The 129,220-nt window shown below is 37.4% G+C and overlaps 1 long non-coding RNA gene and 1 other non-coding gene across 2 annotated transcripts; both read right to left on the bottom strand.

Moving 5' to 3' along the window:
• Nucleotides 1-8,107: 8,107 nt before the first annotated feature.
• LOC18429983 (serine carboxypeptidase-like 6) lies at nt 8,108-58,092 on the bottom strand. Its single transcript, XR_016058576.1, has 11 exons — nt 57,951-58,092; nt 47,369-47,445; nt 47,157-47,278; nt 46,937-47,039; nt 46,750-46,787; nt 46,560-46,658; nt 42,813-42,893; nt 42,573-42,710; nt 42,314-42,385; nt 40,281-40,399; nt 8,108-8,359 (listed from the first exon to the last, which is right to left on the bottom strand). It is a non-coding gene; the product is annotated as a serine carboxypeptidase-like 6 (transcript).
• An 18,381-nt stretch (nt 58,093-76,473) lies between these two features.
• LOC148781754 (uncharacterized) lies at nt 76,474-97,483 on the bottom strand. The gene is made up of 8 exons (XR_016057787.1): nt 97,164-97,483; nt 97,000-97,060; nt 96,821-96,923; nt 96,480-96,548; nt 85,986-86,107; nt 80,109-80,222; nt 76,853-76,898; nt 76,474-76,747 (listed from the first exon to the last, which is right to left on the bottom strand). It is a non-coding gene; the product is annotated as an uncharacterized LOC148781754 (long non-coding RNA).
• Nucleotides 97,484-129,220: the final 31,737 nt, after the last annotated feature.

Genomic DNA, 129,220 nt, shown 5'->3' with positions numbered 1-129,220 from the left:
TGAGAAAGAGAGAAGATAGAGAGAAGGAGAATTGGGCCCACAGCCTCGTGAGGCTAAGAGAGAAAAGAAGTAGAAGGGAGAGAGAGAAAAGGAGTTTGAGAGTGATAGAGAGATGGAGAGAGTTGGGTGAAAGAGAGGGGAGAAAGATAGACGTGAAAGAGTGGGGGAGAAAGATAGACGTGAAAGAGAGAGAGAGAGAGAAAGAAATGACCGAGAGAGAGAGAGCTTTATGGAAGGAGAGAGAGTTGGAGATATTTATGGGGGAGAGGGAGAGATAGATACAAGAGAGGGTGAGTTTTAGTGAGAGAGATAAAGAAAGAGATAGAGAAGGAGTAAAGAGAGAGAGAGAGATGGGTTGCATAAAGAGAGAGATATAGAGTTGACCAAGAGAGAGAGTAAGAGAGAAAGAAGAGGGGAGAAGTGGTTGGGCCCGCAGCCTAGACCGCGGGCCTGTGAGCATGAAAGAGAGAGTAAGATAGAAAAAAAGAGGGGGAGAAGTGGTTAGACCTGCAGCCTAGACTACGGGCCCATGAAGGTGAGAGAGTGGGTAAGAGGGAGAAGAGGAGAAGAAGAAGTGGCTGGGCCCACAGCCTAGACTGCGGATCGGTGAGGGTGAGAGAGAGAGTAAGCGAGAGAGAAGAAGAGGTGAGAAGTTGTTGAGCCTACAGCCTACCCTGCGAGCTCGTGAGGGTGAGAGAGAGGGTAAGAAAGAGTGAAGAAGTAGGGGAGAAGTAGTTGGGTCCTCAACCTAGACTGTGGGCCCGTGAGGGTGAGAGAGAGTAAGCGAGGGAGAAGAAGAGAGGGAGTAGTGGCTGGGCCCGCAGCCTAATGTGCAAGCCCGTGAGGGTGAGAAAGAGGGTAATAAAGAGAGAAAAAGAAGGGGAGAAGTGGTTGGGCCTGCAGTTTAGGTTGAGGGCCCGTGAGGGTGAAAGAGAAAGTAAGAGAGAGAGAAGAAGAGGGGGAGAAGTGGCTGGGCCCACAACCTAGACCGCTAGCCCTTGAGGTTGAGAGAGTGGGTAAGAGAGAGAAGAAGAAGGGGAGAAGTGGTTGGGCCCGACGCTTAGGCTGTGGGCCAGTGACGGAGAGAGAGAGTAAGAGAGAACATTCATGAGAGAGGGAAAGTGAGATGATCGGGAGAGAGAGAGTAAAAGAGAGAATAAGAGGGGAGAAGTGGCTGGGCCCGCTGCCTAGCCTGTGGGCCTATGAGGGTGAGAGAGAGGGTAAGAAAGAGAGAAGTGATTGCGCCCGCATCCTAGCCTGTGAAGGTGAGAGAGAGGGTAAGAAAGAGAGAAGAAGAAGGGAGAAGTGGTAGGACTTGCAGCCTAGACTGTGGGCCTATGATGCTGAGAGAGAGAGAGTAAAAGAGAGAGAAGATGAGGGGAGAAGTGGTTGGGCCCACAGCCTAGACTGTGGGCCCGTGAGGGAAAGAGAGTGGGTCAAAGAGAGAAGAAGAAGGGGAGAAGTGCCTGGGCCCACAACCTAGACTATGGGCCAGTGAGGGTGAGAGAGAGAAAGTAAGATGATCGAGAGAGAGAGAAAGAGAGAGATGAAGAGGGGAGAAGTGGTTGGGTTCGCAACCTAACTTACGGGCCCGTGAGGGTGAGAGAGAGGGTAAGAAAGAGAGAAGAAGAAGAGGAGAAGTGGCTGGGCCACAACCTAGACTGCGGGCCAGTGAGGGTGAGAGAGAGGGTAAGAAAGAGAGAATAAGGGGAGAATTGTCTAGGCCCACAGCTTCGACTGTGGGCTCGTGAGGGTGAGAGAGTGAGTAAGAGAGAGAAGAAGAAGGGGAGAAGTGACTGGGCCCGCAGCCTAGACTACGGGCCCGTGAGGATGAGAGAGAGAAGAAGTGGCTAGGCCCGCAGCCTAGACCGTGTGCTCGTGAGGGTGAGAGAGTGGGTAAGAGAGAGAAGAAGAAGGGGAAAAGTGGTTGGGCTCGCAGTCTAGACTTCGAGCCCATGAGGGTGAGAGAGAGAGTAAGAGAGAACATTCGTGAGAGGAAAAATGAGATGACCAAGAGAGAGAAGTTGGGAGAAGTGGCTGGGCCCACAACCTAGCCAGTTGAGAGAGAAGGTAAGAAAGTGAGAAGAAGAAAGGGACAAGTGGCTAGGCCCACAGGCTAGACTGCGAGCCCATGTGGGTGAGAGAGAGAGTAGGAGAGAGAAGAAGACGGGGAGAAGTGACTGGGTCTGCGGACCCATGAGGGTGAGAGAGTGGGTAAGTGAGAGAAGGATAAGGGGAGAAGTGGCTGGGCCGGCAGCCTAGACTGTGGGCCCGTGTAGCTGAGATAGAGAATAAGAGAGAACATTCTTGAGAGAGGGAAAATGAGAGAAGACCGAGGGGGAGAGAGAGTAGAGAGTGAGAAAGAGAAAGAGAATTGGACCCACTTTCTAGGCTGCGGGCCCAAGAGGGGAACAGAGAGAAAGAGAAAGAAGAACCGTGCACCTAGGTGGGCTTGAGTCCTTGGCTTGGCTTGGTGTACACCCTTTGGTGGGCTAAGTGAGATGATGAGCTTGGAACTCCAAGGGGATTTCTCTCTCTAAAAAAATTCTCTCTTAAAGAATAAAGCCAAAAATTCAAGTCTCATTCCAATATTTCTTAATTTTTCCAAGCCCCCTCATGCAATGAGGTTGCATCTGTTTATAGGCAACCACCAAAACATGAGTGGAGGCTCAAAAGTGGAATAAATTTACTAAAAATGCCATTTTTTCTTGAATTGAATTGTTATTAAAAAATAACCAAAATACCCTTTTCCACAATTCAAGAAATGACAAATTGGTCCCCTTTGAAGAAGGCCTAAGCCATGGACACCATCAGAGGGCAATTTGGGGGACTGTTCGATGGCCGTTCGTTTGATCTATCACAGTAGAAATGATACTTGAATTATTGTGGTCGTTTTGATGTCCATTTCGACGACAATAAAAATTATTGTGGTCGTATGATCTATCAAAAATCGTACTTTTTGACGGCAATAAAAATTTCGGCCACTTTCAAGAACATGAAAACTTTTGAGTCTTCATGTAGACCAATCCATCGTGTTTTCAGCAAATTTCTTTCTCACAACTTGGATAGGATAGCATCACCGTCATTTGTGACAAAAATCATCAAAATTGATGGTCATTTGAACTTGTTCCCAGTTTGAAAAGTCACCGAAAAATAGGATTCCAGGAATCAGAAATTGTGCCATTTTCATCTTAAAATTGTACTCAATCCGAATATTTTTGTCACTTGAATTTTATCTCATATTGTTTTTCTACATTCCACGATCACAATGCATCTATTTCCATGATGATCCGATCTCGAGATCTCAAAATATACCAACTTGATCAAACACCATTTTCTCTTTTCAAACCATTCAATTTCGAGCCAAATTTCTCTCCGTGAATTCTTTTCATCCGCTCATCATCTCGAGGAAAATTTTATATCAAAATGTGCGCGTCGCAGAGACGAACCTTGCCCTAAAATTTGGGCTCAATCGGGTCCAGGATGAAGGAGATATGGTCATGCCAAAATGAATCATGAGCTCAAAAGTAACGGTTTCTGTAAATGGAAACTAGTTCCCTGCAGCGTCACCAGAATGGTGTGCTACCCTTTTTGGGTAAGTTGGACATAGGGGCTCTAGAAGTGTCCAAATGGGATAAAAATTGGTATACAGGGGTTTTCAAACCTTCTAAATCCAATGGTGGTAGTCTGGTATTCATTTGAGGTTTAAAAATTAGGGCTCTAGTTATGAGGTATTTTTCAGGGCGATAGGAGCTGAATTTTAGATTCGGATCTCAATCAAACATGTCTTAAACTTGTCAGATCCGGCCAAAATTTGATGAGGATCCTTAATGTACCCTAAGCCATAATCCTACAAATTTTGAAGTCATTCTGCCATTTTTCAAAAGAAAGAAAATGACTTTATTTGATTAGTGCTTCCGTAGTCCTCAGGCATTTTTGGTACCGGTGGGACCAGATCATGACTGACTCCTTCCTTATTCGTGCTTGGGGCTAAGTCAGTAAAAAATACCCTATAACAACTTGCCTCGTCGAATGTTGCTCTTCGAGAGGAGCGAGAAGGGTAACATTCGAAACAAAACTTGCATGAGTTCATCTTTCGAATCCTCACAAAGATGAGTTTTTTATTTTCCCGATCATCGGCACCAACATAAACTTAGGGTAGAGAATCATGTCAGGCTGCTTCTTGGAGGGGTGATTGAGGTCGCTTTTTAACGATAGAGAGCCCTTCATGGACTTGATCCTAGTTTAGCTAAAACTTTTTCATGGGAAGGGCTAGTCTGCTTTTCACAAAGTACCTTCCAATTTTTCAGTCTACTAGTGAGTGCCTTTGAAGGACTTGCTCCCACATCAGAAGAAACCTTTTATTGCAACAACTGATGGCCCTTCATAGACTTGATCTCAGTGTCACTCGGATCTTTTAGAGGAATGGAGGGAGAAAGATAAATAGAGGGGGGAGAAAAGAATGGAGCAGTAGAGAGGAAAGATAGTGAAGGCTAGTTTGGTTTTCACCTAATCCTTCAAAAATAATTGGAGGAGAGAAGAGAAGAGATGGTGAGTGAAGGCTAGTTTGGGTTTCACCTAATCCTTCAGGGAGAAGAGAGAGTGAGTGAAGGCTAATTTGATTTCACCTAGTTCTTCAGGTAGAAGAGAGAAGGAGTGAAGGCTAGTTTGGTTTCACCTAGTCCTTCAGAAGAGAGAGTGAGTGAATGCTAGTTTGGTTTTCACCTCGTCCTTCAGGGAGAAGAGAGAGTGAGTGAAGGCTAATTTGATTTTCAGCTAGTCCTTCAGGGAGAAGAGAGAACGAGTGAAGACTAGTTTGGTTTTCACCTAGTCCTTTAAGGAGAAGAGAGAGAGAGTGAGTGAAGGCTAGTTTGGATTTCACCTAGTTTTTTAGGGAAAAGAGTGAGTAAATATCTAGTCCTTTAGGGAGTAGAGAGAGTGAGTGAAGGCTAGTTTGGGTTCCACCTAGTCCTTCAAGTTTCTAGTCTGTTGGTGAGTGCCATTTAAGGGCTCGCTCCCACATCAGAAGACGTTTTTTATTGCAATCACTGAGGACCCTTCATGGACTTGATCCCAATGATGCTTTGATCTTTCTACGATCATTGAGGGCCCTTCATGGACTTGATCCCAATGTCGTATCAATCTTTTTGTGATTATTGAGGGCCCTTCATGGACTTGATCCCAATGTCGTGTTGATCTTTTTGCTATCATTGAGGGTCATTCATGGACTAGATCCCAATGTCGTAGTAACCTTTCTAAAGAGTATGGTGGTGGGTGCCTTGCTTAAGAACTTTTTCCCAACCTACCATTGCTCTTGGTTTTGACCAATTTGTGGGTGCCTTGCTTAAGGGCTTTCTCCCGACCCAAAGGGTGTGACTGGTTCCAATAATCAAGGGCCCTTTATGGACTTAATCTCAATCTTATCAGAATCCATTTCTGACAGTCGAGGGCCTTACTTAAAGGTTTCTTTCCCAATCGGTCGGCTTTTGAGAAGGGCTAGTTTGACTTTCATTTTATACCTTCGAATCTCTTAGTCTACTGGTGAGTGTTGTTTAAGGCTTGCTCTCACATCAGTAGTGGTTTTGAGAAGTGGTTGACTGTGGTTGACGACTTGAGTCGACGACTCTTTGAGTGAGAGCTTACTTGATTTTGCCCTCTTGAAGATCTTCAAAGGCCACAAAGTTGCTTACTCAAACCATCAAGAGGTCTCTTCTTGGTTTCAATGATAGGGCACCTTTGACAGGTGTGTATTCCCAAATCATTGAATTTCAAACTAGTCTTGTTCGAGTTTAAGCGACCTTTGAAAGCAGGTGCTACATCAACTTGCTTATTTGACTCAAGCGCATTTTCCTGTTTTCACTTGAACCTGGATAAAAGCAGTGTCGTAGAACAGTTTTCTCTGACTTTCTTTCTTTATTTGGATCTTTTACCCATGACTTCGTGCTCAGGTCTGCCGGAAATGCTCATTGTTTTACTAATGATGATCCTCGTTGGATGTTCATCATGCTTGGTTTCCTTTATTCTTTGCACTCTTTTGCCTATGACTTTAATGGTCACGTCTGTCTCGTATCCCCCTATCACATTTACATGCACAGTGAATAATAAAAGTTGTCCTTGGACCATGATAGAAGAATGAATCATGGTCAAGGGATGCATGGGACTCCTTGGGGATGATGGGTAGAAACAAGGCATACGGCTTACTGGGAGTCATGAGGTGGCTGTCGTAGAACTTCTTGAGGATTTTGGCTTTTCAAAGCAACTTGATATAGATCAACATAGAATTTTAATGGGACCTATGGATTTTTGGTTTTTGGGGTTTCATGGTTCAAGAAATTGGATTTTGGATTTTTGGATTCCATGAGTTTTTGGGTTTTTGGGATTTCTTTGGATTTTGAAGTTTCATGAATTTTTGGGTTTCATGGATTCAAGAAGTTGGATTTTGGATATTTGGGATTTTTGGATTCCATGAATTTTGGTTTCATAAGTTTTCAAGAATTGGGATTTTTGGAGTCCATGAATTTTGGTTTCATGGGTTCAATGACTGTTTTTGGGTTTACAAAAAGGGTCCAAGATGAGCCTTAAAATTAGGCTTAGTGTGTGCGTGTGTGTGAGGAAGATAGGAGATTAAAGAAAGAGAATAAGATAGGATTAGATGAGAGAGGGGCAAGCGAGAATTGTGTCTGTGAGCGTTCTGAGCAGATAAAGGCTGCGATATGTGAGGCTGTCGACAATCTTTTAGAAAAGCCTATTTTCTTTCTTCTTTTCCTCATTCTTCATGCTCAAGCAACTCGGGGTACAGCCTCCAACTTGTAATCTCGCCACCATGGAATGGATGAACATTTTTCTTTTATCTTTCTTGTATTTGGGCGTGCCATACCTTTTTACCTCTTCAACTTGGTTGGAGAGGCATCGGAACTATTTTCTTGGTATCCGGGAACTTAATACTATTTCGGGTTTTCATTCAAACCTTTTTTTTTTTTCTTTTCTTTTAATTTTTTTTTTTCTTTTTAATTTTTTCTTCACAATGCCCTCGTGGGTTTTCATTGTGCGTGTGTTTTTTTTTTCTTTTTTCACTGTTTTGCCCATGATGCCCTTGTGGGTTTTTGCCATGGTTGTGATTTTTTTTTTTCACTTTTTTGCCCATAGTGCCCTTACGGGTTTTCGTCATGACTGTGATTTTTTTTTCACTTTTTGCCCATAGCACTCTTTTGGGTTTTCGCCATGACTGTGATTTTTTTTTTTTTTTTTGTTTATGATGGTGCCTTTAAGGTCTTGCTGCCGAGATCGTTTTGGATGATTTATGAGCAGCATTTTTTCAAATACCACCCCTTGATAGGTGGCATAGCCTCTTCTCTTTTTGCTAGCACATATGCCCCATTAGGGAAGGCTTTCTTGATGGCCCTTCCTATTTTGGCTCAAAAAATTTTTTGGGTCGACCATGGATTTACGATAGGCCGCCTTACTCCCAAGACCAATTCACCACAAGAGAAAGATCGTATCCTTATTGACCTATCAAAAGCTCTTTACATCCAATTTAGGTACATCTCCATACTTTTGTTGTGCTTGCATCTTATTTTCATCCAAAGCACTCAGCTCTTGATAGCGAAGCGCTATTCTCTCATCTTTCGTCATCCCACGATGTATGGCCAGTCGGAGTGAAGATAATTAGATCTCCGATGGTAGTACTGCCTCTCCTCCGTATACCAAGGGAATATGGTGTAGTACCAATGGGACCGTGCCCAATAATACGATAAGCCCATAATGTTTCAGGGAGTTTTTCGTGTCATTCTTCTTTGTTTTGGATACAACGGAGTGTAACATATAGCCTTGTTAAAAGCTTCAGCTTGACCATTTGCACGAGGATGATACATGGGCGAACACTTCCATTCAAAGCCTAATTGCCCGGTCATGCGATCTATATGAGAACTGCGAAATTCCAAGCCATTATCTAAAGTAATCCGGTTAGGTACTCCGAATCTGTAGATAATATGAAGGGGAGAAGTGGTTGGGCCCACAACCTAGACTGCAGGCCCGTGAGGGTGAGAGAGAGTGAGTAAGAGAGAACATTCATGAAAAAGAGGAAAAATGAGAGAAGACCGGGGGAGAGAAAGTAAAGATTGAGAAAGAGAGAGAGTTAAGAAAGATAAAGCAAATTGGACTCGCAGTCTAAACCATAGGCCCGAGAGGGGAAGAGAGAGAAATAAAGAGAGAGAAAGAGAAAGAATAAGAGGAAGAAAATAAGAGAGAGAAAATAAATTGGGTACCTAGGTGGGCTCGAGACCTTGGCATGGCTCGGTGTGGACCCTTTGTTGGGCTGGAACTCCAAGGGGCATTTCTCTCTCCAAAAAATATTCTCCATCTTAAAGAATAAAGCCAAATATTGAAGTTCATTCCAATATTTCTTAATTTTTCCAAGCCTTACCAAAACATGGGTGGATGCTACTAAATTTACTAAAAATCCATTTTTCTTTAATTAAAATGTAATTTCGTATTTGTAAAAAATGACCAAAATACCCATTCCCACAATGGAAGAAAGGACTATTTGGTCCCCTTTAAAGAAGACCTCAGCCATGGACACCATCCGGGGGCAATTTGGGGGCTTTTCAGTGGCCGTTCGGACGATCCATCGCCATAGAAATGCCAGAGAGAGATTTCAATATTATTATAAGAAAGGTAATATATGTTACACGATTCTGTTTTGCATGCCTGCCAGGCCAAATCCAAATAACTATTCATGGTTTCAAAATAGACCAGGGCAAATAGCTCATGATAGCTAATTGAGATTTTCTACTTAGTTCTTTGAGGTGTTTTGATATTAGGTGCTGAGGAATGTTAGGGTTTTGATCTTTCTTGATCAAAATCATAATATAATACATTTTTGTTTATATGGATGAATTATAGAGGATCTCTGGCAATCCACCTTCTTAGCATCGCAAGGCACGCCTTATGCTTGTATTGAGGTGTTGTATGAGAGAAAAATCAATATGTGATAAAAAAAAATATGCATGATTAGGATTAGGAAATAAATTGCTTGGTTCAAAATAAGAAAGACTGCTTTGGGATCGGATTTAGTATTAGATAATGTTTATTTAAGTGCGTTTTCATATATAAGAAGACTTACTGGATATGAGTTGTATATTTTGTTGAATTATTAGGCAAGAGATGGAACCCTCTCCCAGGATTACTGGCAACGTCGTGAGACTGAGGAATGAGACTAAGGATCATAGAGTGAAGGGTTTCCCAGAACAATAATAACTCTTTGTGTGTTACATCTCCATGGCCATAAAATGCTTAGTTATAGAGGATGGAGCAGGTTGTTCTCCAACGTTCGGCTTTCTCCTTAAAACTCCAAGAAACGTGGCCCTGTAATCCTGGGATGTGGGTGGTTATTTTCTGCCCGTTAAATAACGACACTTTATCTCTCTAAGAAGGGCCTTTATTTAGTGATAAACATAATATTTATGATAAAGATTAAAGAAAGAAAAAATGGCAAGTATGAGGGCCCCATTGCCACCCATACGTACCAACATCTCCCACATGGCCATGAGGGCTAGATATAATGATATAATACTACTTAATGAGCATATCCTTGTTATGAGGCTTTTCACTCTAGTGCGATTATACATCTCATAACAAAAAAATATATGAAGTCCTGTCATGGGTTTTTCACACTAATGCAGGTTTTCGTCTCATGACCAAGACATCAAAGAAAAATATCCCATTTGGGAATTCCTGACTTAAATATTTTTAAGTCCCATCAAAGCTACATGCTTTGATAATATTTCTGCACTCAATTACTGTGGGGACCACTCGCGACTAGGGCCTTCAAGTCCTGTGGGGGATGCTTTTCATAACCAGGGACTTGCCGCCCCTCATCCCATTCGAAGATGGAACTAAGATTATTGAAGACACTCCCAGTCATCATCTTCATTGCAAGAAATTCTGACGAGACCTCATCAGCTGCTATCTCATGCGAAAGCCCTAAAGCTCACCAGTTAGAGGGATAATCTAAGACAAATGTCGCATCAGAAGTTGGAGCATTTGCCAATCTCCTTTGCTTGGTATCCTGACACAAGTTACCGTTTTTCCCTTTCCAAGGGTGATCTTTATCGATTCTCCACTAGTTTACATAGGCCTTGGTCGTTCGAACCCTCCTGCCAAAGTGAGTTAATACATATATGCTGGTTTCTGTCATCTTTAGACACATAGACCAAGTGGTCTGTTTATGCTCTGGCAGCCAGCACTAGTGGAAAGTTTCAAACTCTTGTGTCTTCCCCTTTTTCACCTTGTTTCGGCGCTTTTCGAAAAACACCAAGAAGGGGCAACCTTGATCAAGCCCTTGCTGACGGGCAAAGTGGTGGGGTAAATACCCCTCTAACATAGCACTGTGTGGAGTCCAATAAGGTAGAACGCCCCCTTTGATGCTTAGGATGAACATAAGTTCCTTAATGGTGGTTGGAGCACCATCTAGCTCCTTCCCTAACTTATCAATGAAAGCACAGTCGGTGAAGCTCCCGACCAAGAAGGGGACTCGCTTCATGTTCAAAGAGTCATTCCCAAATAAACCCCGAGCTTCCCTTGGGGTATGAAAGATTGCCCTCTGGTTGGCAATCCTCATCAAGAAGGGTCACAGTTTATCTCCTAAGCAGACATAGGTGTCCGGGAAATAGACCCCTAGCCACCCATACACTTAATTGACGGGGAATGGAGCTTTAAAATCCTCGAGAAATGCCTCTCCTCCTACAATGCCATTCCCTCCCACTTTTCCCCTGTAGGCCTTTCCACAGGAGATGGCCCCTAAGCCATGGTAAATGTTACACAAGACTAGCAGCAAGGGCATACTCATGCCCTTTGACCATATCGCATGCCACATATAGTACGCTTGGAAGAATGTCATCCCCCAGCGAAGGAGTAAGAATTTGCACAAAAATAAGGCCAAATAAACTGCCAAGAAGACACGGTCATCGCCAGTCTCAGGTTGATATACAGGAAGCGTCTCCTTTGCAACGGCCTTCCCTTTCCCCTTCGGAGTGCCCTGACCACCCTCGGGATAATCCCCACAAAATAATTTCACCCATTCCGTGAAGGTGACCCTGCCGTTGCTAGACCGGATGGAAATCGACTGGTAGGCCTCGATGATCTTTTTAAGATTAGCAGGCGGCTCTTCATCCCCTAAGTTAGCGCCACTGAAGATGACCGAGTTGGGGGGCATCGTCATACATAGCCGCGATCATCGAGAGACCTCAAATAAAATGAAGATCTAATCAAGAGATTCATGCTTCCTCATGACCAAGAAGCCAGGTATTGCTAACATGGCTTCATGTCTCCATTAATACCTTTACTGTATTGGAGAAATGCTCATAGTAGCTACTCGAACACTGGACCGCAGCTAATAGTGAAGCACGTTCAAGAGTGCTTTTGTACAACGCCAATACCTTGATAGTTCAGGAAGAGTATCCCTTCAGGTATTAGCGCTCCCCCTGAATCCGGAGGCCTTTTGCTGACCACATTAGTAATCCATTTACTTATACCTTTTGTTTCCCTAAGGTAGGCAAGTTCTCCCCGGAAGCTATGTTCCTACGCATGCAATGAAGAAATGTCATCCCTCCTTCAGTACTGATGTTGCCGTCATTGCCCTCGCGTACTTCGAAACAAATGGGGTCAGTAATGAAAGTGACATTGAGGGGCCACTCTAGTTCGCATACTGGTTGGGTTAGCCAAATGGGCTCACCCCTTGGTAAAACCTCGCCTGTGAAATCACAAGTGCCGATTTCTCCCTCTCTCATAAACTTCTTCCCATCAAGAATTTCGTAAGAAGAACCAGCAGTTATCAAGGGCTTAGTGGTTTACTCCCAAAAGTTGCTGAGACACTGGATTAGTGCTAGCTGAGGTTTCCAACACTTAGCGTCGATCATTGTTTGAACTTATTTTTCATCACCTTCGTCCCTGGTAGGAAGCAGGTCAATAAAGCCTACAAAACAATGGAAAATTCTCGAAAGTCTCATAATGGCCCCAGAATTGCTCAATGATCATCATCAGCACTTCAAAAGATCACCTGCTAAGTTTCATCACAAGCAGACTTGTCTAAGGCAATGAACACAAAGAAACAGTTTTCGAAAAATTGGCCTCTAGCACACTGAAACGGACCCTACAACTGAAGTTACATTTTCGGTGTCTCAAATCACTATGGACCAAGTTTCGACTACATCAGATACTCTAGAAAAAAGATATGACAAAATCATTGAAACAGGAGAGGCTGCACACTATTCCCATATGGCCTCACTGCACCAAAACACCACTCAAGGTAGTTGTTTTTACAGTCATGGCCAATCACTTTCGGAGCCCATAAATCACTCATTCCAAGTCGGATCGCTCATAAATTTGGTGAGAGCATTTTTCTCATCAAGACAAACAATTTCATATGTGACATGCCTCGAGACGGTATCCGAGCAGGAAGAAAAGCTAGAGAGAAGTTGTCGATCCGTGAAGAAGTTGCAGAAAATTCAGCATCGACATGCCTCGCATGATGAACCAAATCACGACGCTCACACAACGGATCGACGTAAAACCAGTTATATTTTGTGCATAAGGTTTAGGAATATCATTGGACCTAATGATGTACATGATGTACGGTCAAATTTCATGCACGAAGCCGATGAAGTTGTTGAAATTCCTATCGCCAGATTTCAGATTCTGGCAAAAACTCAAAAGTTGTAAAATCTTCGTTCAGGCTCCAAATCACGTTTCGATTGTTGCCACACAATCATAATGACATGCTCAGTGAGCTAAAATGAAGAAATCACAGCAAAACATTAAAGAAAGGCCGCACTATCGATCCGAAGTTTTCAAGATTCAAATAAATTTCAAGTCTCGTGATCAGGACTCAAAAACATGATTGATGGCACGAAGTTGGTATCAAAACAATCGCCATGTCTAGCCCTACAAGAAAACAATAATCTTTCAATCAAACAGGCATCATAACAACTCCGGTTCATCCATGAAAGATCATGCAAGTTCTCGGGCAGCCACATGAACTGTTCTGAAATTCTACACATTGTTAGGCAGGGGCAAACAATCATTTTGCACCCATTTTTAGAATTTCTTTTAATTCATTTAAATCTTAATTTTCAGTAATTAAGTCTAATTTTCAGCAATTAAGTCTAATTTTGATCAATCCACCCATGTTTGGATGCAACTCTATATAAATAAGCACTGCCTCTTTATAAAAAAACACGTCGACCCCCACAAAGAACCTCGACCTTTAGTTGATTTTTAAGAAGATTGAATAGAAATTTTGATTCCAAGCTTGAGCTTGTGAGTACGTCTTGAAGAGACAGAGAGGATAGAGAAGAAAAGGGTCGGTACCCTTCAGGCATATAACTCTCTCCTCCCCTCTATCTTTCTCTCTCTTATTTCTCTCTCTTATTTCTCTCTCTTATGTCTCTCTTCTCTCTCTTTCTTCTCTCTGTCCTTCTCTCTCCTCTTCTCTCTCTCTTTCTCTCTCTCTTCTTTTTCTTTCTTCTTTCTTTATCTCTCCTTCCTTTTCTCTTTTTTTCTCTCTCTTTTTTCTCTCTCTTATCTCTTTCTCTCTCTTCTTCCCCCTCTTCATCTACCAGTCGGTGAGACCTAGCACCGATTAGTTTTATCTCCATTCCTTTATCAGTCGGTGAGACCTAGCGCCAGTTGGTCCTCTCACTCTTCGTCTATCAATCGGCAAGACCTAACGCTGGTTGGTTTTCTTTCTATTCCTCTGTCAGTCAGTGAGATCTAACGCCGGTTGGTTTTCTCCCTCTCCGTCTATCAGTCGGCAAGACCTAGTTCCAGTTGGTTTTCTCTCTCTTCCTTTGTCAGAGCACTGGTTGGTCTTCTCCCTCTTCCTCTGTCGATAGGCGAGATCTAACACCGGTTGGTCTTCTCTCTCTTCATCTATTAGTTGGTGAGACTTCGCACCTGTTAGTTTCCTTTATCTTCGTCTACTAGTTGACGAGACCTAGCACCGATTGGTTTTCTCTCTCTTCTTTTATCGGTCAACGAGGCCTAATGGCGGTTGTCTTTTCTTTCTCTTCCAGTCGGTTGCTCTACTTTGTCTCTTCTCATGTCAAATGGCAAGACTAAGTGCCAATTGGTTCCCTTCTTCTCTTCTCATCTGACACAGTCGATGAAGCCTAGTGCCGACTGCTTCCTCTCTCTCCCATCTCCTAAAACAGTCGACGATGTCTAGCGTCGAATGCATCTCCTCTTCTTTCTTCTCTCTTCTTCTGCCTATCTCCTTTTTCTTATTAATAACTCCTCTACTGCTCTCTCATTCGACAAAGACGGATTGAAGTTAGCATCCGTAATGTTGTTGCGATGGGTTCGCTTGGCTTGCTTTACTGCCACGACAAACTGACCATTGTGCCTAGCTAGTCGATATCGGCAATAACGTCTAGTAGCGATCTCGTGAGCCGATCTCAGTTACCGAGCTCGTTTTGCCACCACGTTATGCCAAATATCCACCAGCCTAATCACTTCCCTGACCTTCTCGCTTGGTCGAATCCTTCTCTCCCCCTATCTTTCTTTCTTCTTTTTGAATACGCATGCTTGCATACGTTCATAAAAGAGGAAAAGGGTGAGGCCCGACCCACCTGTCCCATAACCTTTCTCATATATGCGTGTGATTGCAGAAAGTATAAAATAAGAAGAATACGAGCCAAGGGAGGCGATTCCGAACTAGTTTCATTACTGGGGGACTTTCGTCATGATTTAACAGGGTGCCCACGTGAGTCAGCCCGAGTAAGTCTCGAACCCACCTTTTAAATTCTTTTATCACTAGGTGGTAACACCTGCCCCCGTTTTCTAATGAGGTTCTCGAGAGAGCAATCTCATGAACGTCCCGAGTCTTCCTCAAAACCCGAGGCGTGAGCCGTCCAATCCCCCACGGATCCGGAGGGCGAGATCGAGGTACCTAACCAGCTTGGTGACTCCACTAGGGACTTACTACCCCTTAGTCGGATCGTTCTTGTTTGGCCAATTTCTTCTTTATCTGCTTTCATCATCTTTTCACATTCACTTACGGCTGCTGGGTTCCGTAACCCATTCATCTGGATAGGGGGATTTTCTTATTCCCTTATTCGAGAGTGTCCTTAGGGAACAAGGTCCTTCGACTTTGTTCCCGACCATCCTCATGAGCAAAGACCCCGTGTCTAGCTCCTAGGTCTTAACCTGGACTAGCGTAAGAAGGGACTTGAAGGTCCCTCACTCCCCATCTCTTTGCTCTGGTGGAAAATCCACCAAGGCACCTTGCATGGACGACACTTATGTTGCCCCACACAACATGCACCTAGCCATCGACAAGTCACTTACCGGTCATGTTTCTGAGGTACGTCGGAAGGCTGGCCAGTCCCTTTCTACGAAAGGTAAGTGAGTTGAAATTTCTTCTATGGGTCATCAGGAGGCTTACCCCCACATTCCTACACCAGGGGTCTCTCTCCATAAAGGCTCAACATAGAGAGGCGGAAACCCCACGGTCTCCACCCCTTACATACACCACAAGACTCGTGGGTCAGTCACTCGAGTCACACTTCAGGGCAACCCTTATGTTACCTCAAGTCCATGTCCAGGACCGAACCTTCTAAGGCCAGATCCTCCACACACCACTCATGTGCATCTCACTACTTGAGGCAATGCCATTACTGCGCCAACCTGAGTACACAAGAAATGACCTCCTTGTCCTCCTCCCATGCATACACAAGCACACCCTGTAAGGGGAGCATTTGTTCTCCTACAAACACCTGCTCGTAGTTCTCGACCTCTTAAGGCCAACTCACTTGCACGAGCCCGGGTGGACCCCCAGGTCCCCAAAGCTCCTTCTTCAAGGGGCACACACTTGTCGCCATCCCAAGCCTCCCCTCATCCTCGACTCAAGCCTCCTTATGAGTCAACCCTGCTCCCACTTGCTCCTTCTTCATCGAGCAAGCACCTTCAGCTTGGTACGTGAAGGTTTTCCCCAAGCGTACCATCCTGAACTAGCCCCAACACTTTGGTCATGTCTCTGGAGCTCATAAGAGAGCTCGGGGCTTGGACCTCACAGAAGATCGAGTCCTTCATCCTCCCCAGCCCAAGATGACGTCAGTTCCTGGCCCTCATCCTTTGCCACACCTGATGGAGACAGCTCTCTCTTGGGTAAGGAGAGTTGACCAACCACAACCTAGATCGCAGTTTTGGCAAGAGGTCCATCAAAAAGTCAAGGCTAAAAGTGATAAAGATCTACACTTTTTGACTTGGGAGGTGATCAAGGCAGTCAAAATAGCCAATTTTCACGACCATCTTCACCTGAATCCCTTCTACTCCATTCAGACGATAAAGTCTGAAGAAGTGCTCTATGAGCCCTAGACCCAGGACCATTGTGAACCGGCCCCATAGCCAGGGTCCCAAGATCATCGAGAACCGGTCCAAATGCGATCTGCGCACAAAAGTCGAGTTTAGTCAGGGCATGCTGACCCCTTACTGACTGACCTACCATGTTCGACCCGTCAAGCTCGCAAACCTTCTATCGCCACTAACGTTGACCTCCCTAGAGAAACGATCTGCGTAAGGGTCGTAAGCAAGCTCAGTGATGCGCAGAAGGATCGCATGAACAAGTTTGAGGATATGGTGCATGCGATGATGGAAAAGGTCGATTGTATTGATGATGCACGCCAGTCGGCTAGCCATGAGGTCAATTCCGATAACTCTGATGGTATACTTCCACTACAACCTCCTCCATTACCTCGCGGGACAATTCTGTCCTTCATCCGGTTTCTCAGTCTGATATTGATGCTACGGTCACCCATAACCTAAAGAACAGACAAATTCCAGGCATACAGGTGGCGACGCCTTATAAAAGACCATAGCCCTCCTATATTGATCAAGTCCCGTTCCCCTCAGACTATAAGAAAGGGAAGTTTCCTCTATTCAATGGAACCACCTCGTCAAACCAGCATATCGCCCACTACCAGTCGGCTCATCAGGAAATGATAGCTGACAGGAGACTTCTTCTCTACCAATTCATCGAGACCCTTGATGGCCCGACATTTCAATGGTATGCTCGACTTCCTCTAAACCGGTGTATACATGAGAGGAGATGGAGAAATTGTTTTATCAACGCTTCTATGAGGTCGAGAGAGAGGTTCAAACTAGCGAGCTTCTCACCCTGACTAAAGACCCCGATGAGCCTGTAGATCAGTTCATATCAAGATCGAGAAACTTGGCTTCCCGCCATCCTAATCCTATGCTTGAGAAGGAAGCAGTCCAAACTTTCATCCGGAATATGCGCCTTGAAATTGCCCTACATGTCGAGGCCTCCAATCCAACCTCCATGTCAGAGTGGATCTCTAAATCAGTTCGCATAAAAAGTTTGTCACGCCATCATGGTGAGACACGACAGCCATCTACAAGTTCAACAAGTAACCGAGACAATGGTAGCTCTCGAAATAACACACGGAGAAGCCAATAGAAAGGGGTAATAAGTACAGCCGTCATGATCACTGATTCAAAGAAGGCTCCCCCTCAAACTTTGGACCTCTCTAAAGGGGTAACCGCAACAACAGTAACAGCCCAGGCTAGAAAGCAACAATCGTCGTTTAATAGAGTACCTCCATCGACCAACTTTGATCAGAATGATTATCTCTCCAAGCATCCGTACAAATACCGTATGGTTCGTACGAAGACACTCTTCACATCATCATCGCTGAACCTCAATTCCCCTTTAACATTCAAGATAAGCCTCTCCAACCTAGCGTGTTGACCATGTTTGAGGTTGACCTTTCCGTCATTGATTCGAGGAAGGTGATAAAATTATGACCCACTCTGGCCCTCTATCAGAGGTAGAAATGTTAGAATCATGAGTCTCTGCACTTGAGGTTGATCAAAAAATCTCTGAGAACGACAATGAAGAACTGCAAGAGGCTACAGAAGAATGGGAAGAAGGTGGCCAGGCCACAGCTGACGAACTTGAGGAAATAAATGTTGGAGACGAAGCAGATCTCAAACCCACTTTCATTTCAACGAATATGTCTCAAGGAGAAATATAAGATTTCACCACCTTCTTGAAAGCAAATAGAGATGTCTTTGCTTGACACTATCATGAGATGCCTGGGTTAGACCCTCATGTAGTAGTTCACCATCTCGGCATCGATCCACCTATCAAACAAGTCAAATAGAAGTCGAGAAGGTTTAAGATTGACCTCAAGATGCAGATAGACGTCGAGATAACCAAGCTCAAACAAGCAGGTTTCATCTGTGAAGTCAAATACCCAAAATGACTAGCAAATGTCATTCCGGTCAAGAAAAAGAATGGTCAAATCAGAGTGTGTATTGACTTTCACGAATTGAACATTGTTTGTCATAAGGATGACTTCCCGTTGCCATTCACCGAGATGCTCATCGACTCTACAGCTCACTACCAGATCTTATCCTTTATGGACAGATACTCCAGGTATAATCAAATAAGGATGGCACCCGAAGATGAAGATGCCACCACATTCTTAACTCCGAAAGAGGTCTTCTGTTACACAATGATGCCTTTTGGATTAAAGAATGCTGGGGCCACATATCAGAGAGCAATGACGACCATTTTCAAATACATGATACACAAAGAGGTGGAGTGTTATGTAGATGACTTGGTGGTAAAATCTGAAGAGAAGAATGCTCACATGAAGGACCTTGAAAAGTATTTGAGCAACTCCGTCTTCATCAACTTAAAATGAACCCGATGAAATGTGCTTTTGGCGTGCGCTCCAGAAAATTCTTGGGATTCATTGTCAAACATCGAGGGCTTGAAGTTGAGCCGGTTAAGATCAAGGTAATCCAAGAAATTCCGTCACCCACTACACTTCGAGAACTGTGCTCTCTTCAAGGGCAACTGACATACATTCATAGGTTCATCTCAAATCTCTCAGGTCGTTGTAAACCCTTTGCACATCTGCTAAAGAAAGATACCCCATTCATTTAGGATGAAGAATGTCAGGCAGCCCTTGACGACATCAAGCATTATTTGCTCAACCCTCCAATGCTCTCTACACCAGTATCGGGGAAAACCCTCATTCTGTATGTGACTGCTCTAGACGAGTCACTCAGAGCATTGTTGGCACAAAACAATTAAGAGGGAAAGGAGATTGTATTATATTACCTCAGCTGTAAGATGCAAGGAGCTGAGAGGAACTATCCCCCAATTGAGAAGATGTGTCTAGTTCTGATCTTCGCAGTACAAAAACTCCACCATTACTTGCTTGGTCATGAAGTGAAACTTATATCAAAAGCTGATCCTGTAAAATTTCTCTCCATATTTGTCAGGACGCCTTGCCAAGTGGGTATTATTGTTGATGGAGTTTGACGTCACATATGTCCCACAAAAGGCCGTCAAGGGCCAGGCCTTGGCTGACTTTCTAGTAGCACACCCCATGTCGATCAAATCTCCTCTATCAAGCGAACTCCCTGATGAAGAAGTATTATGTGCTGACCTTGCTCTTGTGTGGGAATTATACTTCGACGGAGCCTTCCAATCGAAACGAGGAGGCACCAGAGTAGTATTCCTGACTCCTACAGGAGGAATACTGCCACTTTCTTTCTCTCTCGCTCAAGCTGGTACTCATAATGAAGCAAAATATCAGGCCCTTATAATCGAACTCGAGATAGCTTTCGATCTCGACTTGGAACAGCTCAAGATCTACGGCAACTCTGAGTTGGTTACATCTCAAAGGGATTTATGGTGTAAGAAAAGACACCCTCAAGCCTTATCACGATACTGCAAAATCGTATATGGCCCAATTCGAAGACGTATCCTTGAGTCACATCCCCAGGATGCTAAATTCGCAGGCCGATGCACTTGCAAAACACGGCGCTACAGTTCAATTATCCTCATCAGGACCCACGCTTGTTTGGGTGCCGGAATAGAGACACATCGAGCTAAGAACTGAAGTCGATGCGGATGGCGAGAGAAATATCTTCCTCGAGTGTCCTCCTTATCCATTTGGAGCACTTCTATCAGCCAAAGAAGTAATCAAGACCGAACAAGAAATAGCACAGAGTTAAGGGTTGAAATGAATAACCACAATTCTTTGACCCAATAGGCGCAGAAATTGAGCAAGTCGAAGATTAGAGAGACCCCATTACTAGTTTCTTAAAACATGGTCGGTTCCCGGAAGATTGTGCCAAACGTAATAGTATACGTTGATTGTCCACCAAGTATACCCTCCTCAAAGGTAATGTTCTCTTTAGACGGTCATTTGACGACATTCTTCTCAGTTTTGTCGACATCCAAGAGGCAATTAAGGTGTTAGAAGAAGTCCACCAAGGCATTTGTTGGCTTCACCAGTCTGGTCCTAAGCTTTATGAACGAATATGTAGGGCGGTTCACCAGCCTCTAGAGCCCTTTCTACACTATTGGCCTTTTATGATCACTAATTCCTTAAGCTACACTAAAAAGTGCCAAGTATGCCAAGCTACACTCCAGTCTGGTTCACCAGCTTCCAGAGCCCTTTCACCCTGCGGTTGCGTCATGGCCCTTCTCACAATGCGGTATGGATGTCGTAGAGCCCATTGACCCCCTTCCGCAATGGGACTTGCTTTCATCCTAGCTGTAGCAGATTATTGATCACCTAGTTAACCTGTTCGGTTTCGAATGGAGGTACTCGACTATGTACCACTCTCGGGCGAATGGATTAGCGGAGGCTTTCAATAAGACTCTATGCAATGTTCTAAGAAAGTCAATATCAAAAACAAGGAAGAACTGGCATGAGAAGCTTCCCTAAGCACTGTGGGCTTATTGCACTATAATACGAAATGCTACTGATTCCACTCCTTATTCTCTGGTTTATGGGGGTGAAGCAGTTTTACCTCTCGAAATACAAATCCCTTCATTGGGAGTAGCTATTCACCAGGGAATAACCAAAGATGAGAGAGTCAAGCTCCGGTATCAAGAATTGGATGCAGTCGATGAAAAGAGGCTAGAGGCTCAGCATAACCTTGAACTCAGCCAAGGGAGAATGAAGAGGGCTTTTAACAAGGCTGTCAAGATCCGCTCATTCACCCGTGGTATTTAGTCTTAACCGTCAAGAGGCTTATTATTGTGCATGGCCGACGTAAACGGCAGTTTGAGCCTAAGTGGGAAGGTCCCTTTATAATCAAAGAGGTTTCACCCAACGGAGCCTACATACTAGCACATCCTGGTGGAGACGAGGCGATGCCCCTATCAACGGGCGATATCTAAAGAAGTACTATCTGTGATGTGTATTCAAAAGAAAGGGGCAACGCGAAGACAAGCAAGATAGTCCAAACAAAATGCTATCTTCTTTCTTTTATATTGCAGTAAAAATGAGTTACAAGTTACGAGAACCCATTACTAGGGAGGTTACAAGTCTCTTGCGTCTGAGGATAAGAGGACGGTTACAAACCAAAACTTGTGTTTTTGCTCTTGCATCTGAGAGTAAGAGGATGGTTACAGGCCAAAACAAATGCCTGTCCCATGAGAAAGATTGCAAACCCACAAAAGGAAGGACCTCCTCATGAAGAAGAAGTGAAACCAAATGGAGAGTTAACTTTAATTCATTTGTTGAGTAAGAGGATGGTTATAGGCCAGAAGACAAAGCAGAGCCACTTTAGCCTTAGTCCATCCGACGTGTATGTCAAACATACAAGCCAGATACCTCATCTGACTTGTATGTCGAACATATGACGTAGGATCCAGTCGATGTGTATATCAAATACAAGAGGGGCTGCCTTGACAAGGAGCTGGCCTATGACGGAAAGCATGCCTTATTCACAATGGATGCCCTTCCACAGAACAACATGGATGTCACTGTTATTTTAGAGGATTTGGCTTCCAACAGGTACCACAAGCCACGCCCCATCCTTCATCACTTTTTGCCAACCCATAGACATTGCAGTAAGTAGCTCATCATCGAGCGTCGTGGACCCCGCACGTGACTTATTGACACATGCGAGCATCAGTCTTTGCATCGTGATAAGCCACACGTGCTGATCAGCGCCAATTGAAGCCAGCACCGGCTGGGTCCTCTAGAGGCCAGCACCGGTTGCGTGCCTAAGCCCTAGGGCCGACTGTTTTGCTTGAGGGTCGGCGCTGGTTGTATTAACAGTCGAAATCATCAGCGCCGATTACCTTAGCGCCAGTTGGACTTCTGTTAGCACCGGCCTTGTCGCGACTGTTCACCTCTCGAGACTCCTCATTTTTGCACCTCCTTAAATGGTCATAAGATTTCCAAAGACGATGGTTCACCTCCGACAACCATACGCATTCCTCGCGACGGTTCACCTCCAATATCCATATACCTTCCTCATGACATCTCACCTCCTGCAGCCGTACGACCCGCCTCCTACGACCGTTTGTCTTCCACCAGAATTGCTGCCACACAGTCGGAAACTGACTGAAAAACCTTCCCGCCTATCTTTTTAGCCTGGACTTCAACAGAATCACATCGGAAGGCTTTTGCAGACTTGCCCTGTCGCCTCGAAAATCTCTGCGACACCATGAAAGTGCAGAAAAACTTCCACAACCGCTTAGAAACCCCTTAAAAACCCCTGAAAAGCCCTCAAGACGTGTGAAAATACTCACTGATGTGTTTCTTGCCTCTTCCCAAAAGAAAACTATGGTCGGAGCCTCCTCTGCCTCCCGAAAAAATTCCCAAAAATCTCTCCTTTCTCTGCTACTCTCTCTGCAACTTCGCCAAATTTTGGGCAAAGTAGGCATGTCGAAGGTCTTCTCAACAAAACCCTTGTCGGAATCCTATTGCCTGCCTAAGAACCTTCCCTACAGAGACTGTTGCTGATGTCCCACTGGTCACTGAAAACTTCAATAGAGCACTCCCTCCTCATGGTTAAAGAAAACTTGCTTAAGTTTTTACCCTTGGTGAAAAGTAAGGGAAGAAAAGGGGTTTTGCCCCCTTATATAGACTACACTTCCCTTAAATACCCTTAACAAACTTGGAATATCAGTTTTGTCCAAGGGAAGCCAAGCAAGAACGAGCCAGATCGGGCTTCAACACAAGGCTCAAGGTAACTCTCACCGATCCATCCTCAGTGCCGGTTGAGGTAGCGCCGAGTGTGTTTCAAAAAACGACCCTAGTGTCAGCTGACTTGGTGCTTGGGGTGTTTCCAAATAACACCTTAACACCGGTTGACACAACGCTAGAGAATTTCCAAACAACCCTAGCGCCAGTTGACTTAACGCTGGGCAGGTTTCCAAATACAACTCTAGCACCGGTTGACTTAGTGTCGGGTGTGTTTCCAAATACAACCTTAGCGCCGGTTGACTTAGTGCCGGGTGTGTCTCTGAAGCGACCCTAGCACCGGTTAACTCAGCGCTAGTTGATTTCAAATAATATCATGGGACATTCACAATGTCAACTGAACAATGCTGGTTGTGTTGTGAGAACTCAGCGCCGGTTGAATATTCACAATAAACCATCAGTGCTACACGTGGCACCGACAGTATTTCAAGCAGTGTATGCCTTACAACTATCCCTAGTGGAGTTGTGTACTTGAGCAAGGACGTTTCATCCCTAGTGAACTTGTACCCAGTGCGTTCCACCTAAACTGTGACTTCCCTAATGGAGTCAAGAGCTGTCCCTCATCCCTCACTAGGAGTCACACCCATACTGCAGCCCATCATCCCCAGTGAAGTTGGGGTCATTCTTACCTTCCCATTACGCTTCACACTAAGCTACCATATCCCCAAGGAGTCAGGTTATCGGTCATAAAGTCTTATCTTTCACCCCAAAGATTGCCTTACCCCCTTAAAAACCATAGCAAGGTCAACTTCTGCTGGTCATCCTTCATCAGGTCACCATTTCCACCTAGCCCTCAGTTTGTGAATTGTGTTAGCCATGTTATCCCCAAAAAGTCAGATTACAATCCACAGGCCTATTCCCTATGGAGCTCCACCTACATGGCGATCCAAGCAACAGTCCATGCTGCATGACCCTAAAATTCATAGCCCTGGCCTAGATGCACAACCCTAAACTCTAAGGTCCAAACTATATGACATTAAACTGTAGCAGAGGTCTAGTTGTATGACTTTAAACTTCATAACTACGGTTTGTGCTGCATGACCCTAAACTGCACAGTCATGGTCAAGAAGCAAGACCCTAAACCCCACAGTCCAAACTATATGACCTTAAACTATAGAGGAGGTCCTGTTGCACGACCTTAAATTGCTTAGTCTTAGTTGTATGACATTAAACTGCATAACTACCGTTTGTGCTGCGTGACCCAAAACTGTTGATCCCTGATCTAGATGCATGACCCTAACCTCCACAGTCCAAACTATAGACCTTAAACTGTAGCAGAGATCTAGTTGCACGACCTTAAACTGCATGGTCCTAGTTGTATGACTTTAAACTGTATAACCATGGTTCGTGCTGCATAACCCAAAACTACACAGCCCTGATCTAGATGCACGACCCCACGGTCCAAACTATACGACCTTAAACTATAGCGGAGGTCTAGTTGCACGACCTTAAACTATATGGTCCTAGTTGTAAGACTTTAAACCGCATAACTACGATCCGTGCTACATGACCCTAAACTGCAGAGCCCTGGTTTAAATGCACGACACTAAACTCCATAGTCTAAACTATACGACCTTAAACTGTAGTGGATGTCTAGTTGTACGACCTTAAACTACATCGTCCTAGTTTTATGACTTTAAACTGCATAACTAGGGTCCGTGCTACATGACCTTAAACTGCACAGCCCTAATCTAGATGGACGACCTTAAACTCCACGGTTAAAACTATGACCTTAAACTATAACGGAGGTCTAGTTGCACGACCTTAAACTGCATGGTCCTAGTTGTATGACTTTAAATTGCATAACTACGATTTGTGCAACATGACCCTAAATTGCACAACCCTGGTCAAGATTCATGACCCTAAACTCCACAGTCCAAACTATATCACCTTAAACTATAGTGTAGGTCTTATTACACGACCTTAAACTGCATTGTCCTTGTTGTATGATTTTAAACTGCATAATTATGGTCCTAGCTGTACGACGTTAAACTACATAACCACGGTCCAAACTATATGACCTTAAACCGTAGCGGTGGTCTAGTTGCACGACCTTAAACTGCATGGTCCAAACTACTTGACCTCAAACCATAGTCTACATCCCGGTCGCATGACTTTAAACTGCACAACACCATGGTCCAAAATTTATGACTTTAAACTGTAGCGGAGGTCAAGTTGCACGACCTTAAACTGCATGGTCCTAGTTATCTGACTTTAAACTGCATAACCACGGTCCAACTCTAGGACCTTAAACCATAGTGCACGTTCTAGCCACATGACGATAAACTGCTTTGCCCAAGTCTAGGAGGCATGACCATAAACTCGCCTCCACATATGCGCACATGCCTTTACGTGCACTTTCACGCTCGCCTTTCCTAACCCACCTGTTAGTGTGCGCACGTCACCTCCATTAATTCCACATGAGCTCATCACCCTACATCATTCCCCGGTGAGTCTCACCCATGCTCACAAAATGACGAACCATCTCGTCATCCATACTCATTGTAAATTAGTGAGTCACCATCGTCCACTCACCTTTCATACATCACCCATCTCTCATGGGTAGTCATGAGCCATCTCCTCAAGTGAGCCAAACCACCACCATACTCACTCCATGGCCTTCATAGACTGCCATCCATCACCATTACGATCCAGCTGTATGACCTTAAACCATAAGGCATGTTCAGGCTACATGAAGTTAAACTGTTTTGTACGGGTCCCAGAGGTATGACCTTAAACACTCCCACACACAAAAAAAAAAAGAAAAAGAAAAAAAAAAAGAAATAATGGGCATGGTGTATACGTGAACAACGGAACACTATGAGTAAAAATGACAGATGGGCATGGTCACAGAACCATGAATAAAAGAGTTTCATGAATAAAACTGAGCACGCTGAAAACTTGAAAAGGCATCATGAGTAAAAATAGACAAATAGGGTGGACATTACTGAAAGGTCATGGGTAAAACAGCCCTAAAATAAAAAAAGAAGTTGGTGAAAACCGTCTCTACAGCGCTGCTTCTCAAGTTCAAAAAAAAATCTGCAAAGGATGCTTGGACCAATAAATAGGTTGATGCAACATTAGCTTCCACAGGTGGCTTAAGTTGGCTCTCCCTTCTTCATCAAGATGTCCAACAGGGTGTAGACATTAAAATCATCCCTCATCTTTATTCTTCAGTCCTGGGTGAACAGGTAGCCCAGTTAACATCCTTCTCTAGTCCTGGGTGAACAGGTAGCCCAGTCGACATCCTTTTTCAGACCTGGGTGAATAGGCAGCCCAGTCGACGTCCTTCTTCAGTCTTGGGTGAACATCTAGCCTAATCGACATCTTTCTTCAGTCCTGGGTGAATAGGTGGCCCAGGATCAAACATATAGGGATCTTGACTCCCTTTCTTTTCGTTCTTAAGTCTCTTCTTCATGACCTTTAGAAATTGAGCAATAGGAATATCATAAGATGCACCTATATCAAACATCATAACTGTGTATTGCTGCTCCTCATCTATCTCAAAAGCATCATTTACCCCATCCCCCTGTATATTATATTGTATTGTTATACCAATCTCATATGCTCCATTCACTACCGGCAACACGTGCAGTGGCTGGGCAACCATCACTTCATCATCTGATCCTCCTTCAAGCATACCACCAAAAAAGGTGGTCATCGAATCCTGCTGTTGATCGATAAAAAGAGCATCCCCAAGTAGCTCAATGTGATCAACCTCACCATCATCATTCAAAACTACCATCGGCAAACCCAATGCGAACGGTGTTGGCCTTTGTCCCTCTCCATTCTGCTTCTTTCGCTATAAAACTTTTCGGAATGGTAACATTCGTCTCATCATACACAAGATAGTTGTTAACAAAGGTGTGAATTCTGATCCAAGAAAGAGCAATCGAACCAATAGGACAAGTTCTTCCAAATATTGACTCTTAAAGCTTGAATCAAATACAATCACATCATAAGAGAGGATCTCCTTCTTATATAGATTCAACTCATTAGATTTACTTGAGAAATGTAAAAGACAATATCTCCACGAGCCACTTCAAACAACTCTTCTTGTATATCTTTTTCATCTCTACCATACACTTGTTTTTTTTCCTTATCAAAAATGTCATTTTTGTGTACTTCCCCAGAATTGCTTTCATTATCTTTACCGTCATCTTTTCCAATTTTCAGCTTTCCATAATTATCTCTTAAGGTATGTTTCTTTTTTAATTCCAAAAAATTAGTATCCACTTGTTGCTTATTCAAAGAAACTTCCTTAACTTGAGATCCTAAACTTGTGCTATTATTATCAACCACTTTTTTTGAATCAACACACCACATTTTTTGGGTTTTTGAATTCAAAAAATAAATATCCTTCCCCCTATTCTTCATGCGTGGCTTAAAGCCACTCAGCATAACTACTTTCTCTACCGTTTGTTTTTTTTAATTCAAGATAATTACTCCCTTCCCCTTATTTTCAGAATATGGCTTTGTGCCATGTGTCACAACTGCTCGAACACGGCATGCCGTCTCCATTATGCCATGGTTGTCCTTGGGACTGAATCTCTTGTAACAACAATATTAGGAAGACTTTTTTTGCAATTTTTGCCCTGTACTACTTTCCAATCACAATCATTGACCGTATCTTGAATATCACAACATGGTTCTATAACCAAAAAGGATACATTCCCATAATCGCCCATTATACCTTCATATGTATCGTCAAGTTAAAAGTCATCCATACCAATCCTCAATTGGACTTTTCTTGGAAGAGGAAACGTTTTAAATCTAGAAATTTTCATTCTCACAAAAGAAATATCATTCCCTTTAATAAATTCCAATCAACATCAACAAAAGTTCCACACTCATTGCCTAATCTTTGAAATACTTCCAGATTCCAAGCATGCAAAGGGACCCCTCAGAATCTAACTCATTGTACATAGTTTGGAACAGGAGACCTATGCTCAAAAATATTCCAAGGATTAATAGAAAGAAGCTCATCTCGTACTCTCCAGTGTCGTCTATAAAGAATTTTTTGTACTTCCTCCAAAGAACGAAGATGAAAACACATCTTTTGTCTCCCAATTTCTTGACCACTAGTTTGTATGGTAAACTCCACGCTCTTTGGGCCCAGTTTCCCAACCCGAAAAAATCATTTATTGGTGGTGAAAAAGAACCAAGTAATAAATTTTTGATATTAATCGAACTGCTTTCATCATCCCAACATTGATTAAAGGAACATCAAGGAAAGAAATCATTTTGTTCTTATCATCATCTCCTGATCCATTGTCATCCTCACTCTCACCCTTCTCCATGACATCAAATCACAGCCCCCACTCTCTCTCTCTATGTGAGAAACTCTCCATGGGTAGAAATCTTTCTCCTCTTTCTCTTTCTACAGTCCTTGGTTTCTCTCTCTGTGGGCAGAAAAAAAGAGGATCAAGAGAGATATCACGCATTTGGTCCTTCCACTTGCGATTTCTTTCTCGGTTTTTATTTCTCTCTCAGTTTTTATTTCTCTCTAAAACTAGATTAATTTTGATGAGTGTATTCACCAGTAATTTATACTGCATCAAATTCTCAACCATGGAATCTCATCTCAGTATCTCATCTATGTGATACGTGTATCTCATCTAGGTGATACACACCCCATATGTATCTCATCCTCCAATGCTTTGACACTATGGGCAGTCAATGTTATGTAGGTACTTAACCAAGTCTGCAAGAGATTTTCTCATAATGAACACATTTCCTACTACACAAGTGTGAATGTGCAATCAAACCATGTGGGTGTGCATAAAATGGACCACAATGCCTCTAATCACTCAAGTTACTGGTACAGAAAACAATTAGGGGCCCCTAGGTCCCAATCCCTTGATATAAACCCTATATTTCTCTCATCTACCATCTTGCTTGTGACAATATACATCATGATTATCTCTTTCCTCTTAATAGTATCTCATAAATAATGATATCCAATCTTCGCATGTTAAATATTATTGTGATGTTAGGAATTCTTAGTATAAAACCAGTGATGCCATGTCATCAGAATCCTCACAGGCTTTCCATTACTCAAAAGAATCTCTAAGCTTCATATGAACCTCCTGAGCTACAAGTCCTACAATATTGCACAACTATCAATGTACTTCAATTTATGTGGCGGATAATGCCATGAATATCTTTCTTGTTGCACCAAGAAATAGCCCCATTTCTAGAGTGAAAACTAAATTTTATGTCAACATCCAATAATTCAGGTCAGTTATGCAATTAGACTTATCACATCCTTGCAACCATTGATCATTTACATGAAAGATCTGTGGGCAGTCTGTTGTTCCCTGGAGATATCGAAGTATCCATTTCATTGCATGCCAATATCCCAGACCCAGATTTATCTTGGAATGTCATACAAGTCCTACCACAGATCTGGTCATTTACGCGATAGGGGTGGACAAGACTGCTTATTGTAATCACATAAGTTAAAATATACAGAAAATCTTATCTCTCAAAGCCTCCATCTTTTAATAGATTTAGACTAAGTGCATGGTTGTTCTTGACATGAGTATCTATAGATTTCAGTCATGTATGGTGAATCATTCTTTGATTTTCCTTGACCATCTCAACACCTGAGCCCATATTGCACCTTGACCATCTCCTTGATGTAAAAACTAGAGGACAACTACTCCTAAATTGCATTGGTCAACTTTTTATTATTGCTTGTGATTAGGATCTTTTTGTCCAACAACGACACGACCACAGAACGCCCATTGTCCTTGACGACAGATCCTTGTAAAGGAATCCCGTCTGAATAGCCATATGGTTATGTCCTGAAGCAAAATTCACTATAAAGGCAATTGTGAGGTGAAATGAGACTATTCTTGTCACCAACGAGAACATCTGAATTTAGTCAACACCTCATTAGGGCGAACCCTTTCATGGGGGGGAATCAAAAGACTGACGTTCTGGGTGTTGGTGATTATGCTGTTGAGATGAAGAATGGAAAGGTTTTGCTTCTAAAGCAAACATTCTATGCTTCTGAGATAAGGAAGTGCTTGGTTTCGATCCCAAGAATGGCTAAGGCTGGGTTTATCACCACCTTCTCTGAAAATAAGGTGATTGTGAAAAACCGCGATGAGCTTTTCATGACCGGTCTACATTCAATTGAAATAAAAGACGAAATTGCTTATATCTCACCTTCAAATGATGTGGATGCTTTTCTATGGCATATGCAACTAGGGCACATAAGATTTAAGAAAATGGAAAGACTAAAGAAAGATGGAATTATGAAAAATTATGAAGGCCACTTATCAAAGGTGTGTGAATCGTGTGTGCAAGGAAAATAAACAAGGAAAAAGTCCACCGAGGCACAAAGAGCTTCTAGCGCACTTGAAATCATCCATAGTGATATTTGCGGGCCTATAAATGTGGCTTACAAAGGCCACAAGAGGCACTTCATCACTTGACCACTCGCGATATGGCTATATATACTTAATGCATATAAAATCCATGGCCTTAAAAAGATTCAAAAAATACAAAGCCGAGGTAAACAACCAAACAAACTTGAAAATCAAAGTCCTGTGAACCAATAGGGGTGGTGAGTACTCCTCTGAACTCTTTAGGGACCTATGCATCGAGCATAGCATTATCCACCAATACACCATCCCCTACACACGAGAGCAAAATGGAGTTGCCTAAATACAGAATAAGACCTTGGTAGATATGGTGAGAAGTATGATGGGGTATATTCTCCCTAGACTTTTGGGAAGAAGCAGTATTGATGGCAGGTTATATCTTAAACCTGACTCCCAACAAGGCTGATCCTCTTACTCCTCATGAGATTTTCACTAGTCCTACTCCATCCCTTGACCACTAAGAGTATGGGGCTGTTCTGCCCATGTTCTAATCTCATACCAAAATAGGATAAAACTAGACCCCAAGACAGTATATATTCATCGGCTACCCAGACCATAGTAAGGGTTATCGATTCTTCAACCTTGAAAATGAGGCAATTATTGAGAGCTGAGATGCCCACTTATTTGAGGATAAGTTCCTCAAAGCAAAAATAAGTTACAAGCAAACAAATCTCTATGAGCTGGCTAGTGACAAGGTTGAGTCTCGAGCACCCCAACCCCAACCTAGAAGAAGCAACCGAATTAATAAACCACCTGAATTCTTCAACTACCAAGGAGAGCAATATGAAAGGATTGGGGATGAGCCAGATCATGAGATTTCAACTCACCAAGAAGCCATAACCTATTTTGAAAGGAATCAATGGGTAGAACCTATAAAAGATGAATACAATTCTATAACCCAAAACCAAGTCTAGGAGTTAGTACCTTAACCTGAAAACCGAAAGGTCATCAGGTGTAAGTGGGTGTTCAAGAAAGATTTACACTCAGAGGGAAAACTAGAGAAATACAAAGCTAAGTGTTGTAGGGTATTTTTAACAAGCTTGTATCCTTAGTGCGAATAATCGAGAAGCCAGTGGTAACTTAGGCCGACAAGTACAAAAAATGCCTGTGGACAACAGAAACCCTGCCCAAATAAGCCTTATTTTGGAAAACCATGATAGAGACATCATTTCACTCCCAGATTGAGCATGTGGCTCCCCCATGATGATCTAAGGATCCCCTCCAAGTTTCGGTTAATTCGGATGTAAATGGAAGAAATAGATACAAAGTCCATTTTCAGCCTGAGCTCCTATTATGCTACGGTGCACCATAGTTGGAACTCTACTCTAGAGACCTCCAATGACTATGGGACCACCACCAATAGATTCAGAAGCCCAAGAACAATCACTGTGACAAGTTTCAGCCCAATCTGACCTTTTTAGGTTACACCTGCTAAAATAGGCAAGTTTCTAGTATGATACGGTACACCATAGTTAGAACTCTACCCTAGAGAACTCCAACGACTATGAGACCACTGCCAATGGATACGGGAGGCGGAGAACAGCCTCTATGCCAAATTTCAGCTCATTCTGACCTTCCTAGGTCATACTTCCCAAAAATAGTAAAAGTTTTACTGTTCACTTCATCTCTTTGAGCCAATTACTATTTATAGTAACTGCGTTTTTCTAAAAATGGGAAACTTTGAAGGCTCGGATCTCCCTCATCCTAAACCGGATCGATCCCAAATTTGAGTATGTTGTTCCTCTCATCGAACCCTACGATTTGGTGGGTTGCACACACCATGGAACCTCACGGTTTGGGAGAAATCTTAGAGAGAAGATTACTGAAATCCATGAAAACGCAGAAATTTACAATTGTGTATCTCCTCGCTCCAAGGTTTATATCTTACGATTCCGGACTCCTATGGCCCCAAAGACGGGTCCCTTGCGACCGTAGCTCAGATAGCTTCTATTTGAGTACTCACTCACTCAAAATGGAAGCCTGGAAGGTGTTCTATTATAGCTTATAAAAAGAGACGTTTTCCGGTGGGCAGAATCCCATTTTCTGGCCACTTCCCCAATTTAGAAAGTGTTCATTCGGCATAGAAACAATGAGATTTTTATAGCAAAATGACCGTGACAAGCTTCTCATCGATTTATGATAGAGAAAGTGGCCCGAAATGACAAAAAACGAGCAAGATCAAGAACACACTCAAAACTCCACCCCAACCCTACTAATGCATACCAAAACGATCCCCTCGGCGTGAAGATAATTTTTCGATGGTTGATTGCCCGAAAGCTCGCCAAAAAACGCCCAAAAGAGCCTCAAATGATAAGCAAACCATGAGACCTGAGACCCCTTTTTGGGGACCATCTTGTCATTTCGATGAAAGTTGTGAGGGGCAAAAACGTCATTTTTTCCCAAAAACGAATTTCACTTTTATTACCAAAAATATGTATTTTCTAGCAATTAGGTTTACATTTCATCACCCACCCATGTTTGGGGCAATTTCTATATAAGGTCTTTTCATTTCATTTGTAACTTGGAGGTGAAGAATCGTTAAGAAGAGCTTTATGCTAGCTTTTTCTTTGTGTGTGTGCTCTCTTTCTTACCCTAAGAGAGAGGAGACATAAAAATTTACCTAAAGAAGAATACCCCTTGGACCACCCTACCCCAAACCTAAACTATGTCCACACTTCCATAACCCTAGTCCCTACCCTAAACCTAGACTATACTCCATACTTCCCATACTCCATACCCCCTACCACATACCCTTTCCTAAACCGTAGTCCCTACTACCCATCCTCCACACCACCTTACCACCTAACATCCACTAGTCCATATAGTCCCTAGACCATCCTAGCCTAACAAACCCAAACTAACCATACACCCTAGCCTACCCAACTCAAGTCAATCATACTCCCTAACTCACCAAGCCCACTTGAACCCAAGACTCCAACCTAACCCTACACCTAGCCCTCACTCAAGGGTCCAAGCCCTTCTTCCAAGCCCCTTCACCTTCAAAGGACCAGGGGAAGCACACCCAACCGGTGGGTTCGAGTCTTCATCTGATCCGCTTAGGTAATCGGTCTCATTCTCTCTCTTCTTCTTTCCTGTTACTTCTTCTTTCTTCTTTGTCGTTCTTCTTCTTCTTTCTTCTTTTTCCTTCTTCTTCTTCTTCCTTCTTTTTGTTCTTCCTTCGTTTTCTTCTTTCTTCTTCTTCTTCTTTCTTCTTTTTCCTTCTTCTTCTTCTTCCTTCTTTCTCTTCTTTCTTCTTCTTCTTCTCTCTTCTTTCTTCTTCTTCTTCTTTCTTCTTTCTTCTTTTTCCTTCTTCTTTTTCTTTCTTCTTTTTTCTTCTTCTTTCTTCATCTTTTTCTATCTTCTTCTTCCTTCTTCTTCGTCTTCTTCTCCCTTCTTCTTCCTTCTCTTGCCTCTCTCTTTTTCCCTCACTCTCTCATGTCTCTCCCCCTCAAGCCGGGACAATTAGCCGCTGCCCCACTCCCTTCTCACCCTCTCTTTCACTATCTCTCTCTCATCTCTGTCACACCTCAAAGGGCAGCGGCTCTCACTCCTCTTCCACCCTCCTCTCTCTCATCTCTCTCACACCTCAAAGGGCAGCAAGCTAGCTGCTGGCCCACTACCTTCTCCCCCTCTCTTTCACCCTTCTCTCTCTCACGTCTATCCCCCTCAAATCGTGACAGCAGGTTAGCTGCTGCCCCACTTCCTTCTCACCCTCTCTTTCACCCTCCTCTCTCTCATCTCTCACTCACTTCAAAGGGGAGCAGGCTAGCCGCTGCCCCATTCCCTTCTCACCCTCTTTTATCTCCTCACTCTCTCATCTGCTCCTCTCACTCACACACTCTCTCTCACTCACGTACTCATCCTCACTCACACTCCACTCTCACTCACACACTCTCTTTTGCCTCTTCCACTCACTCTCTCACTCACACACTCTCTCTTGCCTCTTTCAATCAATCTCACTCACGCACTTTCTCACAGTCACTCTCCTTCACTCTCTTATTGCACATTCTCTCTCCGTTTCTCTCTCACCCTCACATTCTCTTCTACTTTTCTTCTCTACTTCTTTACATCCCCTCCATTTCCCCTCTCTCTCCTAAAAGCGTCCTAGCTATTAACCCTCACCGTGGAGGAGTGCGATGTGAGAGGTTTCTTCTCTCTTCTTCTCTTGTTCTTCTCTCTTCACCCCCTTCTTCTTTACTTCTCTACACCCCCTTCTTCATTTCCCCTCTTTCCCTTAAGACTGTCCTAACTATTTGTCCTCACCGTGGAGGCGTGCGACACACGGTCTAGGGCGTGAGAGGTTTCTTCTCTCTTCTTCTCTTTTATTCTCTTCTTCTTACCCTATTTTATCTCTTCTCGTCTTCTATCCTCCTCCTCTCTTATCTCTCTTTTCATTGATCTCTAGGGGGCTCTTCTGAGATTCATCCTGGTTAGATTTACCTGGCAGGTATGGTTTCTTGAGAATTATCCGGGGAGTCGAGGCCTTGAGCCCAATACCTTCTGTCTTTCGGTAAATACCTCCTTGAAGAGGTTATTCCAGAAGGCTGCCCAATTCTTGGGTGATTCTCTCCTCTCTCTTTACTTTATCGTTCTCAACTCTATTTTACCTCTCTTATCTCGCTTTTCATTGATCTCTAGAGAGCTATTCTGAGATTCATCCTGGTCAGATTCACTTGGCCAGTATAGTTTCTTGTGAATCCTCCGGGATATCGAAGCCTTGAGCCCGATACCTTCTTTGTCTTCTGGTAAATACCTCCTTGAGGAGGTTACGCTGGAAGGCTGCCTAAGTCTTGGGTGATTCTCTTCTCTCTTTATTCTATATTTCTTTACACTATTTCTCTCTCTATTTTACCCCTCTGCTCCTCTCTTATCTCTCTTTTTATTGATCTCTAGGGGGCTATTCTGATATTCATCCAGGTCAGATTCACCTGACCAATATAATTTCTTGTGAATCCTCCCGGGTATCGAGGCCCGGAGCCCGATACCTTCTTTGTCTTCTGGTAAATACCTCCTTGGGGAGGTTATGCCAGAATGCTGCCCAATTCTCGAGTGATTCTCTCCTCTCTCTTTATTTTGTCGTTCTCTCTTCCTCTACTCTATTTCTCTCTAGTTTACCTCTCTCCTCTTTCCTCTCTTTATTCTATCTTTCTCTACTCTCCTTCTCTAGTCTATTTAATCTTTCTTCTCTTCTATGCTTATTTCTTAAACCCCCAAAAAACCCCTCCAAAACCATACAAAGAAAGGGTGAGCGCAAGGGATCGCATTCTAAGTCGTTTTATCGAGTGGGCACCTACATTGTGCAAAGTTTGCAAAGGAGCCGAGTCCAAATCGAGCCTTAGAGGCCATGGGGCTTTCTCACTGATCTAACAGGGCTTCAAGCCCGAGTGCGTCCCGATCCCTACCAAGCAAGGTAAGCCTTACGTCACAACCATTCTTTTGTTTGTTCGAACTGCACGCACACACCACATTGTCCGACCCTTATCCTAGCTAGCATAGAAGTCAATCTCACGCGTACACTAGCGTGAACCCAAAAGGGGGGCGTGGAACACACACACAAAAGCCATCCTCTCTTCCTATCTCTAGAACACGAGAGGGAGGGCTCGAAAGAGATTTTCAAGAAGAGGGTCTTTCCTTCTTTCTCACACGCGAGACCCGCACGGGGAAACGAGAAAAATCCAGGGCCGACCACTAGGCTACTAGAGAAGGGATTCATTCAAAAATACAGGGTAGATTATGAAGAAACTTTTCCCCTAGTTGCAAGGTTCCCATCTATTAGAAAGAATTCAGTTCAGGTGGAGGATAACTATCCAAAAGTTTTCGCAACTCCATCATGTATGATGGAATCATCAAAGATTTGATATTTTCTAACTCTGTATGTAACTCACTAGAGACTCGGGAAACAAAGAGAAAATATGTACAAACAAGATATCCAGTAACAAGACGAAGGAAAAGGCTAGAATCCTATAGCCATAGCCGCCCACTTTGACTTTGAGGTCCATCAAATGGACGTAAATGCAGCCTTTCTGAATAGAGATTTACAAGAGGAAACATTCATGAAACACCTGAGGGATTTGAAGAGAAAAGAAACGGGAACCTTGTGTGCAGATTAAAGAAATCCCTCCATAGCCTAAAACAATCATCGCGCCAGTGGTACATTAACTTTCAGGAGACGTTGTCTCTAACGGGGTTTACCTCGATTGAGGAAGACCGCTGCATGTATAAAAAATTAGTCGAAGTGATGTTGTATACATTTCCTTATATGTGAATGATATGCTCATAGTTAGTAACGCGATTGCCCTCGTGTTGGAAACAAAGAAATTCCTTGCACAACATTTCAATTTGAAGGAACTAGGGGAAGCTTCGTATGTGTTCAGCATCAAAATAATAAGAAATGGAAAAGAGAGAATCATTCAACTTTCCTAGGTGACTTACTGCAAGAGAGTGCTGGAAAGTTTGAGATTGACAAATATAAGCCTATGTCGACCCCTGTAGATAAGAAGACAAAGCTAAGCAATTCAATGCGCCCTAAGAGACGACAAAGAAAAGAAAGTCATGGAAAGAGTACAATATAGAAGTGCGATAGTGTCATATCAAGAACAAGACCAGACTTGTCCTTTGCCATGAGCATGATTAGTCGGTTCCAATGCAACCCCGATATTGAGCATTGAAAGGTGGTTAAGAGAGTTTTGAGATACTTAAAAGGGACTGAGAACTATACATTACATATGGGGAAGGATCGAAAATTGCTATCCAAGGATATTCCGCTGCGAGATATCAATGAGATCTAGATGATACAAAGTCCACATCCTATATTCATGCTTAGAGGAGGGGCTGTTTTTTGGAAATCGAAGAAATAGGATGTGGTAGCATTATCCACTATGGAGTCAAAGTATGTGGCATGTTGCATGTCAGCCAAGGATGCTGTATACAAAAAGAAGTTTCTTAATCATCTTGAATTTGAGCCCGTACAATGTGAGTGCATGAGAATTTTCTGCGACAACACGGTGGCAATATGCGTGTCTAAGGAACCACGATTCCATAAGAATTCCAAGCACATAAAGCCTTGCTTCTATCATCTGCGCAATGAGGTGCAGAGTGAAAGATCAAGATCTATTATGTACCTACAAAGGAAATGGTTGCAGACCCGCTCACAAAGGTGTTACTGCAAATGTTTTTGTAGAACATGTAAGAGAGATGAGCTGAGAGAAAATGAGGAAGGGAGATTGTATAGCCTTCAAAGACCAAGTGGGAGAATGTTGGTCTATGTGGCCATTAAGAGCCTTATGAGAGCATGTAATCAATATTTTTATATAGTGGAACAAAATCTCAATGGGAGCGCCATCCTTTTGGACGTAGATAAGCAAATGCTATTTGCCGATACTTGAACTACGCTTAACATGCTAAGCCAGTCAAGTTGGAAAACCCTTAATTACCTAGTCATAGAGCACAACCGAGGAGGGTTAGCAAGATTATCATTTGATGAGGTCGGAGTTGCCCGCGGTAGTGAACCAAAGGACTGTGTGACCCCTGTGTGTGATGGTAGGCGTGTAAAGACAAGGGTCATCGCCTCATCATAGAACCATCACACATGTACATACGACAGCCATATTGGGAAAGAAAGTCAACATTGAGGGTGATACGTGTACATGTGCAAGAGATGACCCTTATGAACCATAGATTTGTGGTTGCACCACGTCTGTATGACCTTGGACTTGTCTCTAGGAGAGGACCTGTAATCCATAGACGAAGATTATATCCCCTAACCTATTGGTTAACTTTGGTAGCCCTATCATGGGAACCGCTGGGTCAATTTGAGAAAGTGAGTATGGATTATAGTCCACATTAGAAGATGGAGGGCTTCAACAACTTTATAATTTCTTGACATAGTTGGATTTGAATCCCATTAAAATTATTTATAATTAATTATTTTGATGATAAATTATTTTTAAATTGATAGTTTTAATTTTTATAAGTCTTTAGATATTTTATTTTTCAAAATGGATTTATAAATCGAGAGAAATTGAATTTTCAATATTTTAAATATTCAGAGAGAACAATAAAAATACATAATCTTTTGTAAAAATAGTTATTATTTTTTTATAAATCATATCTTATATGGGGGGCCCACCATAGGACCACATGGGAAGTACGTGGGCCCACATGGGGACCCATGAGCGGCACGCCCCTATTTATCGACATGCAATCCTAATTTTGACGAGGCCATCTAAGGCACACAATCAAGTTAAAGAAATATGGAAAGTTTTAAATTTTTAAGGAGTTTGAATATTCAAAGAAAGTATGTATAAGAAATTTATACAAGAGAGAGAAAAGTAAAATATGTTTTTCATATTTGTATTATTTGATGGGATTAAGTTAACGAAGCTGAAGGATAAGATTCTAGTACCTTCCTTTGAATCATTATGGTTGATCTAAAGATTGTATGGCTCAGATCTCTAACCCCACAGGTCTCCTATTATCAATGGTCTTGATCTAATCTCCATAAGGATGACTAACCCTAAGAAACCCTAATCTATAGAGCAAATCTATATATAGGGGCCCAAATCACTACATTCTCTACACCTCTCATCTCTCTCGTCTGCTCTCTAGGTGATATGCCACCCTCTCTTATCTCTCTAAAATCTCTCATGTCTCTCTCCCTAGAAAATTATTTTTGAGTTAGATATAAGGGGCACGCCCCAGGCTAGGTGTAAGAGAGGGCACGCTCTACACATATAAGGTATTGAGGCCTTGTGGTTTATGTGATGTTTCATCTTGCTCTCTGATTTGAGAAGGGTTATAGCATAAGGTTCCCCATGCTTCGAAGACCTGAAATAGACCACTGATTTGGTGCGCTATTGAAAGGAGGAGATTCAAAGTGGGGTGTGCAAAGTCCAGTTGAGGTAATCTTCTAGCAATTTTCTTTGAGGTTTGCAGTCATATGTTTTTCTTGTTCCCATGAGCATTTATGTTATTTTTGCTTATTGTATAAAAGAAGTTTTATTAGTAGCAGCAAGTGAGCACCTCTTTTGTAATTGTTTTTGGTTTATTTTCAGTTTATTTGATTGTAATTGGGCCTTTGTAAGTGTTCTAGTCGGTATAAAAGAGAAAAATTAAAAACTGCATATACCATGCTAGTTCGCCTTGTCCAACTTTCAAGTATAATTTACTAAAAATTTCTTAATGGATAGTTAGGGACATAGTTACCAGAATCTTCCAACTTGGAGGTGATCCCGACACTCCAATGCTCCGAGAGCTAGACACATGGATGGATCTCACTCTCAAATGGGGAATATGATCCCAATCTCTTAGGGGTCAGTTGATATAAATCACACTTTTTTTTCTTTAAGAACAATATCAGTCAGTCATGTTAGATTGATCTTTTATAAGGAAACAAGTCTTAAATGCATATCTGTCAACAAAAAAAGTTAAGAATGTTGCAAAATTATATTCTATATATTTTTCAAAGAGACATGAGATGCTTTTACTATTCATGACCTTTATAATATACCATACAATCTCAAAAAGTTCGGATCCATCTCCACAAAATGTTAGGATCGAGCCCCTAAACTTCAAGGTGTATAGACAACAATCCCAAACAACAAGAGCTTCCAGTCTATCATGATCCCACATTTCCGCCCCCCATGCCAACAACAATAGTTATGGAATTTGCCTATGCTTTCATATACGACTTTTATTTGATAAGAGCAGTATCCAGTCCCCCTTTTTGATGTTTGTTTGCTTCAACTTCTAAGTTTGTTTGTTTGTTTTTTTTTTTTTTTGGTTGAAGTAAAAGATGGACTTCTAAGTTTGCAGTATAACAAAAAAAAAGTGGTACACAGATAACCTGTAAATTAGAGCGAAATAGCCCCTTGCAGTAAGATTAAGGTGATAAGGAATCGAACTAGCGACATCCCTTTGAAAGTTCAATTTTCTGTTGCACCTCTTCCATTCTTTTGTTGTTCCCTATCCACCAGAAAAACAACTTGGCAATCTCAAAAGAGAAATCATGATTGAATGCTGACAAAATGGAAAATAAATTATATGTTCCAATGGAGGTTAACATGATATAAACTCGGACTTCACATTTCTAGTACAATGCACTATATTATATAAAATCAAGTATCTAAAACCTTCAAAATAGTTTTCACTCATGCTAGCTGACAGAACAAGCATGGTAGAAAACATTAATAAATGAAAAAAAAATAATACAACTAAGAGATAAGAAAGAGTTGTTAAGTGTTTTTGTCACTTGTATAGGTGCATCTTCCACTAATAGAGTGGTGAAAGACTCTATTGCCATGATGAAGAATGGACAAGAACCTTAAAGTCTAGTGTTGGACTAACATAGATAAGAATATTAGCATCAATTTTGTAGTACAATATGATACAAGAAGTGATATGGAGCAATTTAGGACATCAGAAGAGTAAAGTTGAGTTTGTCTGTATTAGCAGCAAATAATGGGAGTGAAACATGTTTTAGATGATCTTTGAAGTCCAGCGTAGTGGGCACCATGGACTCATGACAAATCATTCTTGGCTAGATGAAACTTTTCTCAATGTGTCTGTTCTAACTTAATAAGAAAATTATACTTTCCAATTCGAAAAGTGCAACACATGAACTCAATCATGTTTATGTAATACATTAAAAATTCCCTCAATCTGAAACTCAGTCGATGCCAATCTAACTGATTTTTTATTGCTAGTTATGCTTTTTATGCTATGCTTTTTACAGCATTCCCAAATGGAGGTATCACGTGGGAGTTTCTTTCCCATTCTATATCTCACATTTAATTAGCAGAGTTAATGCAATCGCACTAGTTTTGAAACTCAAAAATTGTCATGTGTGTGATACAATTTGCAACCATACACAAACTACCAAGTACTAGTGATAGGATATGTTAAGATCTACTAGTTGTTACTCTTGGAAACTGGTTCGTAAACTCTCTCACTCAAATATGAGGAAGGATATTCTTGATGTACTCCATACTCTCCCCAATACCAAGTGATCAATTGAAAAAGGAGCAGTGATTTGTGCTTGTTTAATTAACCATCCTTAGTATATGAGGTGAAAGCACAATAGAACTTCATTTCAAAGAATTATGTTGAGCAGCCACATAAAAGCTTCTTCAAACACCTAAAACTTTTTGCCTTCAATATCCATTCGACATTCACTATACTCCGTTAGTGACAGATGGATTTAGGTACCAACAATGACAACCACTAAATCACTTGGAATTTGGAGCAACATTTAGCTCTGAAGTGGAAGTTGGCCAAGTTGATTTGGAAGACCTACATAAGCCTCATATATTTTCAAAAGAATAATGTGTAGTATTAGCATCAGGTATTCTCCCCTGTGCAAACATTGAGTAGACCTCTTATTTGGAATAAGCCAATTTGCATGTTTGGTCTGGTGCAGTATTTGAAAGTCTTGCTCTACATTCATGCGACTGCCGGTATTTCACTTTTGTAAAATCTGCCACATGTTGACTGAGAACTATGACAAGCCTACACCAAAAAAAAAAAAACGTCTCTCAAGGACCTAGGTGGATTAAAGAAACACGCCAGGGCAACCTATAGAATTTAATATCAACTATGTACTGAAATATTACATAGATGAGAGCTCATGAGTTCATGAAAGGGGATGGCATGGCTGGTTAAGATAAAAGTGCTTGCCACATCCATTTATCTCTACTTGCCATTGAATTACTTTGGCAGTATAAAACACCAATTTGTTCATGCAACAGAAATGTTTACTCAGGTGACATTCCCTCCGACTCTCATTGACACATTCTATAGTGATGATTAGATTGTGTTTTAATCTTTTCTTTCGATAATGTCTTATTAAGCAGCAAAATAAAAGTGATGTTCTACCCTCACCATCTTGACATGGAGAGCATCTCTAACCGTCTCATTATTTGCCCAATAGTAGGATAGGAAATAGCCATACTCCTGCATGAAAATCTATCTTGATTGAGAAATAGTTCAGCAGTAGAAATAAGAAAACAAATTGTGCGTGTGTGTGAGAGAGCGAGAGAGGATTAGAACGTATAATTTAAAGGTGTGGAAGACTTGTATATGTGCACATATGCCTTTTTGTGCATGTGTACGTGCATGTACATATATGCAAGAGAGATACCCTGACGAATAAAGGAGAAGTGAGCAGGAGAGTAGTATAGGATGAATGCTCATCCTGTTGCCACATAGCTCTGAGTCTTATATATGACTCAGATACGTACGGCTCCAAAATTTGGACCAGATTAATTCTTGAAGTAAGCTGCAAGTTCAAACGGGCCATAAGTGGCTAATAAATACATTATTTAGAAAATAACAAGAATCTATATATCAGCATAAGTGTGGATGAGACAAATTCCCTCACATTGAGCACAGCTTGGATGTTCAAAACACATTCTTCATTTGTTGGATCTGCAGACAACCCTTGGCAACTTTCTTTAGTCGCCTGAAGAGGGAAACAAAAAAACAAAAACAAAAAATCCAACTTCACGATGTTAGGATGCCTCCAGACTTACAAATTCCAATTTCACGATGTTAGGATGCTTCCAGACTTACAATAATTTTAACCAACTAATCAACTGAGTCTACACGAGAGATCTGAACACTTCAGAGCCATCCAATCAGAGGGGAACAATTTGATATTTATAAGGCCAACATTTGCCTTGATTTAAAGCTCATTTTCCATATAATTATATATGCTTCCAAACAACTACTTTGGCATCCAGTGTCCTCCAATTTTCATGAAATATTTACTGCATCCCATATTATTTGAAATATCTATTGTAAGAAATTAGGAAAGTTTATGAGAAGGGTTCTTATCAGACAACTATAACAAACTCAACTCAAGTATAATATATCTCTTTTTTTGCCACCCCATTCTGTTGTGTTGTGTATGGACATGACATTTGCTATTCAATGCCAATTTTCTAAACTAAATACTTGAAGATGTCATTCTACATATAGTCCTGTAGTCAAACACATGATTTTCATGTTAAACTCATTCTCAATAGAGTGCTTAAACTCGAAAGACTTGGAAAGAACCTACCTCAAGAGGTCATCTACTATCACCAAGATATAGTGAACCACCATAACTTGTTGTTGGGCAAAGCCCCTATCACTCTAGGATGTAATCAAGTCCAACAATTTAGTGCTTTGGCCTGATGAATGCAAAAATCGAAGATGACGGGCCTTTCCACATTGGCACCCTTCACAAACTGTCCTGCAATATATTGCTCAACTTGGGTACTTCATCAACCAACTTCATTAAATAAATTGCAATCAATTGAAGCCAAGATGACCGAATTGAGAATGTCAAACCACAAGGCAGGCCCAAAACCAAAAGCATCCAGCTCCAGATTGACCAAAGAGAAGCTCTTGATCACATAAATCCTCTTTACAATCAACTCAAGCAAAAGATGTGTTAGAAATTTTCATTAAGTAAACTCTTTTTATTTCAATGTTAGCTTTCTATTCAGTTAACTTCATTCAACATAACGCATAGAAGCTTAGAAGAAGATCACAAAGGGCCTATGTACTTGTCCAACTAATCTCTAAGATGTCAACATTGAAGATGTGTTAGAAATTTTCATTAAGTAAACTCTTTTTATTTCAATGTTAGCTTTCTATTCAGTTAACTTCATTCAACATAACGCATAGAAAGCTTAGAAGAAGATCACAAAGGGCCTATGTACTTATCCAACTAATCTCTAAGATGTCAACATTGAATTGCTCCTTTAGATAGAGTTAGAGCATCTGTTGCTCTTCTTCTTCTTCTTCTTCTTGAATATGAGAATCTAATACTTGCCCGACTAGATAGAGAAACAAAGGAGGAACTCCGCCATGCAAAGAAATCAGATAAGATGTGACTTATCCAATAAATATGTTACGATTGAGGAACACATTAAAACCGAACGCATGTACTTTTCTACAAACAAAGAAGCTATACAAAAGTAAAATTCCTAAATTACCCCTTACTACAACTCCTGATCCATAACATGAGCTCCACAAGCATGACGCTTTTGAGTTGCCACTCACACTTGAAACTCGATGAATGTATCTAGCAAAAGTATTGATCAGAATTTGGAAAAGTGAATAATTATGTTTACTGGGAAGCATTGCATCCATGCCTTGTGGGCAAAGAATTACAAAACTTTTGAAAAGTAAACCAAATAGTGCCTGTATGATAGACAATATAAATTTAAGAAATGTCCAAAGAGAGTAAGCTAATTCAGTTGGCAGTTGAAGCACCCTATTGTTGGCAGTTGGAGCACCCTATTGTTAAAAAGTGAAACAATTCCAAATCCAACAAAATCAGCGAAATTTGTTTTACCTACATTAAAACATGGATTGCAGCATTCTTCTATTGATTCAGGAAAGTACTTTCTCAATAACATTCAAACTCCAAATCCACAATCACCCATTTAAACAACATTGCTAAAGAGTTCCGAACCAACAATTTGGAAACTTACTAGGAGTCCCAAAAGACATAGACATCATCTTAGTTATCAGGTTTAGTTGAAACATATTTTCTCTACGCCTCCAAGTAACAAAAATTCGAGTAGTACTAAATGATTTAAGTAACTCTGTCTAGCAATCATTTTGATGGCTTAATATGAATTCACAAAATTAAACTAAATGTAAGCTTCATATATATTGGGGCAATGTAGTCCAAAAATTAAATCAAAATTCCAAAGAAGCTCATATGAAAACAGAAATGAAATGATCCATACATAAGGCATCACATTTTGGTAATCATGGTTGAAAAAATAAAAAGGAGGATGAAAAAACCAAGGCTTGACGTCCATGGCTAGATTTGGCACACAAGCATGTGATGGAAGAGTAGAGAGATGCCCAATATATGGGGCACAAAAAATTTATTCATTGGAATCACAGCCACAATGGCCTCCTTAGAAACTCAAACCCTCTTAATATAATTTCCTGTAAATCTCATGACAATGTCGTTCTCTCTGCAACTCTAACTTTGTATCTCTGCAAATTACTCTAAATCTGTCTAGCAATGTCTCTGTCTCAAGAAATAGCTTAATGGGTTGGTGTGAGACAAACATTGGAAAGAATACATCAATTGCCAAAGTCTACTTGATGATGGATGAAATTGCGGTTTAAAAATACAAATATTATTGGACATCATGCACTTATAACCAATCTTTCGATATCTTGGGTCAACAATCCAGGAAAATTGAGAGATCAAAAAAGATGTTGCACACAGAATTAGAGCTAGGCGGACGAAGTAGAGATGTGCACTTGGAATTTTATGCGATCACGGCCGCATACCAATAAGGCAGAAGGGCAAGTTCTATAGGACAGCGATGAGACCAACTTTGTTCTATGAGGTAGAATGTTGGGTGGACAAAAAACAATATACCCATAGAATGAGTGTAGCAAAGACGAAGATATTGAGATGGCGGAGTGGTAAGACAAGAAGGGATAAAATTTGAAATGAATCTATTCGAGAGAATTTAAGCATGGAACCAATAAGCGATAAAATAAGAGATGGTAGACTTAGATGGGCTGCCCATGTGTGGCGACGATCAAGTACAAAACTTGTTAGAAGGTGCGAGGTAGTTCAAGTGGAAGGACTAAAAAGGGAAAGAGGTAGCGGTTGAAAGTAGTCCGAAAAGATTTGAGGACTTATGGCCTCACTGAGGATATGGCTTTTGATTGAGCCGAATGGAGAGCCAAGATTTATATAGCCGACGTCAATTAATTGCAAAAAGGTCAAAAAGATGATGAAGATGCAATTATAACCAATCCAAAAACAAAGATAGTATATGTTTGCAAATGAAGAATCTATTTGGCAACTCCTTCCACCCATGGTTTGAAAACGACACAAACCCACCCAAATAGAAGAACAATAACAAAAATAGCAACAATAACGCCAACAACATCAGCAACAACAACAACAACAACAACAATAATAATAAATTATTATGTTAGCAACTACCATACCCACAATTTAACTCTTAATTTATTGTTTGGATATTATCTACAAGCCTTCAGAGTTCCAATAACATCAAGAGTTTTAAGAAAAACCAAAATGGCAAGCTAAATGGATTACAAAAAGAAGGTGAGGTAAGAAATGTCCATCAATCACCTCATACAATTCATCTGATACCAGCCCCATCCTGTGTGCGGCTGGAACCTGCACAGTGTCATACTCCTTTTGTGTGACTGGATTGCCCAACAAGTAACCCTACAATACAGATAGAGTCATACAAAATAATCAGTCAGTCATATAAATTCCATGATTTCAAGAATAAAGCCTCTGTTCAAAGGATAAGAACCTTGAGATTGAAAACTGGTTTATAGCCAGCGTCAATGCCTACAATAAGACCACACTCACAGAGTATCAGGAAGTAAAAAGTGAGCAATAAGAAATCATCTCAGTAAAACTTTATATACTACAAAAAAACTTATAGAGAGCGAGAGAGAGAGAGAGAGAGAGAGAGAGAGAGAGTCATGTGGGGGTACCATTGGCTATTTCATAAGTTAAGACTGGGACTGTTATTTCTGAATAGGAATCCCCTGCAATGTAAAGTGGGTTTGACAAGAATTCTGGATATTTAATGAACCACTGTTTTATACATGAGAAAACTGTATATTATCAATCCTCATGACATAGAAATGATGGGTAAAGATTGAGAGCAAATAGGTACAAAGTACAATGAATAAAAGTCCATTCATTACTTACCTTGTTCAAAAACTTATAGATGTCCTTGACAGTCTTGACGTCAATGATTTATAATCTTGAGGGGCATTGGGGTATGAAAATCCAGTTCCAGTTGTTGAATCAAGAAATATGATGTTGGCAACCTACAGTTTCATAACTTTTTGGTTCAAATTCAATAATGCCGATAAAAGGTATATGGAAGTAGTTGAGAAAAAATAGTAGTAGAACAACACCTGGGTCCACGAGTAAAGGCTGGTTCGAAGACTTGGCAGTGTCCCATCGTACTCTGCCACCTCAAATCGCAGGGGACCTGCAAGACGAGTTTGGATTGTTAGTATTGGGTGTGGTTTAAAAAAGTTTTGTCAAGGGTGCGGTTTGTAACTTTGAATAGAGCCGAGGCTCTAAACAATCAAAGTACAGGCGCACCTTTAAATAGTGTTGAGAAATATGGTTTCGATACTGGAAATATTTGTAACACCCTTAAAATATATTTTCATCTTTAATTATAAAATTTAAAGCTTAAAAAATAGTGTAGATCGAGTTGATCTATGAAAACTTGAAACTTTTGAAAATTGACGGTCTAAAAATGCGTTACAAGATGAATTATTTCCAAAACCTAAAATCCATTTTTTTTTTTCTCATGTCCAAGCATATTGATGTCGATATGATCAATTTGAGGATATTTGGGCATCAAAACAACCTCTTCTAGTTAAATTTTTGAGGAAGGTTCTAATTTGATTGGTTAGAGCCTCGGCTCCATATAAATTTATTCTTAGCTATAATGTTAGGATTTCTATTATGGGTGCGGTTTGTATAGAGCCTAGGCTCTAAACCATAAAATTAGAGCCTACCTTCAAATAGTATCGAAAAATGTGGTTTCAATATTGAAAATCTTTATGATAGCCTTAAAATATATTTTCATTTTTATTTATAAAGTTTAAAGCTTCGAAAATAGTGTAGATCGATAGGTCTATGAAAACTTGAAAATCTTGAAAATTGACTGTCCAAAAATGCATTACAAAATACTCTATTTTCAAAACTTGAAATCTATGTGTTTTTTTCATGTCTATGCATTTTGATGTCGAGTCAATTAGAGGATATTTGAGCTCAAAAACAACCTCTTCTAGTGAATTTTTGAGATAGCCTCAAATTTGATTGTTTAGAGCCACGGCTCTATATAAACTTTCCCCTTTTATTATTTCATAAAATAAAACTGATGCTTTTTTAAGGTTTATTTTGGGTCCAGCCAGCACGTTATTGGCATTATATATTGTGGATCCTCATCAATACATAATGGGTGAGGTTTCTATAAGGTTGCAACCTTAAACAATCCAATTTAGGCGCGCCCTAAAATTTTATCATAACATGTAATTTTGTTGTAAAGAATTCTTAGTATTATCTTAGAATCTGTTTTCATACCTAATTAGAAATTTTTAAATTTCAAAAATGGTTAAAATCAAGTCAATCTATAACTATATAACTATATGAAAATCTTGAAAATGGATGGTCTAGATAATGTGTTGCAAGATGCACTATTTTTGGGAGTTAAAAACTTTTTGTTTTTCATATTCATACATCTCGATGTTGAGATGATCGATTAGAAGGGTTTTTCAACATTAAAACAACATTTTTGATAGATTTTTTAGGTGCATATGTGATTCTACATTTTAAGGTTGCAACCTTACTAAAAATTTTCCCATACGATATCATATTCAATTTATGACAATATATGTACTAATAGAGAGACGATAGTGCTCACACTATAGATCTAAGTCCATGGTGGTATGAGTTCTAAGTCTTAATGTTTCAACATGTCTCCTATCAGAATCGACCGATCTGGATCAAGAATCATCCCACTCGAATTAGTTTCCACAATAGATTAAAAAAGGGCCGTGTCACCCCTAGACTCGTTGATTCAACTATAGCAAACAATCGAGTCGCTATAGCAGAATGGGCGATTCCCGTTTAAAAACATTTGACTGCCCGTGAACTTGGGTTTTTTATTTATTTTTGTTTTTGAACCTTGTTTTTGTAGAGACAATAATTGATCCCAAAATTCATTTTAATCTATAAACCTCATACAATAGATTACAAACTCACAACAAATCATTTCCTTCTTCTTCTTTTTCCAATTTTTTCAGTGGAAAAAAGCATGTTTTATGTGTTCTTGAGAGCAATGGGCAAATAGCCATTTTATCATTAATTTCTCAATGGTTTTGGTTTTATTTTCTTTTTTAAATGGTCTTTGGAGACCCTAGAACAAGATTTAGTATTTGATTAGTGCTAAAATGTAACGATCCTAGATGGTTTAAGGGCCTAACTTTATGTGTTTTCATCACCCAAAGGTTTTGGGGTGTATTTGTTAGGTACCTAATATTTGGTATCAGAGCAACCACTGCAGCTCAGGTGGGCTACTTGAATATAATAAGAGTGAGAGCCGCCTGAATATAATCAGAGTGAGAGCCACCAAAGACGTCAATCCTAGGAAATGGCTATCTATGGAAAGGGCTACTTGAATAGAGTGAGAGCCCATCATAGAGTGAGAGTCTCCAAGGACGTCGATCCTTAGAGTCACCAAGGATGTCGATCCTAAGAAAGGGCTATCTTCGGTGGTTTACGGTTTAAGGGCCTAACTTTCCGAGTTTCCGTCACCTAAGGGTTTTGGGGCGTATTGGTCAGCACCTAACATAAAAATATCACGTTGGAGAGGATCTAGCCGTAAGTTTTTGGGTTTCCAAAGCCAAGGTCAGATGGTGTTGATGTTGTTTTTCTTCAGATTCATATGGGGATATTGATTTACAATGGTTTTGTTTTCATATAAATTAGCATGTGAATTTATCATTTTGTTATCTTTACATATAAATTAGTATGTGAGTTTATCACTTTGTTTTCTTTACGATTTTTTTGTGAATTTTTTTTTTTTCCTATATTCTTGAGCACTGTCCGTTAAACAGCCAATTTCTGAACGATTTGTCAACATTTTTTTGCTGAAATGTGTTTACAAAGGGTCTTTGGAGATCCTAGAACAAGATTTAGGTCTTTGTCAGTGCTAAAAATCATCTCTTTGGCATGGATCTAGCCCGAAATTTTTCGGGTCCAAAAGCTTTTAGATCTTCAAGTACTCATTCACATATCATATTTGATGTCGTTTTTCTTCGAATTTATGTGGGGATATTAATATGAAGAACTTTATTTCTCATCTAAACCAGGTATGTGAATTTCTCATTTTGTTTTCTTTTTCTATTAATTTTTGGGTGAAAAAATTCATGTTTTCATGTGTTCTTGAGAGGAGTCTGCCAAACAACCAATTTATCATCGATTTGTCAAGGATATTTGCCGGAATTTTTGTTTTTTTAAAACAAAACAGTACTTGGACGCCCTACTACAAGATCCAAGACATGATTATGTAGTGAGATTAACTTTCGTTTTTAGTTTTTTTTTTTTTTTTTCATTTTTACAATTATTTCCAATTTTTTGTCTTCACTATGTAGATTTTCAGAAAAAAATCATTCTTTAAATAATTTTTTTAAAGTTATAATATCTGGATTTCTTTTTTCATTTTTTTAGATCTCATAATACGAAAGTAATTTTGTATGTAATATCCTTCTATCAAGATTGATCATTTGGATATTGCAATGAATATATGTTAATATATTAACCCTTGATTAATAATATATTATTTTTATTATAGATTTAAATAAAGATTTTTATATTAGATAACAACTTTTTATACTAAATAGAAAACTTTATTTATATTATTTTTTCATATTTTTTTTAGATCTTATAATATGGAATTGTTTTTTGATGCAACTGTTGTTCTATAAAGATTGATCATTTGGAAATTAAAATAAATAGAGTAATATGGGAAAAGTTTATATAGAGCCGAGGCTGTAAACAGATCAAATTTGAGCCTACCACAAAATTTTCACTAGAAGAAGTTGTTTTGATGCCCAAATATCTTCAAATTGATCATCTCGACATCAAGATGCATGAAAATAAGAAAAAACAATGGATTTCAAGTTTTAGAAATAATGCATTTTAACGCATTTTTGGACAGTCAATTTTCAAGATTTTCAAGTTTTCATAGATCTATTGATCTATAGTATTTTTTAAGCTTTAAACTTTATAAATAAATATAAAAATATATTTTAAGGCTATCACAAAGATTTCCCATATTAAAACTACATTTCTCGACACTATTTGACAGTAGGCTCTAATTTGATTGTTTAGAACCTAGGCACTGTACAAACTACACCCAACTAATATATTATAATTAATTCCCTATACATTAATAATGTAAATCTTGCAACGTATTTAGTAATTTATTTAAAATTTATATAGATGAATATGGTCATGCATGTTGCAATTGTTGTGTTCTTCTAGCTTCACGTCCTATAACCATGCATCTAGCTAGATTTATCAGATTCTTAAGTTATGCATGTTGTGTCCTTCTAGCTTCACGTCCTATAACTATGCATCTAGTTAGATTTATCAGATTCTTAAGTTATGCATGCTGTAGATCTTATGTCTGATTAGCTTGAGATTGACATGGAGATTCTAAGGAGTTACAAATCGGGTTGAATATATGATGCATGTTCATGTTTCTGCCTTGCAAAGTACTTATATTCATCATCGATTGGCAATGCGATCAATCGAGTCATCAAATGGATTGTGAAACAAATGATATTCTTTTCTTTTTACTGTATGGAAAAAGTTTATATAGGCTCTAAACAATCCCCGTCTCAACAATTTCACTAGAAGAGGTTTTGATGTCCAAATGTCATCAAATTGATCATCTCGACATCAAGATACATGGACATGAGAAAAAAAAAAAAAAAAAGGATTTCAAGTTTTGAAAATAGTGCATCTTGTAACACATTTTTGGACCGTCAATTTTCAAGTTTTTATAGATCTGCTCCATCTACTAGATATTTGAAGCTTTAAATTTTATAATTAAAGATGAAACTAAATTTTAAAGCTATCACAAAGATTTTCAGTATTGAAACCACATTTCTCAACACTATTTGAAGGTGTGCCTTACTTCGATTGTTCAGAGTCTCTACTCTTGACAAACCTCACCCATACTCTATTAAACAACTTATTGCATAGTATAAGTCATGGACTCATCTAAACCATGATGATTAATAAGCACTCTTTTTTTAGTAATGTGAATGTAATGGTCAGTAGGGATTCAGACAAGGAAATGACATCTCAATATTCACGTTTTTTTGTAAAATAATGAAAATACGTAATACACCACTCCGAAAATTTTGAAAATACGAAAAACACTATTTTTAGGGATTTTTAGTAATTATTTGAAAACAAATATTTATGCCGAAATTGGCTGATAATGGGATTCTCTGATCTAACCCTTATTTTGACTGATTTGGGTCACCGTTTTATTTTTCAAAACCTTGTTTGCAACTAATAGATAATTATATGTCCGTATAATATGATTTTCCTTTTAAGTTCGAATAATTAGCGACAACATGATGGTAAGAATGATGCAAAGAAGGCAATTGGACAGAGGTTCCACTCTTACTACCACAACCTTGGTAAACGATAAACTAACTCCCTTGTTGTATGGGCCCTACCAATTATGATAAACTAACTCCCATGTTATACCGGCCCGATAAACTAAACTCCCTTGTTGTATGGGCCCTACCAATTATGATAAACTAACTCCCATGTTATACCGGCCCTACCAATTATGATATCGAAAAGAACCCACTTTTATTTAAGGAAAAATATCTCTATACCATTTATTTTTAAGGAAAAAAAATATCTCTATACCCCATATTTAACGATAAACTAACTCCCATGTTACATAGGAAAAATATCTCTATACCATTTATTTTTAAGGAAAAAAAATATCTCTATACCCCATATTTAACGATAAACTAACTCCCATGTTATATGGGCCCTAGCAATTATGATATAGAAAAGAATACACTTTTATTTAAAGAAAAATATCTCTTTATTTTTAAGGAAAAAAAATATCGCTATACCCCATATTTAACGATAAACTAACTCCCATGTTATATGGGCCCTACCAATTATGATATAGAAAAGAACACACTTTTATTTAAAGAAAAATATCTCTATACTCTTTATTTTTAAGGAAAAATATCTCTATACTTTATATTTTTAAATTTCATTTCACAAAGGGAGAATATCTCTATACCTTCTATTTTTAAGTTTCATTTCATAATAGACCAAATGTTTTAAAAGATATAAAATTGTAGATTTTATTTCTTCTAACCTCCTCAGTAGTTTGGAGTTTTGAAAAACACAAGAGAAAAGAACGAGTGAGAGAGACAAGAAGATAGAGAAATAGATAAATTTGAAATATATAAGTAAAAACAATGCCTAAATACTACCATGTGACACTCGGCTCTACGTAACGTCTCAACGTACTTCTAGTTGGTACTAAATCGACGATCTGGTCAATACAAGGCAGCCAAATCAACGATCTTAGTCCACTTAGTTTTAAATAACATTACTCATTTTTAGTGGGTCTTGATAAATCCCCGAATAGAAGGTTTTCATTTGTTTCGTTGGTGAATTTTTAAAGTAAGATATTTTTTTTTCCTTTTTTCTCTATATCTTCATCACTTTTGAGAGAGGTTTTCTATAATTGTTTTGTCTTTGGGCCCAACTTTTGTTAAACCCATTCCTTGTTGAGTCGCGTAGTGGAAAATTAACGCTTATGGCGAGCACCATGTGTAGGTGTGTACAACCGAAAATACACAAATAAAATCATGCATGCACCATGAGCACACTAAATCTAGATAAAGAAAATTCAATAAATTATAGAAAAATATCATAATATAAAAAAATCTCAAACACAAATACCTCTCTCTCTACAACTTTTCCGTCTCTCTTCAGTTGCTATCTCTCTAACTCACACTTAAGGTGGCAACGCGCCTGTCCCTTGTTTTCATAGCGCTAACTCGGGGTTGACCCTGACCCTGACCCTGGTCCAACCGACCGAGCCAGTGGGCCAGGCTGCCCAACCCATTGGCAGCTTACTCACGCCAACCCTTACGACCTCACGGTATTGCTTTCTAAAGGACTTACGCTAAAACTCTTAAACACTTTCATATTTATGAGGACTCATAAAGATAAAATCTTTTCCTATGATAAGTCTAGGTTCAAACATGTACAACTCCAAATCAAATTTCCTATTTAAAGCACATCTCAAACAAAGCAGTCCGAGGCAACTGGGGTCCGGCGAACATGGCAATGGCGCCAATGGCAGTAGCAATGGCGTCAAGGTCAGGACTGCTGGAAACTAGCAGGAGGTCCAACACTGACACGGTTGTAGAAACATCGCCAAGTTACCCCGGCCACTTTGCACGTACTGGAAGAAAGAGAGCTGGGCAGAAAAAGACCAGAGACAATGCCAATCGCGCCAATGAGTGCTGCAGTGGCGCTGTCTCATAGTCTCCCAAACTCCAGGCAAAAGGAAGAAAAAGGCCTTGGAAGGCAACAAGGGTTTTCTCGAGGCTCAGAGGGAGGGTGCCATTGCCAGCTGAGCTAGCGCAGTTGCCAAAGGCGCTCTCACCTAAGCTTCTAGGGAACCCGGAATAGGGGCTGGAATGGTCAGGCAATACTGGAAATGGCGTCAACGCCTTTTCCAGTGTCGCTTGCTCCTTTAAGGCCCCAAAACCAGTAAAAAGAGGCTCGGAGCGAGCCAAGATGAACTACAGGTTGATGGTGGCCCTTTGGGACGAAGTCTAGGGTGGTCACTTCAATGACTAGGGTGTATTAGAAGCTTAACAGGCCCAACAGTGAGCACTAAACTGTTTATACTTGAAAATACGAGCAAGGAACTCGATAGCCACCTTGGTTTCGAGAGTAAACTTGTCAAAATGAGGTGATAGAGAAAGTACCCCATCAAATTACATTCCAAGCGAGAGTCGGGCCAGAAGACTTTCTCTTGCTTAAACTGCTGGCAGAGCCAGCTTCCAACACACTTTCCCCTTGGATTCTGAAACAAGTTTTGAAGTATTGAATAAAAAGAGGGGGAATTTTATGAAGAGTTTTAAAACAAAGGAAATCTAGTAAATGCCATTAATGAGATAAAAGAGAAGAAAGAGATAGATACCTTAGGCAGGGCACTAAGTCGGGCGCTTGGAGTTGGTGTCAGTTCAAAGGTAGTAGTCGCACGACTACTTCCAGTCTTTTGGGATTTTACCGGATAAAACTATAAGTAAAAGAGGGCCCAAAAAGTCGGGTTATCCAGGTCGCCTTCGGCTTGAATGAGGATTAATATAGTTCTTAAGGTTGAGGACTTGAGGTTCGAGTTTGGTTTTTGGAGTTGAATGGCTTCGGATTAGGCCAAGCAGAGCTTATTCGCACTTAGTAAAAATTTATATTTTTGTGCTCGAGGGGGTGCCCCTTGTTTATAGGCATAATAGTCTCATAATAACAATTGGTTCGTTTTAGATGAAATCTGGGCCCTTGATGTGACATCGCATTTGCAAAATACTACGGCGCCATTGCCAATGGCGACGTATTAGGATTAATTCTAATCATCGTCATTTAATGCTCAGTATCCCATGATCTTGGATGGGGTATACTTTTGTGGGCAGAGTGTTAGAGGCCCAATGACATTGGCAATGTCGTTGGCACCTTTTGGGGCTTCTTTCTGACAAATGCTAGCATGTGTCAATCTCTAGGTGCCCTTCCGTACGTTGGACCAACTAATCAGGTTCATCGTTGTTTGGAATGTCGTTGGCATCATTCACAGGTGTGCCACTGTTAGGTTGACCTATTAGACGGCTCCATATATGCGCCAACTGATGTCATGCTTCATTTGACTAATCCGAAGATGGTGTGGCTGACAAGACTGTCAACGCTTCTCTGTACAAAAACCTGACACATCCGTCCGTACTGACACCTGACATTTATCCGTACATCCAAGTTGCCTTCACCATTTGACCTGTCAAAGAGGGTCACCACTGCCAATGGCGCCGGCACCTTTGCCATACTCATTGGGCTTGTATCTCGAGATATGAGTTGTCCTGATCGATTTTGAACATCTGATCTTGGCGGAGCTCGGAGTGGCAATGACGCACTTTCCAATAGTGTTGGAGCTGACCGCTTCCATGTTGGTGGCTCTTGGTTCTGGTCTGCCTTGCTTGATCTTCTGGGACACTTTTGAGCGCTTCAACCTCTGCCAGGCTGGTCTGGGTGTATGGGGTATGGGTAATGGTTGGTTATAGTTGGATATGAATAGTTCAATTTTCAGGATGGTCTTCTCGAGGAATTTTGGTCTTTCACGGTTTTCTCGATTGAGATCGGGGTGTCTACATCTCACATTTATTTATTTGTTTTTCTATTTTATTTTATTGTTCTGGTTATTTTTTTATTTATTACTTTTAATTAGATCTTTTACACTTTTTAGGGTCTAGTAAACTGATCTAGAGCTAGCGCTATCATTAGGTTTAGAGGAGAACAAGCTCTAGAAGATTTGTGATGGTTCTAAATCTATGATTTGAGCAACCCCACTCTCTTTACTGATTAAAATCTTTAACTCGTTTCACAAGACATTTGAGTTGATCTTGCTCAAAAATCGATTCAAAATCGCCCATAATACTCTCTGGTTCTTTTCTTTGTATATGGAATCATGATCTCATATATGTATTTCTTAACGCAGTGTTGGGCAACCAATAAATTATTCCCCTTAGGAGGCCACCAACACCAACCAACCCTATGAGCCACTATCAAAATTTATTCACTTTAATGCAGCTTGGTGGTGGTCACCAAATATTGGATTTCATCGTCTCTCTCTCTTAGTACGATAATAAGAGGTAAGCAATTGACAATACCTCCTTTAAGGTAACAATAAATTCCATTCTAATTAGAACCCATTTAAAACCCAAGAAAATGGCATCATGAAAACACTCTCTCTCTGGAATCTACTATGCTACGCCTATGGATGAAAATGAACAATGTTTTTGCCCATAGGCTCAGCGCCGTCCGATTGTTTTGGACGGCGTGGATTAAAAGACCGCAATGAACCAACAATATCTGTTGCGATACTGCAATGGACATAACATGTACATGGCGCTACTTTTTCATACAAAAAAACACGAAAATTCGTCATGGTTCTCGTAGAGCTGTAGGTTGACAAGATCCATTCCTACCCACACACACATACACACACATATATATATATGGAAAAATTTCATGTACGTCCATGTGCATACTGCTACAGTAAACACCCAACGGCCCAGATCAAATCTGGGCCGATCTAACGGTCAAGGTTGTTCAAGAGTGTTTGAATTTTAATTTTCTTTTCTGCAAATCAGAATGATCTGAAATTTGAAGCATGTGTACATCTTAGTGAGGCGCACCTAATAAAAATATATAAAAATAACTCATAAAAAACTATTGACCAAAATACCCCTGAAACTTTTCGAGGGTATTTTGGTCAATTTATTTCATGTAAAATATTTTTTTTGATATTTTTTCGTAGGTTCGCCTATTTTTTATGAACATACTTTCAGATCATTCTGATTGGTAGAAAAAAAATAAAAAAATAAAACACTACCGGACATCCGTGATCGTCAAATCGCCCCAAATTTGATTAGGGCCATTCGACGTTCACTGTAGCAGTACAGGAATCGACGTACTGTAGCATCTTCCTATATATATATATATATAGACACACACACACAACATGAACTCCAAACCGTTGCGGATTGAGATCTCTCAAACTTAATTCATTTATAAGTTGCCATGTATATTATTTAGGTCTACCATTCATTTAAGTTATGAGTTCTCCAAAAGATAGAATGTACTGACCTATTTTGAAGACAAGACTGCTGAAGGCAGAGCATTCGGGACATCCAGTGAGCCAGAGGAGCAACAGATCTTCTTCAGAGTTGTTCTCAGATTTTGCGAAGTAGTAGAATTGGCGGTTCTCCTTCTCTTCATCAAGAGTCATGTACCTACATTAGGCTTCCCTTAATCACCTCTCTATCGACAAATATGTATGGCTGGTTTAGATTGTGTATAAGTTGCACAACATACTCGGCTCCAATATACCATTAAAAAAATTTATATAAAATGAGAATTGCTATGTATGAGTGAAAATCTTAAAAGACCTATTTTTTCCCATCCTCTGTAAGGGGACTAATGCCAGGCCCCTAACTTGGTGCATGCGTTCTGGTCAAGGGGGAGGGCCATCAAACTTCCTTTGACCCAACTAGCCTTAGGCGAAGGCAGCATCATGAATGCCACTTTGGCAGAAAGAGGTGTCACTCTTGCCAGCTCATTTCTACACTGCATATTGAGAGGGTGGTGACTAGTCTTGAGTTAGTCGGCAGACCACAGTGAACAATGCATGAGGACAGCCTAGAGACCGTGATGCATAACATAGATATATTGGTTCATGGCAACAAGGGGGCACAAGCCCCACAACTACGTCAGTGCAAAACGAGGCAATGCGCTGAATCATGGGCTCCATGGATGCCTGGGCTGGGCGGGCAGCCAAATTGGATTTCAAAAGGTGGTGGGGCAATGATGGTGTTGCAAGAGGCATGCATAACTAGTTGGCATGGCACGTGGAGGTAGCCTGCACAACACTCCAAGGATTGTAGGGGCCTGTAACAACCATCATGAGGCACCATGAGGCTTGAGCAGGTCGAACAGAATGACTTTCTAGTAGCTTGAGTCACCTCTCTTGAAGAGATCCCAGATGCCCTCTCCACCCAGCTTGATAGAAATCATGGTGACCCATGAGGAGCAGACTAGTTCTTGTGAAATCCATATGGGGCTTCTTGTGAAATCCATATGGGGCCCTGGAGGCTGATGTAGCTGCCCTAACATATATGTTTAAAGAGAACCTTATGATGTTGATTGATGACCTTGCATTGGTCAAGTGGGTGCATTGGCCAATCCTTTTAGTATAGTCAAATTAGCTAAGGTTTGAGTGTCAGAGCCCAAAACATTCGACAGAGCTCGTAGCTCTAAGGAGCTGGAGAACTTTCTACGGAACATTGATCATTACTTCCAATTTGCTCATGCCCAAGAGGAAGACAAAATGACCCTAGCCACCATGTACCCATTGGAGATGTCAAGATCTAGTGGAGGACATGCACAGTAGATGGATCGAGGCCTCCCATTACTAGCTGGGAGGGCCTCAAGAGGGAGTTGAAGAAGCATTTCCTTGACGAAAATGCTGCTTAGATGGCTCGTGATGTGTTGAGAAAATAAACACATTGTTGCAATACACAAGTACCTGAAAGAATTCTCAAGCCTCATGCTCGACATCAAGAACATGTCAGAGGAGGACAAGCTATTTAGCTTTATGGATAGCTTGCAACCATAGTCTCAAGCTCAGCTAAGAAGCCAATGGTTGAAAGACCACCCTGCAAGGTTGGCTGTGGCAGGGAGTCTTGTTTGCCATGTCGGATAGTGCTTGACATGGCAAAAACAACGGTAGAGGAACCCCAAGCCATAGGTAGGTGGGCGACATAAGGGACAATCTTTTAAAAATCTAATATCCAAAGACTTATTCGTCTGCCTCATCTGCATGGGACCCCATCGAGCTAAAGATTGTCCATGGAAGCAGTCTCTAAACATTGTCCAAAAGGTCCTTAAGAAGGAGGAAGAGGTTACAAGGGCCAATCCCCTCCACATGCATACCAATTCCATCCAACTACACGTAGTGAAAAGATGGTGAAGGAGGTGTCTCCTAGAGGAGGCTTCATGTATATTGTGGTCACCCTGAATGGGCAAGAGGCTTAAGTGATGGTGAACATAAGTGCCTCGAACTTTGTGTGGGATCGAGATGCGGCATGCTTTGGGCACAAGCTAACTTGGGATGTAGCAAAATGAAGGTGGCGAACTCAATGGACTAATCGGTTGTTGGGATAGCTCTAGAGGTAGAGGACAATGTTGGTGACTGGAGTGGGGTGATCAAACTAGTGGTTATTCCCTTGGATGACTTCGAGATCATCCTTGGGCTTGAATTCATGACCTTCACTAAGGCATTAGTGGTGCCACACTTGGGGGTGGTGGCAATCTTAATTAAGATGAGCCCTTGCATGATCCCTGTGGCTCAAATAGAGAAAGGGAGGACAACAACAAGGTCATGCTACTTTTCTAGTGGTCTTAGTAGTGAAGAAGACTAGCAAGGGACTGGTTGTGCTCCCTGTGGTCAAAAAGCTTCTTAGGGGTTCAGTGACACGTCACCCTTTGAGCTACCAAAGACTCTGGCCCCACAAGGCAAGCTGGGTCTGGTGCCCACCCCTGGTTAAGATACCCTATCGAAAGGACCCTCTGAGTTGGAGGAACCCAGATGGCCATTGGATGAGTTGTTGCATGCATGCCCAATCCAGCCATCCCAATCTCCTTGTGGTGAACCAGTGATGTTTCAGAGGAAGTAAGATGGCATGTTGACTACCACGCTCTCAACAGTCTAACCATCAAGAACGGGTATCCCTTGCCCTTAATCGTTGATCTGTTCAACTGATTAGTCAAGGGCAGGGTCGTCAGCAAGCTTGACTAGCACTCAGGCAGCAGGTGTATCTAATGGAGAGAGACACAAAAAAAGGTGTATCTAATGGAGAGAGACACAAAAAAAACTGCTAGTGTAACCCAATATGGGTCTTTTGAACTTCTTGTAATGCCGATTGGGCTAACTAATGCACTGGCATCTTTCTGTCATCTAATAAGTGATGTATTGAGTGAGTGCATCAATATGTTTGTTGTAATGTATTTACACCATAAAGTTGTATAGCCAGACCTCATATATACATGTTAAGCATTTAAGGTTGTTGCTTGAAAGGCTTAGGCCCAACCAATTGTATATAAAGCTCGAAAAATGTATTTTGGCCCAATAGGAAATCATATTCCTTGGGCATAAGTGGGTCGTGGGCAAATTGAGATGGTTGATCAAAAGGTGCGAGTCATCATGGACTGGCTGCAACCTGTCTCCCATGAGCTACGCTCCTTGGGGCTAACCAATTATTTACGGTGGTTCATAGAGGGTTACTTCAAGAGGATTGTGGCGCTGACTAAGCTTCTGAGGAAGGGTGTCATTTTGACAACTGAAGAGGACAATCACCAGCAACCCGGTGTTACACCTCCCAGACTTCAATCGACCCTTTGAGGTGCAGATTAATGCCTCCATCCATGCGTTTGGTGGAGTACTCATACAAGATGGTCACCCTATGGCCTGCGAAAGCCAGAAGTTGAATAAGAATTAACAGAGGTACTCAATCTATGTAAAAGAAAACGAGGGTGGGGCATTGTTTAAGAGTGTGGAAACATTGCTTACTGTGGAGTAGGTTTGTAGTGCACATCGATAATGTGTCCATGAGCTATTTCACCATGCACATGAAGCTGACTCCAAAGCAAGGTCGGATGCAAGAGTTCTTAGTTGAGTTTGATTTTTCCCTGGAATACAACCTAGGGAAAGCCAATATGGTTGTCGATATGTTGAGCCAGAAGATGGACCAGGCCTCTTGGAACAGATCCGTGAGGAGGTCGAGAGGGACCCTGTGACTCATAGGCTAGTGTGACAAGTCTAAGAGGGACACACCAGGAAATTTGGTTAGAGGTGGCATCCTTTATGCCAAAGGCCGACACATTTATGTTCCTAGCACAAGTGGCCTCAGGAAGGAGCTGCTGAGGGAGTGCCATAATGAGCTAGTAGCTGGGCAACCTAGCCAAGAGCGGACATTGGCCCTACTATCCTAGAGTTTCTATTTATTAGAATTCGTCAGAGCATACAGGCACAGACATTGAATGGAGAGTGGAAAAGATAGAATACAATATTTACGTGATTCAGGCCGAAGCCTTACATCTACGGATCCAAAGCCCAAATGGCTATATCTTTACTATTTTTGGATGAACGTTTACATCAAGAAGTACCAATATATATGAATATATATATATATATATAGGACAATCACACAATTACATAAGATAAATATGGTATGATAACTTGATAACCAAGTATCTTTGATTTGGTATCTTCTTATCTTCTAGATACATAACCTTATCAAGAGATATATACCCATACATCCATAATGATGTATATCAATATGAACCCAAGATATCCATGTCCTAACACTTTTGGCCTTAGATGGAGCAAGAGGTTGAACACTACATGAAGATCTGCCTGGTATGCTAACAAGTAAAGACCGACCAAAAGAGACGGAGTGGATTGTTATCCACGGACTTCATCAGTCGTTTGCCCAAGCTTAATAGCATGAGGCAAATCATGATCATGGTGGATTGCTTCTCAAAGTATACAACCTTCATCACGGTCCTGGACCATTACAGTGCAGAGAATGTAGCACAATTGTTCCTGAGCTTTGTGGTAAACTGGTGGGGTGTCCCTGAGGACATTGTGAGTGATCGTGATGGGTGGTTTACTGGCTGGTTTTGGCAGCACTTGTTTCATTTGATGGGGATGAAGGTAAACTTCTCCATCAGCAACCATCCTCAGACGGATGGGCAGCCAGAGGGTGAATGCAATTATAGAGGAGTATCTTCCGCATTATGTGACTCCAAACTAGCATAGCAGGGTCAACTTACTCGACCTTGCTCAGTTTTGCTACAATTTGCATGACAACTTGTCGATGAGGAAGAGCGCCTTAGGGCTAGCCACAGGCCCGTAGCCACAGTGTCACATGATGTGGCCTTTGCAGCAAGGTCAGTCCTGGTGCCCAGTAGCGCTGCACTGGGCTGGGCTAAGGAGAGGGTCGAGCAACACGATGAGGATCATGATTGCCTCGACCAGGTGGCTAGACAAATGAAGAAGTAAGTCAAGCTTATGAGCCAGCTTCACGGTTGGCTAGAAAATATTTAAAGAAAAAAAAAACACCCATGACAACTACCATGGTGATTTGTAGGCACCTATACTCTATAGATATGATATGTGTATTAGCATTTTATATAGATACTATAAAAAATTCCATTCTAAAATGACCTTTTAGACATGACATATTGGTTTACTCTTTCCATAAAGGCGAGGTGGGAAGTTAGGTGCAATAAAGTATTCTTTTAGGTAAAGAGAGAAGAAATGACTACGTTTTTAAAGTGTCAAACACAATTTATAGCTTTAATGTGTCGACATGCGCAAGAAACCATGGCTATATATGTGTTTGTGTTACATAGGTACGTGCCATCCAAATTGGTCCCTGTATAAATTAGTATGTGTGCTTCAGGAGCTCATCCGGGTGGAGAACAAGGTCCCCAAAACAAAAAGGGTGAGGTTTGTATAATGTGTAAACCTTATACTATTGAAGTACGGTGCACCTCAAAACTATGCTAAAAATGCAGTTTCGGTGCCCCAAAGCCATGAGAAGATATGAAAATCTACTGTTGTGAAATTTATATTATTAAAATTTTGACGATCTGGCAGATCTATAAACACTCAAAAATCTTGAAAATGGACAGTTTAGATAATGTGTTAGAAGATAAATTATTTTTAGGACTAGAAATCTTTTTTTTTCATGTCAATGAACCTCGAGGTCGCGATGGTCGATTTAAAGGTTTTCAGCATCATAACAACCTTCGCTATGGGATTTTTAGGTGCACCTTACCCATATAGTATAAGATTGAGACCTTATATGTACTTTTTCCACACAAAAATACCCGCTAAAGTTTTAATTTTAAAACGGTCCATATTTAAACGGTCCACAAAAATATAACTAAATAACATAACAGTTCGAAATAATTGAATTATGAATAGGGAATTCATTCTAGGTGAAAGCATAATCAAATTAGCTCTCTCTCTCTCTCTTACCCAGAGAAGAATTCGAAGGGAAGGGGTCCATCAAAGCCTGGAAGAAAGCGTACTCTTGCAGGCTAATCAACACCTTGTGCCAATGGAGGACAGCACAATGCCTAAATATGCAGTGATAACAAGAGAGAAACAAAGGGGCACACCAAGCCTCCCCATGCATACCCACTTCTCCTGCTTGCCATTTATTGGCTCAGTGTTTTTTCAAGAGTAATGTAATTAAAGATTTGGAAACCCACAAAAGGATGTATGTTTTATATACCAGAGGGTCTGCAAAACCTTTGCTAGAAATCAATTTTCAAGAGTTAATTGAAAACTTAAGGGTTTATTTAGGTGGAAATGGTAGATGATTCAAGGGAAGCTATCATATATGAAGCGTGCATACTGTTTGTTATACTACATCTAAGTTTCCACCTTCCACCACAAGATGGTGAAGATGAACCTCGACATGAGCGGGAAATGCAAAAGGAATCATTTGTATCAACTGCTACGCAATGAGTGCAGAGAGTGGGGGCATTAATTGTGTGTCCCTACCAAGTTTAGTGTCTGCCTAGTTGGCTGAGTCTACCCTGTTTTTTCATGGATTTATAATTAGAAATTTAGTTTTAAGTCTCTCTAAGCATATTTTACTTCAGCTCCATGATTTTGCGGCTCAAAAGAAATACAAGAATAACGATATAAAAAGAATTAAAATAAACGATTAGAAAAAATATATTTAAGATAAAATATTTTGAAGTTTCAATTTTTTGTTTTTTTTAATTCATGATCATAGTACTTGAGATTATGGTCTGATGAAAATTTGAATTCAAAACCCACGTCTAAGATGGATGAAAGATAGTAGTTGCACTAACCCATCACGCATCCAAAGAATAGTAGATGTAGCCATGCAATTAACCTACAAGTCAAATTCCAATATTTATCAAGCTAACATGGTAGGTAACACTAAAAATGCACCCTTATTTAACTGCATTTCCACTAAGTCTTCAAAGCAAATAATTTCTGCACAGTAATTTTACTATTGTATTTGAATATTTCCATATATTTCAATACTTCCATACTAATCTAAAAAATGCTCCTCACGTATTCAAGATTTGGTAAAAGATTAGAGATAAAACTGCCTGTGTGATAATTAGAATTTGGAAAATATACTTGATTATATTTTAGCTTAATATTAGATATCTTAAATATTTTATTATTTGCGGCCAGCCCGTAGAAATGCGGGCTTGGCAATAAATATACATTTTAAATATAATTTGATCCTAATTTTTAGAGAATATATAATCCTTAACATGGAGATCATGAATATGAAAAAAAAAAAAATGAAAAATAGAAATAATAATTATATGAAGAAAACATTTGGACAGCTAGATACAACTGTTTTTAGATGAACCACTATTTGCATCCATCTTAAAGATGGATCCTTTATAACTCTGGACCGCATATTGTAAAATGCGGTCCAACTCGTATGAAACAATTGTTCTTTTAAAATACATCAAAAAACTCAATTGAGTTGGCCAAAGGGCCGAAACACTTCCCTTTCCATGAAAACAAACAAAATTACGTACATACACTATTTCCACCCTTTATTATTGGGGAAAAGTTTATATAGAGCCGAGGCTCTAAACCATCAAATTGGTGCCTACCTCAAAGGCTTCACTAGAAGAGCTTGTTTTGATACTTAAATATCCTCAAATTGATCATCTCGGTATCAATATGCATGGACATGAAAAAAAAATAGATTTCAAATTTTAGAAATAGTATATTTTGTAACGCATTTTTTTACTGTCGATTTTCAAGATTTCAAGTTTTCATAGATCTATCGATCCACACTATTTTTTAAGTTTTAAACTTTATAAACAAATATGAAAATATATTTTAAGGCATTTCTAATATTGAAACCACATTTCGTGACAATATTTTAAAAGTAAGTAGGCTCTAATTTGATTCTTTAGAGGTTAGGCTCTATACAAACCGCACCCTTATTACTGTGGGTCCCCATACACAAACGGAAAACAATAAAGTAATCATTAGGTTGAGTTTGTTGAGGTAGAAGTGTATCAAATCTATTACCACTTCAAAGAAGTGATCATTTCATGTATAGTTGTACTTATCCAAAGAAAATTGGACGTAGTTAGTATGCGGTCGAGCCCGCACATGTAGAAATGCAGGCTTGGCAATAAATATAATTTTTAAATATATAATTTGATCCTAATTTTTAGATAATATATAATTTTTAACATTGAGATCATGAACATGGAGAATGGCCTTAGGCCTTGGTGGTAATATTGCCGAGTCTCATGGTGAGGTCTCTGACTCTATTCTCACCAAAGGGTAGGGGTTTACCACTTTGAGAATGGCTTGGGGCCTTGGCGGTAGTATTATAGGGTATTTTTGACTGACTTAACTTAGCCCCAACACAAATAAGGAAGGACCCAGTAACAAAGACGCATGCGGACTACAAAAGCATTGATCAAATAAACTCCTTTTTTTTAAAAAAAAAAAAAAAAAAAAAGCAGAATGACCTCAAAATTTGTGATCAAATAAAGTCATTTTTTTTTTTTAAAAAAAAAGGAAGGCAGAATGACCTCAAAATTTGTAAAATTTGTAGGATGATGGCTTGGGTTACATTAAGGATTCTCATCAAATTTCAGCCCGATCCGACAAGTTTAGCCCAAAACTAGCAGAATGACCTCAAAATTTGTAAAATTTGTAGGATGATGGCTTGGGTTACATTAAGGATTCTCATCAAATTTCAGCCCGATCCGACAAGTTTAGCCCAAAACTAGCAGAATGACCTCAAAATTTGTAGGATGATGACTTGGGCTACATTAAGGATCCCCGATCTGACAAGTTAGTCCATTCGAACACTTATAGAGCCCTATACCTAACTTACCCAAAACTGTAGGTTTTACACTATTCTGGTGAGGCTGCGAGGAACCAGTTTTCATTTATAGAAACTTCTACTTAGCAGAATGACCTCAAAATTTGTAGGATGCTACTTAGCAAAATGACCTCAAAATTAATTTGTAGGATGATGGCTTGGGCTACATTAAGGATCCTCATCAAATTTCAGCCCGATCCAACAAGTTTACCCCATTCGGACACTTATAGAGCTCCTATGCCCAACTTACCCAAAAGGGTAGGTTTTACACTATTCCGGTGAGGCTGTGAGGAACCAGTTTTCATTTATGGAAACTGCTACTTTTGAGCTTTGGGTTGATTTTTGAATGACTATATCTCCTTCATCTTAGCTCGATCGAGCCCAAATTTCAAGGCAAGCTTCGTCTCGGTGGCGCACACATTTTAATGTAAAATTTACTTCGAGATGATGAGCGGATGAAGAGAATTTGTAGAGAGAAGTTTGGCTCGAAATTGAATGGTTTGAAAAGAGAAATAGTGTTTGATCAAGTTGGCATACTTTGAGATCCCGACACCAGATCGTCATGAAAAATATATGTGTTGCGATTGTGGGAAGAAGACGAACAATCTGAGGTAAAATTCGAGCAAGATAAATGGTTGGATTGAGCACAATTTAAAGATGAAAATGACACGTTTTCGATTTCCGGAATCCCATTTTTGATGACTTTCCAAATTGGGAGCAAGTTCAAATAACCATCAATTTTGACGATTTTTGTCACAAAATATGATGCGATCCTATCCATGTGATGAAGAAATTTTCCGGAAACACGATGGATTAGTCTACATGAATAATCAAAAGTTTCCATGCTCTTGAAAGTGGTCGGAACTTTTATTGCTGTTAAAAACTATGATTTGGGTGTCGAAATGGATATCAAAACGACCGCAATAATTCAAGGACAACCATATTCTGGCTTTTCTCGTTCCAAACATATCTAAAATATCAATTTGTCTCATTCATCAATCAAATTTTGCCGGCTCAAGTATGTGAAGTTATCAAAGCCTACAATACACCAGTAGGTAGTGCACTCACAAATTTATCTTGTGTTGATAGACATACATATTCTATGAAATTTTGGGGTTTCTTTGTTGTTTTTCAGTTTATTATCATTTGCCATGTTATTTTCAATGTAGCTCACGTCTCCATATACTCATTGCCATTCTTTTTCCATGGATAAGAGAAGAAGAAAAACAAAAAGTTGTCCATATACTCATTGCCATTCTTTTTCCATGGATAAGAGAAGAAGAAAAACAAAAAGTTGAGGATGACTGACTTGTGTAGGTACTTCAACCCTATACAGGTCAATGGATTGGAAAAATCAGCACCCATATTTCTTACTGATTTGAAAGTCTAATAAGAATTCTACAAAAACAACCTTAGAGGTAAGGTAACCATAATAAATGTGAAAAAAGAAAAAGTGATTCTGTTTAAATTTTGAGTTTTTGCAAGGGATTAACAATGAGGTAATTTACCTTTGATACAAGGTGATTACAATTACTTATAACCATCCGATTCACTGTCGGGAATTGCCAAGTCTGTGAAAAGCCCCTTTTGAACAATAATTCTTCAAGGGTTTTACATTTTTCAGTGAGTTATTGAGCGAATTTTTTCATTGAATTATTAGGCATCAATAAGTGTATTTATCAGTGTAAAAGGTACTATCAATACATTGAAATCAAGAAATCAAATTTCCGGCATCATTTTTTAAAAAACATTTCACGGCTTCCACCTTTTTTACCAAACAATGGATTTCAGGTGATATTTTGATCTATTTTGAATAATATGAGAGGGGTTTTGGAGACAATGCTGTTTTTTAGAAGATCGTGGAAGTTATTTGTGCGATTAAGCAAGGATTGTAGGTTGATTTTCAAGAAATCGTGTTCTTCACACGTTCCCAAAAATTGTGATTTTTGAAAAAATTAGCTTGATTTAAATCCAATTGAGGTATGTATTTTGATCCTCATTGTTTTAGTTCGTAGATCCAGTAGTCTCATGATGTATCATTTCGTTTTTTTTATACAAGTTTTTCTTAAATGCTTGGAAAACATATGCGATTTAGGTCTCGATTATGGCCTTGATTTTGATCCATTTTCTATAAATTTTGGGGCGTTTGGAAGCAACTAATTTTCTCCACAAGATCATGATGTTATTTTGTCTTATTAAACACGAATTCTAGGTCGATTTTGCAAGATACATATCGATACATTATAGGGTCCTTTGAGTAATTACTTTTAGATTATTGTGCTGATTAAAATTAGGGATTTTGATAAATATATGTTTTTGATACATACAATATAATAACATTTTTTTTTTTTTCGATTTTTCTTGTAATTATATTCAGTTCTATGTTATGGATTTATAATTTTCGTGGGAAAAAAACTTGTATTTTTCAATTTTATTGTCAAATTTTTAATGCAATAAAATGTATGTTCTTGATACCTAATTAAATTATTCTTGATATAGAAATTGTATATATGTTCTTGATACATAATTTATATATATAACGAGACCATTTACCATTGGTACAAGGTGGTCACAATTAATCTTGACCATTGGATGTGAAATTGGGTTTCTGCATTTATTTCATTGACCAAGCTCAAAGTTCAAAAGAAATTGTCTCAAACTTTGTGATACACCAAAACTATCAGATTTCACTTCGGATGGTTGTAAGTAATTGTCATCTACCTGTACCAAAGGTAAATGGTCTCATTGTATACAATCCCTTAGATTATTTTGCTAAATAAAATTACAGATATTGACAAATATATGTTATTGTTTCAAGAAATCGTGCTCTTCGAACCTTCCCAAAAACCATGATTTTCGATCAAATTAGCTTGATTCAAATCCAATTGTTCTATTTTGACGCCTTTTTTGTTTCAATTCGCCGATCCAATAGTATCATGATTTATCAAACTTTTTTAGATGAATTTTTTTTAAAATGCTTTGTAGAAAACATATGCGATTTATGGTTCATCCACTATTCTTTCGATTATGGCCTCAATTTTGATCTATTTTCTGTAAGTTTTGGCGAGTTTTGAAGTAAATAACTTAACTTTTTTACAAGATATGAACTTAATTTGTCTGATTAAACACGAATTCTACGTCGATTTTGGGGCGTTAGTTTCCATTGTTTTTAGATGGACCACGTACTTTCATCCATCTTTAAGATAGATGTTTACACTTCTGGACCACATATGTAGAAATGTGGTCCAGCACGCATAAAACAATTTTCCCTTGTTCAATCGGTAATCTCATATTTATGATTACAATTACAGCCAAAAGAGAGGTGGGAGGTGAGAATTTTTGTATGAACACCAAGCTAGCCATGCGCAAGACCGTACCCGTTCGCCAATAGGACCGCAACATTCTTAACACCGATGGACCGTTGGGTCTCAATAACTCTCATGGACCACATGTCCATGTTCCCCTATCTAAATTTTTATGCATTTAGCAATGTTTTAAAATGTCAATCTTAATCGGAATCGGTCGATTTAGATCGAGCATTATTGGACCTGAACCGGTTCTCATAATATATCGGGAGTTGACCATTTGCCCTAGGGAATCCGTGATTTTTTATAGCAAATCACATTATAGTGCAATCGGCATTTCCCAAAAAGAACCTGGTGGGTGATATGTGTTATTTAATATTTTTATTTTTTTACTAAGCATATATGTGTTATTTAATATTTTTATTTTTTTACTAAGCATATAGGGCCAACCTATCTCGGTCACATGGGTGGCCAACTATATTCTTCTGAAATCAATTTTTTTTACTTTTATTTACCCATTTAAAAGAAGGAAAATGTTTCTATACTTCCCCTACAACATAGAAGTTCTATACTTCCCGTACCATCCAGCCATCCAATTTTGATCAAGAGAGTCATTCACTTTTTGATCTTAGATCCGATGTCTTAAAATATTTTATTTTTAGTTTTTTTTATACAAATGGTATGAATATGATATTTGATACGTGCCATCTTCTCATTGGGGCGCACCTATAAAAAAAAATTTTAAATAAATTTTTGATAAAATATAACAACCAAAATACCCTTTGAAGCTTTCAAGGGTATTTTGGTCATTTTATTTTAGTAGAAATATTTTTTTTATATTTTTCTCTGGTGCGAGTTTAATAGAGGATTAGACGTACAAAACTTTGTATCAAAATAGTTTTTTTTAAAAAAAAAGAAAAAAAAAATAGTATAGAGACATTACATTGTGATTGGGACAATCTTAGCCCTCCATTTAGAATGGACGGCTGGATAAGGGGAAGCATATAAGTTTTATCCTGTAGGAGAAGCATAGAAAGCTTGACCTTAAAAGAATTGTAGTATCTATTTACAAAAATAAAGAAGACATACAAAATAGTATAAACTATCAAGGGATCAAACGTTTAAGCCACACTATGGAGGTGTGGGAGAAAGTGACACTATGGAGGTGTGGGAGAAAGTGACACTATGGAGGTGTGGGAGAAAGTGATTGAGTTACCACTAAAGCAAGAAATGAGTTTATCAAATTCTGTTTGTTTTTACACCATAGAGGTCAACATCTGAGGTCATTTTCCTACTTTGGCAACTAATTGAAATGTTTAAGGAGAATGGAAAAGACCTCAACATTTTTCATATTACCTTATGTACTCTTTATTTTTTGAATGAAGGTTCATGGTTAAAGTTAAAATAATAATAATCATAATAGCAGAAAATACCTCAACATAGTTTTTATTGATTTAGAGAAAGCATAGATATGATTTGGTGGGTATTGGAAAAGAAAGAGTTGGAAAAGAAAGAGTATCTCAAGGCTATATTGATATCGTGAGAGATTTGAACAACGGAGCACTAACTAGTGTAAGGACAATTAGTGAAGAGACAAGTTAGTTTTCAATGACAATAAGCTTACATAAGGAGTTAACGTTGAGACCATTTCTCTTTGTTTTGGTTATGGGTGAGTTATTAGGCACTTACAACATGAGGTACCATAGTGTCTGTTGTTCATGGATGATATAGTTTTGATTGATGAGATTGGAAGTGGCATCAATGCAAATTCAGAACTTCAGAAGGACGTTCTATAATGAAAAGGTTCTAAAATTAATCGGTCTAAGACGAAACATATACAGTGCAATTTAGTAACAATAGGAGAGAAACAAGAAAGTAGTTAAGATTGATGGCCAAAACTTATCTAAAAGATATTATTTTTGATATCTTGGGTCATTACTCCAGAAGAATGGAGAAATTAAGGAATATATCATGCATAAAATTAAAACTGTGTAGGCGAAGAGGAGATGTGCATCCCGAGTTTGATGTGATCATCGTATACTAATGAAACTGAAGAAAAATTTCTATAAGGCTAGTCCTACTATGTGGGATAAAAGGTTAGGCAATCAAGAAATAATATACCCATAAGGTGTATGCAACATAGATGAGGATGTTGAGATGGATGTGAAAAGATAAAAAAAAAAAGTGTGGTTTTTATAAGGTTGCAACCTTAAACAACCCAATTAAGGTACACCTCCAAATTCTATCATAACATGTAATTTTAGTGTAAGAAATTATTAGGATTATCTCAAAATCTATTTTCATAACTAATTATAAAATTATAAGCTCCAAAATAAATCAAGTAGTTCTACAAACATATGAAAATCTTGAAAATGGATGGTCTAGATAATGTGTTGTAAGATGCACTATTTCCGGGACTCAAAATCTGTTTTTGGTCATATTCATACATCTCTATCTCGAGATAATCAACTAGAGGGCTTTTAAACATTAAGACAATCATTTCAATGAACTTTTTAGGTGCATCCGTATTTCAACATTTTAAGGATGCAACCTTATATAAACTTTTTCCCAAAAAAAAATAGAATTCATAATAAATACAATTAAGAAAATTTAGGTATGGCTTCAATAGGAAATAAGATGAAGAAAAGTAGACTTTGAAGGGTTAGTCATGTGTAATGTACGCCTAATATAACAAGTAGTCGTGTAATTTAGGCCTAATATAACAACAATTAAGGCAAGGGGAAGCCCCAAACGGATATAGATAGAAATAGTGAGAAAAAATATAGTGACTTATAAATCTTATTGAGGGCATGGCCCTTGATAGAATAGAATGACAGAACATGATTCTTATCGCTGACACCAAATAATTAGGATAAAAATTAGATGATGTTGATGATTTACCCATTGGGCCCAACTGCCACACGTGCATAAGAGGGCTTAGGGCATGCCTATCACTTTTTGGGGCATTTAAACTTGCTTGGCTCTCCTTTCCTTCTCACATTCTCACATTTACGATGTGGCATCATATATCTCTCTTTCTCTCTTTCCAATTCCTTAGTATTGAAAAACTTATATTTTAAAAACGAGGCCTATTAAGAAGATGTTACTTATGCAACTTAGTAAAATAAGAAAATTTTACATCACATATAAAATCCAAGAAGATTTTACCACACATAAAATCTTCTTTACCTATGCACTTTTGGAAAATATACTATGAAGATTTTATAGCATGAAGATTTTATAAGATGAAATAATCTTCTAATTTTATAAAGGGAAAATATCTCCATACTCCATATTTTTAGGTTTCATTTCACAATAGACCTGAGGTTTTAAAAGATATCTTGAGGCATAAAAATTGTAGATTATATTTCTTTTAACCCCCAGAGCTAATTTAAACATATTTTTTTAGGCTAAACAATTCTAAAAAGATATGCCGTTTCTAAAAGCCATCATCCCAAACTTCGAGAGAGAGAGAGAGAGAGAGAGAGAGAGAGAGAGAGAGATAGAGAGAGGTTTCATGGAGGTGAAAAATTATCGGGAAGAGAGAGGTGTTTGGAGAAACACAAGAGGAGAGAGAGTGAGAGAAACGTAGGAAGAGAGAGAAAAAAAGAAGTTTGGGGTATATAAGTGAAGAGAGAGAAATGATTGGGTTAAAAAATAGCACGTCTTTCTCACATTTGTTTAGGTTAAAAAATAGGTTTTATAGTGGCTAGGGGGTTAGAAGATATTTTTTGAAACTTTGGGTTTATCAAAAAATGAAACCTAAAAATATGGGATATGGAGATATGTTCTACATATGCAATACAGGAAAATAAGAGGATTTTATAGAAATTAGACTAGAAGAAGCGGAGGAATGCATTAACACTCTAATATTTCTAATTTAAATAAATAAATAAATGAAGTCTCAACCAAAATAGAAGCTATGAAAGAGAGAGAGAGTTCTCCAATATGTTTGTGAGGGAGAGGGGGAAAGAGAGATATCCAATGTGTTTTTATGTGGATTTGTGTAAGAGAGAGAAATAGAGATGCCCAGTATCTTTATATGCGTATGTGAGATAGAGAGAGAGGTTGTACATTTGTGTGTGTATGTGTGAGAGAGATGTCAACCATACGTTTTGTGAATGTATGAGAGAGAAATCCAATGTATATGTGAGAGAAAAATCCAATGTATATGTGAGAGAAAAATCATGCATAAAAATTGCATGAGAGAGAAATCCAATGTATATGTAAGAGAGAAATCCAATGTATATGTGAGAGAAAAATCATGCATAAAAATTGCAATTAGCATCACAAAATTCATATGAAAAATTACAAAAATCATTTTCTCCCTCGTGTCTTCACTAAAAATCACAAAAACCGTATAAAAGATTTTGTAAAAAGAATTTATCAAAATTAGTATAAAAAATAGTATCAAAATTAATATCAATAGACACTCAAATAGGAAACACGTTTCAATTTTTACGTATTTTTACAAGATAATTAAAATACATAATGCACTATCACCACTCGAAAAACCATATTTTTAGGTATTTTTATTGATTTTTCAAAATATTTTTAGCCTGGATCCAGCGAGTTCTCCAATCCAGACTGCTGATTTGCCAATCTGCAACTACTTTTTAGATAGACGATCTAGGTCACCAATCCATTTTCTAAAACCTTGGTATTTGTCTTAGTTGTTTATTTGTCATACCTTATGTAGTATTTTGATTTCCATTACACTAAATTGCACGTGCGTAACTCATTCTATCGCATTAATCGAAGGTAGAATGGCAATACAAATTACTATACAGGAAGACCTTTCAATGATAAATACAGGAGGGTAGGCTGCTCTTACTTCTCTTTTTCTTGGTAGAGGATCCTTAAAAACGATTGTGAAATTGATGAAATCTTGTTCATCTCTAGCACATGATATTTCTTTTATTTATAGAATTTACTATTCACAAGTTGCTATTAATGAGTTTTGTGAACTTTTATTTATAGAATTTACTATTCACAAGTTGCTATTCATGAGTTTTGTTCCCAAAGGTATTTATCAAATTTAAAATATCATTAAGGATTATTATGTGCCCATTGTGAGGAGGTGGTGTGAAAGTTTAATGATAATCTAATTGAACTTATGAGTTCTAGAGTAGTGATGCTGGATCAATGGATGTTACGGTCGACCGCTTTTAAGATTTCCTCACTTTCTTTGATTATCGCTGCACCAAGTGGTATCAGAGTATGTTTGATCTCACCAAACCTGAGATCCTCAAAACCTTGGTTGTGCGTAGGTTGGATCGACTAATAGATTTGATGATCCATTGAGCTGCAAACTCTGAAGGCATTTGGGGAGAGTATGAGTTGCATGAGAATCATGCTAACTAGCGGACATTACATGGACATTTTCTAAAATCTTCTGAAGAGAATCCCTTTGCAGGTATCATTTCAGATTGCAAGATTGAATCACCACTTATTGACATAATTAGTGAGCTTATATACGATAAGGATCCAAATGAAGAACATAAGATCAAAGAGGTATCTGTTGAAAATCTGCTCCTTTATTGTGAGAATAATTGTAAATATTTAAAATTTATGTTTAGTAATGAACATGAAAACCCCGAAGGATTTTCAAATGAATTTCAACTATTATTCATGAAGGATTTTATTCAACCTTATATGCAATATATTATTACACTGAGATCCAATGAAAGAGTGCCAATGTGGTAGGACTACACCACCAACTACCAAAGGTAAATTCAAAAGTATAAAGGGTTTGCAAAGCACATGGAACAGTAATCATAAAAAAAGGAATCTCATAAAGAACAAGAGGGCAAGTTCTTCTTCTAGCCATGGGGATTGATGTAGTCTCACTGAAGATATCTCCAACATGTAATTTTTATTTTATTTATTTATTTTACAATTCAAAAGCTATTGTTCATGAGTATGTTCACAACGATATTTCTAGAATTTTTAATATTATCTAGGTGTATTTTGGAGTCTTAAATTATTTAGTTAGATCTCAAGTTATATTGGATTAATGGTTGTTGAGATCTTCCTTTTATGAGAGATTTGTTGTTGCACTCTCCCTCTTTTGAGATTTTTCTGGTTTCCTTCAATTCAGAAATGCATTTTGTTAAAGTCCATATGAATCCTTTCTCTAACATAAATATACGAGTCACTTCCTATTCCTTACATGAAACACAAAAGCCAAGAACTAAGTCAAGGGAGTTGGGGTGAACGTTTGTTTTGGACAAGAATCGGGGTGGCCGTGAACTTACCACCAAATGTTTCATACAGCCATGATTGCATGCATAAGTTCATGGTGAAAAAATATTCCACACTACCGACTAGAAGGAGCATGGCATTGAGAGGGAGACACATTACAAGATAACAACCCACATATAAAATAAAATTTTTAACAGATTTTATTGAGAAAATGCTTGCTTATATTTACTATTAAGATATTTATCAAAATTGGAAATGCATTCCATTATAAAATGGGCAGAGAACCATAACACGCACTTTAAGAATTACTAACCCAAATGGATTAAACTTTTTACATATTTATCATTTCCAAGGTGGAGTCCATTTAGAGGTTATTAGCACCGTCAATCCATCGTTGGAAGGCCACCAGTGATTCGTGAGGTGTGTAATCTGCAACAGTGTGCCCAGCACCCTGTTGAATTGGCACACCATGATTTACTTCAATATGTACAATAACGAGCAAAATATTTATTGAAACTTTGATAGAAGAAAGAACATTGTTATTCAGATCTCATACCTTGAATGTAGCAAATAGAAGATTATGCTCATATTGAACTGTGTATCTGCAATTCAAAACATTGATCACCACCTTTGGCTCTAGTTTTGCACACTATCCATCAATATCTCAAGGAAATATACTAAAATGCACGCTTGAGCTAATTTTTATATCATTAGCTCACAATCCAAAAGGGAGATTTGTTTGAGAACAAATTTTGTCAAAGTCATCCCAATAAACAAGCTCCTACAAAAATGAAGGAAAAAGTAAAATGGGTTCTTTTAGGAAAGAGAAAATGCAGCAAATATGGGCCATCCATTTTAGGAAAGATAAAAATACAATTAGATCTAGACCATAATTTATTTGACCACAATCTTGCAAATGTTATTGTAATCACCAGACGAACAATTTGATGATTAATGAGATTTAAGTTGAGTTCATGAAAGCTTAGATCTAAAATGGATAGCAAATACTCACCCAATCCTAAAGAAATCATTTTTTTTTTTTTTTATTCTTTGGGTATTTTTCACCAGGGTCGAGAGTATCTATGGCCAAGGAAATCCCCCTAGATTAGTTTTGTCTGGAGTTTATGGCCGTGAACTAATGTAGTAGATAATAGATATGAGTTTAAGGGAGTGTGCAAGTAGTTCCATCCTCTATATATATATATATATATATAACAAGGAAAATATTGAGATTATCCCACTAGTTCTTATGAACATATGAGCCCAACGGCCCAGATTGAATCTGGGCTGATTTGACGGTCACAACCTCATTTCGTGTTTGAATTTTAATTGTTTTTCTACAAATCCAACTAACTTGAAATTTTAGACGTTCATTCTTCTCATCCAGACGTACCAAATAAAAATATTTAAAAATAATTCTCAGTAAATAAATAGACAAAAATACCCCCGAAACATTTCAGGGGAATTTTGATCAATTTATTTCTTGCAAATTATTTTTTTGATATTTTTATTAGATTATCGTATTTTTCAAGAACACACGCCTAAAATTTCAAGTTATTTTGATTTGTAGAAAAAAATTAAAATTAAAATATGAATTGAGATCGTGACAGTCAGATCGGCCCAGATACAATCTAGGCCGTTGTTCTCATATATTCATATGAGCTAGTAGGCTAATCTCAGCATTTTTCATATATGTATATATATATATATATATACGGGAATGGATCCTATCAGCCCACTGGTAGATAGCGAGCCAATCTGGCGATTACTACCTCATTTTTGTATTCAAATTTTTATTTTTTTTACAAATCAAAATCACTTGAAATTTTAGGCGTTCATTCTTCTCATAAAAGCGCACCTAATAAAAATATATAAAAAATAATAATTCACAAAATTTATATTGACCTAAATACCCCCGAAATGTTTTGGGGCTATTATGGTGAATTTGTATTCCGTAAATTATTGTTTTCTATTTTTATTAGGTTCTACTATTTCTTAAAAATAGACACTCAAAATTTTAAGTGATTTCGATTTGTATTAAAAACATGAAAATTCAAATACGAAATGAGGTCGTGACCAATGGATTGGGCCCTTATTCGATCTAAGTTGTTGGTTGACACTATAGCTATTAGCTCGTGGGCTGACATGAACCTTTCCCTATATATATATATATGGTGCAGTGTGTATAGAGCCTTGGCTCTAAACAATCAAATTAGAGCCTACCTTCAAATAGTAGAAAAAAATGTAGTTTCAATATTGGAAATCTTTATGATAGCCTCAATATATATTTTTATATTTATCTATATAATTTAAAGCTTCAAAAACAGTGTAGATCGACAAATCTATGAAAACTTGAAAATCTTGAAAATTGACGGTCCAAAAATTTGTTACAAAATACACTATTTTTAAAATTTGAATCCATTTTTTTCTCATGTCCGTGCTCCTTTTCTAGTGAAAATTTTGAGATAGGCTTAAATTTGATTGTTTAGAGACTCGGCCAAGATTATCCTATGAGCCAGAGGGCTCATAGGATAATCCTATGAGCCAGAGGGCTCATAAGAAAAATGAGCCCAATGGCCCAGATTCAATCTGGGTCGATCTAACTATCATGTATGTCCCGTAGTATTTGAATTTTATTTTATTTTCTACAAATCTAAATCACTTAAAATTTTAGATGTGTCTTACTCTCATCAATCCGCACCTAATAAAAGAAAATAATAATAATCCATATAAAAACAAATTGACCAAAATACTCTAAAAACTTTTCGGGGGTATTTTGGTCAATGTTTTTAATGTAAAATATTTTTTGATATTTTTTGAAGATTCACCTATGTTTTATGAACACACACATAAAATTTCAAGTGATTTGGATTTGTAGAAAACAAATTAAAATTCAAACACCATTGGGCATCCGTGATGATCAGATCGGCCCAGATTAAATGTGAGCCGTTAGGCTCATTTTTACTTGTGAGCCCATTGGATCACAAGATATATGAAATTTTTTTTAAAACGCCTATAGGTGAAGTATAACAATATTTTGCCCTTGTCATGGACATGCTATGTTCGTGACGGCTTTTCCTAAAAACCACTATGGATCTACGGGAGCCATGGTGGTCCCCCATTTTTTGCTTCAAATTTACGTGAAAAAAATCCTGTCACAGATCTGCTTTGTCCGTGACAGACTGCCACTGACATTCTAGGTTTGTGGCAATCTTTAATCCTTGCCGTAAAAAAAAATCGGCCAGCGTTGAGCTTATGGGCGAAAACATTGTTCATTTTCACTTATAGGCGTTGCCCGTGGCAGTCAAACCATCGTGGACATTGCAAGTCAATGGCGGTCAAAAACTCGCGGAACCATTACAGACCACGCGCCGTCCATTGCAGCTCCATTTAATAAATCGCCACGGACACATCATGTCTGTGGCGCTGCGAACACTGTAGCATTTCGCCTATAGTCATTTTTAATACTTTTCCACATATATATATATATATATATATATATATATATATATATACCCCACATTGAGAAAGAGAAAGAGATAAATTGCTCATCATATCTCCTTATATATATATATAAAGAGAAAGAGATAAATTGCTCATCATATCTTTTACATTACTATGGACGATAGTAGGGTGCTCATCAACCCACATGGAAAGAGAAAGAGATAAATTGCTCATATCTTTTACAATACTATGGACGATAGTAGGGTGCTCATCAAATTGTTCAAACGTATTTAGTTTGTGCAATGTGAGGATAACTATGCCAGTTAAATGATAATAAAATAAAATAAATAAAAATAAAAAGAACATACCCTGCTATCTTATGCCCTATAAACCATGGTCGCCAGCTCTCCAACTCTGTATAATTCAACCTTCTTATCCATTCCAAGGCTCCAATGTATGGAGCGCCAATGTCATGGTCCCCACTAGAACAACAAATGTAAAATAGTTTTTTATTACAATTCCAATCAAGTATTTCCGCAACATAAAAAAAAGAGATAACATGACATTAGTGAATTCTAGAACCTTTTGAAAGCATAAAGTTTTTGCTTAAATGTTTATTTAGGGAGTTCTAAAGACTAAAATGATGAGCTCTTAAAAATCTGTGACCCTTGTCTTTGTGCTTTTTTGAACTTAAGGCATATGGACTTTAAGTCATGGTTAAAACCTTATTAAAAAGTCAATGATGAATTTTATTCCCGAAGTTTGTTAAGTTTCACTTACTACTTTTTGAGTCCTGGAAACCCTAGAGTGGTGAACTAGTCAATCTTACAAGAAGATCGACTTTTTAGAAGGATGTGTGGTTCAAAGATTAGAAAGTGGAGAACCATGATAGTTTTATTAAGTTGTTTCTTTCCCTATTTTACAAGTTAGTCTCCACACTTTGTTTAAAATTTTAGAAATATGCTTTACATATTTTGTGGCGGTCTAGTTTTCTAAGATTATAAAAGATCTATTTACCAATTTCGAAAGTAACAACAAGATTAGGGAGTTTAGAAAATTAAAGATAGTGAGTTTTCTGCTGTATGAAAGAAAAATGGATCAAACCTCACTGAATATCATAATAAGTCTATGGCTGATTCAATCAATTTTACTAATACAATTTAACTTTCTATTCAGTACGAGAGGCCCCCTTTAACTCATATATTCCTTACGTCTTTATGTAGAAACATTGATTCTACAACTCAAGCCTTGGTATGCGAGAGTCTCAGGCAAATGCGATTCGAACCTCAGCTAATATACATTATTACAACTAACATCCATCTAACCAAAACCTATATCACTTAGATTTTAGTTAAACCCTAATTTGTCTAATTCAACCCCTTTATGCCTCTTATTATCCAGTTCTACTTATTATAGAGGATCTTGATAGGTCCAAGCCTAGTATCCTATACTTTATAAAGAACCTAAACCCTTTTTAACTCCTAAATCTTAACCTAATTAGAACTTCAAAACTTACATCAAGCCTTTTCTTATTAGCCATCCAAACATGTTGCACCCATGTAAAAGCCAAACCCTGTTGGTCATACTGTAGTGTTGGTAACATAGTAAGTTGTCTGTTGAAGCTTATCTTGAATTCATGCATGTCAACTGAATAGGCCATATGGCTCTCACTTCTTCCAGAACCAAATTGATGAGTGTTTATTGTAACTAATGGATTGAAAGAATACCATGTGAGAAATTCTTAATGTATTGGTCGAAGAAGAGCTCATACAGGTAGATTGACTAACTAACAATGGGAACAGATGAGGGCAGCAACAATGAAGATAGAGAGCACTCCAATAATTCCCCTCTTATAGAAGGTAATATGTCAATCATCCAACCTTCAAGAGTTGATATCATTCTTAAGACAAATACTACTATATAATTCTTAAGACAAATACTACTAACTTTCTTAAGGTGGCAAAAGTAAAGGATGACTAAAGCCTCATAGCACCTTCTAATAATGCATTTGTCATGCTCATGAATATGTGGTCCAAAATCAATTTATTAGTATATTTTTTAGAGTAGGAGTTTGAATTTCCCATTATTAATTTAATAAGTGATCCCATTTAATGACGACATACTTGATGCCAATTTAGTAGAGGAAGAAATTTCCAAGATCATGAAAAGAAGTAAACCTTTGGCCCACAAAGAAGTTGAGGATGTGATTTCCTTAGTGAAGAAAATGTTGAATCACAAGATGAAGATAATGTGGTACAAAAATTAAGTGAATTAGTTTTTATTTGCTTGAACTCTTTTGTGAACATAAATAGATCATTTCTCCTGATATTTTCAAAAGTGGTAATATTTATAAATGAGGCACACTTTAAAGTGGCATGTGCAACAAAGAATATCACTGAAGGAAAATTGCTTTATGCTAGGCGCCATTTAAGATCATTTTAAAACTCAAAAACAAAATTTCTTTAATAAGTAAAGAGTGATGTAAATCACTTTTGGAAGGATAAGTTTTCATAAGAAAGAACGTCAATTGATACGAAGCTTAAATCAATGATCCCTTTAAGATTATAAGCCTTATATGTTACATCCTTTGTAACTCATATGTCGTAAGCTTCACTTTCATGTATTCATGTTGAAAACCTTTAAGAAAAATTATTGACAAATTTTATTTTTGAGTGTGTTAGGTTCTCTGTTTCCATTAGTGAGTGCAAGAAACCCCATGTTAGGGAAATTAAAATTTTAGAAAGTTGATTCTTTACTTGTTTCACTAGTAAAACCTAGTTTCCTATGTTTGTATAAAGAGTTAAGAAAAAGTCTTCCCGTGTTTTGCGAGAGTCTATTTCCTAAAACTATAAAGTAATTGGTTATTTATATTTGAAGAATCTAGAATATTAGGAAGTTTTGGAAAGTAGAGATATGTAGGCATATAAATTCAAATAATTTGAGTAATAAAATTTAGCATTCCAATTGTGATGGGAATATGAAATTTCTCATTTGTTTTTGCAAAAATAGTGAATATACAACTCTAGCCTCATATAAGTGAATGCCCTCCAATAATTAGAGCCCCTCTTCATCTTTTCATGGGAGGTTTCCCAAAGCCATACCATGTACATTGGAGGTTCTCCCTGCAGATTTAATCTTGAGTTCCCTTTTCTCTCCCCTCTTGTGATGCACATTCTGATATATGATTTCCCATGACCAAGTTTGTCCTCAATTCAAACCATAACATAAATTTTGGTTTAATCCAGCCAAATTTTGGTTTAATCCATCCAAGAATCTACTTTACCTCATTCCAACCCTTTCTATACACCCAACCTCGATAGCCCTTAAGCATAAGATTAAACTCTAGATTTGTCCTAATCAAATCATAGAACCTATTCCAGCATCCTCCTATTTTGGTGGACTAGCTAAAATTTAGCATCTTCAACCTCTATTGAATATTTTGACTCAAACCAAAACTCTCCCCAAAGCCTTAGCCTAAATTAGATATTAAAAAAAGCCTATGATAGAGTAGATTGGGACATTTTACAAGAAATTATGTGGCATATGGGGTCTAGAGAAAAAATGAAGGAGCTGGATTAGAGGTTGTCTTATGAGTAGTTATTTTTCAGTGGTCATCAATGGGAGTCCTTAGGTTTTTTTAGAGCGACAAGGAGATCTTATGTGCCTCTTTTTTGTTCACGTTAATAGGAGCTATGAGTGTGATGTTGAGGAAGGTAGAAGACGAAGGTTTCATTAGATATGTTAAGTTTCAAATACTACTCCAAGCATTTCTCACGTTCAATATACCAATGATACATTTGATTTTTTGTGGTGTAGATGTTAATTTGATTTTGTTTTTAAGAAGTTTCTTTAGATACTATGAAGTTGTTTTGGAACTCAAAGAAAATTTTGATAAGAGTAACATGGTTGCAATTGATTTTAATGGGAAAATGGTTGGTACCTTAGCTACTCATTTTGGGTGTAAAGTGGATTAATTTCCCGTAAAGTACTTCGGTTTGCATATTTCGAATTGTAGGACTCTTAGATTGGTGTGGGATCCAGTTATCTATGGGTTTTATGAAAAATTTAATTTGTGGAAGGCTAAATATTTGTTGTTGGTAGGGAGGATTACATTGTTGAAGTCTACCTTGTCTAATATGCCAACCTATTATATGTCACTTATGTGCATGCCGAATGGAGTGGTCCATCAGTTGGAAAGGCTAATGAAAGTATTTCTGTAGGAAAGTAGCCAAAATAAGAGGAGACATTGGAGGAAGATTTATACTCCTAAGAATGATGGTGGTTGAGAATTGGGAAATTAGAAGTTATGAATAAAGCTCTATTGATAAGTGGTGGTGGAGCACTCTAGAGGACGATCATTTATGGAGATAGCACCTGGTGGCTAAGTATGGCTAGGATGTGAAGAAGTGGTAGGGCATGTTTATCTATACTTCATTTTGAGCCATTTTTAGAGCAGAATGTGAGGTTTGCTATTGGAAATGGGGAAATTTTTTTTTTTTTTGGCATCATTGGCGGCTGAGTACAAGTGCATCGAAGTATTAGTACTTGGATCTTTTTCCAGATGGGAGTAAATTAGCATGTAAAAGTTAGAGATATTGCGTCAGGTCAGGGTCTCAAAGTAAATGGAAGACTAGTTGCAGGTGTAATATGTCTCTGATTTTGTCATTAACAAACTGATTCATTTGCTACAAGAGTTGAAGACGGTGCATTTATGTCCTGAAAGAGTAGATGAATTGCTATGGGACATGAACACTAGGAGTGAGTTTGATATCAAATCTCTTTGTTTTATGTTGTTCAATGATAGCTATAAGTGGAGAAAACCAGGAGTTGCAAAGATTTGGAAGTTGCAAGTTCACAAAAAGTACATGCTTTCCTATGGTTATTGTTTCTTGGTAAGCTGTTAACAACGGACAATTTAAGGAAAAGGAGTAAGGCTATTGTCAGTATTTGTATGTTATGTAATACATAATGGTGAAGAAACATGTGAATATCTGTTCTTAAAATGTCAATATTCAATGTGGATATGGGTTTTTCGTGTGATGGGGTTACAACTCATTCTTAAACAAGATGGTGATATTGTGGATCATCTTAATCTCCCAAATATTCCTAAACTAGGAAACACTATCTGGTAACTATCACTTACACCCTCACTACAAACGTAATTATAAATATATCTGTCAACATCTTGCTATTGCATCGAGACATATAAATATTGACTAATTTGGCTCACATTGAACTTGGTAAAATCGAATGGTTCTTTTTGAGTAACACCGTTTGTGGGAAATATAGAAGGAGAAGAATATAAAACTTTTTGATGGGGTGTGCTTGATTATTGATAAATTCAAGATGGAAGGTATTGTAGACAATGATTAGTTGGTCGTTGATTAGGAAGGAATGTTGGGGAGTTTCTTAACAACATATGTTCTACAATATGAAGGAGGTTATGTTGCATAATTACAGTAGGTGGAGAAGTTATGGGGTGTGGAAACCTCCTGCTCAATGATTAACTAAACTCAATTTTGATGATAGTTCTTTAGGAAATCTTGGTCCAACTAGAGTGGGAAGATTGTTGAGGAATCATATGGAAAATATTTGGATGACTTTCTATAGACCGTGTAGAGTTGCACTTGCAAAATAGGGAAAATGCTAGCTTCACTCATGCGCTTGAAAATCATTGAAGAAAACTAGTTGGGTAATGTTATAGAGGTGAAAGGAGATTCTTTTAAAATTGTTTAGTGGTGCAAAGTAGAGCAGCAAGTACCCTAGAATCTGAAATCTTTGTGGTTCAAAGTTTTACACTATCGTGAAAAGTTGAAAGCCTCCTTTCCACATGTTTACCAAGAGTTAAATTGGGAGGCAGATGATCTTGCTAAGCAGTGTACACATCTAGATTAGTAGTCAGGGGGTTTGTGTAGGATTGCTTTATACTTTCATATTTTGTTTGATGCGACTTGCTGCATATTAATAAGATTAAAAATCACTTTTCAACGACAATAAGGGGGAGGAGGACTTGTCTAAGGAAAATTAAGGTGGGCCTCCAAAATTTAAAAAATGGTTAAATTTCAATGCATTAGAATGCACAAATTGTTGAAGAGTACCCACTTATCACCTTTTGTTTTCGAACCCCTCCCATCAATCATATAGGCAAACACTTCCTAGTACAACTCTAATTGATCATTTGCTATAAGAGCCCAAGTGATATATGTACAATTGAGTGAGAAATAATAGGCAGACAACTGAAGAACCTGTAAATAAAGGCCCGGTAACCTCTCCAAGTGAGATTTAAGTGATGTTGGATCAAGCATATCTTTTCTTGTCGATAATTGAGCCTATCAGACCACCTTTTCCACCTTCTAGCTACTTCTACCTGTCAACACCATGCAAAGATGTTAAGTGAACCCACCAAACATCTTGTAAATATTTTATGGGAATGTGTGACGTGAGGCCATTTACTATTTCTACATGAAGGTTGCCATCTTTTCTAGCCATTAGATGTAAAATCCAACAACTTGACATGTATTACAAAGCTAAAAAATAATCGAGACTTTTGAGTTCAATCAGAGACACACCCCGACTGTTGAATTTTACATTTAATAGTTAATAGTGATTCAAGCAACCTTATACCAAAAATAAGTAATCATATTATACACTTTCTTACAAAAAGCATATGGAAATGTTTTATGTGTGTCAACGGACAAACGAGCCTCCTGACCCTCAAACCACCTTTAAGATGGACATCATGTGAAGTGCACTAGCCATAAATAGCATATGTTAAAAAAAAAAAAACCCAAAAAAAACATTTCAAATTTTATTTTATTTTTTATGTTTTAATATTCATGACCATGTTGGCCTAGATCAGGAATCCCTAAAAAATCAAATAAAAAAACATTTATCATTAAGATTGTTGGCCGTGGCCTTTCAAGACATTAAAACCAATAGCCTTACGTTCAATGGGAGTTAGAGAGAGACTGAATCTGGGTGCTTGGCGTACTGGGGCCCAGATTCATATACCTCGAGTATTTGAGGCATTGAGAGTATACGTTTTGAGAGTGTGAACTCTCAGGGAGGTGTGAGGGTCACCTCCTAGTCAGGACTATATTGATTGGAATGCCTCATAGTTGATGTGATAAGCCAGGGCTTAGAGAATCCAATCGAGAATAATAGGAATCGAGTATTTAAAAGAGTATTCGCCCTACATGGAATGGTCAGCATATGGGACATGAGCCCGTATCCTGACATGCGACCCATGGCATGTGCACCTACAGTCCTATTGGGAAACCACTCTTCTATAGTATTATCTAACTTAGAAGAGCTAGTGCGCATGTGCTTTGAGAGGACCCCTGTATTTGAGTAAGAACATGTCCCACAGGGGTGCACCAGTAATCCATTGAACCCCTGACGACGGGAAGCTCTGGCTCAACGATTTTGATGTGACCAATTATGTATCCCGGCTATAGATTGTGAAGCATAGGTTCATTGGGTCGGCTTGAGACACCGGTAGAGCGTCATTCAGGTTAGCCCAATAGAAGACTCTGACTAGTGTTAGAAGTCTAGAGATCTCATTTCCCTTTGGCCCCATATTAATTTAAAATTGATGAGAAAGTATGTTATAATAATGAAAAATTGTGTATTAATATTGAAAAATTATTTAGAGAATTTTTTGGATTTTTGGAGATTTTTTCAGTTCTTTTTTAAACAATAAAATATGGTTCTCAAATTTGTTTGACATAAATACCAAACAAGGACATTCTAGCGGGATGCCACATGGATCCCAAGTGGCCATTGGGATGCCACGTGGCACCCCCTACTTCTCCACTCGTGGATGACATCATGCTGATGTCATATCTATCTGGGGACCTATTTGTCATTAATTCGTTTGTTGGTATTATGTTATAACATGTTATCTTTTTATTTAAAGTATTATATATTATTATGACTTAAGTTTGATTTAAGTCACATGTTTTTTTTGCAAATATGTGCCATTTGTGGGGTGTGTGAAGTCATGAAATTTTGAGAATTAATTTAATTCATATTATTATCCACATATGATTTTGTAGCATGTGAGTATATCTTATGTGGCACCACCTTATGGGCTTGACCCATATGAAAATTTAATGTTGGTAAAATCCTATTGGTGGTGTTATAAGATATTTTATTCATGTGTGGATGTCTCATATTACCTTTATGTCCATGTCCTTGTATTTTATTATCTCTCACAAATTATTCAAAAACCATGGACATAAGTGTAAACATGAATTTGGACTCAATGAGCATTAAAATATGGAACTAAGGGCTTCAAGGTAAAATGACTATAAACCTACGTTTTAAGGAGTGAAATGTGTCACAAGCTCATCCATTGATGTTGGTAATAAGATATGGATGAGTGGCTTGGATAAAAGCCTCTCATGTGCCATTGATCTAAGGCATCAATGATAAAGATCAAATTCATCTTTACGATCTAAGTATAAAAGTAACTTATGAGATCAATTATAACCCTAACTTGAGTATTCATTTCAAAAAGAGAGAAAAGAGAGAGGGCCCTTGAAAAAAATGTGGTCATCCATGAGACTATTTTCTTCCTTGAGCTTTCATTTGAAACCATTCCATGGAGTAGTCCATCATTTATGTGATCAAGCCCATATTATTGCTTCATTAAGGTATTGATTTTTCTTCTCATATTTTTATTTCCTACCTTATGTCCATTATCAAAACTTGTTGTAATTCTTAATTTACAGTAGCTTTTTATATTTTTGGTCATGACAACTTGATATTTGAAGAGTCCCAAAGCAATAGTGTAGTCCATACACATAGTATGTGCATACTAGCTTGCTTACTCCATGATCTTGAATAGTTTCAACATGACTTCTTGATCTTATTTTTTTGAAATTTTTACTGAGAATATATAACTGATGAGAGGTTTATTTCATCATATTTTAGCATAAAAAATAGTCCATTGAGTTCCCTTTTTAATGTTGAAAAGTTTGTGTGATCCCTTATGGACCACATAGTGTAGTTTCACAATAACTTCCTTATTTTGTGTAGTATCTCTCTCAAACTTTGAAGGGATATTTTGATACATGTCTCTCTCATGATTTGATCCCCATTAAGTGGAATAAATGTGATCATTTTCTTCCCATTGGATTGATCTCCATGAGTTATTATTATCACTCGTGCCTTAAACAATGGGACAAAATTAAGTCTTCAAAAGGCCCTTTCGTGGCTCGGGCACAAGGGATTCGAACCATGATTTTCCCATGTATGCTTGCATGTTAATTTGATGTATTTACAGTTATTAAGTGTATACATGATTGGTTAAATTGAGTATGTTGTGTGAATATTGAGATTATTTTTTAATCTTGCGGTATGAGCTTTAGTGCTATGCATTATTATTTATGCGAATTGAAATCTTATTGAATTATTATCATCAAGTGTGTGATGTATATGAGATATTATGATATATGATGAGGATGAAGAATGAAGATGAAATTATCATATAATTTTGATATAGTGAGGAATTGCGGGTGCAAGTCATGCAATATGTTGTAGAGATGTAAAATGTGGATATTTGAATATTGTATTTAGTTTAATTAAATTTTTGAGTAAGCGATTCGTAAGGGACCTATTAGGGTTGAATTTTATTATTCAAATGTGTATAAACCATGTTTATAGGTTAGAATATATGTATTATGGTTTTGTATTGAGATATTCATGCATTTAAACCCTTGAGTTTTTATACAATGGAAATTTATTAAAAGAATGCATTTCTAGCCCATTGGTCTTATACCACTAACAAAGATATATTTTAGACAGGGGACGTATGTGTACATATGAGTTAGCTTACCCAGAGAAAACCTATCCAAAAATTATTCTCAAAATATTTGAACTTAAATGGAATAGTGGATTACAAAAAAAATCTAATCTCATGCACAATTGACATGAAATCTCATCAGAAGAAAATCAATGATAATTAGTTTTTATTTCTAAGGGATGATTCTCATGTTGGCGGAAGCTCTAAGCCCAATGAACTATTTTTGACAAATAAAGTACAAAAAAATAGAATCAGCAAGAAGGAAGAAAAATAAATCAGGAAAAAAATAATGGAAAAAGAGAACTCTTGGATTTACATGATTTGTCATAGATGTAACTACATCCAAGGGCACGGAAATTTGAAATCCACTATACCTATGAATGTTACACCATAGATTTTGGGACATAGAGTTTTCTTTCTAACACTCAACAAAACGTAGTTAATCCAACCCTTTTAGACATGCTCTCTCGACTGGCACCACTGCCAATCTGTCATCTCTATGCCATAACTAAACCACTCTCCAGGAGGAGAACCTCGAGAACAACTGAATTTTTTCTAATTAAAAGGGAAAACGATCCAAAATCTCTATGAGAACTGCTTCTCTACAAAAGTCAGTCTCTCAATCAATAGGAGGCATCATCACAAAATTTCCCTAGATCATAAACTATTTTCTCTCTAAGGGAAGGCCTTGCTTCTCATGCACAGGAGGTCCCTACCTCTCTCTTTAGAGGAAGCTACATTTCCCATATAGTGACCCAAATATTCTCTCTCTCTCTCTCGCTCTCTCTCTCTCGCTCTCTCTCTCTCTCTCTCTCTCTCTCTATATATATATATATATATATATATATATATATATATATCTATAAAATTGGGATAAAATAGAGTTCCTTTAAGGCCTAGATCTAATAACCCCATCAAATAGAGGGTTTATATTCATTGAGTTAAAAAATCACTTTTTAAAGTGATTTTTAGAATTTTTGTTTTTTGAAGATTATTCGCCTCAATAAAAATAGTGTATGTTTAAATATTAGGGGTCTTACAAATGGTTAAACCCAAGTTTTTGATGGTGCCTTTCATTGTATTACTATCAAATTGCTACATGAAATCATCACCCACACAAATGTCATCACCATCATCATCTAATCGTTATTCTAATTATTTGGGATCAGCTACACAAATCTTGTCCTGCCATTCGACTCTATCAAGGGCTATACCCTCAGATATATCATAAGTTTCCATATTTCTTCTCACTACTTTTGTCCATATCCTTTTGGGCCTTTTGAACATTTTCCTTATCCTTTTAGAGCCTTCTACTTGAACCAAATTGTCCCACATAACTGGTGCTATTCTAAGTTGACATTGTCCCTGGTCAGATCCCGTATGTCTACTTTTCTCATTTTATTGCCTATTGGAGCCACTACTAAGCTCCCTCGAATATATTCATTCTGAATTCCATAGTGATATATTAAAAGACACTATTAAAATGTAAGTTAACAATATTTCTTTGATCTTAGTTTTTAAAATAACACTTTTTTCACTTTGATGAATAACCCCGATAATTGAGAAAACATCTTAAAAAGCACGTTTTTTTTACTCAACACATATGGTTCCATTCGATGCATCGAGCTATGGATTGCATCAGGTGAGGATGACCTTGGTTTCGTCTCCAAGGGGAGGACGTGAAATCCATATAATGGGACTGCAACCCCTTGCCCATTGGTTAGACTTTGGTGACCCACTAATGATCCCCTGTATGGACTGTGAGCCATGGGCAACACTGGGACAATTTGAGAAAGCATGTATGGCTCGTAGTTTGCGGTTGGATATGGAATGCCCCAGTGGATATTTATTCCTAGACTATATGAATCATTTTCCCATCAAAGTATTTAATTTTTTTTATTTTAATTATATTTGATTTTTAGAATTGTTATTTCAAATTTTCCAAATATCTGGATATTTTGGATTTATAAAAACAGATATATTGATTTTATAATGATTTAAAAATTCAAATAATGACTTTGTATATTTCTAAAATATAAAAATACCTTAAATTGCATGGGAGGCGTAATAGGTCTTTTGGGCTCACCATTGCATATTGGGTGGGGCCCATTATGTGACCAAATAGCTGGCACGCTCCACCTAGAGGAACCTTTTGTTCTTGTGGTCAAGCTTTAAAGCTTGAGAAATGAGTTTATGTTGTTTTAGAAAGTTTAAGCTTTGAGGAAAATTTGAATGACATTAGAAAGCTTATGCATAAAATAAGAAATGATAATATTATGATATATTAAATCCATATTTGAATTAATTGATGAGAAAATGCTTTAGAAAGTGGGGGATAATGGTCTAGCACCCTCTATAAGATGTTGATGGCCCATTTATGGAATGGAGAGCTCATATCTCTCACCCCACAAGTCACACAAGATCAATGGTGTATATTCAATTTCACATGAGTGGCATGCCAAGGAAAACCCTAATAAACCCTAATCTTGTTCAAAGTACTATAAAAAAAGATTGATCACTACCTAAAACTCTACACCTTCTCTTATATATATGGTTTCCATCTCTCTCTCTCTCTTAACCTACCAAAGGGGGCACGCCCCACTTAGGATATCTCTCTCTCCTACAGAAACTCTTTCTCTCTTGAAAGTCCTAAAGGGGGGCACGCCCCACTCTCTCTCATCTTATGGTTGTCTCTTATAGTGTCTCTCATGATATCTCATCTCTCTTTGGGGTTTAGACTAGCTTGTGGAGGGGATTCACTTAGTATTTGAGTTTTTGGACAAAGGGGTTCATGTTCCATTGGTGTGGTTTGTCCAAACTTGCGTTCCCGGTTGTGATTGAAGGTTGAAAATTAGATCCCACGCCATTGGAAGGTGATGACTTGATGTTGGGTGTAAGAAACCCGGTTGAGATAATTTTCGACACCTTGTTTTGTTTCTTCCATATTTTTTTATTATATATTTTATTCCCAAGGATAAGTTGTGTCTTTTCTTTGTTACTGAAAATTGTGGTTTTGAATGGCTTCAAGTTCTTGAGATCCTATTTTATTCTTTTCTTTTGTTTTATTTGAAGTTGTAATATTGTAAAAAGGACTTCTTGTGAATGATCTAGACTGTGAAGAAAAGGAAATAATGGCAAAAGATATAAAGAAAATTATTGTATACTCCGGCTAGATCATAGGTGTCATTTCATGTAGGAACTCAAAATCACTTTTTTTGTTCATTTTTAACATTGTTAATCAATTGAACAAGAAAATGGTTACTTCTGAGGCTTAGATCTAAGCATCTTACGAAATAAATGGATCTTAGGCGGGTTAAGAAAAATACGTTTGAGCATGAGTTTTTTATTTTTATTTATTTATTTTGTGATTATTAATCAAAATGAAAAAGCTATATGTTTAAAAAGTGGGGTCAAACAAATGGCCCTAGCATAGTTTTTGAAGATTTTGATGGGTGTATTTATAAAAAAAATAATTATTTTTATTTATTTCTTTTTGAAATTTTCACAAAAGTACAATTGTATTTTAGAAGTCAATGTCCAATAATTTTATTAGTCAATAGTCTTGTCCTTTAGTGAAACTTCAACTTTGCCTTTCTAAAGATCACCAAAATACCTCTTGCCTCGCAGTGATAATTCCATGTTCAAAATTTATTGATGAGCAAACTACTATAAAAAAATAATTTTTTTTTAAAAAAAACCACATAATAAGTAAATTTACCATTCATAGCCCATTCTAATATTACTATTTGTATTTGAAGAGTTGCGAATGGTAGATTATCTTATATATATGTATGTGTGTGTGTAAGTAGAGAAGGCATGACTGATTGAAGAACAAAGGATAAATGAAAAGCAAAATTTGCTAAATGGTTGTATATCTACTTGAGTATGCATAAAATTGCCATATGATAGCTAATAATGGAAATTGATATTTGTTGAATAGTTTCAACCAGTATCTAGAAAAATAGATCAGGAGGGTAAGTCAGTCCCCTGCTTGATTGATGTAATGACTGATCCATGCTGGTGCATACCGAATCATTAGTGTTGGAATTGGTAGCAAAATAATTTAATTAATAATTTTAATTTTAAAAACTTTGAAATAAATATAATATAGAATGAAATGGGTGGGAACAAGGTGATTCGGCCGATCCAAAATGTGAAGCTCCCTCATAGACTCATTCAGTTCTCTCATAAAACCAGGTAAATCTATCAAATCAAAATGAGTCCCTATTTCAAATAGGAATCAGGTCAATTACTACTAATTCCTTATCCTAATCGCCAATTCCTAATCCGGATAGGTGAATTCTAGAAAACCTTAGGAAGAAAGTAACAACTTGTGTCGATCGTAATTTATACTTGATTTCTTGTCCAAAATTACCTATACTAACAAGGGCACATTTGGATAACCATAGTTGCTTGTTCCTGGCAGATGACTCCTTGGAATATGGGTGTATGCTACTTGGATAGCATCAATAAATTGTTATCCTAAAAACTCGTTGTTCTGTAGGAACATTTCCTTTGGATCCATTAATACTTTGGAAAGATAGTGAGAGAGCTGCAGGCAGATTCACCGGTTGTTGGCCGAGGCCAGTTCAATGTTGGTAAAAAAAGTTTACACTCGCTTCCTTCTTGTTTTTTTTTTTTTTTTTTAAGGTTTTTTTTTCACCTTTTTTCTTGTTTTTGTATTTTTTATTTTTGTTAGAGTCATGTCAATCTTTTGATGAAAATGGGTAAGATTTGGGGCTTAAAAAACCATTGGTTAGAGGGGATTGTATACAATGAGACCATTTACTTCTAATACAAGGTGGTTACAATTACTTACAACCATTTGATGAGAAATTTGATAGTTTTGATGTGCCGCAAAGTTCAAGAAAATTTCTTTTAAAGTTTGAGGTTGGTCAATAAAATAGTTACAGTCACCCAGTTTCACATTCAATGGTCAAGATTAATATGACCACCTTGTACCAAAGCTAAATGGTCTCATTCTATACTTTGCCTTTTTAGCGAGAGTAAAAACCTTTTACAATTTTTCTCATGCTCTCTACCTAAAAACCCCCTAACCCTAGCCTTAGTTTTGGGCAACTTTCTTGGTGGATTCTGGCCATCATGCCAATTTGAAGCCTGAAGTCTATTACACCCGATTTCAGTTTTTTTTAGGGTTTTTGCCATATACATTTTTTTTCTTTTTCGAATCAATGAAATTAATTTTTTTTTTGGTTTCTTGTTAATGGTTTTATCTTTATTATGTTTATTATTGTATGTTTTTACCTTTTAGGATGATCTATCAGCATTTTTTAAAACAAGTTTACTATTGTATGTTTTTACCTTCTAGGAAGACCAATCAGCATTTTTTAAAACGAAAAATAAAAAAGAACCATATTTACTCCCAAAATACCTTTTACGTATAAAAATCATGTTTCTCAGTTTCCATTGCATATGTTACTACAATCTTCTTTGGTAGTTATAAATTAATTCCACTCATGCCTTCCTTCTTTATTTTTAGTTACAGAAAAATGACAATTCCGACATCAGAAAATTTTAAATTGATCATCTCAGCCCTGGCCATTATGGTAGAAATTAGGATTTCAAGCCCTAAAAATAGTATATATTGTGACAAATTATCTAGAAGGATTCATTTTGCCCTAAAAATAAGTGCTCATGGATCCATAAGATCTGTGTCATTTTTGAGTTTCAAATTTCATAGTCAATATTAGAAATTGATTTTATAGCCATCATAGATATTTTTGGTGCCCAAAGTGATTTTTAGATGAAGATTTGTGGTGAGGCTATACTTTATCTACATAATGCCTAGGCCTTCCAAAAATTGCCTCCAATATAAAATTTAGAACGGACCTAGAAACTTAGATTGATTAAGACTTCACCTTGTATTAAGATAAAAAAAAACATAATGTTTATTGTAAAAAAAAAAAGGGCAAGCTTTCTATGCTTCCCCTACAATATAAAACTTATTTACATCCCCTTGCATTTTTAATGGAGGGCTAAGATTGTCCCAATCACGATGTCATGTTTCAACACTATTTTATTTTTACTCTTTTTATATAAATTACTTTCACACCAAATTTTGGGTGTCTAATCCTCTATTAAACACGTACTTGTAAAAACACTATTAAAACAATGTTCCCAATAAAATAAAATGACCAAAATACCCCTAAAAGATTGAAGGGGTATTTTTGTCATTATATTTTATTAAAAAATTATTTTTAATATTTTTTATAAGTGCGCCCTAATGAGAAGATGATCCGTACCAAATTTTATATTCATACAATTTGTATAAAAAATTAAAAATAAAATACTCTAAGGCATCAGAACTAAGATCAAACAGAGTGGCTTACTTGATCAAAATTGGACGAGTGGATATATCTTCTATGCTATAGGACAAGTATAGAAACCTTTCCCAAAAAAAAAACAAGATAAAAAAAAATAATGCAGTTTGAAAGTTTTCACATTTTAAAGCTCAAACACGCTTAATTGTTAAGACTCTAAACTATCAAGTAATTTGTTATTCATTTCCCTATGTTAATATTTCTAATGATATTTGAGGATTAAGTACGGTGGCATTTGAATAGCTTCAGCATAGGAATGCCGGTGTACTTTAACCACTACAAGCACGTGGAAAGAATGATATGTGAGATTAAAATCTTATGCTTAAATCAATCCCTGTGTTTTCAACATGTTGGAAGATGTCAATACTGACTTAGTAGCTAATGGAGGTATTTTTTCGTAATTTTGTTTTTCTGTAATTCGTTAATGGAGGTATTGCGTATAGTCCTTTGATTTTAGAGGAGTTTCTAATTAAGGTCGTTGAGATACCGCCTTGGTATCTTTTCGACATTGTTGTCCTTCTGTTTTATACTTACATTAATAGAACAAAAAAAAAAAAAAAAAAAAGGCTACAAGTAAAGAGAGAAAATACCGGCCGCGCATGCAAATCCCTCCTTGAAGATTCTGAGCTAAATAACACCAAGGGCCGGTTATCATAGTCCTATTAATGCAACATTAAGTTTATACATTCTAAGTTTTGTATAGAATAATTCTAAAAGGATATATAGATATTAACTTGAAAAACACAGGAAGATATTGTTTGGGAAAACCTCAAAAAAATTTTAAATGTACCTTGTAGGAAATACAAAGAATTAATTATTAGGCTGATAAGTTCAACTATCAATAATCAAGAATAAAACTTCTATAACGCTGGCTTGGTTTAATTTAGAAAATAATTACACTAACCAAAAAGAATTATTAATATAAGTGTACCTTTGACAATTTCTAGTGACAGAGTTGGGACATAAGCTCCAGTATATGAACATCCAGTAATGTAAAGTGGATTAGATAAGAACTCAGGGTGCTCATGAAGCCACTGCATCATAAAATTGTAAGTGAACATCACAAACAAATTTTAATTAGGTCCTTTAGCAGAGTATAGGGTGGCTGACCTTTAAAACAAAGTCATATATATCTGCTATAGTTTTGGAATCATGAGTTTGGTAATCCTCACTGTTATTAGAATATGAGAATTCAGTAGCAACAAGAGCATCCATAACAACAAGGCTAGACACCTACAATGCAGAGGAATTTGAAAGAGGAAATTCACTCTTACATTCATATTGTATCCATTCACAAGCTAAAAGTCATCTGCTCAATAAGTCATACTGAAGAGAGTGCATTGGAAGCTCATCATCCTCACATTCCATGTATTGGCAAATATGAAGAGTAGATATAAAACATCAACAAGCAGTCACATTTGAAAGATAGAAGGTATGGAAATTTTGCTATGATCCAACCTGGAAAAGCATAGGTGAAGAAGCCACTTGATGAATATTACCTTGGTCCAACGGAAAGGATTTAGTTCTAATTTCACACCATTGATGATATAATCCGAATCCTCCTCAATTTTGAAAGGCCCTGAACTACAATAAAGAAACACTTTACCATAGTTTAAAGATATAAGTTCACTCTACGACCAAGATTCCAACAAGATTCTAACATCTTGTTGCTGAAGATGGACACTAAGAAGGAAGTTGTGAATACAATGACAAAGTTGCTAACACTACTAAATTTGAGCTATTTTTTGACTTGATTAATGTCTTTCGAAGATGAGTGCCCTTTTTTCCTTTTGGGGGTGGGGGATTGGGGCTTGTGAGGAAGGTGGTAGAAGAGAATCTATTTTGTGCACTTAATGGAAGTCAATTAAATGTGGACAGTTGTTTGGTCAACTTGCATTTCAAGAAGCCCTATGAGGGATGTTAGGTTTCTATCTAATCGTTATTAGATTTCCAATTTTATAGAGAAGTGAATCTTACGTTTCTTAAAATTCTTGCTTATTTTTATGGGGATATAAGCCCTTGGTTATATGAACGATTATCTTCACATAATTATCTAACTAAAGGGTAGGCCATGCGGAATTCTATCTATCTCTTGTAATGAAAGATAGAGCGGAGTCCATGTGATTCTGTCTATAGGGTTTGTGTCTTTTTATGAATAGTTGTTTTAGGAAGCCTGTGCAAGGTGTAGAGAGAATATGCGGAGACCTAGTACGAGTTTGAGCTTGGGTTCCTTGGTTCTCTTAGAGCTTCCAAGCAAAATAGGCATGTCTTGATTCTCTTACCATTTATTAACCTTTGGATGCATAGTGCTAGCTGTGCTACCATGCCAAGAGTCTGATTGCCAAACATCAATTAGTCTTGGATAAAGACCTTTCCTAGTATTGCATATCTTCTTCCTCCTCAAATATAATTTTGTGAATGGTAAATATTTGTAGATTGGGTTCTTATCAAGAATATTCTTTGAGTTCCCATATACTTTATTTATTTTCCCAGCAAGATCTACAGAAATTTTAACTTTATCTACTATTCCACATGTCTCTTCCATTCCAATTTTAAATTGATCTTTACTCATCCTCCTTATTCTTAGGGGAGGAGCAATGTCCCTATTACCTTATCTTTCAACAATTAAAATCTAGGGATACGATCCAAGAATTCATGCTTGGAGTTGAGTGGTTAATTTTTTAATGTTTGCATATATTCAAATCCTATCATTGAACTACCATGTGAAAAGCGAAAGAAAGCAAAAAGGAATATGTGCTAACTTATGCATCTATATACTACATTATTAAGCCAAAAGCAAGGGATGGACACATGTCGTAAAAATAAAAATATGATCTATCTCTAGAGAGACAGTTAGAGTACATAAACTTCTAAAAATAATGAGAGGAATGGGAAAGGGGGTCTTGTTTTAGAGAAAGAAAGACGCTAAGGACTCAACCATCAAATTCTAAGAGTCACTAACTCTTAGTGATTGCTTATGGGGTTATACCCTATTATTCACATCTATTGTGACTCTTCACCAAGAAATTATGATTTAAACATATGTAGAAAGGGGCTGGGGTCATGGTGGTAGCACCCCACATCCTAATCACCATGTTGTGGTTTCCATTTCTACCACTAACACCACCCCACTAATACCTTCAAAAAGCTTACTTCTAATCTAGTTGAGAAATCGGGTAGGGACCTGTCTTTCCCACTGAAATACCCAAAAAAAAAAAACTCTTTAATAATTACATATTTGGGTACAACATTTTATAGGTGGTGTCTCTCTACATCGACCCTGACTCTTCATCAATTACTTATAAGTGAAAATTTTGAAAAGGCATAAAGCGAGGGTGCACATTTTTAATGGTTCTCTTTCATACTCTATTTATAACTATTATAATTATTATAATTAATTATTTTAATTATAATAATTATTAATATTGGAAATTATTTTAAAATTAAAAATCATGATTGATATAAATATTATTAATGATAATAATAATATAATTGTATTATTGTAATGATAATATGACAATTACACAAATAAGTGGAATTCTAATTATGATGCTTGCGTTATATAATATAATCTTTTGATTAGATGATGATGGTGATGATGATAATAGAAATAAGAAAATAATAATAAAATTATTATTAAAATTATAATAAACTTAAATTATATTATTGTTATTATTATTATGTGAAAAATTTTAGTCGTTGATATAATAAAATAACGAACGTAGTAATTTATAATAATAACAATTATCTAAATGTATATATACAATATTATTGTTATTATTGTTATTATTGCGTGAATAATTTTAGTTATTAATATAATTATAAAATAATGAACATATTGAATCATAATAATAACAAATATTGAAATTTAATTGGACTATTATATGAATACCGAATATAGTTATAATTTAATGAACTATGATATCAAAAGTTTCTTTATTTTACTTAATTTTTTATATAAAATTTTGTTTGTAATCTTTAAATAACATAAACAATTTACTCATTTCGCTAAGCATATTTGCAATATTTAATTACATACCCTAACATATTCTCATTCATATTATTTCTCATACTCTTGCTACCACTATCAGTTATAGAACCTTTTAATGAGACCGGCACATGCACCTACTAGTCAAAACACACTCAAGGATGTAGATATAAACTATTGCACATGCTATAGACAGGATTTGTGTGTTGAGATGGGATAGTTTAGTCATGGTACTTCATGTCATTGTATATGAGATGTCATTTTGACCTTCAACAACATTCATGAATCATGAATCATGAATATAGGACTACAATAATTAGTTGAAAGGGGCCATGAAAAGTTTGCAAATTCTTCTTATAATGAAACTGCACAATGATGAAGAGTGGACTTCTTAGGAGTAAATTACAAGTAGTAAATGTAATCTAGAAATACCAACCATGAACGTATATAATGGCATTCATAACAACCAGGACCACCAGTAGCCCAGAATACAATTGGATCTTCTGAAGGACTGCGTTCTGATGTAGCAAAATAGTAGTACATGTACCTTCCATTCCCTTCATTACCTAAAGTGATGTACCTGTAGTCTTAGAAACATTAGCATGTACTATACTTCGCAAACTTCTCTCCATAAGTACAAGAAGTAATACTATAAATATAAAAAATTGAAAACTATATGTCCTAGAAAGAAATACTTTTAGGTTATGCCAACTTTTTCATGTTTTTGACTTCTTCATTGACAAACATATATGGCTTATTTTCTATATTTATTGAATATTCTCAAAGAGGTGTAAAACTAATTTTTATTCCTGAGATTTAAAAAAAATGGAAATCTATTTTTTATCCCTTATGTGTTTTCGAATTGAGAGGCACATTAGGTATCATTTTGATAAGCTCTAATTGTAGGGTACGCTCGTCTTCGAATTTTTATCGTGCCTTGTAGGCAAAAGCTTTCCTTTCCCTATCTATTGTTATTCGTTTCTTTTGTTTTCTTTTTTGTTTGAGGTGTTAATGGTGGGACTAGAGCCTGAGGACGATATGTTGAGGCACCTATGTCCCTAACCGCCAATGCCCCAACCCCAATCCCAAGAAATGAGAATTATGGTTTCATAGAGGTGGCGAGAATAACAAGTCCATGGTTGCTTACTTCCTGTTCTATTTTCTTTCAAATATTTGGGCTAACTTTTCTAATATTTATTGTTTAGGGATGGTTCAAAAAAACAATATTAAATTCAAAAGTAAGCCTATATTTTATTTACTATTTTATCCAACTTTGTCTTAAAACTTCAGAGTGATTCTTTAGAGTCAAAAGGTTTCCAGACAAAGATATAGCATATGAAATGTAAGTTGAGTAATATTAAAAGTAGAAACAAGGAATTGGTTAAGTTTGATGGCCAAAAAGTACCTAAAATAGATTATTGTCGATATTTAGAGTCAATAATCCATTAGAATTAGGAGATTGAGGAAGATGTTGCGCACAGAATTTGAGCTCGATGGATGAATTGGAGATGTTCTTTTGAATTCTTCTGTGATCATTGAATGCTAAAAACGATGAAGGGGAAGTTTTACCTGATACCTATAAGACCTTCCATGCTTTATGGGATGGAATATTGGGCGGTCAAGAAACAATATATCTATAGACTGAGTGTAGTTGTAATAATGATGTTGAAATGCATGAGTGGCAAGACAAGGATAAGTACATCTGAAGGAACTTAGGGTTAGCCCCAATAAACGGTAAGATGAGGGCAATTAGATTTGTCTTGCCACATGTAGTGTCAACTTAGAACAACATCAGTTAGGGGGGGTGATTTGGTTCAAGTGGAAGGCTCTAAAAGGGCAAAGGGAAGACCCTAAAAGACATGGATATAAATAGTATGAAATGACATAGTGATTTACAGTTTAACTGGAGGGATGGCCATTGATAAGCATAATATTGAAACATGATTCATGTAGCCAACCCCAAATAGTTAGAAAAAGACTATAGTGATGATGTTCATGATTTTTGTTAACTTGCAATATGCACTGGGTGGTTCCCAAAAGACTAAATATCAAGTCTAAATTAAACTCGCATAATCTTTATATTTTGAAACCTTTTATAAATGAATACAAACCCAATCGAGTTTTTTGACGTGCTCAGTGTCATGAGGAAACTCAATACACTTCGTCAGGTCTATTAAGTTGGGCCGCAGTTGAATATTAGGTCTATATTTGAACCTGACCCGGTTTGGACCAGTATTACCTCGACATTCCTAATTGAGCTTTCTGTTGATGTCTCCTACACTTGTCCATACATGTTGGAAAATGTGATTAGTTTAGTATGTTGTCGACATAATAACTTACATGCGTACGTCACAAATTATATAGAGTTGTGTGGTAAAGCTGAAGTTGGTCTATAATCCATGGTAACAACTTTTTAGCGCACTTGAGGTTTCAGTGCATCTCCTTCTAAATGCAATCTCCATGAGAAGATCTTTCTTAGAGATGAATTTTGGATTGAAAATTTCATAGGTTGATAATATTAATTATGGTTAATTATGGCCCATGAATATAAAAAAAAAAGGGAATAATAAAATTTATTTCGAACTTTGTTTTGGACAGTTCGTTTTAATTCTTCCAGATAACAAAATTGATAATATTTATTTTAGGAGAAAGATTTCTACACTTCTCTTACAGCATAGAAGTTTTATCCTCCCCTTACCATCCAACCGTCCAAGTTTTATCAAGAGAGCCACTCACCATTTGATATTAGATCTGATGTCTCAAAGTATTTTATTTTTAGTTTTTTTTAAACAAATTGTATGAATATGATATTTGGTACGTGCTTTCTTATCATTGGGGCGCATTTATAAAAATTGTTAAAAATAATATTTCGATAAAATATAGTAATCAAATTACCCTTGAATCTTTCAAGGGTATTTTGGTCATTTATTTATTGAATTTTTTTTTTTCCCCTGCTAGGGCGAGTTTAATAGATGAATGGACATCCAAAATTTGGTGCCAAAATAGTTCATAGAATAAAATAAAAAATAAAATAGTGTAGAGACGTGATATTGTGATTGGGAGAATCTTAGCCCTCCATTCAGAATGGACAGTTGGATAAGGGGAAGTATATAAGTTTTATGTTGTAGGGAAAGCACAGAAAGCTTCCCTTTTTTTTAGATCCAGATTCATGGATCCAATGCTAAAACACATTTGGACTTAAGATTCATTTCAGATTGAAAATGATCCTAAATCCATGTCCAACATGGATGTTTTATGCAACCGTACTTCACAAAAGAAAATTCACAAATTTTTGGAAGGGAATTGCATGTGAATAGGTCCGCATTTGAACATTTCCCCAACAGACAGAGGTGCAAAAAATTTTTAATTTTGTTTTGGCATTGTGTATTATGAGACTATTTATATTTATTACAAGATGGTCACAATTACTAGTAGCTATTAGTTGTCAAATTAGATGGGTATGTCACAAAGTTCAGAATTTTTTTTTGTTTAACATTGGATCTAGTCAGTGACACTCTTATAACGGTATATATATATATATATATATATATATATATATATATATATATATATATATATATATATATATATATATATATATATATATATATATATATATATATAGCTTTGGGTCTAGTCAATGACACTCTTATAACCATCCAAGTTGAAATTTGATAGACAAGAGTGATTATGACCTCCTTCTACCAAAAGTACATGATCTCCTCATATACTTTTCCTTTTTGTTTTACACTTATGGTGTCGAACGATGCAAACACTGTCACTAGAGTATGCAACCGTACTCTACATCAACAATATTCTAAAAATATAATTCACGCAACAAAATATGGTCTCAAGGATTCTGTGGAGAATCCAAGAGTGGTTTCATACATTGCACTTTCTACTAAGGCTAGCAACGGCCTGGCCCAGCTTCTTTCCCTTGGCCCCAAGCGAAACTGGGCTGAGCTACGAACAAATGAATAAAAGAGAAAAAAAAAAACAGAGGCCTGGACCGAACCTGGCCCATGGCCTAGGCCCTACTTTTTAGGGCTGGGCCACCTGACTCATTGCTGGGGCACAACTTCCAACAAATGTACCCTAAAACGTGTCCACAAAAATACATAACTCCTAAAACATCTCAAGGTCAAATACAAAACATTAGAATAGAGGAGTCTTATAGCCAGAGTTTTGATGATTACCCACCCTGCATAATGTTTAGAAGGAAATTGGCCATCAAAGCCCCGAAAGCGTGACACCTCCGCACCATCAGGCACTGTTAACAAAGAGTAAAAGCATTGGAAAGCGATGTTGATGGTGAGGAAAAAGAAGTCTGACGAAAATTGCGATAACTTTGCCATGCTTATTTCTTTATTTTTCCCTAAATAGTTTCAACTGACCTTGGATACTTATTAGGAATGTTACTCAGTTGGTTCGGGACCTGATCTAGGTCTAGAAAGAGAAATATTAATAAATATAAGTCAAGGATTTGGATGATATGAGTTAATTGGTTGGGTCGCCCTTGGCCAAGACGAGTTACTAAGTCGAGTGTACTCGCCAGAGTGGGCCAAAACCTAGAGATATATTGAAAAGAGAAAAACAAAATTAAAAATAAAATGGAGATACCAAAATTTATAAAAAATCAAAGAGAAACTTAAAAAACTACAAATAATAAAAAAGTGTAAAAAAATAGACCGAAACAATTAATTCGTAATTAGGGACATTTTAAAAATCCAAAAAAAAAAAATGTAAACCTAAAGATTATAACAAAAAACTCATAAATCTTTACCAAAAATTAAAAAATTATATATAATATTTTATACACGTTCTGTATAAAAATATTTAAACAACATTTTTGGGATTTTTTTGAATATTGTATTTGAAATACGTGACAAACACAAATCGAGATAATACGTACTCTCCTATACTTGCATACCCTACATCATTTCATACATCATACTCACTTAAACATACAATCATCCTCCCATACACCCTAGTCTAGTCTTTCTAACCTAACCCACTTAGGCTCACTCACACCCAAACCTAGACCTTGGCCTCATGTTCGGGCCCACTTTCAAGAGCATTCAAGGGACTATCAAGGGTGTACCACCTAAGGGTCGACATTGAGCCAAGCAAAAGGCTCGAGCCCTCCCCTCTCTTTCTCTCTCTCTCGAGTGGGCCGACAAGAGGCCATCTCTCTCTTTCTCACTCACCTCCCTTATTATTATCTCTCCCTTTATTCTCTCACGCCGGAATTTCCCTGTGTCTCTGTTTTCCCTCTCTCTAATTAATCTCTCCCTTAATCTTTTCAATCTCTCTTTATCTCTATTTTCACGAAATTCACTGTTTCACAAAACTCTCGTTGCTCTCCACCTCTCCCCCAATTCAGAGTAACGCAACTATCCCCAAGATATCATCTTCACTTTTTCTTCTCTCACAGTCACGCTTCTCTTTGCCCCAATCTTTCTCTCTCTCTACCTCCCCTATCATACTCCCTCACCCAATCTCTCTCTCTTTCTCTCATCCAATCTCTTCCTCTCTCTTACACGAAAGTCTCTTTTATTCTCGGTTTCTTTCTCTATCTCCTTCGCAAAACTCTCTCTCTCTCTTATTCTTGGTCTCTCTCTCTCTCACGAAACTCTGTCTACCCCAAGGTTTTCTCTCATCCTCTCATGCCCCATTTCTCACCCCTGTCCCTTCAAATATGTTTCTTCACTCTCTCCTATCTCTTTATTTCTGTTTCTCCCCATCCTTATCTCCTTCCCTCTCTTTCCCTAAACTCTCTCCCCTCATGTACTTCTCTTTTCTTCCACAAATTTCTCTCTCTCCCCTCATGTACTTCTCTTTTCTTCCACAAATTTCTCTCTCTCCCCTCATGTACTTCTCTTTTCTTCCACAAATTTCTCTCTCTCCCCTCATGTACTTCTCTTTTCTTCCACAAATTTCTCTCTCTCCCTCCATCCCTCCCTCATTTTTATTCCTTCCCATCATTATCTCAATCTCCTTTTCTTTCCTCCATCTTGTCTCTATCTTCATCTCTTCTTTTTACCTATTTTTCCGTTGTTTTCAAGTTTCTATTTTCTTTTTCTATTAGATATTATTCAAGAAAACTCATCAATTCTCCCATTATCATTTAAATTTCTCTACCATAAAACTTTCATTTTGCTTCCATAATAAAAAAGTTCTTATAAATATGCACTTTATCTCTTTTCATCTTTTCTTTAAAAATCTGTACTTTTTTCTTCTACTCTCTTTCTAAAAATTCTTACATCATTTCTTTATCACGTATTAGCGTCCATTCCGTTTGATTTTGAGCTCTCTAAGATTTCTATTTGCTTTCAATGATTTCTTATCACTTATTTCCATTCACACATCTCTCTCTCCCTTTCCCTCTCGCTATTCTCCTTTCTCTTTTATCTCTTCTTTTTCATATTTATTCTACCTTTCTAACTTAGGATTGCCCTTGCGAGGATCTTCAGGCTCGTATTCTCTTGAGTTTATTCTCCTTGGATGCTCCTTAGTGCTCTAGATTTTGCTTGAAATCTAGGGATCTTTCTGACGTTCTCGGTTACCTTCTTACAGAGGGGACATTGGAAAGATGTCTAAAGAATGAGAGGTCTTCTTTTTGCTCTATTCGTCTCTTTCTCTCTTTCTTTTTATCTTTTTCTAGAAACTACTGCTTCAAATTTCTTGTTACATATATATTTTTTTTAACACACATTTACAATCCATATCCTCATTTGGATTACTCATGCCATTCATAACTACTCACCACTCATGCATGCATAAAATCATTTATCATTATTGTCTAATACCATTCATAAGGGGGATATTCGGAAATGATTCGCGAGGGTTCGACCCTCAAGACTCTGTTCCCCAGAATCCTTCGGGGTACTTCGATCATAAATTGAGTATCTTTCCTCTGTCATTTCGTAATACCTCTCTGGAGAGATGATGCCAGAAGGCTTCCTGTTTTTCATGAACCTCTTTTCTTTTTTAAAAAAATCTTTTTCCATCTTTTTAGTTATTGGCTTCCCTTTGTTTTGACCATATTTCTCTTTTATCTCTCATTTAACCTCTGAACCCTGAAACATAATCGCCACCTCTCAAATCTCTCATACAAAGTTGGAGACAAGTCTCAAAACCAATAGATACGCGTGATTCTAGTGTTGTGCAATGAAGCGGCGGAGTCGAATTCAAACCAAACTGCAATGACAGTCTGAGGACTTTCTCTAGTGATCTAAGAATCTACCCAGGATCCTCCCATGAATTCGATTACAAGGTAGGCTCTTAACGTCATAATCATTGTACTAAAATTCTCCCATTGTTTGTATCTATCCGCACGCTTCGCTTGTGGTGGTTTGAGAAAGGGTTACTGCCGAACTCGGGTCCCTAACCCGAGACTCCTTTGGGCTAACAGAAAGTCCAAGTCACACCAACTAGGGACTCCACTGGGGTGGCGCTTGCTCACAAACCTGCACAACACTTAACCCACACTTAAATATGGCTTTGGGATTTTCCAACTCCTATTTTCAAGTCAGGGACTTTATGGTCCCGGCATTAGCGAGCTTGTCCTTTTGAGGTAAGGTCTTTCAACCTATGTCTTCTTCTTTTCTTCTGCAAAGCAACCAAACTGCTTGCATTTGCGTTCTGGCCTAACCTAAAGTGAGAAGGGGGCCCTTAACCCCTCACTACCCCTCTACCGGCATCAACAGAACGTTTGTCGTTGCTAAGAGCATAGGTGGTTCTAAAACCATCGCCCCTCATGCTCACTCAGTTACAGGTGGAACCTCCAACAATCTCGAGTCTAATAGTGGGCCTAAAGCTGCTCCCCTTCTTATCGCAACTGGCTCCTCTACAATCGTTGCTCCTACATGTAACAAAAAGGTTAACCCCAACTCACTCCACACGCGTGACGCCCATCTCGACACCGCACATCTCACAGCCATCGTAGTTGGAAGGCCACAAGGCCACTCGACACACACTTACACCCAACACGACTAGCAGCTAAACCGTTAACTAATCATTTCAGGGCAAACAAAAGGCCACCCCGAGTCGCTCACATGCTCTGGGTCTTTTGGGACCCAAACCCATAGTGAAAAGTGACCCTCAAGTCACTCCAATTGTATTGCATACTATTCACTCAGTTCGGGGCAGCTCGAAAGCCATCCCTCAAAGAGCACACGACCACCGAGCCAGTCGTAGGTCAAGTGCGCACATATATTTGCATGCAAAAATTGGTGGCCATAAGGCCACTCCAATCACCAAGGCTGATAACCCAAAGGCTAAACCTTCTACCTCACTAAGGGTTGGTCCCCAAGTCACCGCAAACACGTCTTCAGACTCTGCACACACACACACAGGTCTCACATTGCCCCTAGTTTTGAGAGCAAACGTGAAAGGAGTCTAGAAGTTTTGCTCGCCTTCGCTTGGGGGCAATTCTACCTTGCCATTAAGAAGGAAAATAATGGTCAAGCCCAGATGTGAGGCCAAGAGACTAAGATGCTGAAGGTTCGACTCAAGGATGGAAAAAAGAATGAACATTAAAAATTTCCCTTCCATAGATCTGAACTCCTTCTCCCCTCTTGCCCTCCTTGATGCGGATGAGATTAGGGCAGCATGTCACATGGTGAATCTCAAAGAGGTGGCTCGGGGCATGATAAGGGTGGTCATCCATAAGGTTCAAAGTCTAGTCCGGGGCAAAGAAGAGCCTACAAATGGAGCAAAGAGCCAGTCTGATACTAACAGCCCCATCGAGTCCAAACAACCTGAGCCATCACCCGTTCAAGCCCCTAAGCTAGAATTAGCTTGGCTTGAACTCATTACAGCTAAGATCTTCAAAGCAACTCCACCTGAGCCCATTACAAGCCATGTCACTCAAGACAAGACACTTCCCAAGCCAAAAAGGTCCGAGCACGTCATGAAGTGCACTGGGAGGTCATCGGCAGGAGTTACACCGTCGTGCATGTGTGGGAAGCCGTCGTGCGCAACAGAGAGTTCAAGCCATCGTGAGTGTAAGTATCAGGCGTCGTGTGTGCACAGGATCAACCACCGTGCGCGCACAGGATCAGCCGCTGTGAGTGTAAGGATCAACCGCCGTGTGTGCACAGGATCAGCCACGGTGAGTGTAACGATCAACCGTCGTGCGTGCACAGGATCAGCCACCGTACGTGCACAGGATCGGTCACTATGCATGCACTGGATCAGCCACAGTAAGTGTAAGGATCAGCTATCGTGCGTGCACAGGATCAGCTGCCGTGAGTGTAAGGATCAATCGTCATACGTGCAAAGGATCAGTCGCCATAAGTGTTCTGCCGTGAGTGAATGCTTGAAGGGGGATTTCTAATGACTGCCTTGTGGCTCATGTTAGCCACTAGTAAGCCACTTGGACACCAACTGTATGCCACCTGGGTGCCAAGTGGCACCTGCAAGTCTTTGTGGTGACACATGGCTTCTGCATGCTGCCACCTCTTCCTTTTTATGATTATCAAACCCCTCTTCTCACCTTCCACAAGCTTTGGCGCTCTCTCTCTCTCTCACTCAAGCCAATGAGGCAAAACGCTAGCTTTGCTCAGGGGCTTGAAAGTCATTGTCGAAAATTAGTTGGGTATTGTTATAGAGGTGAAAGGCGATTCTTTTAACATTGTTAAGTGGTGTAAATTAGAGCAACAAGTGCCTTGGAATCTAAAATCTTTGTGGTTCAAATTTTTACAGTTTTGTGAAAAGTTGAAAGCCTCCTTTACTCATGTTTAGCATGAGTTAAATGGGGCGGCAGATGATCTTGCTAAGCAGGGTACACATCTAGATTAGTAGTCAGGGGATTTGTGTAGGATTGCTTTATACTTTCATATTTTGTTTGATGTAACTTGCTGTGTATTAAAAAGATTAAATATCACTTTTCAATGACAATAAGGGGGAGGGGGACTTGTCTAAGGAAAATTAGGGTGGGCCTCCAAAGGTTAAATAATGGTTAAATTTCAATGCATTAGAATACACAAATTGTTGAAGAGTACCCACTTATCACTTTTTACTTTTGAACCCCTCCCATCAATCATATAGGCAAACACTTCCTAGTACAGCTCTAATTGATCATTTGCTATAAGAGCACAAGTGATATATGTAAAATTGAGTGAGAAACAATAGGTAGACAAATGAATAACCTGTAAATAAAGGCCCTGTAACCTTTCAAAGTGAGATTTAAGTGATGTTGGATCAAGCTTATCTTTTCTTGTCGATAGTTGAGCCTATCGGAACACCTTTTCCACTTTCCAGCTACTTCTACCTGTCAACACCACGCAAAGATGTGAACCCACCAAACGTCTTGTAAATATTTTATGGGAATGTGTGCTATGAGGCCATTTACTATTTCTACATGAAGGTTGCCATCTTTTCTAGCCATTAGATGTGAATTCCAACAACTTGACATGCATTACAAAGCTCAAAAACAATCGAGACTTTTGAGTTCAACCTAAGGCACACCCCGGCTGTTGAATTTTACATTTAATAGTTAATTGTAATTTAGGCATCCTTATACCAAAAATAAGTAATCATATTATATACTTTCTTATAAAAAACATATGGAAATGTTTTATGTGAGTCAACGGACAAACGAGCGCAATGACCCACAAACCACCTTTAAGATGGACATCGTGTGAAGTGCACTAGCCATAAATAGCATATGTTAAAAAAAAAAAACCCCAAAAAAACCAATTCAAATTTTATTTTATTTCATTTTTTATGTTTTAATATTCATGACCATCTTAGCCTAGATCATGAATTCCTAAAAAATTGAATAAAATAAAATCTATCTTTAAGATGTATTTTAGACAGGGGATGTATGTGTACATATGAGTCGGCTTACACATAGAAAACCTATCCAAAAATTATTCTCAAAATATTCGAACTTAAATGGAATTAGTGGATTAAAAAAAAAATCTATTCTCATACACAATTGACGTGAAATCTCATGAGAAGAAAATCAATGATAATTGGTTTTTATTTCTGAGGGATGATTCTTATGTGCGCGAAAGCTCTAAACTCAATGAGTTAATTTTGGCAAATAAAGTAAGAAAAAAATAGAACCGGCATGAAGCAAGAAAAGTAAAGCAGGAAAGAAGTAATGCAAAAAGAGAATACTTGGATTTACATGATTTGTCACAGATGGAACTACATCTAAGGGAACGGAAAATTGAAATCCACTATACTAATGAAAGTTACATCATAAATTTTGGGACAGAGAGTTTTCTCTCTAACCCTTGACAAAACCCAGTTGACCAAACCCTTTATGACATACTCTCTCGACTTGCACCATTGCCAATCTCTCATCTCTATTCCATAACTAGACCACTGTCCAGGAGGAGAACCTTGAGAACAACTGAATTTTCTCTAACTAAAAGGAAAAAAGGTCCAAAATCTCCATGAGAACTGTTTCTCTACAAAAAGCCAATCTCTCAATCTATAGGAGGCATCATCGCAATGTTTCTCTCGATATGAAACTCTTTTCTCTCTAAGGGGAGGCCTTGCTTCTCATGTACAGGAGGCCCCTACCTCTCTCTCTAGAGGAAGCCATATTTCCCATATGGTGACCCAAATATTCTTTCCTCTTTCATCTCATATATATATATATATATGTGTGTGTGTGTGTGTGTGTGTGTGTGTGTGTGTATGTGTGTGTGTGTGTGTGCACGTGTGTGTGTGTATGTGTGTGTGTGTGTGGAGCAAGAAATTCAACCTGTTAATCTAATGTTGATAAGAACATCTACAAAATTTAAGATAAAATCGAGTTCCTTTAAAGCCTATATCTAATAACCCCATCAAATAAAGGGTTTATATTCATTGAGTTAAAAAATTACTTTTTAAAGTGACTTTTAGAATTTTTGTTTTTTGAATATTATTTGCCTCAATGAAAATAGTGTATGTTTAAATATTAGGGGTCCTACAAATGGTTAAAACAAAGTTTTTGATGGTACTTTTCATTATATTACTAGAAAATTATTGCATGAAATCACCACCCACATAAATATCATCATCATCATCATCATCATCTAAGCTTTATTCTAATTATTTGGGATCAGCTACACGAATCTTGTCTTGCCGTTGCTCTCTATCACGGGCCTTACCCTCAGTTGTACCATAAGTTACCATATTTCTTCTCACTACTTTTGTCCATATCGTTTTGGGCCTTTTGAGAATTTTCCTTACCCTTTTAGAGCCTTCTACTGAACCAAATTGTCCTACATAACTTGTGCTATTCTAAGTTGACATTGTACCTGGCAAGACCACCTAAGTCTACTTTTCTCATTTTATTGCCTATTGGAGCCACTACTAAGTTCCCTCGAATATATTCATTCTGAATTCCATAATGACATATTAAAAGACACTATTAAAATATAAGTTAAGAATATTTCTTTGATCTTAGTTTTTAAAATAACACTTTTTTCACTTTGATGAATAAGTCCGATAATTGAGAAAGCATCTTTAAAAGTACTTTGTTTGTTTTACCCAATACATTGGGTTCCATTCTATGCATCGAGCTATAGATTGCATTAGGTTAGGAGGACCTTGGTTTCGTCTCCAAGGGGAGGACCTGAAATCCATATAATGAGACTGCAACCCATTGCCCATTGGCTAGACTTTGGTGACGCACTAGTGATCCCCTAGATGGACTGTGAGCCTTGGACAACTCTGGGACGGTTTGAGAAAGCATGTGTAGCTCATAGTTCACGGTTGGACCTGGAGTGCCCCAGTGGATATTTATTCTTAGACTATATGGATCATTTTCCCACCAAAGTATTTAATTTTATTTATGTTAATTATATTTGATTTTTAGAATTATTATTTTGAATTTTTCTAAATCTATGGATATTTTATTTATCAAATTTGGATTTATAAAAACAAATATATTGATTTTATAATGATTTAAATATTCAAATAATAACTTTGTTTATTTCTAAAATATAAAAATAACTTAAATTATATGGGATGCCCATTAGGTCTTTTTGGCCCACCATTGCATATTGGGTGGGGGCCATTATGTGACCAAGTAGCTGGCACACTCCACCTAGAGAAACCTTTTGTTTTTGTGGTCAAGCTTTAAAGCTTAGATATGAGGTTATGTTGTTTTAGAAAGTTCAAGCCTTGAGGAAAATTTGAATGATATATAGGAATGCATTAGAAAGCTCATGCATAAAATAAAAATGATAATATTATGATATATTAATTGCATATTTGAATTAATTGATGAAAAATGGTTTAGAAAGTGGGGGGAAATGGTCTAGCACCCTCTATAGGATGTTGATGGCTCATTTATAGAATGGAGAGCTCATATCTCTAACCCTACAAGTCACACAAGATCAATAATGCATATTCAATTTTACATGAGTGGCAAGCCAAGGAAAACCCTAAGAAACCATAATCTTGTTCAAAGTACTATAAAAAAGGATTGATCCCTACCCAAAACTCTACACCTTATCACATACACATAGTTTCCGTCGCTCTCTCTCAACCTACTAAAGGGGGCATGCCCCACTTAGGATATCTCTCTCTCTTATAAAAGCTCTCTCTCTCTTGAAAGTCCTAAAGGGGGGCATGCCCCACTCTCTCTCATCTTATGGTTCTCTCTCATGGTATCTCTCATGATATCTCATCTCTCTTAGGTGTTTAGAATATAAGGTTGTTGTAGAAAAAAGAAACATCTCTCTCTCAGACAAGGTTGTTGAAGGGACTCGCTTAGTATTTTAGTTTGTGAACAAAGAGGTTCATGTTCCATTAGTGTGGCTTGTCCAAACTTGCTTTCCCGGTTGAGATTGGCGGTTGAAAATTAGATCCCGCAACATCGGAAGGTGATGACTCTATGTGGGGTGTGATAAACCCGGTTGAGATAATCTCCGGCACCCTGTTTTATTTCTTTCATATTATTTATTATATATTGTATTCTGAAGCATAAGTTGTGTATTTTCTTTGTTAATGAACTGTGTGGTTTTGAATGGATTCAAGTTCTAGAGATCCTATAGTATTCTTTTAGCTTGTTTTATTTGAAGTTGTAATATTGTAAAAAGGACTTCTTGTGAAAGATCTAAACTGTGAAGAAAAGAAAATAATTGAAAAAGAAAGACAAAAAATTTTTATATACTCTGGCTAGATCACAGTTGTCTTTTCATTTTGGAACTCAAAATCACGTTTTTTGTTCCTTGTCAACATTGTTAATCAATTGATAACAAAGCCATATATAGAATTAGAAAAAGGAAAAGGTTACTTCAGAGGCTTAGATCTAAGCATCTTACAAAATAAATGGCCTATGTTAGGCTAAGAAAAATACGTTTGGGCACGCATTTTTCATTTTTATTTATTTATTTTGTGATTGTTCATCAAAATGAAAAAGCTATATGTTTAAAAAGTGGGGTCAAACAAATGTCCCTAGCATAGTTTTTGAATATTTTGATGGGTGTATTTATAAAAAAATAACTATTTTTGTTTAAATCTTTTGAAATTTTCACAAAAGTACAATTGCATTTTACAAGTTAGTGTCCAATAATTTTATTAGTCAATACTCTTGTCCTTTAGTAAAATTTCAACTTTGCCTTTCTAAATATCACCAAAATACCCCTTGCCTTGCAGTGAAAATTACTTGTTCACTATTGATTGATGAGCAAACTACTTTAAAAAAACAACCACATAATAGATAAATTTACCATTTATTGCCCATTCTAATATTACTATTTATATTTGAAGGGTTGCAAATGGTAGATTATCTCATATACATGTATGTGTGTGTGTAAGCAGAGAAGGCATGACTGATTGAAAAACAAAGGATAAATGAAAAGCAAAGTTTGCTAAATCGTTGTATATCTACTTGAGTATGCATTAAATTGCCATATAATAGCTAAGAATGGAAATTGATGTTTGTTGAACAGTTTCAACCAGTATTTAGAAAAATAGATCAGGAGGGTAAGTCAGTCCCCTACTTGATTGATCTAGAAGACTGATCCAGGCTGGTGCATATTGATTCTCTAGTGTGGGAAATGGTAGTTAATTATTGATTTTAATTTTAAAAAATTTAAAATAAATGTAATAAAAATGAAATGTGTAGGAACAAGGTGATTTGGCCTATCCAAAATGTGAGGCTCCCTCATAGACTCATCCAGTTCTCTCATAAAACCAGGTAAATCTATCAAATAAAAATGAGTCCCTATTTGAAATAGGCATCAAGTCAATTACTACTAATTCCTTATCCTAATAGCCGATTCCTAATCCGAATTGGTGAATTCTAGAAAACCTTTGGAAGCAAGTAACAACTTGTGTCAATCGTAATTTATACTTGATTTCTTGTCCAAAATGACCAATTCTAACTAGGGCACATTGGGATAACCATAGTTGCTTGTTCTTGGGAGATGACTCCTGGAAGAGGAATATCTTGGAATATGGGTGTATGCTACTTGGATAGCATTAATATATTGTAATCCTAAAAACTCTTTTTTTGGTAGCAACATTTCCTTTGGATCCATTAATACTAGAGAAAGATGGTGAGAGAGTTGTAGTCAGGTTCAGCAGTTCTTGGGCGAGGCCAGTCCAATGATGGTAAAAAAAATTTACACTTCCTTCCCTTTTTCTTTTTTTTTAAGTTTTTTTTTTTTGACCTTTTTGCATGTTTTTGTATTTTCTATTTTTACTAGGGCTATTTCTGTTTTTTGATGAAATTGGTAAGATTTGGCGCTTTAAAAACCATTTTTTAGAGGGAATTGAATCCAATGAGACCATTTACATCTAATGCAAGGTGGTCACAATTACTTACAATCATTTGATGAGAAATTTGATAGTTCTGATGTGTCATAAAGTTCAAGAAAATTTCTTTGAAAGTTTGAGCTTGGTCAATAAAATAATTGCAGCCACGCAGTTTCACATTCAATGGTCAAGATTAATATGACCACCTTGTACCAAAGCTAAATGGTCTCATTCTATACTTTCCCTTTTTAGAGTGAGTAAAAACCTTTTTACAATATTTCTCATGCTCTCTACCTAAACACACCCCAACCCTAGCCCTAGTTTTGGGCAACTTTCGTGGTGAATTCTAGCCATCATCCCGATTTGAAGCCCGAAGTCTATTACACCCGATTTCAATTTTTTTTTAGGGTTTTTGCCATATACCTTTTTTTTTTCTTTTTCGAATTATTGAAATTAATTTTTTTTTGGGTTCTTGTTAATGATTTTATCTTTATTAAGTTTATTATTGTATGTTTTTACCTTTTAGGAAGACCTATCAGCATTTTTTAAAACAAATTTATTACTGTATGTTTTATCTTATAGGAAGACCTATCAGCATTTTTTAAAACAAATGCTAAGATTATAAGGTTTTTATATTCATTTATTTTTATAATTTCTTTTTCAATTTCAATAAGTATGGAAATATTTGTACTACATAGATGTTATTGTTTTGTTCCTAATATGTTTCGTAAAGTTTTTTAGTTTCCTATATTTTTATGATAGTTCATATTTAATTTTTATTTTATATAATTTTTCTTATTTTTTAATTTTTAAATTATGTGAAACGTTCAACTGGTGAACCGGTCCGGCCGGGCCTATTCTCTCACCAGTTTGATCACCAGTTCAGCTCTGACAACATTGATTTAAACAATTAATTTTCGTGTCCATATAAAAACCATTTCATAGAGACCGCAATTCCACCTATTTTAGTTGAATATTGGTTTCCTTATTTTTGCTTCCAAGATGAGAAAATACACGTAGACATCTCCAAGAGAAGCCTCTCTAGGTTTCCAAATAGGCCATAAAAGGCTTTTTCAATCCCAGGAAATAACAAAGAAAAAAGAAAAACGAACCACAGTTACTCTCAAAATACCTTACACATATAAAAGTCATGTTTCTCAGTTTCCATTGCATTACTACCATCTTCTTTGGTCGTTATAAATTAATTCCACTCATGCATTCTTTTTTATTTTCAGTTGCGAGAAATTGGCAATTCCAGCATCAGAAAGTTTTAAATCGATCATCGCAGCCTTGGCCATTATGGTAAAAATTAGGATTTCAGGCCCGAAAAATAGTATATATTGCGACAACCTATCTCGACCAATTCATTTTGCCCTAAAAATAAGTGCCCATGGATCCATAAGATCTGTGTCATTTTTTGAGTTTCAAATTTCATAGTCAGTATTAGAAATTGATTTTAGAGCCATCATAGACATTTTCGGTGCCCAAAGTTCTTTCTAGATGAAGATTTGAGGTGAGGCTTTACTTTATTTTCATAATGGTTAGGCCTTACAGAAACTGCCTCCAATATATAATTTAGAACAGACCTAGAAACATCGATTGATTAGGACTTCACCTTGTATTAAGATAAAAAAAAAAACATAATGTTTGTTGTGAAAAAGAAAACGGGCAAGCTTTCTATGCTTCCCCAACAATGTAAAACTTATATACATCCCCTTCCATTTTTAATGGAGGGCTAAGATTGTACCAATCACAATGTCATGTTTCTACATTGTTTTATGTTTACTCTTTTTATATAAATTACTTTCACACAAAATTTTGGGTGTCCAATCCTCTATTAAACACGCACTTGTAAAAAAAATATTAAAATAATGTTCCAATAAAATAAAATGATCAAAATACCCCTAAAAGATTTAAGGGGTATTTTGGTCATTATATTTAATTAAAAAATTATTTTTAATATTTTTTATAGGTGCGCTCATGAGAATATGACCCGTACCAAATTTTATATTCATACAATTTGTATATAAAAAATTAAAAATAAAATACTCTAAGGCATCAGAACTAAGATAAAATAGAGTGGCTTATTTGATCAAAATTGAATGGTTGGATAGATCTTCTATGCTATAGGAGAAGTATAGAAACGTTTCCCAAAAAAAAAAAGATAAAAAAACATAATGTAGTTTGAAACTTGTCACATTTTAAAGCTCAGACACGCTTAATTGTTAAGACTCTAAGCTATCAAGCAATTAGTTATTCATTTCCCAATGTTAAAATTTCTAATGATATTTCAGGATCCAAGTACGGTGGCATTTGTATAACTTTAGTATAGGAATGCCGGTGTACTTTAACCTCTACAAGCACTTGGAGAGATTGAAATGTGAGATTCAAATCTTATGCTTAAAACAATCCCTGTGTTTTCAACATGTTGGAAGATGTCAATACTGACTTACTAGCTAATGGATGTACTTTTTTGTAATTTTGCTTTTTGTAATTCGTTAATGGAGGTGAGTATGGTCCTTTGATTTTAGAGGAGTTTCTAATATAAGTCGCTGAGATACCGCCTTGGTATCTCTTCGACATTGTTGCCCTTCTGTTTTATACGTAGATTAATAGAACTTAAAAAAAAAAAAAAAAAGCTACAAGTAAAGAGAAAAAATACCGGTCGTGCATGCAAATCCCTCCTTGAAGATTCTGAGCTAAATAACACCATGGGCCGGTTATCATAGTACCATTAATACAACATTAAGTTTATACATTCTTAGTTTTGTATAGAATAATTGTAAAACAATATATAGATATTCTTGAAAAACTTAAGAAGATATTGTTTGGGTAAACCTCAAAAATACTTCTCAACATATTAAAAATTACACAATAAACATCTCATCTTTTAGTTAAGGGATGTGATATTGTATTCTACTGGGGCACCATAAATGCGCTCTTGCCACCGCAAATACCACTTTTGAGGTTCCAGGCACTTAAAACATTTTGGGACTCTGTTAGAATTAGGGGATTCTAAGTTTGATATAGTTTACCTCCAAATCTCCTCAAATATATTCCATTAATGGAACCGATAGTTGAAATTTTATTCAGAATTGTAAAAATTTGTGGCCTTTACGGGGCTCCAAATGCATGATTTTCATGAATCTTACTTTTTTTTTTTTCTATGAGAGAGTGTTTTAAAAATATTTTGGGTCCACTACCTAGCCCAAAAGTGGTATTTGAGTTGGGCAAAGAAATAAGTTTGGTGCCCCAAATGAATTTTTCTTTAGTGTAGATCAATGGAGATTACAGGCTCCTATCCATTTTGGAAAGATTCAATATTTTGAAATTGTTAGTGAGAATGGGGCCGTGACCTCTAATCAGAGCCTAGGTGGTGCAACCACCCTGACCCCAACCCCATTCTCACTTGTCTACTTCATGCTTCCATTGAAAATCTCTCGTCAATCTAAATATGACTCACATTGCAATAGAATTCCCGATTGCGATGATATCCATTTGCATTTTCCAAAACTCCTACATTGTTTGTTCCAAAACAGTCAACTTCGTACCTATTCTCGTCACAACCATAATACATTTGAACTCTTTCCTCTGCATTGCGAGTACTTCTACAGATGCCCATCTCAAAGTGCCAATATGGGAAAAGAACATGTTCAATATTTATCCCACCAGTATTCTACAACACAATATATGGAAGGGTAACTCCCCTAAATCATGATAAATTTGATCTAAAAATACAAAGTTAAAAATTATACATTACCTTCCTAAGAGCTTCGATATTCCTTAGACAATCAGGGTGGATGGAGTTCCAATAATTCCTTTGACATGATATTCTTAAATCTTCATATGGTTTATTTGAAAGGAGTCCCATTCGATGAGCAAATGGAACCCTAGATTCTAAAAGGATATCATAATCTGTAAGCTCATTGCCTACAGAGTAGCCCAGGTACACCAACAAAATAGAAAATGAATTAGAACCCAAATTACACTATAGAATGCTTATATATAACCATCTACGTTTGGTTACTGCATTCTTATTTGTGAGCATTGTAACTAGAGAGGGAAATCATAGTTTCTTCAAAAAACTTATAAATCATGTTGGTGATCTGACATAGAAACAACACTCATAGTTTAGTTTATTTTAGTAATGCAATGAAATCAAGTATATTCTCATTGACTTCCATTCAAATGTAAATTTGAAAATTTCAATTACATCTCCATAATGTCTTTTAGGTAACTAGATTATATCATCAACAAAGTCATATCCTTCTTTTGAGTAAGGATGAAATTCATAGTTACCTTGAAATTTAAGTTTGGCTTCACCCCCTCTTCTATTCTTGCAATAATAAATTATATGTTTATACATAAATAAAAAGAATAATTTTAACTAAGGAGTCATGTCAATGTACCTTTTAAGAAATACACAGAATTAATTATTAGGCTGATAAGTTCAACTATCAATGATCAAGAATAAAGCTTCTATAAGGGTAGCCTGGTTTAATAAAGAAAATTATTACACTAACCAAAAAGAATTATTAATATAAGTGCTACCTTTCACAATTTCTAGTGACAAAGTTGGGACATAAGCTCCAACATATGAACATCCAGTAACGTAAAGTGGATTAGACCAGAACTCAGGGTACTCGTGAAACCACTGCATCATAAAACTGTAAGTGAACATCACAAACAATTTCTAATTAGGTCCTTTAGCAGAGTATAGGGTGGCTGACCTTTAAAACATAGTCATATATATCTGCTATAGTTTTGGAATCATCAGTTTGGTAATCATCACTTTTATTAGAATATGAGAATCCAGTACCAATAGGTCCATCCATATCAACAAGGCTAGACACCAAAAATGCAGAAGAATTTGACAGAGGAAATTCACTCTTACATGCATATTGTATCCATTCACATGCTAAAAGTCATCTGCTTAATAAGTCATACTGAAGAGAGTGCATTGGAAGCTCATCATCCTCACATTCTATACATTGGCAACTATGAAGAGTAGATATAGAACTTCAACAAGGAGTCACACTTGAAAGCTAGAAAGGATGGAAATTTTACTATGATCCAACCTGGAAAAGCATAGGTGAAGCCACTTGATGAATATTACTTTGGTCCAACGGAAAGGATTTAGTTCTACTTTCACCCCATTGATGATATAATCCGGATCCTCCTCAGTCTTGAATGGACCAGAAATACAATAAAGAAACACATTATATAAAACGTCAAACTTATACTATAAAAGTAAATTGCACCTCAAAAATCTACCCAAAAGGTGTTTCAATACTAGAAAATCTTCAAATTGAGCATGTCGACCTCAAGTTGCATAGATATGAAATAGAGACGGATTTCAGGGCTTAATAAGGGTTTTAAGTACCAATACTGCACTTTTAGCAAGATTTATATATCGCACCCATCAAATAAACTTATAGTTTGTGAACTAAGATTCTAAACATGAAGCAAATAAAAAACTCCCCTCCAATTAAGCTGATAATTAAATATAAAAGAAACCCTATTTCAATAGTAATTTTCAAATTTAATATTAATGTTTGTATATTTGCTTTAAATCCAACTTTTGTTTGAATGATGAAGAAAATAAATGCTTTTACCATTTTGTGAGAAATCCCCATGTTTCTTTCTTATTAAGTGAACTAGTGTCGAAATGATTTGAAATTGTTACTGAAGTAAGCAAATGGCTTTAAGACATTGTTGCAACACACATGATGTGGTTTACAAAGCTAACATATACATTTCACAATTACTCGCCAAATAGTAAAATAGCTTGAACATCAGTTAGATATTTACATTAAAAATACCATAGTTTGACGATATAAGTTCACTCTACGACAAAGATTCCAACAAGATTCTAACATCTTGTTACTGAAGATGGACACTAAGAAGGAAGTTGTGAATACAATGACAAAGTTGCTTACACTACTAACTTTGAGCTATTTTTGGACTTGATTAATGCCTTTCCAAGATGAGTGCCCTTTTTTCCTTTTGGGGTTGGGGGATTTCCAAGATGAGTGCCCTTTTTTCCTTTTGGGGTTGGGGGATTCAGGCTTGTGAAGAAGGTGGTAGAAGGGAATCTATTTTGTGCACTTGATGGAAGTCAATTAAATGTGGACATTTGTTTTGTCAACTTGCAGTTCAAGAAGCCCTATGAGGGATGTTAGGTTTCTATTTTATAGTTATTAGATTTCCTATTTTATAGAGAAGGGAATCCTACGTATCTTAAAATTCTTGCCTATTTTTATTGGGATATAAGCCCTTGGTTATATGAATGATTATCTTCACATAATTATCTAACTAAAGGGTAGGCTATGGGGGATTCTATCTATCTCTTGTATTGAAAGATAGAGAGGAGTCCATGTGATTCTGTCTACAAGGTTATCTTTTTATGAATAGTTGTTTTAGGAAGCCTGTGCAAGGTGTAGAGAGAATATGCAGAGAGCTAACTATGAGATTGAGCTTGAGTTCCCTGTTTCTCTTAGAGCTTCCACGTAAAATAGGCATGTCATGGCTCTGTTACCATTTATTAACCTTTGGATGCATAGTGCTAGCTGTGCTACCATGCCAAGAGTCTGATTACCAAACATGAATTAGTCTTGGGTATAGACGTTTCCTAGTATTGCATATCTTCTTCCTCCTCCTTAAATCTAATTTTGTGATTGGTAAACATTTGTAGATTGGGTTCTTATCAAGAATTTCCTTTGAGTTCCCAAATACTTTATTTATTCCTTGAAAGGTCTACGGAAATTTTAACTTTACCTACCATTCCACATGTCTCTTCCATTCCAATTTTAAATTGCTCTTTACTCATCTTCCTCATTCTTAGGGGAGGAGCAATGTCCCTATTACCTTATTCTTCAACAATCACCAAGCATAAAAAATTGAAAACTATATATCCTAGAAAGAAATACGTTTAGGTTATGCCATCTTTTTCATGTTTTTGACTTCTTCATTGACAAACATATATGGCTTATTTTCTATATTTATTGAATATTCTCAAAGTGGTGTAAAACTAATTTTTTATTCCTGAGATTTTAAACATAACGGAAACCTATTTTTTATCCCTTATGTGTTTTCGAATTGCGAGATACACTGGCATCATTTTGATAAGTTCTTATTGTAGGGTATGCTCGTCTGCAAAATTTTATGGTGCCTTGTAGGCAAAAGTTTTCCTTTCCCTATCAATTTCTTTTCTTTTCGTTTCTTTTTTTTCTTTTTTTGTTTGAGGTGTTAATGATGAGAATGGAGCCTGAGGACGATATGTTGAGGCACCTAAGTCCCTAACCGCCAATGCCCCAATTTCTATCCCAAGAAATGAGAATTATGTTTTCATAGAGGTGGCGAGAATAACAAGCCCATGGTTGCTTACTTCCCTTTCTATTTTCTTTCAAATATTTGGGGCCAACTTTTCAAATGTTTTTAGTTTAGGGATGGTTATGAAAAAACCATATTAAATTCAAAAGTGAACCTATATTTTATTTAGTATTTTATCCAACTTTGTCTTTAAACTTTGGACGGATTCTCTAGAGTCAAAAGGTTTCCAGACAAAGACATAACATATGAAATGTATGTTGAGTAATAATTAGAGTAGAAAGGAATTAGTTAAGTTTGTCGATATTTAGGGTTAATAATCCATTAGAATAGGGAGATTGAGGAAGATGTTGCGCCTAGAATTTGAGCTCGGTGGACGAATTGGAGATGTTATTTTCGAGTCTTCTTTGATCGTTGAATACTAAAAAAGACAAAGGGGAAGTTCTACCTGATGCCTGTAAGACCTTCCGTGCTTTATGGGATAGATTATTGGGAGGTCAAGAAACAATATATCCATAGACTGAGTGTTGTTGTAATGATGATGTTGAAATGCATGAGTGGCGAGACAAGGATAAGTACATCTGAAGGAACTTAGGGTTAGCCCCAATAAACGATAAGATGAGGGCAATTAGATTTGTCTTGCCATATGTAGTCTCAACTTAATACAACATCAGTAAGGAAGAGAGATTTGGTTCAAGTGGAAACCTCTAAAAGGGCAAAGGGAAGACCCCTAAGGACATGGATGTAAATAGTAAGAAATGACATAGTGATTTATAGTTTAATTGAAGGCATGGCCATTGATAAAGCATAATAATGAAACATGATTCATGTAGCCCATCCCAAATAGTTAGAAAAAGACTCTAGTGATGATAATCATGATTTTTGTTAACTTTGCAATATGGATAGGGTGGTTCCCAAAAGACTAAATATGAAGTCTAAATTAAACTCTCATAATCTTTATATTTTGAAATCTTTTATAAATGAATACAAACCCAAACGAGTTTTCTGACCAGCTCAGTGTCATGAGGAAACTCAATACACTTGGTTGGGTCGCAGTTGAATATTAGGTCTATATTTGCAACCTGTCCCGGTTTGGACCAGTCTTACCTCGAAATTCCTAATTGCGCTGTGTGTTGATGTCCCCTACGCTTGTCCATACGTGTCGGGTGATGTGATCATTGTTTAGTATGTTGTCGACTTAATAACTTACATGCGTACATCACAAATTATATAGAGTTGTGTGGTAAAGCTAAAGTTGGTCTATAGTCCATGGTAACAACTTTTTAGCAAACTCGAGGTTTTAGTGTTTCTCCATCTAAATGCCATCTCCATGGGAAGATCTCTCTTAGAGATGAATTTTGGATTGAAAATTTCATAGGTTGATAATATTAATTATGGCCCATGAATATAAAAAAAAAGGGAATAATAAAATTTATTTTGAGCTTTGTTTTGGACGGTTCCTTTTAATTCTTCCAGATAACAAAATTGATAATATTTTTTTTAGGGGAAAGGTTTCTATACTTCTCCTACAGCATAGAAGTTCTATCCTCCCCCAACCATCCAACCGTTCAATTTTGATCAAGAGAGTCACTCACCATTTGATATTAGATCTGATGTCTCAAAGTATTTTAGTTTTAGTATTTTTATAAAAATTGTATGAATATGGGATTTGTTACGTGCCATCTTCTCATTGGGGCGCATTTATAAAAAAATATTAAAAATAATATTTCGTTAAAATATAATGACAAAAATACCTTTGAAATTTCAAGGGTATTTTGGTCATTTAATTTTATTGAAAATTATTATTATTATTATTTTTTCGCTAGTGCGAGTTTAATAGAGGAATGGATGTCCAAAATTTGATGTCAAAATAGTTTAAAGAATAAAATTAAAAAAAAAATAGTGTTGAGACATGATATTGTGATTGGGGCAATCTTAGCCCTCCATTCAGAATGGACAATTGGATTAGGGGAAGTACATAAGTTTTATGTTGTAGGGGAAGCATAGAAAGCTTCCCTTTTTTTTAGATCCAGAATCATGGATCCAATGCTAAAACACATTTGGACTTAAGATTCATTTCAGATTGAAAATAATTTTAAATCCATGTCTAACATGGATGTTTTATGCAACCGTACTTCGCAAAAGAAAATTCAAAAATTTTTGGAAGGGCATTGCATGTGAATAGATTCAGATTTGAACATTTCCCCAGCTGACCGAGGTGCAAAAGATTTTTAATTTTGTTTTGGGACTGTATATTACAAGACTATTTATATTTATTACAAGAAGGTCACAATTACTCGTAGCTATTAGATGTCAAATTAGATGGGTATGTCACAAAGTTCAGAACTTTTTTTTTTTAACATTGGATCTAGTCAATGACACTCTTATAACCAACCAAATATATATATATATATATATATATATATATATATATATATATATATATATCTTTGGGTCTTGTCAATGACACTCTTATAACCATCCGAGTTGAAATTTGATAAACAAGAGTGATTATGACCTCTTTCTACCAAAAGTACATGATCTCTTTATATACTTTTCCTTTTCGTTATACACTTATGCTTCTGAACGATGCAAACATTGTCACTAGAGTATGCAACCGTACTCTACATCAACGTTATTCTAAAAATATTATTCACGCAACAAAATAAGGTCTCAAGGATTATGTGGAAAATCCAAGAGTGGCTTTATACATTGCACTTTCTACTAAGGCAAGCAACGGCTTGGGCCAGCCTCTGGCCCATGCCCCCAAGCAAAACTGGGCTGAGCTATGAACAAATGATTAAAAGAGAAAAAAAACCAGAGGGCTGGACCGAACCTGGCCCATGGCCTAGGCCCTACATTTTAGGGCTGCGCCACCTGACTCATTGCCCGGCAACAACTTCCAACAAATGTACCCTTAAACATGTCCACAAAGTACATAACTCCTAAAACATCTCATGGCCAAATACAAAACATTATAATAGAGGAGTTTTATGGCCAGAGTTTTGATGATTACCCACCTTGCATAATGTTTAGAAGGAAATTGGCCATCAAAGCCTGGAAAGTGCGACACCTCCGTACCATCAGGCACTGTTAACACAGAGTAAAAGTATTGGAAAGCGATGATGATGGTGAGGAAAAAGAAGTGTGATGATAATTGAGATAGAACAGACATGGCTGTCTCACTTGTGAAGATTAAAACTTGGTTATTCCAATCCCCACTTATGTATACCACTTGCGCTAATTAGAATCGTGAAATAATGGGGAGTTAATTTTCCTTGGAAGCTCATTTATTATCTTTTCCATGAATAACTTTGCCTTGCTTATCTCTTTATTTTTCCCTAAATAATTTCAACTGACGTTGGATACTTATTAGGAATATTACTCAGTTGGTGCGAGACCCGATCTAGACTTGCATTGGGTCTAGGTCCATCTAGGTCTAGAAAGAGAAATATTAATGAATATAAGTCAAGGCCTTGGATGATATGAGTTAATTGGTTGGGTCGCCCTTGGCCAAGACGAGTTACTAAGCCGAGTGTACTCGCCTGAGTGGGCCAAAACCTATAGATATATTGAAAAGAGAAAAACAAAATTAAAAATAAAATGGAGATACCAAAACTTATATAAAATCAAAGAGAAACTTAAAAGACTCCAAATATTAAAAATGTGTAAAAAAATAGACTCAGAAAATTAATTCGTAATGAGGGACATTTTAAAAATCCAAAAAAAAAAAATGTAAATATAAAGATTATAACAAAAAACTCAAACATCTTTACCAAAAATCAAAAAATTATATATAATATGTTATACACGTTATGTATAAAAATATTTAAACGACGTTTTTGCGATTTTTGTGAATATTTTATTTCAAATACTTGATAAACACAAATCGAGATAACACGTACTCTTCTATACTTGTATACCCTACATCATTTCATACATCATACTCACTTAAACATAAAATCATCCTACCATACACCCTAGTCTAGTCTATCTAACCTAACCCACTTAGGCTCATTCATACCCAATCCTAGATCCTACCCTCATGTTTGGGCCCACTTTCAAGAGCATTCAAGGGACTATCAAGGGTGTACCACTCAAGGGTCGACATCGAGCCAAGCTAAAGGCTGCAGCCCTCCCCTCTCTTTCTCTATCTCTCGAGTGGGCCGACCCGAGGCCATTTCTTTCTTTCTCACTCACCTCCCTTATTATTATCTCTTCCTTAATTCTCTCACTCTAGAATTTCTCTGTGTCTTTCTTTTCCCTCTCTCTAACTAATCTCTCCCTTAATCTTTTCAATCTCTGTCTATCTCTGTTTTTAGGGAATTCTCTGTTTCACAAAACTCTCATTGCTCCCCACCTCTGCCCCAATTCAGAATAATGCAACTATCCCCAAGATCTCACATTCTCTCTTTCTCCTCTCACAGTCATGCTTCTCTCTCCCCCAATCTTTCTCTCTCTACCTCCCCTATCATACTCCCTCACCCAATCTTTCTCTCTCTTTCTCTCATCCAATCTCTTCCTCTCCCTCACACTAAACTCTCTTTTATTCTCGGTTTCTTTCTCTATCTCCTTCGTAAAACTCTCTCTCTCTCTCTCCCTCGCTCTCTCTCTCTCTTATTCTCGGTCTCTCTCTCTCCCTCACGAAACTCTGTCTACCCCAAGGTTCTCTCTCATCCTCTCATGCCCCATTTCTCACCCCGTTCTCTTCAAATATGTTTCTTCTCTCTCTCCTATCTCTTTTTTTCTCTTTCTCCCCATCCTTAACTCCTTCCCTCTCTTTCCCTAAACTCTCTCCCCTCATGTAATTATCTTTTCTTCCACAAATTTCTCTCTCTCCCCTCATGTACTTCTCTGTTCTTCGACAAATTTCTCTCCGCCTCCTTCCCTCCGTCATCTTTATCTCTTCCCATCAGTATCTCAATCTCCTTTTCTTTCCTCCATCTCGTCTCTATCTTCATCTCTTCTTTGTACCTATTTTTCCCTTGTTTTCAAGTTTCCATTTTCTTTTTCTATTAGGTATTATTCAAGGAAACTCGTCGATTCTCCCATTATCATTTAAATATCTCTACCATAAAACTTTCATTTTTCTTCCTTAATAAAAAAGTTCTTATAAATATGCACTTTATCTCTTTTCATCTTTTCTTTAAAAATCTTTATTTTACTCTTCTACTCTCTTTCTAAAAATTCTTGCATCATTTCTTTATCAAGTATTAGCATCCATTCCGTTTGATTTTGACCTCTCTAAGATTTCTATTTGCTTTCAATGATTTCTTTTCACTTATTTCCATTCGTACTTCTCTCTCTCCCTTTCCCTCTCTCTATTCTCATTTTTCTTTTATCTCTTTTTTTTTTTAAGATTTTGTCTACCTTTCTAACTTAGGACAGCCCTTGCGAGGATCTTCAGGGTCGTATTCTCTTGGGTTTAATATCCTTGGATTTTCCTGAGTGCTCTAGGGATCTTTCCGATGTTCTCGGTTACGTTCTTAGATAGGGGACATTCGAAAGATATCTAAAGAATGAGAGGTCTTCTTTTTGCTCCATTCGTCTCTTTCTCTCTTTCTCTCTATCTTTTTCTAGAGACTCTTTCTTCAAATTTCTTGTTACATATAATTTTTTTTAACGCACATTTACAATCCATCTTCTCATTTGGATTACTCATACCATTCATAACTACTCTTTACTCATGCATGCATAAAATCATTTATCATTATTATCTGATACCATGCATAAGGGGGATATTCGGAAATGATTCGTGAGGGTTCAACCCTCCAGACTCTGTTCCCCTGAGTCCTTCGGGGTACTTCGATCATAAATTGAGTATCTTTCCTTTGTCATTTGGTAATACCTCTCTGGAAAGATGATGCCAGAAGGGTTTCCGTTTTTCATGAACCTCTTTTCTTTTTTAAAAAAATATTTTTCCATCTTTTTAGTTATTTGCTTCCCTTTGTTTTTCAGCAGATTTCTCTTTTATCTCTCTTTTAACCTCTTAACCCAGAAACATAATCCCCACCTCTCAAACCTCTCATACCCAGTTGGAGACAAGTCTCAAAACCAATAGATACGCGTGATTCTAGTGTTGTGCAGTGAAGCGATTGAGTTGAATTCAAAACACATTGCAAAGACAGTCTGAGGGCTTTCTCTAGTGATCTAAGAGGGTAATCTGCCCAGACACGTCCCACGAATCCGATGATAAGGTAGGCTCTTAACGTCCTAATCATTGTACTAAAATTCTCCCATTGTTAGTATCTATCCGCACGCTTCGCCTGTGGTTGTTTGAGAAAGGGTTTTTGCCGAACC

The sequence above is a fragment of the Amborella trichopoda genome, chromosome 6, assembly GCF_054954075.1.
Source record: "Amborella trichopoda isolate Santa Cruz 75 chromosome 6, AtrichopodaSantaCruz75HAP2 v2.0, whole genome shotgun sequence".
NCBI classification, from domain to species: Eukaryota; Viridiplantae; Streptophyta; class Magnoliopsida; order Amborellales; family Amborellaceae; genus Amborella; species Amborella trichopoda.
This window is presented reverse-complemented; position numbering and strand designations above follow the sequence as displayed.